This window comes from Mizuhopecten yessoensis, unplaced genomic scaffold, assembly GCF_002113885.1.
Source record: "Mizuhopecten yessoensis strain PY_sf001 unplaced genomic scaffold, ASM211388v2 scaffold1311, whole genome shotgun sequence".
Classification (NCBI taxonomy): domain Eukaryota; kingdom Metazoa; phylum Mollusca; class Bivalvia; order Pectinida; family Pectinidae; genus Mizuhopecten; species Mizuhopecten yessoensis.
In genome coordinates this window covers 84,007-196,732 of record NW_018403983.1, presented here as the reverse complement: position 1 = coordinate 196,732, position 112,726 = coordinate 84,007, and the positions used below count along the sequence as shown (strand labels likewise).

Sequence of the window (112,726 nt, the reverse complement as noted above, 5' to 3'; positions counted from 1 at the left end):
TCACCATCTATCAAAACGTAAAGAGAAGTGTCATCAGCAAAGAGTTTGACATGGGATTGGAGTTCATCTTCTAGGTCATTAATACATATTATAAATAAATAAGGCCCGAGAACCGAGCCTTGGGGTACTCCAGCTTTTAATGTTTGTAAATTTGACTTGTAGCCATCTACTAATACCCTTTGTTGTCTATCAGTAAGATAGCAATGAATCCAGTTCAAAATGTCGTCACAAATTCCATATTTCTTCAATTTGTAAATCAATCCACTGTGTCAAACCCTGTCAAAAGCTTTGCTGATGTCACAAAATACTATCCTTGCCTCTTTTCCTTGATCAAGTTGTTTTGAAGCTTCATCATATAAATGTATTAATTGGTTAACTGTGGAGTCATTGGGAAGGAAGCCAGACTGATTCTTTGATGTAACATTATTCTCAGATAGAAAATTAAAGAGATGTTTAAAAACTATTTTTTCAAGAAGTTTACTAAATAATGATGTGACAGAGATTGGTCTATAGTTACTGGGGTTACCTCTTCCTCCCTTGCCCTTATATATTGGGGTAATATTAGCACACTTCCAAATATTAGGTATGCAACCAGTGGATATGGATTTGTTAAAAATTTACAGTTAGGGCTTCACAAGAGAGTCAGCAATACCTTTAATAAAATAAGGGGGAAGTGCATCTGGATCAGCAGGTTTTTTTACATTAATAAGTTGGAGCTGATCATGAACATCCTGTTCAGTGATAATAATGGAAGATATCTTTTCTTGTGAGATAGGACAATTAGGAGGAATGTCAAGGTCAGTTTTGCCAGTAGTAGAGACAGAGTTGAAGTATGAGTTAAAAGATTCTGCTTTATCCACAGGATGTGATTTAAGTTCACCATTTATTACAAGAGGAGCATCATTGTTTGATTTATTGTTAATGTTCATAATAGACTTTGCAACCCGCCACCACTTACCTGGAGGAATAGATTTGTCAATAAGGGAATTTTGGAGTTTAAGTAGATATTTTTGCTTAGCTTCTCTTACAAGGTCAATAACTGTGTTTCGCATATCTCTAAATTTTTGCCAGGCTGCAGTAGTATTAGTATGTTTGGCCCTGGTATGTTGACGATTTCGTTTCCTAATGTGTAATCTAATATCATTGTTCATCCAGACTTTATCATTTGGACGAATAGTGACAACTTTATGTGGTACATATTTTTCAATACAATTATGAATTTCACTGGAAATAAAATTATTCATAGTCTCTATATCAACATTTTCATTCAAACATGCATCCCAATCAATATTAGATAAATAGATGTTAGCATTAACAAAGTCAGTATCACTAAAGTACATAATTGTCTTTTTATATGCAGATTTCTTATGAGTTTTGAAAGATATATTGCAACTAATTGGACTTTGGTCACTACAAATTGGAGTTTGGGCAGAGGGATTTTTTTTACTATATCAGTTTTGTTAGTCATAATAATATCGAGAGATGTAGAAGAGGTAGGAGTAGTTTTTGTAGGTTCGTGAATAATATTAGTAATGCCAAACTTAGTCATAATCCGAAAGATGTGAGAATTTGGTTGTACGTTTAGCATATCCTGATTGATGTCTCCAATAAGTATATAATCTTTGCCAAGTTCAGTGATATTGTCCAAGACATCATCAAGTTTACTCCAATAATCCACAACAGAGTTTGGGAGTCTATAGATGCAACCTAACAGTAATTTTTTATGACTAAGGGTAATTTCAATCCAAATGATTTTTAAATCTGCTTTCTCTAATTCTAGTCTCCTTTTATATATAATGTTGTCATTGGTATAAATAAGAACTCCTCCACCTCTTCTATCAGGTCTGTCTTTACGGAAAATATGAGGGTGATCAGATAAAGAAATAGCATCGTCAGGGATAGAGTCATTGAGATGAGTTTCCGTAAGGCAGATGATGTCATGATCAGCCAGTTCAGTCTCAAGGATATCAGTTTTATTTCTAAGTGAGCATATATTCAAATGTGCAATTGATATGTCATCAAGGAGTGAGTAATTTCCCATATTACCTGGAGGACCGGGATTGGTATGGATATCCATACACAGTAAAATAAGTTTAATTTTGATGATAAGCATAAATATTATATCAAAAATGTTCTCTCCATGTGAACTGTGTAGATATGAAAAAATCAATTTCATTTTGGTAAGTGATATACACAGATATATGAATTATATTCTGACAAATCAGCATTTTACAACACTTTAACAGTCAGCTCTAAAATAAAAATGAAATTTAAGAATTACAACGTTTACATTTCGATCTTATTTAAACCGTCCTTTTTCATTTTTTATTATTTTTTTCACTTTAACAGTTCATCTAATTAATGTTCAAATTATTTAACAGTGCTTGACTATACAACATAAAACAGAAGGTTGTCCCCTACATTAACAGACTTTTGTATTAACGAAGCTTTGTAACATTTGATTTTGAAAACGTTTTATCAATTGTAAAGCTGTGCCCACGTGTAGATGAACCTTCCCTGGTTTTAAAGATGTCGGATACTTCACAGTCGTATTTCCAGAACATTGTTTTGCGGACCTCTATCATGTCGCCTCCCGAGCTCCTTTATAATATTGTTGTTAGTTTTCGCTTTTGTTTTATATAACCGCTCCATAAAGGATGTCTTTTAGGCTAAACATTTGCTTTGTTTCTCAATGTTTCAATGTTTTTGTAGTAAACTGAAATAAGTTACAGTTCAGTTAGTACTACTCATTAGGTCAATAGTGTGTCCTACGTACGTAAACCTGTGCACCAGTGTATTACGTCACATCTTCATGTGTAGAAGAATAGTTTTGACTGTGACCTTTGAAGATCTACTGTTTGTCTGTGGGTTTTTTTCGAGATAACACACTAGACATGATTTGTGCGTTCAATATGTAGTCTAACTGAGGATGTGTACAGCAACCCTAAAACTCTCCTGGAGCATACAGTATACATAGTCAATCATGGTGGAATTCACTTTATTAACTTTACCGTAAAATGTTAGCCGCTTTTTGCCGACTCGGCAAGGGAGTATTTCTCTTTAGCTCATTCTGTATAGCGTAAGACTAGTAAAACAGAGGTCCGGGGTTAGACTCCCATCGGAAGCATTAGAAAATATTGGACTCCGTTACGTTGGCGCCCACGTAGGAACTCGGGTAATAATGACAAATATACTCAGGGATACTTTCACAAGAATCGCTTTAAATACTGAAAGATTCGGAAGGAGAGCATGTCACACTGGTAAAATTACTAGCTGCTTCCTACCGACTCGGCTTGTTAGAATTTCTCTTTCGAAATTTGGTAGAGCGTGGAGCATGATATTAGTATACCAGAGGTACCGGGTTCGACGCTCAGCGGAGACATTGCCTCTGTTACATACTAGTCATCGACTAAAATAAAATCTGCAGTCTATAGTGACACCAAAATCTCTTTCGACGTTCACAAATTATATTGCTTCTATATTTTCATTAAAGGTGAAGTTGATCAATAATGAAGTCTCGAACACGCATCGATTTGCATTTATCAGGGTATAAACACTAAATCTACAAATGTGTTAGGGAGAGCAAAGGATTTAGATACTTTCACTGGGAATCAAACCAGCGATCCAATACTTCCTACTCCGACGCTCTACCACTGAGCCTGTTGACGCTATGTACAATGTACATCCTGTGTACACATATAAGATCCAAAACAAAAATGTACCAGAAAATTGGGCCGGCTTCGAACACTGAACAGACGTACTAGAAAAAAATGAAACTAGGTTACCGAAACTGGTGATCATGTGTAGCTAAATTAATCTACGTACATTAATATCTTATATTTATTCATAAGTCATTACTTACGTTTTTGCTGTGACGGACGCAACTTTCTTTATATCTGGAATTAATATATTCTCCATACTTATCAATGATTCGCTGAGACCTTCGTAATAGATTGTCGAGCGTGAGTCGAAATTGCAGCTTTCTCTTTGCCGTAACTAAGAGGAAACAATTGGTGACGTCATAATAAACATTACGTCACAAACAGAATGATGCGATATATGGGCGCCATCTATGAGTAGCAGTGAATACTTTTCACTCAATTATCTCCCTTATTGTTCCATTGATATTTTTAATTGATTATATATTGCCCTAGTAACAATATCGATACGAAGACATGTCTAGATTTTCGGAGAGCTTTTTTTGACAGATTAAACTGAATCTTTGATTAAACATATCAATGATTAAAGCTACATTGATAACAAAAATGAAGACTTAGAAAAAGGAAAAAGGAGGCAGTAATGTAGCGGAATTGAACTGGGTCGATCGCCGGCGACCACCAGGTTAAATGTAATTCAACTACATGTAGTTAGAGCGACCGTCATAGGTCCCGAGTTCAAATGCCGATGATATGGTGGTGCTTGTTGATTGATTGATTTTACGTCCGCTTCACTACCGAATAGTTCGAGTATCCATCAGACGAAGATAATACGGGAAAATGAGTAGAATGGATAAAGTATGGAGTGAAGGAAAAGAAAAGGGAGACGGGGGAAAGAGGTGGTGCGTGTCTGCTTGTTCACGGACACGGTAACATGGCTGTTGCTCTACTATAGAGGAGGTGGTATCGGTCAGCATCCAAGTATCCAATGGTCAGGATTCTAACCAAACCAAGCAGAATCTTCAAAAGAAGGGTACAACACACGCGCACACAGAACCTGAGACAGGGCTTGGTCACAGATATATGACAAGATGAAGGAAATACAATGCGGCAAACCAGGATTCGAATCCGGAACCTCCAAACTCTAGCCATGAATTCTTATCCGGATGCAGAGATAGCCTGATTTTAACAGAACATCAATTGTTCAATGCCTGTTTACAAAAATAAAATCGATAGAACAATCTTTTCATCCAAAATATACGCTATATTTCAGGTGTCCTTTTATAGTTTAGTCTAAAATTTCGACTTCAATGTCAACATTTTAGTGGTCAGGAGCTAGAGGCCCGGACAGGGAAAGAACCATTATCAAAATTGTGTTCTTTTGTAATGTAAAAGGATGGAACTAGTGAAGAATACGTGTACGCCGGGGCTCGAACCTGCGATTCCAGACTTTCTAGTCGGACGTACTACCGCTGAGCTAAAGAGAAATTCCCTCTAACTGAGGCTAGTAATACTAGGATATTATTAATTCATGTCCTATCAAAAGCTATGGTCAGTTAAGGACATGTTTCAATGTGTTGAATGCATGCGTGCATGGGTACACGATGTATGCGTGCATGGGTACACGATGTATGCGTGCATGGGTACACGATGTATGCGTGCATGGGTACACGATGCATGCGTGCTGTAGGCGCTCTAATGCTGAGCTAAGATAAATTTTCTCTAGCCGACGCTAGTATGGCGACTATGTAAAAAGTATAAATACGCTTCTCACCAAGAACTGCTCATACATGTACAAGACAAGTACATTTACATGTATATTGATATAGAAATTAACATATTAATGTGCAGGAGTTAGAGACCCTGATAGGACAAGATACAAGAGTTTTTATTTAGAGTCGTATATGTTGAAATCGAAACATTAGCTCTGTAGCGCTATTATTACGACAAACAAAGGTATAAAAACAGGATATATAAGACAACATGCAGAATATGGAAAAGTTCCATTATAAAGACTGTGTTCTTTGTAATGTAAAAGGAAGAAATTGTGAACAATATACATTGTATATTTGCCGGGACTCGAACCCGTGGTCCCTGACTTTCTAGTCGGACACTCTACCGCTGAACTAAAGATAAAACCCTCTAACCGATGCTAGTGACCACTGAGCTAAAGATAAAACCCCTCTAACCGATGCTAGTGTTACCACTGAGCTAAAGATAAAACCCCTCTAACCGATGCTAGTGACCACTGAGCTAAAGATAAAACCTCACTAACCGATGCTAGTGACCACTGAGCTAAATATTAAACCCCTCTAACCGATGCTAGTGACCACTGAGCTAAAGATAAAACCCCTCTAACCGATGCTAGTGACCACTGAGCTAAAGATAAAACCCCTCTAACCGATGCTAGTGACCACTGAGCTAAAGATAAAACCCCTCTAACCGATGCTAGTGACCACTGAGCTAAAGATAAAACCCCTCTAACCGATGCTAGTGACCACTGAGCTAAAGATAAAACCCCACTAACCGATGCTAGTGACCACTGAGCTAAAGATAAAACCCCTCTAACCGATGCTAGTGACCACTGAGCTAAAGATAAAACCCCTCTAACCGATGCTAGTGACCACTGAGCTAAAGATAAAACCCCACTAACCGATGCTAGTGACCACTGAGCTAAAGATAAAACCCCTCTAACCGATGCTAGTGACCACTGAGCTAAAGATAAAACCCCTCTAACCGATGCTAGTGACCACTGAGCTAAAGATAAAACCCCTCTAACCGATGCTAGTGACCACTGAGCTAAAGATAAAACCCCACTAACCGATGCTAGTGACCACTGAGCTAAAGATAAAACCCCTCTAACCGATGCTAGTGACCACTGAGCTAAAGATAAAACCCCACTAACCGATGCTAGTGACCACTGAGCTAAAGATAAAACCCCTCTAACCGATGCTAGTGACCACTGAGCTAAAGATAAAACCCCTCTAACCGATGCTAGTGACCACTGAGCTAAAGATAAAACCCCTCTAACCGATGCTAGTGATGCGACATGAACACTATGTGCAACGTATATCCGTTATAGTAATATGTGTAATACAGTGTAGCGAGCACACCAGTGTGGTAAATATCCGTAAATGGCTTGTCACGGGAAATACATGGTCAATGATCGAACGCTGACCACCAAAAGCTACTTATAAAGACAGGTTGTACATGTATGTTTCGGTCAACGGCTGTTAAATCTGTCAAATAACATTATAGTAAACCTAGCTTAGTGTTTAAAACGTTACTTACGTTTTTGCAGTGACGCGCGCAATCTTCTCAATATCTGGGATTAATATATTCTCCATAGTTATCAAAATGTTATCAAATTTTGCTAGTAAATAATAAAAGTGTGTTAAGTTTCACGCTACGCTATTCCGTAACTAAGACGCAATAGCGAGTGACGTAATAAATAGCATGACGTCACAATACAATAAAATATTTGGGGCGCCCTCTGTAGACAGCATCCTTCATATACTAGTTGCCAGATTTTCTATGTATTGGATTAAAACACCACGGGACACAATTTGTATTGCAATGTAATAGAAAAATGATGCAATGCGTCACTCAATATACAAGATTTTTTTTATTTAACGTCGCATATTCAAAACAATACACATTAGCACTAATACTGTATAGTGCTATTCTTACGACACGATATTCGTCCATTTTGATTTTAAAATCTAGCAAGTTGCTATTTGACTTAACATACGTTTTATTCATCTTGACAAATATTCCTATTGTTTTGGAAGGAAATTATCATAATCGTAGAACCTGGTGCATAATACAGAATGGACGAAAATATTGACTTGTGCAAGTCTACCGATGACTCATGGCTCTATAAATCAATCGATTTAATTCGATATTATTTACATTTTATTACGTTTTATCATTTATTTTACATGTGTATATGACTAGAGGAGTTCTCTTACGTTACCAGAACGCAATCACGATTGAAATTCGAGCATTAAGGTCTTCCACCCTTTTGTAATACATGTACACATGTTTTTCTTGTCTTATTTTCGTGTCGTCATTTCCGTATTGCATTTCGGGCATTTCAATACCGTACTGTAAATTATAGTAACACCTGGTAAACAGTAGTACACGTGCGTGACCATGATATGTCAACACCCGATATCTAGACTTCACTGGGAAATGTGTAGTCACAAGTATATCGTAACACTGACTCGCAAAAAGACACCGACATTGGACCAGACAACTTAAAGAAGGTCATATATGAAGTGCATGGAATGCAAACTGATGCATTTTGTGTCCCGACCTCACCCGTGCATATAATGTGCTTACACCAGTTCACAAGCTCGAGGTCGCTACGATATTCTCGAGGTCGTTACGATATTCTCGAGGTCGTTACGGTATTCTCGAGGTCGTTAGGATATTCTCGAGGTCGTTACGGTATTCTCGAGGTCGTTACGATATTCGCTATCGAGCGTGTTACGTTCTATCGAGTAAATTGTTTTTATAAATGCAGAATACTGACGCTGTCAAAACTGTGTTTTGTTAAAATATTAAGATCCCTAAAAAATACAGGTTTGGGTGCACATGAGAAAGGCATACCATGTGATAACCTATGCATAGTTACATATCTACCTGAGATGTAAATATACCATGCGCTAGCGGGCTGACGAATGATGTCCAAAGTGTACATGATTGAGAGTAATTTGGTTCCATAATAGAACAATAAATTGACACTTTTGATATAATAATTTGTTCCATCATTTAAAAGAGATAACTGTCATTTTGTATTTTTTATCCCTCTGCAAAAAGTTCCGATTTTTTTCAAGGAAGACAACTCTCACCATGATCAAAGTGAGTGTAAAATGTAAAATAAATAGATAATAAAGCCATTGTGTATATCTTGTTCAATTTCCAATAGTTTTTTTGTAAACTGTGTGTCCTGTTTGCTTTTAGATAGTAGATAATCACTTTTATCCATATAATTTCAATAAAAACACTTTGTTTAACGTGTTTTATATATGTTGTTATAAAAAGAATATGTGTAGGGTTAATTAACAACGTCTCTTTTCATTTTTTATTGCTGTTAATGTTCCGAACAATGCCAAACATAACAAGAAAATGCAGCAAAGCTGCTGGACACCAAACCATTTTATGAAAATGACTTACTGACAGTCCACCAACCACGAGGGAACGGATCCTGAATACTTTAATCTATTTAATTATAATCATATAAATTGTAAATGGCATTAATTGTGTTGTTCAGAATATTCAGTTCACGCTCAATATCTAGTTGTAACCGCACGTTTTGGGCCAAATGTCAATGATTTGGTAATAATGTCATCTTCTAAGAGAGAGAGAGAGAAGCCGGGGACATAAGACGATTTACATAAACTATCATTTACACCTTTTGTCAAAATTGCAGCAATTTTTGCATATATAATTCTTTTGACAATGTCCCTATTTGACTATTTTGGATAAAATATCAACCATTTTCTAGGATAAAGGGTCAATCGTAGCCCCCCTCCCCCCGTCCCTTTAAATAATAGTTATTAATTCTCGAGACTGCAACGAAGACATATTTTGACAACGCTGGTTTTTTGGTTGTTACCTTTTCAGGCGCTAACTACTAGCCAAATGCCACCTGGCTAATATCTCCCCATGTGTGTATGACTGCGTGTGTGCTGGAAATGTATACGTAATGTGGTGTGTTTGTAGCGGGACCGTGCTTCATACGGTATCATTTATAGTGCCACCTCGCTTGAATGCTACAGCACAAATACCGCAACATTCTCCCCAGACCAATTTATACTCCACCTGGGTTGTTGGAGTTGTATAGGCAGGAGAAAAACACTTGCTCTGCATATCCATGCATACGACAACTTCTGGGATCGAACCCCGGCCGCATGGAAGGCCGTTGTGTTAACTTTGACCACTCGACCATATTAGCATATGACATATTGTTCAGAACGACTTTAACAAAAAGGGACCGAAGTTGCCCCTGTCCCAATATGGGGACATATATTTTGAAATAAAAGTCCTCAGCAGGCAGGGGTTTAGGGGGATAAGGTATCCTGGTTTAAGTTAAGTTATGTTAACCCCACCCCGTACGAAGAAAACATAATAGTACACCCATTGAATAATGACAGGACTGGATCTTCACTCTACTGACAAAATGTAACTGTTAAGTTATGTAGGAAACAGTAATTTCATGTGTATGTGTGCCAGCTGTTTGGGTCTCGCCTATTTCATATTACAAGTGAAATAAATATAGCGTATTGAACGGGAAAACCATGAAATTTTCTATTTCTTACATTTCTTTCACGTTTCGCTGCGCAAATATTGCTACATCAGAAAAGCGCGGGAATATATAACGTAGTTTTTGACGCCAAATTATAATGACGTCATGCTTGACAACAATACAAAGCGCCACTTTGAATGGGTTTTCACTGCAATTTTGCCGTTTGCTAGTATATCTGGTAAGGTTTTCCAGACAAAAATGATATTAATTGTGTACTTATGTAAAAACAACAATGTATGCTGCAAAGGTAAACAGCTCAACCCCTTATACTGCCGTCACTTCATCTAAACTTGAAACTGAAAATCTACGCAGAAATATAATGTACCGTTCAGATTGGACAATACTTACAGAGTGAAGTTTTTACTTGTGAAGATATAATGTTTCGTTTATCTTCACTGCATTAAATATATGTTTTTATTAAATAGAGAATTCATTATATTTTACAAGTAAACTGCAATCAATACCGATACGGTAGGGTTTACCAACATATTTTTGTAGACAGTATGCGGCCTTAATTTCCCAGAAGGCTTTCACGCATGGGGAAGCACCGGAAGTGGACAAAGTGTTTACAGATCAAACCCCGGCGGCGCTTTGCGCCGCTTGGGGGTTTGAAAAAAATGGCAAATATTAAAATTGACGAAAATCCTTGCTTTGATATTCATAACACCACCTCTGCATAGTTGCATAACTATTATGTGAAAGTTTCAACGAATTCTGCTGGTTAATTGGGAAAGGGTGGAGCCTTCTTAATACGTTCTGCTTAACAAGATTATTGAAATTATGGCTTTTTCATTGTTTTCTGTGTGGAAATAGAAGAAAAATCGGAACAAATGCACTTTTAATTGTATGAAAAATGATTTTTTGTAAAGGGCGCGTTCTATTCCGTTCGCAAGAAGACACATCATCTGAATCAATACGAACGCGCCTTCATGATATAAAATAATTATAGAAAAAAAAATCAAAAATTAAAAATCGTGTCAATTCACACATGTCCTCTCCGTTGATCAATAATAAAGAAACATCACCGCACAAACAAAAATAAAACATTCGTGACGGGGGGTGTTTATCATACAGAGTGTTAATTGTGTTTAAGATATTAGAAATGAAAGAGACATCTGACTGAGACACGAGCTGTCCATGTATTTATGATGGAATATCAGGGCAAACACCGTGGTATAATTATAGAACCAACTTTGTATTGGTAGGATATGAGTATTAGGTGGTAAAATCGTGGGTGAAATCACGTTGTTTAAAGATTCATACTGCGGTTTTTACAAAATCGTGTGTGAAATCACGTTGTTTAAAGATTCATACTGCGGTATTTACAATATCGTGTGAGAAATCTGGTTGTTTAAAGATTCATACTGCGTTATTTACAATATCGTGTGTGAAATCACGTTGTTTAAAGATTTATACTGCGGTATTTACAATATCGTGTGTGAAATCACGTTGTTTAAAGATTCATACTCCGGTATTTACAATATCGTGTGTGAAATCATGTTGTTTAAAGATTCATACTGCGGTATTTACAATATCGTGTGTGAAATCTCGTTGTTTAAAGATTCATAGTGCGGTATTTACAATATCGAGTGTGAAATCACGTTGTTTAAAGATTCATACTGCGGTATTTACAATATCGTGTGTGAAATCACGATGTTTAAAGATTCATACTGCGGTTTTTACAAAATCGTGTGTGAAATCACGTTGTTTAAAGCTTCATACTGCGGTATTTACAATATCGTGTGTGAAATCATGTTGTTTAAAGATTCATACTGCGATATTTACAATATCGTGTGTGAAATCACGTTGTTTAAAGATTCATAGTGCAGTATTTACAATATCGTGTGTGAAATCTCGTTGTTTAAAGATCCATACTGCGGTATTTACAATATCGTGTGTGAAATCATGTTGTTTAAAGCTTCATACTTCGGTATTTATAATATAGTATGTGAAATCACGTTGTTTAAAGATTCATACTGCGGTATTTACAATATCGTGCGTGAAATCACGTTGTTTAAAGATTCATAATGCGGTATTCACAATATCGTGTGTGAAATCACGTTGTTTAAAGATTTATACTGCGGTATTTACAATATCGCGTGTGAAATCACGTTGTTTAAAGATTTATACCGCGGTATTTACAATATCGAGTGTGAAATCACGTTGTTTAAAGATTCATAGTGCGATATTTACAATATCGTGTGTGAAATCACGTTGTTTAAAGATTTATACCGCGGGATTTACAATATCGAGTGTGAAATCACGTTGTTTACAGATTCATAGTGCGATATTTACAATATCGTGTGTGAAATCACGTAGTTTAAAGATTCATACTGCGGTATTTACAATATAGTGTGTGAAATCACGTTGTTTAAAGATTCAAACTGCGGTTTTTACAAAATCGTGTGTGCAATCACGTTGTTTAAAGCTTCATACTGCGGTATTCATAATATAGTATGTGAAATCACGTTGTTTAAAGATTCATAATGCAGTATTTACAATATCGTGTGTGAAATCACGTATGTTTTGACCCGTTGTTTAAAGATTCATACTGCGGGATTAAAATATCGTGTGTGAAATCACGTATGTTTTGACACGTTGTTTAAAGATTCATACTGCGGTATTTTCAATATCGTGTGAGCAATCTGGGTGTTTAAAGTTTCATACTGCGTTATTTACAATATCGTGTGTGAAATCACGTTGTTCAAAGATTCATACTGCGGTATTTACAATATCGAGTGTGAAATCACGTTGTTTAAATATTCATACTGCGGTATTTACAATATCGTGTGGGAAATCACGTTGTTTAAAGCTTCATACTGCGGTATCTACAATATCGTGTGTGAAATCACGTTGTTCAAAGATTCATAGTGCGGTATTTACAATATCGTGTGTGAAATTACGTTGTTTAAAGATTCATAGTGCGGTATTTACAATATCGTGTGTGAAATCACGCATGTTTTGACACGTTGTTTAAAGATTCATACCGCGGTATTTACAATATCGTGTGTGAAATCACGCATGTTTTGACACGTTGTTTAAAGATTCATACCGCGGTATTTACAATATCTAGTGTGAAATCACGTTGTTTAAAGATTCATAATGCGGTACTTACAATAGAGCGTGTGAAATCACGTTGTTTAAAGATTCATAGTCCGGTATTTACAATATCGTGTGTGAAATCATGTTGTTTAAAGATTCATAGTGCGGTATTTACAATATCGTGTGTGAAATCATGTTGTTTAAAGATTCATACTGCGGTATTTTCAATATCGTGTGAGCAATCTGGGTGTTTAAAGTTTCATACTGCGTTATTTACAATATCGTGTGTGAAATCACGTTGTTCAAAGATTCATACTGCGGTATTTACAATATCGTGCGTGAAATCACGTATGTTTTGACACGTTGTTTAAAGATTCTTACTGCGGTATTTACAATATCGTGTGTGAAATCACGCTGTTTAAAGATTCGTACCACGGTATTTCCAATATCGTGTGTGAAATCACGTTGTTTAAATATTCATACTGCGGTATTTACAATATCGTGCGTGAAATCACGTATGTTTTGACACGTTGTTTAAAGATTCTTACTGCGGTATTTACAATATCGTGTGTGAACTCACGTTGTTTAAAGATTCATACTGCGGTATTAAAATATCGTGTGTGAAATCACGTATGTTTTGACCCGTTGTTTAAAGATTCATACTGCGGGATTAAAATATCGTGTGTGAAATCACGTATGTTTTGACACGTTGTTTAAAGATTCTTACTGCGGTATTTACAATATCGTGTGTGAAATTACGTTGTTTAAAGATTCATAGTGCGGTATTTACAATATCGTGTGTGAAATCACGTTGTTCAAAGATTCATACTGCGGTATTTACAATATCGTGCGTGAAATCACGTATGTTTTGACACGTTGTTTAAAGATTCATACCGCGGTATTTACAATATCGAGTGTGAAATCACGTTGTTTAAAGATTCATAGTCCGGTATTTACAATATCGTGTGTGAAATCACGCATGTTTTGACACGTTGTTTAAAGATTCATACCGCGGTATTTACAATATCGAGTGTGAAATCACGTTGTTTACAGATTCATAGTGCGATATTTACAATATCGTGTGTGAAATCACGTAGTTTAAAGATTCATACTGCGGTATTTACAATATCGAGTGTGAAATCACGTTGTTTACAGATTCATAGTGCGATATTTACAATATCGTGTGTGAAATCACGTTGTTCAAAGATTCATAGTGCGGTATTTACAATATCGTGTGTGAAATTACGTTGTTTAAAGATTCATAGTGCGGTATTTACAATATCGTGTGTGAAATTACGTTGTTTAAAGATTCATAGTGCGGTATTTACAATATCGTGTGTGAAATTACGTTGTTTAAAGATTCATAGTGCGGTATTTACAATATCGTGTGTGAAATCACGTTGTTTAAAGATTCATACTGCGGTATTAAAATATCGTGTGTGAAATCACGTATGTTTTGACACGTTGTTTAAAGATTCATCCTGGGGTATTTACAATATATTTGCCGAGTTGACTAAATTTAAGATTTTATTGTAATGATAATAATGAAGAATAGATGGGCGGGCTTGACATAATTAAACAATCTTACTGTGTTATTTACAACATATGGACCGAGTTGTCCTAATCAAAGATTCCTTCTGTAGTATTTACAATGTATGAGCGATGCATGCTCTCTGTTTTTGCTGATCAGAAGGAGCCAGGCGTTCCAGTAAATTCAGAACGATACACATGTAGTCTTGATCATCACTATTTCTTTCCAACCTGTTGACATATCGATGTCTTTCAAAAATATCTTTTAACGAACAAAACAATCGCTTTACAGGAATTTTTCCATAAAACAACATTCCAGATTTTGCAAAGTAAGTTTTAAGGATGTTTTTTATTTTTCCTTTTAACAGGGATCCGGATTTTTATAAAAAAAAAAATCCTGTTTGAAATTTTGAGAACAATATAGAAAACCCTTTCTGGTATGAACTAAGAAACGGTCGGGCTCTGGTGGAACGCTCCGGTTATCCTTAATATTCCATTCCAACTGGCTCGTACCAGATTGTACTTAAGGATCGCTGTCCAACTGAAGGTACAACCAACCATAACAATACCAAGCCAATGGTACCGCTGGAGGTCACCTAATGTATAACTTATCGTCCCTTTGTGAAGCACTCTGTGTGTATATACTGAGGATGATCTCTCTGAGTCCTTGGACAAATCTATTTTGTTCAAATGTTTGATTATTAAAGAAATTATCTATTTCAATGTTATTCAATGTCATTAAGTTTAAGAAACATTATGCATTAAACACAGCAGATAAAGTTTAAACCTGATATAGAGTCTAGTTACATCTGCATAAACCTTTTATTGTAACAAGTTATTTTAACATCAAGCCTTATAATTTATCTCGTTAATTCGACTCCAAAACCAATTCTGTATGCAACTGAGCCTACACCAAACCGTATATATATATATTATATCCAGTTATGCAACTCATACCTTATTTAGTTTCTAGTAACGTTTACATCGAAATATGTTTTGTATCTTGTTTACCTAACATCGATGACTATATTGTATCCAGCTCATCTTACATCAAACACTATATTGTATCCAGCTTATCTTACATCAAACACTATATTGTATTCAGTTAAGCTTACATCAAACATTATATTGTATCCAGTTAAGCTTATATCAAACACTATATTGTATCCAGTTAAGCTTACATCAAACATTATATTGTATCCAGTTAAGCTTACATCAAACACTATATTGTAACCAGTTTAGCTAACATCAAACACTATATTGTATCCAGTTAAGCTAATATCAAACACTATATTGTATTCAGTTTACCTAACATCAAGGAATGTATTGTATCCAGTTTATCTAACATCAAACACTTCATTGTATCCAGCTAAGCTAACATCAAACACTATATTGTATCCAGTTTAGCTAACATCAAACACTATATTGTATCCAGTTTAGCTAACATCAAACACTATATTGTATCCAGTTTAGCTTACATTATTTACATCAAACACTATAGTGTATCCAGTTAAGCTAACATCAAACACTTTATTGTATCCAGTTCAGTTTACATCAAACACTTTATTGTATCCAGTTCAGTTTACATCAAACACTATATTGTATCCAGTTCAGTTTACATCAAACACTATATTGTATCCAGTTCAGTTAACATCAAACACTATATTGTATCCAGTTTAACCTGCCTTCTTATTTTACTGGTTATCATTAATTTACGCATGCGTATTAAGGCTTGTTATATGTTTGACGTTAAACCAATATGTAACAAATAGTTATTACTAATGACACAATTAGTATAAATAATTGTCCTTTCTTGTCTCAAGTTTTACCCGTGTTAGTGTGGAGCCTGCCTATTAGATTAAGACGACATCACCGTCGAGATGGATTACGGTTTATAATCAGGCTGTGACGTACATGAGAGCATTAACACTCCCGTCCGTTTATCGATGTTGCTGTAAAATGTATGAAAAATTCATCATTTATGTTTTAAATGGCTTTCAAAGTGATAATATTCCAGTTCATAAACCGTCGTTTTATGTTTCAGTTACCCAAGATGTATCATAAAGAAATACTAACCTGGATATTACCGGCGATGTTGTAACTTTGGTGGCTGACATAAACGTTCATGGCCGTGGATCATTCCTGAATTTATTTGAACAATGAAATATCAATTAACAACCATATACACTTACTGTCTAACACTACTTCGAGGCACGGTAGTCTAGTGGTAGGGCTCGTGACCGAAGGGTTGCGGGTTTAAGTCACGGCACGGCACTGTGTTGTATCTTTGAGCAAGATACTTCACTCCACTTGCTCCAGTCTACTAAGCTGTAAATGAGTACGTGGTTGGGCAGTGCTAGAATTGTAGAATGCTAGCTGGGAGCGCCGAAATGGCAGCTCCGGCTGTATGCTCCCCAGGGAGTAGAGAAAGATATTGGCTAGTTGCAAAGGCCCTATAACCACGGATAATAAGTTGTGAACCACTTTGAGACGACCTACGAACTAGGTTGTGATAAAGCGGTATGTGATAATCGCGAATTATTATTATTATAATATCACTTAATTATTAAAAAAGATCATGATGAACCTAATATTTTTCTCAATACCCAGGACTAGATACGAAATATTTTCTGTTAAAATATCCAACCCTTGCAACACACTAAGACATTGTTAAGTTGCTTCTATCTTCTTCTTTTATGAGCTTCTTAAGTTGCTGTGCAATAGTAATTATGAAAACAGTTATAACGATAGTGGACCACATTAAAAGAAGGTTATTAGGACGTTTAGTTATTGAAACTATTTAAACTTTGTACAAAATTTTGTAAAAACAAATATTTCTATTTTTTTATTTTTTTTATTTTCTGTTTGTGTTTTATTGTTGAAGATTTTGAATTCGGTTTTTATAAGGAGGTCAGATTGATATGAAGTTACTTCCCTTAGTTTTTCCTGATAATAGTGTACCTACTTTTGTGTTCTATAAACTTGAATGTAGTGGAACTGGACTGTATCGATCGTAGGGGACAAGGGCCCGTATTCATGAAACCGTTGTCATGCTCAAGCGTGGATTCTATGCTTAAACCAACTTTCTTGTCAGTTGCTTAAATCATGTAAAACGAATCAAAAAGTCAAATATAAAATGTTGATAACAATAGTCGGCTTGAAGTTTCTTCTAAATGTTTCCGAATCATTGATGAAATAAGACATTCTGCTACCACTGGCCCTCCACCACTGGGCCGCGGTGGCCAAGTGGTTAAGGCGTCTGACATTCTGCTTCCACCAGCCCTCCACCACTGGGCCGCGGTGGACAAGGGGTTAAGGCGTCTGACATTCTGCTACCACTTCCCCTCCACAACTGGGCCGCGGTGGCCAAGTGGTTAAGGCGGCTGACATTCTGCTACCACTAGCCCTCCACCGCTGGACCGCGGTGGCCAAGTGGTTAAGGCCTCTGGGATTCTGCTACCACTAGCCCTCCACCACTGTGCCTCGGTGACTTAAGGCGTCTGACATTCTGCTACCACCAGCCCTCCACCACTGGGCCGCGGTGGCCAAGTGTTTAAGGCGTCTGACGTTCCGTTACCACTAGCCCTCCACCACTGGGCCGCGCTAGCCAAGTGGTTAAGGCGTCTGACATTCTGCTAGTTAAGGCGTCTGACATTCTGCTACCACTTCCCCTCCACAACTGGGCCGCGGTGGCCAAGTGGTTAAGGCGTCTGACAATCTGCTACCACTAGCCCTCCACCACTGGACCGCGGTGGCCAAGTGGTTAAGGCGTCTGGCATTCTGCTACCACTAGCCCTCCACCACTGGACCGCGGTGGCTAAGTGGTTAAGGCGTCTGACATTCTGCTAGTTAAGGCGTCTGACATTCTGCTACCACTAGCCCTCCACCATTGGGCCGCGGTGGCCTAGTGGTTAAGGCGTCTGACGTTCCGTTACCACTAGCCCTCCAACTGTTGGCCGCGGTGGCTAAGTGGTAAAGGCGTGTGACATTCAGATACCACTAGCCCTCCACCACTGGGCCGCGGTAGCTAAGTGGTTAAGGCGTCTGACATTCCGTTACCACTAGCTCTCCACCACTGGACCGCGGAGGCTAAGTGGTTAAGGGGTCTGACATTCTGCTACCACTAGCCCTCCACCCATGGGTCAGGGTGGCCAAGTGCTTAAGGCGTCTGACATTCTGCTACCACTAGCCTTCCCCCCATTGGCCGCGGTGGCTAAGTGGTTAAGCCGTGTGACATTCAGATAGCACTAGCCCTCCGCCACTGGGCCGCGCTAGCCAAGTGGTTAAGGCGTCTGACATTCTGCTTCCACTAGCCCTCCACCCATGGGTCAGGGTGCCCAAGTGCTTAAGGCGTCTGACATTCTGCTTCCACTAGCCTTCCACCCATTGGCCGCGGTGGCTAAGTGGTTAAGCCGTGTGACATTCAGATAGCACTAGCCCTCCACCACTGGGCCGCGCTAGCCAAGTGGTTAAGGCGTCTGACATTCTGATTCCACCAGCCCTCCACCACTGGGCCGCGGGGGACAAGTGGTTAAGGCGTCTGACATTCTGATTCCACCAGCCCTCCACCACTGGGCCGCGGTGGACAAGTGGTTAAGGCGTCTGACATTCCGTTCCCACTAGCTCTCCACCACTGGACCGCGGAGGCTAAGTGGTTAAGGGGTCTGACATTCTGCTACCACTAGCCCTTCACCACTGGGCCGCGGTGGCCAAGTGGTTAAGGCGTCTGCCATTCTGCTACCACTAGCCCTCCACCAAGGCGTCTGACATTCTGCTACCACTAGCCCTCCACCACTGGGCAGCGGGGGCCAAGTGGTTAAGGCATCTGACGTTCCGTTACCACTAGCCCTCCACCACTGGGCTGCGGTGGCCAAGTGGTTAAGGCGCCTGACATTCTGCTTCCACCAGCCCTCCACCACTGGGCCGCGGTGGACAAGTGGTTAAGGCGTCTGCCATTCTGCTACCACTAGCCCTCCACCACTGGGCAGCGGGGGCCGAGTGGTTAAGGCATCTGACGTTCCGTTACCACTAGCCCTCCACCACTGGGCCGCGGTGGCCAAGTGGTTAAGGCGTATGACATTCTGCTACCACTAGCCCTTCACCACTGGACCGCGATGACCAAGTGGTTAAGGCATCTGACATTCCGTTACCACTAGCCCTCCACCACTGGGCCGCAGTGGCCAAGTGGTTAAGGCGTCTGACATTCTGCTACCACCAGCCCTCCACCACTGGGCCGCGGTGGACAAGTGGTTAAGGCGTCTGACATTCTGCTACCACTAGCCTTCCACCCATTGGCCGCGGTGGCTAAGTCCAATTGGCCACGGTGGCCAAGTGGTTAAGGCGTCTGACATTCTGCTACCACCAGCCCTCCACCACTGGGCCGCGGTGGACAAGTGGTTAAGGCGTCTGACATTCTGCTACCACTAGCCCTTCACCCATGGGTCAGTGGTTAAGGCGTGTGACATTCAGATACCACTAGCCCTCCACCACTGGGCCAAGGTAGCTAAGTGGTTAAGGCGTCTGACATTCCGTTACCACTAGCCCTCCACCACTGGACCGCGGTGGCTAAGTGGTTAAGGCGTCTGACATTCTGCTACCACTAGCCCTCCACCCATGGGTCAGGGTGGCCAAGTGGTTAAGGCGTCTGACATTCTGCTACCACTTACCCTCCACAACTGGGCCGCGGTGGCCAAGTGGTTAAGGCGTCTGACATTCTGCTACCACTAGCCCTCCACCACTGGGCAGCGGTTGCCAAGTGTTTAAGGCGTCTGACATTTTGCTACCACTAGCCCTCCACCACTGGGCCGCGGTGGCCAAGTGGTTAAGGCGTCTGAGATTCTGCTACCACTAGCCCTCCACCCATTGGCCGCGGGGGCCAAGTGATTAAGGCGTCTGACGTTCCGTTACCACTAGCCCTCCACCAATTGGCCACGGTGGCCAAGTGGTTAAGGCGTCTGACATTCTGCTACCACTAGCCTTCCACCCATTGGCCGCGGTGGCTAAGTGGTTAAGCCGTCTGACGTTCCGCTACCACTAGCCCTCCACCACTGGGCCGCGATGGCCAAGTGTTTAAGGCGTCTGACATTCTGCTACCACTAGCCCTTCACCCATGGGTCAGGGTGGCCAAGTGGTTAAGGCGTCTGACATTCTGCTTCCACCAGCCCTCCACCACTGGGCCGCGGTGGCCAAGTGGTTAAGGCGTCTGCCATTCTGCTACCACTAGCCCTTCATCACTGGGCCGTGGTGGCCAAGTGGTTAAGGCGTCTGCCATTCTGCTACCACTAGCCCTCCTCCACTGGGCCGCGGTGGCTAAGTGGTTAAGGCGTCTGACATTCTGCTACCACTAGCCTTCCACCCATTGGCCGCGGTGGCTAAGTGGTTAAGGCGTCTGACATTCTGCTACCACTAGCCTTCCACCCATTGGCCGCGGTGGCTAAGTGGTTAAGCCGTGTGACATTCAGATACCATCTGACGTTCCGTTACCACTAGCCCTCCACCACTGGGCCGCGATGGCCAAGTGTTTAAGGCGTCTGACATTCTGCTACCACTAGCCCTACACCACCGGACCGCGGTGGCCAAGTGGTTAAGTCGTCTGACATTCTGCTATGGCCAAGTGGTTAAGGCGTCTGCCATTCTGCTACCACTAGCCCTTCATCACTGGGCCGTGGTGGCCAAGTGGTTAAGGCGTCTGCCATTCTGCTACCACTAGCCCTCCTCCACTGGGCCGCGGTGGCTAAGTGGTTAAGGCGTCTGACATTCTGCTACCACTAGCCTTCCACCCATTGGCCGCGGTGGCTAAGTGGTTAAGGCGTCTGACATTCTGCTACCACTAGCCTTCCACCCATTGGCCGCGGTGGCTAAGTGGTTAAGGCGTCTGACATTCTGCTACCACTAGCCTTCCACCCATTGGCCGCGGTGGCTAAGTGGTTAAGGCGTCTGACATTCTGCTACCACTAGCCTTCCACCCATTGGCCGCGGTGGCTAAGTGGTTAAGCCGTCTGACGTTCCGTTACCACTAGCCCTCCACCACTGGGCCGCGATGGCCAAGTGTTTAAGGCGTCTGACATTCTGCTACCACCAGCCCTCCACCACTGGGCCGCGGGGGCCAAGTGGTTAAGGCGTCTGACGTTCCGTTACCATTAGCCCTTCACCACTGGGCCGCGGTGGCCAAGTGGTTAAGGCGTCTGACATTCTGCTACCACTAGCCCTCCACCACTTGGCAGCGGTTGCCAAGTGTTTAAGGCGTCTGACATTCTGCTACCATTAGCCCTTCACCACTGGGCCGCGGTGGCCAAGTGGTTAAGGCGTCTGACATTCTCCTACCACCAGCCCTCCACCACTGGGCCGCGGGGGCCAAGTGGTTAAGGCGTCTGACATTCTGCTTCCACCAGCCCTCCACCACTGGGCCGCGGTGGACAAGGGGTTAAGGCGTCTGACATTCTGCTACCACTAGACCTCCACCACTTGGCAGCGGTTGCCAAGTGTTTAAGGTGTTTGACATTTTGCTACCATTAGCCCTTCACCACTGGGCCGCGGGGGACAAGTGGTTAAGGCGTCTGACGTTCCGTTACCATTAGCCCTTCACCACTGGGCCGCGGTGGCCAAGTGGTTAAGGCGTCTGCCATTCTGCTACCACCAGCCCTCCACCACTGGGCCGCGGTGGACAAGTGGTTAAGGCGTCTGACATTCTGCTACCCCCAGCCCTCCCCCCCTGGGCCGCGGTGGACAAGTGGTTAAGGCGTCTGACATTCTGCTACCACTAGCCCTCCACCACTTGGCAGCGGTTGCCAAGTGTTTAAGGCGTTTGACATTTTGCTACCATTAGCCCTTCACCACTGGGCCGCGGGGGCCAAGTGGTTAAGGCGTCTGACATTCTGCTTCCACCAGCCCTCCACCACTGGGCCGCGGTGGACAAGTGGTTAAGGCGTCTGACATTCTGCTACCACTAGCCTTCCACCCATTGGCCGCGGTGGCTAAGTGGTTAAGTCGTGTGACATTCAGATACCACTAGCCCTCCACCACTGGGCCGCAGTGGCCAAGTGTTTAAGGCGTCTGATATTCTGCTACCACCAGCCCTTCACCACTGGGCCGCGGTGGACAAGTGGTTAAGGCGTCTGACATTCTGCTCCCACTAGCCCTCCACCACTGGGCCGCGGTAGCCAAGTGGTTAAGGCGTCTGACGGTCCGTTACCACTAGCCCTCCACCACTGGGCCGCGGTGGCTAAGTGGTTAAGGCGTCTGCCATTCTGCTACCACTAGCCCTCCACCACTGGGCCGCGGTGGCTAAGTGGTTAAGGCGTCTGACATTCTGCTACCACGAGCCTTCCACCCATTGGCCGCGGTGGCTAAGTGGTTAAGCCGAGTGACATTCAGATACCACTAGCCCTCCACCACTGGGCCGCAGTGGCCAAGGGTTTAAGGCGTCTGATATTCTGCTACCACCAGCCCTTCACCACTGGGCCGCGGGGGACAAGTGGTTAAGGCGTCTGACATTCTGCTCCCACTAGCCCTCCACCACTGGGCCGCGGTAGCCAAGTAGTTAAGGTGTCTGACATTCTGCTACCACTAGCCCTCCACCCCTGGGCAGCGGGGGCCAAGTGGTTAAGGCGTCTGACGTTCCGTTACCACTTGCCCTCCACCCATTGGCCGCGGTGGCCAAATGGTTAAGGCGTCTGACATTCTGCTACCACTAGCCCTCCACCATTGGGCGGCAGTGGGCAAGTGGTTAAGGCGTCTGACATTCTGCTACCACCAGCCCTCCACCACTGGGCCGCGATGGCCAAGTGGTTAAGGCGTCTGATATTCTGCTACCACCAGCCCTTCACCACTGGGCCGCGGGGGACAAGTGGTTAAGGCGTCTGACATTCTGCTACCACGAGCCTTCCACCCATTGGCCGCGGTGGCTAAGAGGTTAAGTCGTGTGACATTCAGATACCACTAGACCTCCACCACTGGGCCGCAGTGGCCAAGTGTTTAAGGCGTCTGACATTCTGCTACCACCAGCCCTTCACCACTGGGCCGCGGGGGACAAGTGGTTAAGGCGTCTGACATTCTGCTACCACGAGCCTTCCACCCATTGGCCGCGGTGGCTAAGTGGTTAAGTCGTCTGACATTCTGCTACCCCCAGCCCTCCACCACTGGTCCGCGGTGGACAAGTGTTTAAGGCGTCTGACATTCTGCTACCACCAGCCCTACACCACTGGGCCGCGGTGGCCACGTGGTTAAGGCGTCTGACATTCTGCTACCACCAGCCCTTCACCACTGGGCCGCGGTGGCCAAGTGGTTAAGGCGTATGACATTCTGCTACCACTAGCCCTTCACCACTGGGCCGCGGTGACCAAATGGTTAAGGCGTCTGACATTCTGCTACCACTAGCCCTACACCACTGGGCCGCGGTGACCAAATGGTTAAGGCGTCTGACATTCTGCTACCACTAGCCCTCCACCACTGGACCGCGATGACCAAGTGGTTTAGACGTCTGAGATTCTGCTACCACTAGCCCTCCACCACTGGGCCGCGGTAGCCAAGTGGTTAAGGCGTCTGACGTTCCGTTACCACTAGCCCTCCACCCATTGGCCGCGGTGGCCAAGTGGTTAAGGCGTGTGAGATTCTGCTACCACTAGCCCTCCACCACTGGGCCGCGGTAGCCAAGTGGTTAAGGCGTCTGACGTTCAGTTACCACTAGCCCTCCACCCATTGGCCGCGGTAGCCAAGTGGTTAAGGTGTCTGACATTCTGCTACCACTAGCCCTCCACAACTTGGGCGTGGCGGCTAAGTGGTTAAGGCGTCTGACATTCTGCTACCACTAGCCTTCCACCACTGGGCCGCGGTGGCCAAGTGGTTAAGGCGTGTGAGATTCTGCTACCCCTAGCCCTCCACCACTGGGCCGCGGTAGCCAAGCAGTTAAGGTGTCTGACATTCTGCTACCACTAGCCCTCCACCACTGGGCCGCGGTGGCCAAGTGGTTAAGGCGTGTGACATTCTGCTACCACTAGCCCTCCACAACTTGGCCGTGGCGGCTAAGTGGTTAAGGCGTCTGACATTCTGCAACCACTAGCCCTCCACCACTGAGCCGCGGTGGCTAAATGGTTAAGGCGTCTGCCATTCTGCTACCACTAGCCCTTCACCACTGGGCCGTGGTGGCCAAGTGGTTAAGGCGTCTGCCATTCTGCTACCACTAGCCCTTCACCACTGGGCCGTGGTGGCCAAGTGGTTAAGGCGTCTGCCATTCTGCTACCACTAGCCCTCCACCACTGGCCCGCGGTGGCTAAATGGTTAAGGCGTGTGACATTCTGCAACCACTAGCCCTCCACCACTGGGCCGCGGCGGCTAAATGGTTAAGGCGTGTGCCATTCTGCAACCACTAGCCCTCCCCCACTGGGCCGCGGCGGCTAAATGGTTAAGGCGTGTGCCATTCTGCAACCACTAGCCCTCCACCACTGGGCCGCGGGGGCTAAATGGTTAAGGCGTGTGACATTCTGCAACCACTAGCCCTCCACCACTGAGCCGCGGTGGCTAAATGGTTAAGGCGTCTGCCATTCTGCAACCACTAGCCCTCCACCACTGGCCCGCGGTGGCTAAATGGTTAAGGCGTGTGACATTCTGCAACCACTAGCCCTCCACCACTGAGCCGCGGTGGCTAAATGGTTAAGGCGTCTGCCATTCTGCTACCACTAGCCCTTCACCACTGGGCCGCGGTGGCCAAGTGGTTAAGGCGTGTGACATTCTGCTACCACTAGCCCTCCCATTGGGCCGCGGTGGCTAAGTGGTTAAGGCGTGTGACATTCTGCTCCCACTAGCCCTCCACAACTTGGCCGTGGCGGCTAAGTGGTTCAGGCGTCTGACATTCTGCAACCACTAGCCCTCTACCACTGGGCCGCGGTGGCTAAGTGGTTAAGGCGTCTGCCATTCTGCAATCACTAGCCCTCCACCACTGGGCCGCGGTGGCTAAATGGTTAAGGCGTCTGCCATTCTGCAACCACTAGCCCTCCACCACTGGGCCGCGGGGGCTAAATGGTTAAGGCGTGTGACATTCTGCAACCACTAGCCCTCCACCACTGGGCCGCGGGGGCTAAATGGTTAAGGCGTGTGACATTCTGCTACCACTAGCCCTCCCATTGGGCCGCGGTGGCTAAGTGGTTAAGGCGTGTGACATTCTGCAACCACTAGCCCTCCACCACTGAGCCGCGGTGGCTAAATGGTTAAGGCGTCTGCCATTCTGCTACCACTAGCCATCTACCACTAGCCCTCCACCACTGGGCCGCGGTGGCTAAGTGGTTAAGGCGTCTGCCATTCTGCTACCACTAGCCATCCTACCATGTCTGTGGTTTTCTCCGGCCACTCCAGCTTTTCTCCACCACCAAAACCCGGCACGTCCTTAAATGACTAAAGCTGTTATCAAATGATTGATGAGTCACACTTTGTACAATAATAAAACAAATGTCAATAAACCAAAAGATTCATGTATGCAAAAAATAACAGACGTTATGTAATTTTGTAATTTTTTCCGAAATAATGTGATTATATATTCACCTAGGGAAATCAGCCAAGCGTCACAATACATACACAAGTCAATAAACTGGTCACGTGACCTACCGAATTCATAACATATGGTTTTGTGAATTGACGGATCATCCTATTCCGGAGAGTCTAAGGACTACTAAAACGTCTAGCTTCTGTCTAGTGTCACGTGGTTATATTCCCCAAATGAGTGTTAATGCATTGGTCCTGGACAGGTAATAAAATAACAGAGGTAACGTACAGGGTCTAACTCAATGTCAACTGGACGGTATTACCACACAGAGACAAAATATACCACAGTGTCAACACACAGGGACAAAATATACCACAGTGTCAAAACACAGGGACGAAATATACCACAGTGTCAACACACAAGGACAAAATATACCACAGTGTCAACACACAGGGACAAAACATACCAGTGTCAAAACACAGGGACGAAATATACCACAGTGTCAACACACAGGGATATAATATACCACAGTGTTAATACACAGTGACAAAATATAGCACAGTGTCAACACACAGGGACAAAATATACCACAGTGTCATCACACAGGGACAAAATATACCAGTGTCAAAATACAGGGACGAAATATACCACAGTGTCAACACACAGGGATAGAATATACCACAGTGTTAACACACAGTGACAAAATATAGCACAGTGTCAACACACAGGGACAAAATATACCACAGTGTCAACATACAGGGACAAAATATACCACAGTGTCAACACACAGGGACAAAATATACCACAGTGTCAACACACAGGGACAAAATATACCACAGTGTCAACACACAGGGACAAAATATACCACAGTGTCAACACACAGGGACAAAATATACCACAGTGTCAACACACAGGGACAAAATATACCACAGTGTCAACACACAGGGACAAAATATACCACAGTGTCAACACACAGGGACAAAATATACCACAGTGTCAACACACAGGGACAAAATATACCACAGTGTCAACACACAGGGACAAAATATACCACAGTGTCAACACACAGGGACAAAATATACCACAGTGTCAACACACAGGGACAAAATATACCACAGTGTCAACACACAGGGACAAAATATACCACAGTGTCAACACACAGGGACAAAATATACCACAGTGTCAACACACAGGGACAAAATATACCACAGTGTCAACACACAGGGACAAAATATACCACAGTGTCAACACACAGGGACAAAATATACCACAGTGTCAACACACAGGGACAAAATATACCACAGTGTCAACACACAGGGACAAAATATACCACAGTGTCAACACACAGGGACAAAATATACCACAGTGTCAACACACAGGGACAAAATATACCACAGTGTCAACACACAGGGACAAAATATACCACAGTGTCAACACACAGGGACAAAATATACCACAGTGTCAACACACAGGGACAAAATATACCACAGTGTCAACAAACAGGGAGAAAAAATACCACAGTGTCAACAAACAGGGACAAAAAATACCACAGTGTCCACACTCAGGGGCAAAATATACCACAAAACATATAGCACAGTGTCAACACACAGGGACAAAATTTACTACAGTGTCAACACAGGGGGATAAAATATACCACAGCGTCAACACACTGAGAAAAAATAAACCACAGTGTCAACACACAGGGGCAAAATATACCACAGTGTCAACACACAGGGATAGAATATACCACAGTGTTAACACACAGTGACAAAATATAGCACAGTGTCAACACACAGGGACAAAATATACCACAGTGTCAACACACAGGGACAAAATTTACCACAGTGTCATCATATCGAGACGAACAATACCACAGTGTTATCCCACCGAGACAAAAAAGTACCACAGTATCATCATACCGAGAAAAAACAATACCAAAGTATCATCACAACGAGACAAAATATACCACAGTGTCATCACAACGAGACAAAATATACCACAGTGTAATCACACCGAGAAAAATACACCACAGTGTCATCACACCGAGACAAAATATACCACATCGTCATCACAACGAGACAAAATATACCACAGTGTCAACACACAGGGACAAAATATACCGCAGTGTCAACACACAGGGACAAAATATACCACCGTGTCAACATACAGTGAAAAAAAATATACCACCGTGTCAACACACAGGGACAAAATATACCACAGTGTCAACACACAGGGACAAAATATACCACAGTGTCAACAAACAGGGAGAAAAAATACCACAGTGTCAACAAACAGGGACAAAAAATACCACAGTGTCCACACTCAGGGGCAAAATATACCACAAAACATATAGCACAGTGTCAACACACAGGGACAAAATTTACTACAGTGTCAACACAGGGGGATAAAATATACCACAGCGTCAACACACAGAGAAAAAATAAACCACAGTGTCAACACACAGGGGCAAAATATACCACAGTGTCAACACACAGGGGCAAAATATACCACAGTGTCAACACACAGGGACAAAATATACCACAGTGTGAACAAAAAGAGACAAAATATACCACAAAACATATCCCACAGTGTCAAAACACAGGGACAAAATATACAACAAAATATACCACAGTGTAAACAAACTGGGGCAAAATAAACCAGTTTGTTCATAACGAGACAAAAAATAAAACAAAATATACCACAGTGTCAACACATACGAATAAAATATACCACAGTGTCATCATATCGAGACGAACAATACCACAGTGTTATCCCACCGAGACAAAAAAGTACCACAGTATCATCATACCGAGAAAAAACAATACCAAAGTATCATCACAACGAGACAAAATATACCACAGTGTCATCACAACGAGACAAAATATACCACAGTGTAATCACACCGAGAAAAATACACCACAGTGTCATCACAACGAGACAAAATATACCACAGTGTCATCACACCGAGACAAAATATACCACAGTGTCATCACACTAAGACAAAATATACCACAGTGTCATCACAACGAGACAAAATACACCACACTGTCATCACAACGAGACAAAAAATACCACAGTGTCATCACAACGAGACGAAATATACCACAGTGTCATCACACCGAGACAAAATACACCACAGTGTCATCACAACGAGACAAGATACACCACAGTGTAATCACACAGAGACAAAATACACCACAACGTCATCACAACGAGATAAAATACACCACAGTGTCATCACACCGAGACAAAATACACCACAGTGTAATCACACAGGGACAAAATATGCCACAACGTCATCACAACGAGACAAAATATCCCACAACGTCATCACAACGAGACAAAATGTCAACACACAGGGACAAAATATACCACAGTGTCATTACAACGAGACAAAATATACCACAGTGTCATCACAACGAGACAAAATACACCACAGTGTAATCACACAGGGACAAAATATACCACAACGTCATCACAACGAGACAAAATATACCACAACGTCATCACAACGAGACAAAATACACCACAGTGTCATCACACCGAGACAAAATATACCACAGTGTCATTACAACGAGACAAAATATACCACAACGTCATCACAACGAGACAAAATACACCACAACGTGATCACAACGAGACAAAATACACCACAGTGTCATCACACCGAGACAAAATATACCACAGTGTCATTACAACGAGACAAAATATCCCACAACGTCATCACAACGAGACAAAATATCCCACAACGTCATCACAACGAGACAAAATACACCACAGTGTCATCACAACGAGACAAAATATACCACAGTGTAATCACAACGAGACAAAATACACCACAGTGTAATCACACAGGGACAAAATATACCACAACGTCATCACACCGAGACAAAATACACCACAGTGTAATCACACCGAGACAAAATATACCACAACGTCATCACAACGAGACAAAATATACCACAGTGTCAACACACAGGGACAAAATATACCACAGCATAAAAAGTAGTAACTCCGCGTGCATTTGCCGTTTGTCTAATGTCTGCTATTGACATACAGTCAAAGACATCAAATGCGATCTGTACTGATCTAAATGTCGAGAGAAAAGGTCTTGGAAAATAACATCCGTTGTCACACGATCTCAGAGAACCCAGACAAAAATCGTTCTTATTAATACTAGATGCAAAACGGCATTTTAATGGTCAATCGAAATAAACAATTAACGACCATGTAACCAAGATATATTTTCCACAATTACATGAATGCAGTAGGTTTAGCACCGAAAACTAAAACGCACCCGAATTTTCCCCAGACAAACATACCACAAAAACGAGTGTGGCCTTTGAGACTGGGTTCTTGGTAAGTGGGATTTATTGTATCCTAACATTGTACTTGTGTTGCAAAAATGCGACTACATATTTCTTTTCAGCGGCTAAATGATTCATCCACCCATCCGTCCGTTTGTCACTTCGTTCATTCATTCATTCATTTGTCCATTCATTCATTCAATCACACAATCATCCATCCTTTTCCATTCATTTTTATTCATACAATCATTCATTCAATCAATTCGTCCATCCATCCTTCCATCCATCCATCCATCCATCCATTCATGCATTCATTCAGTCAGTCATTCATTTATTCATTCATTCAGTCATTGATTCATTCATTCATTCATTCGTTCCTTCATTCACTCATTCATGCAATCATTCAATCATTCAATCTTTCTGAAATTCATTCATCCACCATTTACTCATTCATTCGTTCTTTTATCCATTCATTCATTTGTTCCTCTTTCCATCCATCAATCCATTCATTTATCTGTCCATTCATTCATTCATTCATTTATTCATTCATTCATTCATTCATTTTTTCATTCGTCTATTGATTTAAGTAGCTACGGTAATGCCAGGCCAGGATTGTTTGGTATAAAGATTACAACAAGTTCAGTCATAGCACGCTAACCGGTCTTGATGTGGTGTTTAACCCTGTTTTTACTCAATGCCGTGACCTTGGTATTTTACTTTATTCCCATGCTTAATTACCGGATCAATACAAGCCAATTGTTCTAAGACCCAAATATACTGAAATGTCAAATCCGACCGGAAGGAGATTACCATCGGTAATTTGTCCCTACATTGGAGATACGTTTACTTTGTTGTCCAGTATAATAAATTGTCATCTTGAAGAAATAGAAATAAATGACAGAAAAGGTTTCAACAAAAGACACGACTGTGATTTGTGGGTGGTCAGTAACGGGTAGTGTGTATGTTTCATTGTAGAGATCTTTTTATAAGTTATTTGTACAGAACTAAAAGTTTCTCGTCTGAGGTAAACAAGCGTATCGTCAGATCTGAAATACACAGCTCGTATTTATATCATCATGGCATTGTAGTCGGGAGAAGGAAAATAAAAATGGTAAATGTCAGAGTAACAATTCACGTTAACGTTACGAAATGTATAGAAACGATTCCCGTATAAAAACAAAAAACCCTTTTCAGCGGGGAAAATATCATTTACGAATTATAGAAACTAGGTTAACGTATGTGAATGATACAGACAGCAATTAGTACGCAAGCTGCATTAAGGAGCTGTCCCGCTGCAGACAAATAGCTAGAAAATCCACTATATTTTTCATACAGTTCTCTCCCCTTGATTTCGTTTTAAATGTAACTGTAGCTCGACAGTCGATGATCTTTTATTTCCTCATCATTATTTCTTTATGATAGTTCAGCAAGGTGTGATGTTATTTATTGTAATAACTTATCAAAGTTACAGTCATATCGGGGGAAACGAGGATTGGCAGTGTAACGAGGATCTGCTACATGTACGCCACGATTTCTCACCCCGACACAATTTCTCAACAGGGCACGGATCGTGTAGGAGTGAGAATTCGTGTTGCGAACTCAGCATATTAAGGACGGTTTCTCGCGCGGGTCACCCGGGTGAAAAACCATGGCGTAACGGGGTCCTTTATATAGCCTTATTTTGCTAAAACTCTTGTTTATTATTATCGGTAATGTTGCACTAATTGAAACATAAAAAGCGCTATGGCTGGGTTTTTTTCTACAAGAAAAGAAGTTCTGATTTTCCCATGAATACCACGAGAGACAAAATGTCTAATGATAAATGTAAGATAAAATTGGTACTATGGTACGTATTAGAGTGCACAGGGACATGCTAATTTGTTACACCTATATTTGGACCTAAACTAAGGTGTTCAGAGTAATTTTACTTGTTGATGATCATTGGGATGTCATTTTTACCGAAAGTCGATCTAAACCCCTTCAACATGTAAAAATACTCTGAACAACTTAGTTTAGGTCCAACTATAGCTTTAACAAATGCTCAGGTCCCTGTATGAGAGTGTACAGTCTATTCGGTAAAACGATGTATTACATGTAACGATATTTTTAACAGGTGTTGAATCCAAACTCTTTATCAATGGCAAAAAGAACGAAAATAAACAGGAAAATGTTTCCTCTTTTTCACTACGTCAATTCATACATCGACAGGAGCCAGTTACGCTTAATGTGTGAAGATTATCAATCTATAGACTTTAGTCACAGTTTCAATCAGATATATCGTTTATCAACTGGCTATTAAGTGTTACCAACATAGCGGTAGGATCGTGGTCTTATGAAGGTTTGTTTAATATGAGGAACGGAGCTCTCGTCACGGCGTGTCGGAGACAATAAGGCACACAACTCCCAGTAAATAAACTACAGCCAGCAATAGAAATAGTCAGAAACGTTTTATGAAAGACAATATAACATAATTGATAGTTTAAATTGATTTATTTTAAAGCGTTACTTTAAATTGCAATATACACTCCTTCTAATGAATTTCAATAGTGATAACTTCAATCGTATGGATTGTGTTTAGCTGAAAATGTCAGGTACAATAGATTGTTTCTGTCTGTGATTCTACAAAGGGCCGTGTGATATTTACAACAGAGCTGCCATCACGGTCATTACCGAGCTTTTCCATCGCAATAGTCTTTTCGTAATTGATTTCAATAATTGTTTAATTGACCAAAGAGGAATGTATCATTGATGTTCTATAATAGAGCGATATTACAGGCTACAATGTTGTTTCGACCGTGTAACGAGTAAGACTACCGCCTACAAGGTCAAAGTACGCCCGAGTCTCATACCTAGAGATACGAGGTATACGAGTAACGGGTCGATAAAACCGCGGTAAGTGACATCAAACCCATCACCCAATAGGACATCAAATTATTAGTAAATTAATCTAGAAGTCGAATATGTTCCCGGGGGATAGGAATGACTGTTTAATGGAGATTTCTAAAAGCCTGACTGTTTTCCTTGGTGTCACGTTTGTGAAGCAGAATACGCGTATCCTTCTGGTCTATCATCATTGGATTGTCTGATAGTTTGTTTGGGGTTTAACGTCCTCGCAACAGCCAGGGCCATATGTGGACGGGTGTCTAGGGAGACACCGCCTGAAACAGAATGTAGATAGAAACAAAAAATGGTCAGGAAAGACAGGAAACGATAACATATTCTTCTTTGAATCGAAGAGAATTTTTCCTTTGTTCCTTTTCTGCATAGTTTTGTTGATTTTGACTTCAAATTACGGTTTTGTTAACACTCAAGTTTTATTATGCTCTTTTTTTCCCCGAGAGTTCTGAGTCCTGATACAAAAAAAACCCCATTGTGTTAGTGTTCGCAGGATAGAGATCTGCTGAACAGTGCCTTACATTGAAGTCCTTATAGTCAGGATAGAGATCTGCTGCACAGTGCCTTACATTGAAGTCCTTATAGTCAGGATAGAGATCTGCTGAACAGTGCCTTACATTGAAGTCCTTATAGTCAGGATAGAGATCTGCTGAACAGTGCCTTACATTGAAGTCCTTATAGTCAGGATAGAGATCTGCTGAACAGTGCCTTACATTGAAGTCCTTATAGTCAGGATAGAGATCTGCTGAACAGTGCCTTACATTGAAGTCCTTATAGTCAGGATAGAGATCTGCTGAACAGTGCCTTACATTGAAGTCCTTATAGTCAGGATAGAGATCTGCTGAACAGTGCCTTACATTGAAGTCCTTATAGTCAGGATAGAGATCTGCTGAACAGTGCCTTACATTGAAGTCCTTATAGTCAGGATAGAGATCTGCTGAACAGTGCCTTACATTGAAGTCCTTATAGTCAGGATAGAGATCTGCTGAACAGTGCCTTACATTGAAGTCCTTATAGTCAGGATAGAGATCTGCTGAACAGTGCCTTACATTGAAGTCCTTATAGTCAGGATAGAGATCTGCTGAACAGTGCCTTACATTGAAGTCCTTATAGTCAGGATAGAGATCTGCTGAACAGTGCCTTACATTGAAGTCCTTATAGTCAGGATAGAGATCTGCTGAACAGTGCCTTACATTGAAGTCCTTATAGTCAGGATAGAGATCTGCTGAACAGTGCCTTACATTGAAGTCCTTATAGTCAGGATAGAGATCTGCTGAACAGTGCCTTACATTGAAGTCCTTATAGTCAGGATAGAGATCTGCTGAACAGTGCCTTACATTGAAGTCCTTATAGTCAGGATAGAGATCTGCTGAACAGTGCCTTACATTGAAGTCCTTATAGTCAGGATAGAGATCTGCTGAACAGTGCCTTACATTGAAGTCCTTATAGTCAGGATAGAGATCTGCTGAACAGTGCCTTACATTGAAGTCCTTATAGTCAGGATAGAGATCTGCTGAACAGTGCCTTACATTGAAGTCCTTATAGTCAGGATAGAGATCTGCTGAACAGTGCCTTACATTGAAGTCCTTATAGTCAGGATAGAGATCTGCTGAACAGTGCCTTACATTGAAGTCCTTATAGTCAGGATAGAGATCTGCTGAACAGTGCCTTACATTGAAGTCCTTATAGTCAGGATAGAGATCTGCTGAACAGTGCCTTACATTGAAGTCCTTATAGTCAGGATAGAGATCTGCTGAACAGTGCCTTACATTGAAGTCCTTATAGTCAGGATAGAGATCTGCTGAACAGTGCCTTACATTGAAGTCCTTATAGTCAGGATAGAGATCTGCTGAACAGTGCCTTACATTGAAGTCCTTATAGTCAGGATAGAGATCTGCTGAACAGTGCCTTACATTGAAGTCCTTATAGTCAGGATAGAGATCTGCTGAACAGTGCCTTACATTGAAGTCCTTATAGTCAGGATAGAGATCTGCTGAACAGTGCCTTACATTGAAGTCCTTATAGTCAGGATAGAGATCTGCTGAACAGTGCCTTACATTGAAGTCCTTATAGTCAGGATAGAGATCTGCTGAACAGTGCCTTACATTGAAGTCCTTATAGTCAGGATAGAGATCTGCTGAACAGTGCCTTACATTGAAGTCCTTATAGTCAGGATAGAGATCTGCTGAACAGTGCCTTACATTGAAGTCCTTATAGTCAGGATAGAGATCTGCTGAACAGTGCCTTACATTGAAGTCCTTATAGTCAGGATAGAGATCTGCTGAACAGTGCCTTACATTGAAGTCCTTATAGTCAGGATAGAGATCTGCTGAACAGTGCCTTACATTGAAGTCCTTATAGTCAGGATAGAGATCTGCTGAACAGTGCCTTACATTGAAGTCCTTATAGTCAGGATAGAGATCTGCTGAACAGTGCCTTACATTGAAGTCCTTATAGTCAGGATAGAGATCTGCTGAACAGTGCCTTACATTGAAGTCCTTATAGTCAGGATAGAGATCTGCTGAACAGTGCCTTACATTGAAGTCCTTATAGTCAGGATAGAGATCTGCTGAACAGTGCCTTACATTGAAGTCCTTATAGTCAGGATAGAGATCTGCTGAACAGTGCCTTACATTGAAGTCCTTATAGTCAGGATAGAGATCTGCTGAACAGTGCCTTACATTGAAGTCCTTATAGTCAGGATAGAGATCTGCTGAACAGTGCCTTACATTGAAGTCCTTATAGTCAGGATAGAGATCTGCTGAACAGTGCCTTACATTGAAGTCCTTATAGTCAGGATAGAGATCTGCTGAACAGTGCCTTACATTGAAGTCCTTATAGTCAGGATAGAGATCTGCTGAACAGTGCCTTACATTGAAGTCCTTATAGTCAGGATAGAGATCTGCTGAACAGTGCCTTACATTGAAGTCCTTATAGTCAGGATAGAGATCTGCTGAACAGTGCCTTACATTGAAGTCCTTATAGTCAGGATAGAGATCTGCTGAACAGTGCCTTACATTGAAGTCCTTATAGTCAGGATAGAGATCTGCTGAACAGTGCCTTACATTGAAGTCCTTATAGTCAGGATAGAGATCTGCTGAACAGTGCCTTACATTGAAGTCCTTATAGTCAGGATAGAGATCTGCTGAACAGTGCCTTACATTGAAGTCCTTATAGTCAGGATAGAGATCTGCTGAACAGTGCCTTACATTGAAGTCCTTATAGTCAGGATAGAGATCTGCTGAACAGTGCCTTACATTGAAGTCCTTATAGTCAGGATAGAGATCTGCTGAACAGTGCCTTACATTGAAGTCCTTATAGTCAGGATAGAGATCTGCTGAACAGTGCCTTACATTGAAGTCCTTATAGTCAGGATAGAGATCTGCTGAACAGTGCCTTACATTGAAGTCCTTATAGTCAGGATAGAGATCTGCTGAACAGTGCCTTACATTGAAGTCCTTATAGTCAGGATAGAGATCTGCTGAACAGTGCCTTACATTGAAGTCCTTATAGTCAGGATAGAGATCTGCTGAACAGTGCCTTACATTGAAGTCCTTATAGTCAGGATAGAGATCTGCTGAACAGTGCCTTACATTGAAGTCCTTATAGTCAGGATAGAGATCTGCTGAACAGTGCCTTACATTGAAGTCCTTATAGTCAGGATAGAGATCTGCTGAACAGTGCCTTACATTGAAGTCCTTATAGTCAGGATAGAGATCTGCTGAACAGTGCCTTACATTGAAGTCCTTATAGTCAGGATAGAGATCTGCTGAACAGTGCCTTACATTGAAGTCCTTATAGTCAGGATAGAGATCTGCTGAACAGTGCCTTACATTGAAGTCCTTATAGTCAGGATAGAGATCTGCTGAACAGTGCCTTACATTGAAGTCCTTATAGTCAGGATAGAGATCTGCTGAACAGTGCCTTACATTGAAGTCCTTATAGTCAGGATAGAGATCTGCTGAACAGTGCCTTACATTGAAGTCCTTATAGTCAGGATAGAGATCTGCTGAACAGTGCCTTACATTGAAGTCCTTATAGTCAGGATAGAGATCTGCTGAACAGTGCCTTACATTGAAGTCCTTATAGTCAGGATAGAGATCTGCTGAACAGTGCCTTACATTGAAGTCCTTATAGTCAGGATAGAGATCTGCTGAACAGTGCCTTACATTGAAGTCCTTATAGTCAGGATAGAGATCTGCTGAACAGTGCCTTACATTGAAGTCCTTATAGTCAGGATAGAGATCTGCTGAACAGTGCCTTACATTGAAGTCCTTATAGTCAGGATAGAGATCTGCTGAACAGTGCCTTACATTGAAGTCCTTATAGTCAGGATAGAGATCTGCTGAACAGTGCCTTACATTGAAGTCCTTATAGTCAGGATAGAGATCTGCTGAACAGTGCCTTACATTGAAGTCCTTATAGTCAGGATAGAGATCTGCTGAACAGTGCCTTACATTGAAGTCCTTATAGTCAGGATAGAGATCTGCTGAACAGTGCCTTACATTGAAGTCCTTATAGTCAGGATAGAGATCTGCTGAACAGTGCCTTACATTGAAGTCCTTATAGTCAGGATAGAGATCTGCTGAACAGTGCCTTACATTGAAGTCCTTATAGTCAGGATAGAGATCTGCTGAACAGTGCCTTACATTGAAGTCCTTATAGTCAGGATAGAGATCTGCTGAACAGTGCCTTACATTGAAGTCCTTATAGTCAGGATAGAGATCTGCTGAACAGTGCCTTACATTGAAGTCCTTATAGTCAGGATAGAGATCTGCTGAACAGTGCCTTACATTGAAGTCCTTATAGTCAGGATAGAGATCTGCTGAACAGTGCCTTACATTGAAGTCCTTATAGTCAGGATAGAGATCTGCTGAACAGTGCCTTACATTGAAGTCCTTATAGTCAGGATAGAGATCTGCTGAACAGTGCCTTACATTGAAGTCCTTATAGTCAGGATAGAGATCTGCTGAACAGTGCCTTACATTGAAGTCCTTATAGTCAGGATAGAGATCTGCTGAACAGTGCCTTACATTGAAGTCCTTATAGTCAGGATAGAGATCTGCTGAACAGTGCCTTACATTGAAGTTCTTATAGTCAGGATAGAGATCTGCTGAACAGTGCCTTCCATTGAAGTTCTTATAGTCAGGATAGAGATCTGTTGAACAGTGCCTTACATTAAAATCCTTATAGTCAGGATAGAGATCTGTTGAACAGTGCCTTACATTAAAATCCTTATAGTCAGGATAGAGATATGCTGACCAGTGCCTTACATTGAAATCCGTATAGTCAGGATTGAGATCTGCTGACCAGTGCCTTACACTGAAATCCTTATAGTCAGGATAGAGATATGCTGACCAGTGCCTTACATTGAAGTCCTTATAGTCAGGATAGAGATATGCTGACCAGTGCCTTACATTGAAATCCTTATAGTCAGGATTGAGATCTGCTGAACAGTGCCTTACATTGAAGTCCTTATAGTTAGGATAGAGATCTGCTGAACAGTGCCTTACGTTCAAGTCCTTATAGTCAGGATAGAGATCTGCAGAACAGTGCCTTACATTCAAGTCCTTATAGTCAGGATTGAGATCTGCTGAACAGTGCCTTACATTGAAGTTCTTATAGTCAGGATAGAGATCTGTTGAACAGTGCCTTACATTGAAGTCCTTATAGTCAGGACAGAGATCTGCTGAACAGTGCCTTACATTGCAGTCCTTATAGTCAGGATAGAGATGTGCTGAACAGTGACTTACATTGAAGTCCTTATAGTCAGGATAGAGAGCTGCTGAACAATGCCTTACATTGAAGTCCTTATAGCCAGGATAGAGATCTGCTGAACAGTGCCTTACAATGAAGTCCTTATAGTCAGGATAGAGATCTGCTGAAAAGTGCCATACATTGAAGTCCTTATAGTCAGGATAGAGATCTGCTGGACAGTGCCTTACATTCAAGTCCTTATAGTCAGGGTAGAGATCTGCTGAACAGTGCCTTACATTAAAATCCTTATAGTCAGGATAGAGATCTGCTGACCAGTGCCTTACATTGAAGTCCTTATAGTCAGGGTAGAGATCTGCTGAACAGTGCCTTACATTCAAGTCCTTATAGACAGGATAGAGATCTGCTGAACAGTGCCTTACACTCAAGTCCTTATAGTCAGGATAGAGATCTGCAGAACAGTGCCTTACATTCAAGTCCTTATAGACAGGATAGAGATCTGCTGAACAGTGCCTTCCATTCAAGTCCTTATAGTCAGGATAGAGATCTGCAGAACAGTGCCTTACATTCAAGTCCTTATAGTCAGGGTAGAGATCTGCTGAACAGTGACTTACATTGAAGTCTTTATAGCCAGGATAGAGATCTGCTGAGCAGTGTCTTACATAGAAGTCCTTATAGTCAGGATACAGATCTGCTGAACAGTGCCTTACATTGAAATCCTTATAGTCAGGATTTAGATCTGCTGAACAGTGCCTTACATTGAAGTTCTTATAGTCAGGATAGAGATCTGTTGAACAGTGCCTTACATTGAAGTCCTTATAGCCAGGATAGAGATCTGCTGAACAGTGCCTTCCATTCAAGTCCTTATAGTCAGGATAGAGATCTGCAGAACAGTGCCTTACATTCAAGTCCTTATAGACAGGATAGAGATCTGCTGAACAGTGCCTTACATTAAAATCCTTATAGTCAGGATAGAGATCTGCTGAAAAGTGCCATACATTGAAGTCCTTATAGTCAGGATAGAGAGCTGCTGAACAATGCCTTACATTGAAGTCCTTATAGTCAGAATAGAGATCTGCTGAACAATGCCTTACATAGAAGTCCTTATAGTCAGGATAGAGATCTGCGGAACAGTGACTTACATAGAAGGCCTTATAGTCAGGATAGAGATCTGCTGAATAGTGACTTACATTGAAGTCCTTATAGTCAGGATAGATATCTGCTGACCAGTGCCTTACATTGAAGTCCTTATAGTCAGGGTAGAGATCTGCTGAACAGTGCCTTACATTCAAGTCCTTATAGTCAGGGTAGAGATCTGCTGAACAGTGCCTTACATTCAAGTCCTTATAGTCAGGATAGAGATCTGCGGAACAGTGACTTACATAGAAGGCCTTATAGTCAGGATAGAGATCTGCTGAAGAGTGACTTACATTGAAGTCCTTATAGTCAGGATAGAGAGCTGCTGAACAATGCCTTACATTGAAGTCCTTATAGTCAGGGTAGAGATCTGCTGAACAGTGCCTTACATTGAAATCCTTATAGTCAGGATTTAGATCTGCTGAACAGTGCCTTACATTGAAGTCCGTATAGTCAGGATAGAGATCTGCTGAACAATGCCTTACAGTGAAGTCCTTATAGTCAGGATAGAGAGCTGCTGAACAATGCCTTACATTGAAGTCCTTATAGCCAGGATAGAGATCTGCTGAACAGTGCCTTCCATTCAAGTCCTTATAGTCAGGATAGAGATCTGCGGAACAGTGACTTACATAGAAGGCCTTATAGTCAGGATAGAGATCTGCTGAAAAGTGCCATACATTGAAGTCCTTATAGTCAGGATAGAGAGCTGCTGAACAATGCCTTACATTGAAGTCCTTATAGCCAGGATAGAGATCTGCTGAACAGTGCCTTACGTTCAAGTCCTTATAGTCAGGATAGAGATCTGCTGAACAGTGACTTACATTGAAGTCCTTATAGTCAGAGTGAATGACAATTATAGTGTTTTTTTAACTTTTTACATTGAAAATATACTGTTATGTAGGATTTGTACGAACTGTATTTTTAACGACTGTCAGGTGCGACTTTCTCAACGTTACTGAAAGTGATAACAAAATGAGGGTTTCACACAGAGTATGAAAGGTAATTCTGAAAAAAAGAATTATCTTATTATGATTAGTTAGATATTTAATCAACATTGTTACATTGCGTCATTATATAGCAATAGTGATTCATTCATTCATTCGATTATTTATTCACTCTTTCATTTATTCATTCATTCATTCGATTATTCATTCACTCTTTCATTTATTCATTCATTCATTCGATTGTTTATTCACTCTTCCATTTATTTATTCAATCTTTCGTTTGTGCATTCGCATGTGAAATATTCATGACTTAAATTTTATTTAAACTAAATCTTCCACTTTTGTGTCAAGTTATTGATAGAAATGTGATTAACAGTTCGTTTAGTTTCAGTGAGCTGTACGACCAATCCGCCTGCCCCTTATATAATAGTGTTATCGTCACATATGACAGTTACAGACACGCTCTACTCTAGTTCCAATAATGAGGTCGGCTGTCATTTCCGTTCAGACAACAGTTGTCACTGACCCTGTCGTTATATCTGTTAATATGAAAGTTCCGTTGACGAAGATGATTATATACATGTACGCTACAGCTGTATTTTGAAATGGCACCCCGTTGCTTTATTTCAGCAAGAGAAAAGCGAGTCAATACAACCACAATTCGAACCCAAAAGCGACATAATCCAGGGCAACATATGCACACATGAAACATTAATACGAAGACCATTTAATAAATAAAAGGAGAATGAAAACGGACTTCACCGTTAGCATTTTCTGCTTTATAAAACACACCAACATGTAAATCCTGCTTTATTCCAAGTAAAATTACATACTCATAGCGAGAACTGGAGTTTGATTTAATTTTGTTTAAAGTCGTATTAATAGCTAATGTCATAAAGGGACGTACCTCAATGTGTGTAGTGTATACGTGCTTGCGTGTTTGTATGCAGGAAGCATGGTATGTTGGTGTACTTGCCTCATTGTGATAGCGCGGATCTGACAACAAATGCCGACTAAGTGGCAACGAACTAATTAAGTACATTAATGAGTAAAATCGAGGACATCGACCTTGACATCACACAGGCTTTATCATCTTGTGTGTTGAATTAGCGCTCTATTTCAATATACATGTACAAAAACTACATGTAATTAACTGTTACATTGCGCTCGGGTAGGGAAACGTGATCTTTTGTTTCCAACAGATTAGAAACAAACATATTTCCCTCGACAAATTTATAATGAAATGGGGGATTATAACGTTTTTAAAAAAGAAACTTCGTCGTATGGACTCAAAATAGTTCGACTATTTGTTCTTTTGTTCTTAACCAAATAATTATTTCAATGATGTTATTTGCTGCCTAATGTATTAGATACGAGTAAGTGTACGTGCTTAATGCCGATGTCTGTGACATCTAATATCAGGAGTCAATACCATCTTGTATTACTATATAGAACGTGTCAGCAGCAGACATCCCCGATCTCAACCTGATCGGTTTACGACACTGCGTACGACAAGCGTCACATGGCACGGACAGGTCGTAAGAGTTATAACTACATAAAAGGACTAAACAACGTCAAGTGACATCACAAAGGAAAAGTCAGCAGTCTTAATAGTCTAAATTGAATGTTTATTAGGTTCTTTTCCTTTTTTTTTTTTTTACTACCAATGGTAGAACAGAAATGCCATTTGATAAAAAAAACTTACATTTTGACTGCACTGAAGGTATATGTCATATTATTTCTTCACGTGAAATGATACGATACTAGCATTTAACATTACTCTAATCAGAACGGTATTTTCTATTTAATGAATATACGGCTCATTTTTCTCTGTTCCAGCCACAGAGAGAGCGACGATGGAATACGAGGTTGTTTTGTACATCTTTGGACTGTATATTCAGTTATTAACATATTTAACTATTGTTTTGTATATCTTTGGACTGTATATTCAGTTATTAACATATTTAGCTATTGTTTTGTATATCTTTGGACTGTATATTCAGTTATTAACCTATTTAGCCATTGGGTAACAGAGCAGAACATGGTTACACTTGTACTGCGTTGAGAAGTTTATTAAAAAAGGCGTGCAGTGTTGTTGTCATGTGTGACGTCATAGGAATAAGGCGGAATGTAGAAGCATCTTTTTAACAAATCATGATGGTATGCAATACGATTTCGTTCACACAAGTTTGTCGATATGTGGTAGAGTTATATAATATGACATTCACCTATCATACTAATATTTAAAGAAAACATTATATACAATTGCCTTTTAACTTTTTGGGGGTTTTTTTCGCATCTTGATAAATTTCGTTTAAGTAAAAAAAAATATGCGATTTTTCATTTTTATTTAAACTCGGAAGTAGTGGACCATTGATTGTTATATTAACAGATATAAATGAAATATTTACCAAAGCTTTATCCGAATCAGGTGGTAAAATTTAATCATTATATGTTGAATATTGAGATGTACATTATATAGACTGCAATGAAAAAGTAATAATCTCTCTCTCTCTCTCTCTCTCTCTCTCTCTCTCTCTCTCTCTCTCTCTCTCTCTCTCTGTCTCTCTCTCTCTGTCTCTCTCTCTCAATAATAGATAAATGTAGTGATTTAAACTATGAAAGCCATCTTATGATGTGTATATACAATTATTTATCTTATAAGGAAATGGCGTTAATAATGTTCATGTAACTTGTACCCAATCCTTTTGCATTTTTTGGCAATAAAATATGTTTAAACTAAAACTAAAAACAAAAAAATCATACCACCGATATCATTTGGTTTGTTAATAGAATAAAGTACATGTTGGCACGGAGTCAATAATCTAGAAGATATTTCAGTTTCGAAATCATTGATTTACTCGATACTAGAGGTACTGGTAAAAAAGTAAGGTTTGTATTACGTTATACGTTCAAATCTCTGTAAAGGCGTGACCGGTTTAAGACCATGGTTTTCTGTGACGTATATTGCTGCGTCACCAGTACAGACAATTTGTGTGGCGTGAAATAATTTTAAGTGGTTGGGAGTAGCACAAATATGCCTATTGTTTAATACTTTTCAGATCATCTGTTGTGTAAAAAGGGTGAAAAAGTCGATATTATCATGTAAATTGTTTGTTCTCGAGGTGTCTATACAGAGTGACAGAGATTATAGCGTTAGGGTGCGACACACATCTGTCTATTGTTTAATTCCTATCAGCTTATGTGTAAATAGGCCTAAGTAGTCGATAATAACATGTTAATCGTTTTTACTCAAATTCCGCTTCGCGGCGGTGTGTTTAATTCCATATAGTCCAAATATCGTGATTTGTTTACATAAGCGGTGTTGTTTGCGATTACAAAGCGATCTGCAAGTGGTATGTACGACTGTTACATGGTCATTATGGTGTTCGAACCTTGGTATCTGTTTCTAGTAAACAATCTACTCACGTTCTATGTATGACGTCAGTGGTACATTGTTCTAAGGGATTAGTGCAAGGCACTTGTACTCACTGTAATGTTAAACGTTCAATACTCTTCAGTGTGGATTTCTAGTCACGTGATCATTATCTAATGTTCCGGACACTCCCAGTACGTCAGACGATCTGTTTGTTTGGGGTTTTACGTCCTGGTAACAGCAAAGGCAATACGAGGACGTGTGTCCTTGGAGACAACGACGAAAGGAACATGTAGAAAACAGCAAAAAAAACATATCTCCCAAATGTTAGCAATTGGGGTAGGTTGACTTTGGATTAACTCAATGTAGAAAACTGAGGATAGAAAAAAACATAGATCCCAGAAGTTTGCAATGGGGGTAGGTTAGGCTTTGTTTTTTTCGTAAGTAGAAAACACAGGCGAAACCCCGCCTATGGATGAGTTCCCACATTATCTACCTTTTATATGGTGGCTTCTATGTGATATTTCGTCTTTTCGCTTCCTCGCCCACGAAAAGACTCCAAGCAAAAAAATAAAAAATAACGAAAAGAAGAAAACACACCAAAGCGATATAATGAAGAAACAACGCTTAAGTAATAAAAGCTAAACTGCAAAAAGACGGCGGCTTTTCGCGGGCGACAAAACGAAAAGACGAAATGTCATTTATAAGCCACCATACTTTTATGATCCACATGCATTGGTTTATACATGAAGCAGGTCTGTTCTTTCCCCAAACCTGCACAGGGGTACTGTAGTGATAGACTTATAGGCCTATGATTGCTATAGTCAGTACCAACTATTCGCTCTATTACTGTGGGGTGTTTTAGGTGAAACTATGGTTATATAAAACACTAACTACTCTCAGTACTACACTTTATATTGGGACATTCGTATTGTCTGTAATATAAAGTACCAAATTGTTCTCTGCTTGTTATACCTTTAATTCCAACTACTCCTAGCACTACCGCGGAGTGATTCTCAGTCATGTGGTATTTTAGACAAACAATCAAATATCCAGAAGTACCAAATTACCCTTTATTACAAAGAACGTTTTTTTCAATTTGATCTCATTACGGCATTGCCTTTAATTCTTGATATTGACAAATATATGAATGATAATTTGCCAACTTATTACTTTATAAAGATAAGACACTTAAGTATCTTGCTTTACTTTTTGTTAGAATCATCAAATGCATATAAAAAAATATTCACACGCAGACCATAACATATTCTTTCAATAAACTTCCATAAAATTATTTGAACGTAAGTGTGGTGTATCCCGTCATACACATTTCCGACAATCTTCCAAAGTACAAGGATAACACTCAACTATGCTCCCTGCACCACTGGAATAAGTCATAACAAAATCGGAGGCTCAGTATGCGTTTCCAAGTAGACTGGTCTGATCCTTTGATGAACATTAAGGTATCGCGCGGTAGCGCAACGGTGAAATTGACCATCTTTTAAGTTGATTGTCTTTTCTCTGTAATCGTCAAAGGAGAGGTATCAGCCTAGCGAACGGTTAGTGTTTTAATGAAATATCTCAGCGCGCCTTCAATCTCGCCATGGGTGCAGAGAACATAAGTAATTGGTACATTGTAATCATGGAAGTTCGAGAATGACTTCTGCCGTCAGGCAAAATGGCAGTGCACCCTAGGAAAACTAATCGATTCCAAAGGTAATTATTGCATGAAAGTAGGGCGCCTTTATATGTGGTTTAACGTAATATTTTATTACTCAACCGTTCTTCAACTTCAAAGTTGTTACAAAACATATACTCCAGACTATTAGCACTGACACGCATACAGTTATTTTATCGGTATTTAATGTTCACCTTCGAGCGACCTTGGTAAAAATGCTTGCTCTCTCACATATTCTTTAAATGAATTGTATATGGAATTAAAAAGCTGTTGGATAGATACTATAACAGCTGTAATAAATACTTCTTGTCTTCGAACAGTTAAAAATCGATTGCTAACCGCATACGTGCAGAATATCATAGTAAAACAATATATAATTTGTATACAGTTGATTTTGTATTAATCGTGAAGTTGAGGAGGAGGAGGAGGAATAATGAAATAATGGAATAACCTCTTAAATCGCATTAGAGTGATCCTACATGGTTCAGCGCTGACCTTGGAAATTCGTAATTGCTAAATAATTAACGGGGGCCGCGTTGGCCAAGTGGTTAAGGCGTCTGACATTCTGCTACCACTAGCCCTCCACCACTGGGTCGCGGGTTTGAGACCTACGTGGGGCAGTCGCTAGGTACTGGCCGTAGGTCGGGGTTTTTTTCTCCGGGAACTCTGGCTTTCCTCCACCACCAAAACCTTGCACGTCCCTAAATCTTTCTAACGAAATTATCTAACTAATGAGCACTGCTGTTAATTGGACGTAAAACACAAACAAAACAAATATAAGTATTAAGATTTTCGTACAATAGAATAAGACATTTAGCATTAGAAATAAAATGTGTTTGGCTCAGAAGCAACACCTAATGCCATATAAAGAAAAGGAAAAGTAGATAGAAAAGGGAGGAATATAGTGATCCCAATTTAGGGGAATCTGTCACGTTTGTTTGACTATACTTTTTGACTTATAAAGGAAGCATCATATAAACAGTAAATTCAATATCTTCAATCTTTATATACTAGATCATTCTGGACAACCTTTGTAGGTTTCGTATTATCCATAGCTGTCAGCATTTCGTATGATAAAAGGCGGTATATATTGGTCATCTTCGTTAATGGTATTATTTATAAAAAAAAAAACACAAAAAAACAACATCCTACATATCCTTTTCCAAGTGACATTTATCGTAAGAATATTTCCTTTTCATGTTTAATGTAATTCATATGATGAACAAATAGTGCGTCGGTTGATGAGTGGAGAAGATGGGTGTGGTATTTGTTATTAAACTTTGTATATCCTAGGGCTCCGCATACAACCCAGGCCTTCCTTCGTTACATGTGCTGAGGGAATCAAATTATGAAAGAGAAAAATAATCCGACATCTTTAGAACTATCTACCAAGGAGTTCTTTGATTTAGTATATTGAATTAAAAGTAGTGTAGCGAGTAACATATTCCAAGACCATCATTGCTCTGTCAGCTGGCTGTTACATGATACCGCTCACACATCCTTTAGTTGGCGGACTTGTGACGTGACTTTCCTAAAGCTTAATAACGCTTCGATTTGCAGGAGAGAATCATAGATTATACTATTCGGAAGACTATCAATGACATTATAGTATAAGAAGCAATAACAGGTGGAGGGTGTAGTTTGCTTTCTGTGTCTTTGAATATCCCATCAGATCCGCGCTATCGCAAGGAGGGAGGTACTCCAACATACCTTGTATCCAGCACACATACATACAGGATCGCATACACAACACACATGGAAGCACGTCCTTAAATATCTAAGCTTTTAATAAAATGTTAAAAAAATGAAACCAAAACCAAATCCAACAGGGACATATACAATAAATTATAGACTTTCGAATGCATTCACGCACATGCAGTAAGATTAAATAAAAGGTTTCATGTATAATCAGAAACAAATTTAAGTCCTTCCTGATCAAATTGTTGAACATAGGAAACGTTATGTAAAGTATATATTACATTGATCCATCACTGTGTTGGACCTGGGTGGGGCAGCGCCGGATCCAGAAAAAAAATTCATGGTTGTTCCGAACTAAAAAAAGAAGAAGATATTTTGCTTTTTAAGAAAGCTTCCAGGCAAGGGAAGCTACGAAAACCCCTCTGAATCTGGTATTTTGGAGAACATTTATAGAACGCCACTACATATACTTATCAAAAAATAGTTATTGAATACAGTTGAGTTGTTGTAAAGCGTACGATCTCGTCAAGTGGACATTCAATGACGTTCGGAGTCGGTCAGGCGCCATGTCGAATTTGTTTCTTGTCTGTAAATAATGACAGTCCGTTACTGGTAGGATATTGACGGCGCGTCACGTTTCCTTGATTTCCAGTGATACATTACTATCAAATCAATCGCGTCTTTACCTTGGATCGTCCTGTCAAACGGTCACTTTTGGGTCCGCGCAGACACAGTTTACTTATTTGTATGTTACAAACGTGACCTCTGTGAACCCACGTGCGACGTGATAATAACATCTAGTACTCGGTACCTACAGTGTATGTAACTACTACAAATTGCTTTGTCTGGACTTAAATGTATGACATTTGTCATAGTTTACGTGATATTATCTAAAATTGTCCAAATCAATTTTTTTCTCTAGATACAGACTTTAACACTTTAGATATGAATGGTTTTTTTCAATTTGTCAACCCTAAGTACTGCTAATGAGTCCTAAATAGACAGAATGGCACCATGCAGTCGAAATGTACATCTTGGCTCTCTGTATCGGCTAGACAATTGTTTAAACATGTGCCCCATTACTTCGTAGTTTTAGAAAACTTTACAGATGGATTCTATTATTACCCCATTTTCCTGAAGTTGGAAAGATGCATAAAATAACCCAAAAACGGCGTATTTATCTATACGTCATTGTGTTTTGTCGCTCAGAATTTGACCTCAATCTGTACAAGGGTTTATGATCTGTTATCTTTATTTTCATGTAAAAACGACTTTGTCATATTCATTAAACATTCATATTTTTATATTATTTTTATTTATTTTTGTTATTACTGTGTTTCTCTTTCAATACAGAACCTGGGACATACATGTACACAGGTAATTTCATATCTATAAATTGCGAAGAAGATCGATTATAGTCTAGTTCAACTAGACTCTTGAATTACAAGTGAGCAAGCGTCTTATTGAACGAGACTAGATCGATTATAGCAAAAATGATTTTTTACTAAGAAATGCATCAAAGTTTGTTTATTTAGGAAATGTGCAAAACATGGTATACTACTATTCTGGTACACATTTATAGAGCGCAGATAATTGCTTGTGATCGCGGAGTAAAACCAGGGGGTTCGTCTTCACTAATACATGTATGATTCTAATATTGGAATATTGCAGAATATTAGCACGGAAAGAGAGCTTTATACTTTTTTTCTGTTCGTCATTTCAAAGTTCTTTAATGTAGTATTGATCTCTTTCTTGGCATTGAATTAATTGCCTAATTTACCAATAATCTAATACACTACATAGACTAGGATTATATACACTATAGTATATAAATAAGCTTACCTGATTCTTGTATCACGGAACACAAGCAAGGAGTAATTAAGATCATGTTGTGAAAAATTAGAATAATTTTCACCGGTGAACAGGTATTTAGCATACATTGTTACTTATTTAGATCGATAGTGATAATGGTTTTCTAATTGTAGAATATGTAAAATTCATTGTAGATATTTTTATTGATTAATTGACACAATCACACATCGCATTGTGTCTTGGGTTTAACATCATTATTCTACAGACTATTAGTAGTGTTTATTTTTAGCTGATTTTCTTTACAAAAAGCTTTTCGTCAAGATTCAAAACTGCTGTCTTAGAAGACATTTACTTTGTTAAACACGCGCAAGTGTAACATACGTCATACGTCTTTGTTTGACGTCATAATGGGAATTGTTTCCGAGACAGAACAGATAAAGTTACACGTTATGTTAACGTGGATACTTTTTCCTGCATTTGGAGATTTTTATAATTACATAAACGCGTTTGTTAAATTTCTCCAGTGTGTATTTAACCATTAAATCCATTTCATTCCATCTAGCTGAAATCAATTTTTAAACTTTTACACTGTAAATATCCTTATTGTATATAAAATAGTCATCGCATCCCACTTGAGGTCACGTCAAGGTCAATCAACATCCCCCAAGACGATATCGCTAATTATAAAGGGACAAGACTGCACGCCTAGCACATTTTAGTATCCATTACAAGACCGGAAATGGAACAGAAGAGCTCCACTTCACAAGTTGTCCCAACGGCGTAGTTTAGAAACCGCAGACCGAAACAAAATGGCGCCTGTGGGATTCTGAGCCGTCTGGGCCTAATCGCGTTACGAGCCTCGCGATGGACATGACGTCATGTATCTGCTTTTAAAAACAGAGTGGACGTACCATCATCATTGGAATGACAGCATGACATGATGATCTTGCAGATGTAGATATAACCGGTCAAAGCCGGGAGGAGATTAACAAGTCAAGTTGACGAAACCGGGGACAATCCTTAATTTGCTGGTATTGTACCTTGTAGTTACTGAAAGCTACTGTCCTTACCTCTATTTCAGATATTATAATAAATAATAAATAAATAACATACAGCATTTATAAAGCGCCCTATATAATTTGTAAAATTACTCTAAGGCGCTTTACAACATATGGATAATAGTAATGGTTATAATTGTGAAAACAAACAACAAAGACTTGCAATCACTTTCATACATTTAACAAGCAATGTGCACATAATTACACAAATAAAAGGGTGGTATTTACATGACGTCTTTGCAAAGATTCTAAAATGCAGACGTGAAGAGGTGAGTTTTTATGTTCCTCTTGAACTTGGCCAGGGTATTCGACTTCCTAATAGCAGATGGTAAGCTATTCCACAACTTAGCTGAAACCCTCCCAAAGCGTCTGTTTCCGTAGGTCACAGTACAAGATTTTGGGACACACAACAAAGATTCTGACTCCGACCGCAGTGATCTAATACGATAAACCATGTTTACCCTTGTTGTTTCTCCAGTGTCTCTTTCTTTTTTACTTTCATTTGTTGTACCATTATTGCTTTACCTACATTTCTATCTTATGCTTTCTGCTTTTTCAGTGCAACATTTAAGTTTCTCTCCGGGAACAATTAGGTTGAGTTTAGTCCTTTGATTGGACGACACAGTTGCATGTCATCTCTCCTATCTACTGCACCAATTACTGCATTGCATCAATTACTACATCTGCATCAATTACTGCATCAATTACAAACATATATATAGGTACGACAACACGTGTATCGTCCGTTCATCCTTCAGGTTGTGATATAAAGTACAAATATTCGTGCCAATATTAGTACATGTATCTCCACTAGAGTGATGGCATTACTTTAATCATATTGATAAGTCCTACATCTACGATTGAATGTAAGTAAAGACTGTTTCAACACAACGCGACCAGCATTGCCTGGTTGTCTTAGTTAAATCGATTAGTTTAATCAGTAAAAAGCGAAAAGTTCCTTTCCTTGTATTTTAAAAATACGACCATTACTTTGATCCTAAATGAATTGTTCAACCATGTGTATATATCACAAAAATATTTTTCGACGAGAAATATATATGTTATTAACTTTTTAAACTATGTATTAAATGTAAGACTGCATTATGATCACAGGGCCATCTGTGGCAGATCCACAGGCGTGTCCAGGAATTCTAAGAGCGCATGTAACGGATACCGAGAAGCTATTTCCGACCGTGTGATATCGAAGATGGCCTAAACCCGTTGTCCAAGGATCAAGGCGACTAAATTGACCATTGTTCGTTCCCATACTAAGCGTTGGTATCGCTACGACCATAACTAAGGTATCTATTATACAGAAATGAATATTAACAGTGAACTCTAAATAGTATGTGATGTTACAGTGTATTACACGCTACCCAATAACCGACTGGAAATAACAAACAACTCCTACTTCCCAGCTACTATAAGACTCTGGAACCGTTTAGATACTAACATTAGACAGTTAGGAACTTTTAGCACGTTTAGAGATACTCTTCGTAAAAAACACGTTTCAAATTTTTTGCATCTCTTTCTCTTTGGTGACAGGAAAAATAACATCTTACACTGTAGATTAAGAAACAAATCAAGTTATCTTAAACAAGATTTATTCAGAGTGAACATTATTAATGAACAACGTTGTGAATGCGGTTTTTACTGTGAAGATGCAAACCATTATTTTTTTAACTGTAATCTCTATGCCCGACAACGCGTTGAACTTTTCAGGAATTTGAATGCATACATTCCACTCAGCCTACAAACCTTGATGTTTGGTGATTCAAACTTATCTAATAATGATAATGAACAAATTTTTAATTATACTCAGAAATACATTGACAATACGAAAAGATTCTAACCCCCCCTCCCCCCCCCCCCCCTGTGTCTCCCTCTCTTCTCTCTCTCTCCCTCTCTCTCTCTGTCTCTCTCTGTTTCTCTCTATCCCCTTTCATGTTCTCACTCTAGTTGAATATGATAGAAACAACATGCCTGTACAATAATATTTTGTTTTTAATATACTTGTTATCACGATGTTGAAAGTCTGCCATCTTCGAATTGTTAATATAAATGTTTGTAACATGTGTTGGAGAGGGCTTCATATAAGTTTAATAACTTGTGCCCAATCCTTTTGTATCAATAAAATATGTTTAAACTACAGTGTATGTAGCGTTCCAATACGTGGAAGTGACATACGATGATGTGGTAAGTGGATTGATTGCGTTAATTACTGCAGTGAATTAAAGAAATTAAATGATTTAGTACACATGTCATGTTTCTAGATATTATTTTGTTTGAATGTATCGATGGAGTGAACTACGCGCCAAAAGTGAAGATAATGGGGAAAATAAAACTGACACGGAGGACGAAAATGAAAAAACAAACGAAAAATGGACAATACGTGAATCGCTGAGAATAAACAATGTAAATAAAAACAAAAAGGAAGAATGAAAGATTTCCAAGAGAGAAGCAAAAGACGCATACAAAAAAACACAAACAAGACTAGATATTTTTTATCGATATCGATATGGATGAACTATGAAAGTGAAGATATAGGAAAGAATGAAAGTTTACAGGGAAACAAAAACACAAACACAAAACGAGACAAAGAATAAGACGAAATCGTATAATTAAGGAGACGGAAAAGATAGGAGTCATAGAAAGTTTACAAAACGTGAGGCACTGCAATCTTACATTATACAGGGCAGTAAACATGTATATAATACAGTTAGTATATGTACCTCAGTATGTTATGTACATACCTCAGTATATTATGTACATACCTCAGTATGTTATGTACATACCTCAGTATATTATGTACATACCTCAGTATATTATGTACATACCTCATTATCTTATGTACATACCTCATTATGTTATGAACAACCTCAGTATATTATGCACATACCTCAGTATGTTAGGTACATACCACAGTATATTATGTACATACCTCAGTATGTTATGTACATACCTCATTATGTTATGTACATACCTCAGTATGTTAGGTACATACCACAGTATATTATGTACATACCTCAGTATGTTATGTACATACCTCAGTATATTATGTACATACCTCATTATGTTATGAACATACCTCAGTATATTATGTACATACCTCAGTATATAATGTACATACCTCAGTATGTTATGTACATACCTCAGTATGTTATGTACATACCTCAGTATATTATGTACATACCTCAGTATATTACCGCAGTATATTATGTACATACCTCAATATATTACCTCAGTATATTATGTAAATACCTCAGTATATTACCTCAGTATATTATGTACATACCTCAGTATATTACCTTAGTATATTATGTACATACCTCAGTATATTACCTCAGTATATTATGTACATACCTCAGTATATTATGTACATACCTCAGTATATTATGTACATACCTCAGTATATTACCTCAGTATATTATGTACATACCTCAGTATATTACCTCAGTATATTATGTACACACCTCAGTATGTTATGTATATACCTCAGTATATTATGTACATACCTCAGTATATTATGTACATACCTCAGTATATTATGTACATACCTCAGTATATTATGTACATACCTCAGTATATTATGTACATACCTCAGTATATTATGTACATACCTCAGTATATTATGTACATACCTCAGTATATTATGTACATACCTCAGTATATTATGTACATACCTCAGTATATTATGTACATACCTCAGTATATTACCTCAGTATATTATGTACATACCTCAGTATATTACCTCAGTATGTTATGTACATACCTCAGTATATTATGTACATACCTCAGTATATTATGTACATACCTCAGTATATTACCTCAGTATATTATGTACATACCTCAGTATATTACCTCAGTATATTATGTACATACCTCAGTATATTATGTACATACCTCAGTATATTATGTACATACCTCAGTATATTATGTACATACCACAGTATATTACCTCAGTATATTATGTACATACCTCAGTATATTACCTCAGTATACTATGTACATACCTCAGTATGTTAAGGATTATCTGTCGTAGACAAACATTTTATATTTTACTTTCGTTCTTTCGCTGTACTATATTTCTAAATATGTTTTGGAACGTTAACACATGAACGCTCATTCATTTGACTTAAAGTACCACTAATGAAGACCAAAAAGGTGCGACGGTAAATTGGTTAGATTAGGATTCCGGTATAGACAGACAAAGTTCCTTTAAATTGGTGATTTCTGACTTCTGTTTCTGGTGTTTCATTTACCAATACTTCGATAGTGCTAGTTGATAATTATTCTCAAGACAAAACGAATGCCACATGCGGACGCGGCAATCATGACAATAAGGTAATGAACGACGAAGTCTTCAATTCACTAAATGGCTCGACAAAACCAGTTTGTAGGGAGCTTCCAAATCCCTGATGATATCCGAGTTCCATAGAACGATGAAGGTTAGACACACTTATGTGATTCCACCTTTAACCACTGATACTAGATAGACAGTATAAAAAAGGAATTACACCGCACCAAACAGCTGTGTCAGCCTAGGGCTCAATCGTTGTTGTTGCCAGGGGATAAAAAGGGGAAGAAACATAAGGGGGGAAATTAAACAAATTTCATTTATTGAGAGCGATATATGTGGGAATTTAATGTGAAAGTCGTAAACAAATGATGTTTCCTCAAAAAAAAACAGAACAGTTTGTTTCAATAGATAGAACAGCGACTTTCGAGAAGGGGGTAGGTGATCTCATCAAATGGGCAACCTTATAACTCAAATAGGTTATACAGTCGAGTTGCGCTATGGTGTGTTATCACCTTTTCATGGGTTGCAATTGTTAGTCCTTTTCCTCCGTGATTGTTGAAGAAGCTCGAAAATGTATAACACCTAAGCAACACGTGATTTCCAGTAGTGCATTTCCCTGTTCTTAGGTTGTAAATAACTAATTACAAAGAACTTGTAACGTATTTATTTTCCTGAAGTTTTTTGTGTATCTATCATTTAAAGAATTACGAACAGTCCGTTTTCATAAAGAGAGCCACAGGAAGTGAAAATTAGACTACAGTCCTCACTTGTTATCTTTTCAAACTCATTTACCCCTGAAATTTCACAATGAACTATCCCAACCTATGCATTGGAAGAGTTCAGATGGTTCCTCAGGGATGCTATACTCTTCGTAAAATAATCAAACAATAATGATTTCGTCTACACCATCTACACCTCAGCAATCACTACTAGCTGGCGAGTCGAGTGTGTATGTGTGTGTGTGTGACCCTGTGCCATACTTAATTGTTATTAACTTTTCCAAGTTGTTTTCGATTGATTTTGGGTTCGAACTGTGGTTTTGCTCAGACTTTGGTATTATCTTGTTGTTTGTTGCCGTGTTGATAAATTCACTCTTCTCACATGAATTATTAACAACGGTATAAAAGCCCATCAATATCTCGGCAACACTTACTTTACGCGATGTCAATTCCTTAGGTTCTAAATCCTCAGAAATGTTACCCATGAACAAGTTCCAGTTCAAATAATGTCTATATACACAAGTCCGTTACAAACGATACGGATGTCCTACTAAACGTAAGTTGCCAAACTGTGGTTTTGACGAAGTCGTTAAGGGATCAAGGTTGACAAACCATACCCGGTCCTCTTCTAAGGGATAATGCTTATTTATACCGGTGACGGTCTATTTATTGGCAGTTTGCGGTATATATTTTATAAATAAATCCATTACTAAGGTCATTGCTTTTAGTCGGCTTTGGTCACTAATGTGTTGTCATCGTAAATAAAGCGACATTTCTTATGTTTAAATGTACAAATATAACGATATTTTATCTTCACGTATCAAAAATATAAAATCAGAAACATTTAAGTAAGGAGACATCTGCAAACTACCTGCAGTAATGACGACTTAAGGAACAAGATAATACCGAAGTGTGAAAAGAAACTGTTGACATAGAGATACCATTGAAAAAGTATAAAGGAAAATGAGACCAGGTGTTCCGGAAGTGAAAGCGTCGTCTGCTTCATTGACGACACCCACCATGTCGCTCAAAGTCACGTCATCCTAGCCAGAACTCAGATAGTGTCCACAAAATCACCAACTACATATATTAACATAATCAAAATCATCGACTTTCGTATCACAAATAGAAATATCATGTTTAAACAATTTCAAACTAAGAAAAAAACGTTCACATAAACAACAGTGTACATACTTTGTGCTTATTCAGGGTAGATATGTGTATAAACTCACACAGGGTAGATATGTGTATAAACTCACACAGGGTATGTATAAAGTCACACAGGGTAGATATGTGTATAAACTCACACAGGGTAGATATGTGTAGAAACTTACACAGGGTAGATGTGTGTATAAACTCACACAGGGTAGATATGTGTATAAACTCACACAGGTTAGATATGTATATAAACTCACACAGGGTAGATGTGTGTATAAACTCACACAGGGTAGATATGTGTATAAACTCATACAATCCGCTGTAGAAAGTAATTGATCGCACAATCATTCATGAAAGCCTACGGGTACATCAATAAATAATAAAAGCGCTTTTGGATTTTCTTTTTTTCTTCTTTCTTCGTTGTTTGTTGTAAGATAATCTAAACGTCACGTCACGTTCACATACAATGTAATACAATGCAGCTATGCTCTAATTTAAGACGGTAACTAAGGAGACGGTTACCTAGGAGACGGTTACCCAGGAGACGGTTACCTAGGAGACTTAATCAGGGGGAAAATGAATAGATCCCATGTTACTGAAGTGGAGTGGTTGTGGGGTGGAGTTGATCGTTTTTTTCAGTTTTTGTTTTCAATGTCCCTTGTAAGCAGAAGTCAGGAAGCCTTTGATTTTGCAGGGTCGCTACATTAGCCTCTTCTTAAGATAATTAATCAGGATACGTGAGGGTTATACTATAATATTGACATTTGCATCGTCACTATATAGCCCCTTTGAAAGCTGTGTCGTTGATGGGACTTTAATTACCATGCAGCACGAGACACAATTCTTAGCGTACATGTATTGATACAACACTGACCTGAACTACAATATCCAATGTACATTATAAATAAACATGACGGCTGTTGAAATATCGCTGGGCATTGTGAGACTTGAAAATGTAATTGTAAATTCACGATCAAAAGAAAAAAGAAAATATACAAAAAATACGTTTATTACAACAAAAACAAGACCAAGGTCTGCAATATCGTACAAAATGCACATCGGTTGAAATCACCAATGCCGGCAATGGAAACAATTTTTAACACTCATGCAATTTATCAGAAATATCGTCTGTTACACTCCACTGATCAACAGTGGTTCGTTACAAATGTCTGAAATACACATATTCTATAGGCCTACCGATATGAGTCACAGCACACATAACTGAACATTTCAGACATTTGTAACGAAGCCATGTGCTCAGTCGCAAGATCACTCACTTCAAACGCTATCAGTATCACGCGTCTCGCAGCCACGGTTTCCTTTGTTTCTGACTTCATGTCAAATAACGAGGCGGTTGTAGAAACTACCGACTGTAGTCAGATTCCCATACAATCAACAAATATATTCACACCTGGATTCTTCACAAATTTGAACTTTTCTCTCTGCTAGTACAACTTCCAAAAATAAATCCCTCGTGGAGGTCAAGGTCGAATTCACGGTGTTCACTGTATATATCCATGCGCGAAATTTGTTCCGGGGAAAATTCGGGATAATTTAAAAGCTAACGTTCAGCTCAGATTTTTATTTATAAACTTAAATCTGTATTGATACTGAATTGTGGATAAAATTGAAGTGCTTGTTAAAATTTCAAAGTACTTTTGTGGACTGTCGATAAGCCGGGCCTTTTCAATTTTAAATATAAATTATAAGTTAAAAAAAGAACATAAGAGGCAGAGAAAACGTAAATATAAGTATTGAACTGTTATTGTATGGTATTAATGATCTATTTGAAAGACACAGCTTTGCAAGCAAACAAAATCATAATGCGCTAGCGCGCATTATGTTGTTTGCTTGCAAAGCTGTGTCATTCAAATAGATCATAAATACCATACAAAAACAGGTCGGCACTCCACTGTAAAATACGGCGTGATAATAACACTTCATCTAGCGGCCATTGGCATTTGTGATCCGATTGGTCATTTATTGAAGGTCAGCGCGGAACATCACGTACATGATCTGGATACTGGTCAGCCATCATGATTGTTAGCTGACCTGTGTAATCCCTTTCGGAACTGATCTTATCCTCGTAACTACACCACTGTAGGTCTAGGGATCTGAAAACTAATTGGCGCCTTCCTCACACTGCATAGCGACTGATGTGAAGCGACCCCCCCCCCCCCCCCCCCCCCCCGCAAAATAATGTAGGAGGTGTCTCTATGTTGTTTGCTGCCACAAATGTGAACACTCTTTTTTTTTTTTATCTTATCCTTGCTTTAATCAGTTTCTAGCGCATTATGTTGTTTGCTTGCAAAGCTGTGTCATTCAAATAGATCATAAATACCATACAAAAACAGTTCAATACTTATATTTACGTTTTCTCTGCCTCTTATGTTCTTTTTTAACTTATAATTTATATTTAAAATTGAAAATACCGGCCTTATCGACAGTCCACACAATTTAGTTCAATAGTTTGAACAGCGTATTGTCGCGTGCTGATTGGCAAACAAAGTAGTACTTTGAAATTTTAACAAACACTTCAATTTTATTCCACGATTCAGTATCAAAAGTGTTTTTTATCATTTTTTATTTTGCACATAAATTTACAATGGCATTGTCAAATCTCACAATGCCCAGCGATATTTCAGCAGCCGTCATGTTTATTTATATTGGATATTGTAGTTCCAGTCAGTGTTGTATTAATACGCTAAGAATTATGTCTCGTGCTCCATGGTAATTAAAGTCCCATCAACGACACAGCTTCCAAAGAGGCTATATGGTGACAATGCCATGCAAATGTAAATATATATATTTAATCTCTAAAATGATATATGATGTATTTTGACATCTTTTCCACATTTTAACCTGTTTGTTTCTGGTTTTTATGTATTCATTTTTTGTGGATGTCTATTTTTACATCATTGTTTAGCCCTAAATGACTCGAATTATCGACGGGCCGCAAGGAAATAAAAAAACAAAAAAAAACAAAAAAAAACGCTGTTTCATTATGAGCAATGTTGATTTAAGATCCAGTAATGAAGTACAATTTCGTAAAAAAAGAAAGTTCATCGCTTGTTTGAGAAGGCGAAAACTTATTTCCATGTTTTCTGACTCACGATATGTGATTCCAAGAATGCCATGCAAAAAGCCTTTCATTTCATAACGGATTTGTACCGTAGGTCGGAAGATTCAAAGCGCGTATGTCAAGATAATTAAAATCAAACCTTTCTATGACGTCGATTGAACTTGCTTTTCTGCAACGTAATATGTAACTTCACCCAAAGAATAATAAAAAGACTAAAAGCCAACAGGAAAAGTCAAACAACTAACGACTATTCTGTCTGAGTCTTGTATTGCTATTGTGCCTGATAACTCGTGCCTGTGTATTGTAACGACGTGAGATATGGATACGAGATCCATTGTTCATTATTTTGTTAATTGTAAACATCGTATGCTACGTGCTACATGTGATTCAGCAGTTCCCTTCTATTTCATAAACACAACAACTAATGTTATCACACAAACGAAGAAAGTTGCAAGACATTATGAATCGATCCTAAACCTATGTATTGCTCAGGCAAAATGTAAACAAAGAGGGTATAATAGAACTTGAATCAAAAACCTTAAAACGCCAATCTTAAACCTTAATGTTTAGAAGTTGTTAGTCAAATCCAAAATATGACCATAGTCAGCCAAACGAATATCAAACTAGAACCCGGAATGTCCAACTAAATCAGAAGCTTGTGAACTGCGACCTTCTTGCGAAAACGTTGATTTCGTTCTTCATACAAAAATACACAGAAAAATAATACACATCCCTTCCATCAACTTTCAGTGCGATCCCCCTAATCGAGACAGAGTATTGGCCGGATATGTTTGAGCCAATCAACGGCAACGGCGATCATGTTTGATTTCTGATAAAAAAAAAAATAATAATTCAAAAGTAAGTTCTACCCAATCAACTCTTATTGATTTTTAATGCTTTTAAAGATGTGATTTCTGAGCCAATTAAAAACCACATTAAGTCGGCTATTCGGCGAAAACGTCAATTTTGTTTGTCTCACCTAGACAATGTATGTAAATTTCCTGCCTCGTATAGGGGATATCGAGTGTAGCTCTGTTTTGGTAAGTACTTGAAGAACGGGCTAAAATGTCGGCATCATAATAAATGTGTTTAACAAATCAATGAAGTATATTTACTTGCACCGGCTTTAATATTTCTTTGTTATTCGACACTATAGCAATCCCTTGTTTGAATTTACAAAATAAATCATGTCGTCACATAATTGTATTTTTCTCTCTTTAGTGCGATACGTTCAGAAGCTCTCTGACAATCCCGGGTTTATACTTTCCGGAGACGTCAAATAGTACATTCGGGACGATAAAACATGGGATAGCTTTTGTTTTTAAGTGTAAGATAAAAAACTAGAAATAGAACTCTCAATCCTGTGAGTATATTTTATATACAACTCCTGTTAGTAAATAATATTTGAGGATAAACACAGATTATTTATTGTATATTATGACTTAACATCACGTGTAGGATGATTCATGTCAGTTCATTATCAATGTTCAATGTACAAAGAACTCATCGGTTATATCTAATAAGTTCATTCTTAAAAAACGAAATATAAAAAGGACTATATTCCGCGCAAGGATAATGTGTAGATACTCAAATTAGGTATTGCAAATCGTTTATAAAAAACTTACAACGTTTATTTCAGCTTGTTTTCCGTTCCACGGATATTCAATGAATTAACCTTCCCACGAGGTTTCCGAAATTTGCGTTTGTTGTTCCGAAATTTCGGTAAAATATGCTATAACAAGTCCCCTATGTCTGACGCCCACCCGTATACTGGTCTATATATTGATCCGATTTGTATTCATTACAAACGTTTACATGACGAAGAATAATTGTCATCGTGTAGGAGCTTGATAATTAAAAGCTACCGACGAGAGGGGGTTGGATACAGTTGTTAACAGTTGCGCTTTGATTATAATGAACGTCACTAAGAGTAGACGAGTAAGTAGGACGAAGGTTCCACTTAAAACTAATCAATGATGCATGCCCATTGCAGGTAATATCAAATTACCAAAGATACCAATTAATTATATGGCAATGACGATGTACAGAAACGATACCAAAATGAAATAAAGATATATGCTTGATTTCTTGTTGCTATTTGTTCCAAGAAACCAAATCTCACCATATATATTAGACATTAGCTTCCATGAACCGACAACCAATCTCTTTCCAAACATTTCTGTAACACGGAATGCTGCAATAATGAAACATCACAGAGTCAGTGACGTCACAATTGATATTGCCGGTTTGGCAAGAAAATAAAAAAAGATTCATTTGTCCCGGTTAAAAATTAATTTGTTAAATTGTATCATTCTGTGCTTATTTTACCGGTAAATGTAATACACAACAATAATATGGGAATAAAATACAAATCTATATGCATATACCACAGCGCCAAAACACAAGGAAAAATAAACCGTTAACAAAAAGGGAAAATAAATACGACATAATTAACGCAAAGTAAAGAGCCGAGAATAACACGCGGGGTTCAGGGAGTTATATATTGATACGATGGTATTTTAGAAATAGCAGAACAATATTCCATTATGACGTCACCTAAACTGAAACGTTACAATGTTCTCTACTAGAAATCTAGTATTTTTTCTCTTGACAAACTTTAGGGGGGTCCATTTAATGTTAAAAATGTTATTTCATATATATTTTTACAATAAAAGATATTTATTTTGGAGAATATGTCCTTTGTTATAAGGATTCGGATCTTAGAAAGCACCTCACATACGCAACTCCACAAAGGCCCATACCTGATGCATTGTAAATATACCACCATGCCACAGTTTGGTTTTAGCATTTTATTGCGTTTTACGTATTTCACTGAAATAATTCCACCGAGACAGCGGCTACACCAGTACTTTCCAAGTTTGAACAAACTGAACGTCAAACAGAGAGAGCAGCAAGTACAGTAAGTATAGGACCCGCTTTGTCTAGGTCAGGCCACAGACGTCACAGCCTTCCCGCCGTGGCTCTAAACCAATGCCAAGGGAGACTCTAGGAAAATATCTGTGTGTTTGTTTGGCGTTTACCGTCCTCGCAATAACCAGGGCCATGTGAGGACGGGTACCTAGGGAGACACAGCCTGAAACAGAAAGGAGAAAGACATGGAACGAAAAAGGTGTGACAATGGGGGCAGCAGATCAATTTTGTTCTTTTCCATGTCCCCTTCATAGAAACCGTGGACGAAAAAATCCCCGGGGGGCACATAAGTCGCCTCTTCCGATACACATGCATTGGGATACAGCAGGACAAATATGATTTCTTCAATGTTCCCTTAATAGAAGACACCACCCCGATTTTGCAGGGAGGTCCCATATTGGTCGCCTCTTATGATTATGCAGTGGGATAAATCAGGCATATTCTTTCCCCGAACCTGTTTAGGAAATAAGAAAGTGGTTAGAAAGGAGAGAAGGTATTAGTATCCCATATGATACAAAGGACGCAGCAGATTTATTTGGTCGCTTTTTTGTGTCCCATATTATGGGCGGATTGGCCGAGTGGTTAGCACTCCGGTCTTCCAAGCAGGCGGTCGGGGTCCTATCCCCGAAGTCGTCGTACGCATGGAATATTCAGAGAAAATGGTTTTCTCCTGCCCACACAACTCCAACAACCCAGGTGGAGTATAAAATGGTCTGGGTGGATGTTGCGGTATCTGTGCTGTTGCATTCAAGTGAGGTGGCACTATAAATGATACCGTTGGAAGCACGGTCCCACTACAAACAGATCACAATACATCTCCAGCACACACGCAGGCATTTACACATAGGGAGATATTAGCGAGTTGGTATAGGACTAGTAGTTAGCGCCTAATAAGGCAGCTCCTGCGAATTCCTCAAAATTGTATTGATTAATGTATATGCTAATTGTATTCATTATATTAGATTGTATATGTTAGCTAGATAGGGCGCTATATCAAATGTTATATATATATATATATATTTTTTAATATATTTTTTTATGTTTAGAACACCCAACAACAAATCCCCCATTCTGCAGTGGTCACCACTTTAGCCGCCTCTTACAAATCAACAGGTATATGCGTAAGATATAAAAGATTGAAAACACTAACAAAAATAACTATTTAAAACTAAGTGATAACGGATGGTAGGGGCTTCCTATCTAGATCCAGTAAGTATGATATTCCGAAAAACTCAGTGATAACGGATGGTAGATCCAGTAAGTATGATGTTCCGAACAACTCAGCAATTTAGGGTTATGAGTTTTCCATTTCCTTCACAGATCCGACTTTTTTCTCTCGCCGAAAGCGAGTTTCAAACACTACAATAGACGTCATTCGTGATATTTACTGTTATATCCGTGAAAGGCAACCAATGGTCTCAGGCGCATATGTTAATTTGTTTCGTCCTCTTAACAGCTATGGTCATTTAAAGGCGTATCCGGTATTGGTGGTGTGGGGAACACCGGAGTACCAGAAGAAAAAGCATCGACCCGCAGCCATCACCTGGCGACTAGCCCGTGTAGGCCCCTAGCCCGTGACTCCGTGGTGGAGGGTTAGTGATCGTAGACAGCGAGACGCGTACGCCTTAACCATTCAGCCACCGCGTTTCTGATAGAAAATAAAAGTCCATATTCATGGTAAATTGTGTGCATCGTGTATGTGTTTTTATAAGCGACAAACATTTTAAATGCTGGTTTTCTATGTCTGATTTATCGATGACAACTGTTGTATGACATTGTTATATAACTAGACAAAGATTTATACGTGGGTTGAAGATGATGAGCACGTGTTTTCTTAGCCACGTGTCAAAGTGACTTCGTCCATGGACCACACACTTCGCCCTCTCGTGCTTTCATTGTTGCCGTACCACGCTCCTCTGTATGGCACTCTGGTTAGCATAATCAATTATCATAAACAGGTCATTGAAGCTGCGACGTCACAGACCCGCGAGAAGAGTATTTAAAAAGATCACAGCTTGCTATTTGGTCTTTTAATAATAGGAAATCCCTGGACTACCGTTGTCACCAGCACAGGGCGAGTTCCAACTGCCAATAACAGAGACTCGGCGAATCAGCTTCCATTGGTGATGTCAGGCAGACGCAGCACCACAGCCTAGTATTCACTGTCCCCGCGTACTGACGCTAGTTTGGTTTAGTCTCTTCATAGACACAGTACTGATTATAATTTTAATTATTTTTTTATAAAGCATAAATACCGCACGCAACGTATAAGTTTTCCTACGAATCTTTAACGGAGAGAACTTTATTTCAGTAAAGCTGATACTTTTATTGTGGTATTCTTAAGACGACAGTGTAGAAACTATCTCACTTATATCTTGTTTTAAAGTTCTAGAAATATATTATAAAAGTATTTTCAAACCGCCAACATGAAAACCTCGTTGATGTTCACATGGATTCTTAACTTGGCTGTCGTGCTCGCCCTCCCGATGCAGGTAAGAGTAATTCTTCTCCTAGATTAATCTAAACAGCTACTGGAATTGTATTATCATTAACTTTAAAGAGAAATTTCAATGTAGCAACGCTAGGCTGTGTTTTGCAGTGGGTCGATCACACAGCTTACGGTAATGCTATTATTGAGCTGAGTATTGAACTCACAAAGGCAACCTCGTGGTATTTGCGTTACTTGTAACTTTCATGTACTCGGGGTACAAGGATATAACCGGCAGTGGTCACCCCAGTTACTGTATGCCGGAAAATTGTCGATGCAGTTTAATTTTCGCCATTTCGCCCTCCGTTGTGCAGGCGAATGTAACATTTCAGCGAGTATACGTGAATAGAATCATATACATAGCATTACAAAGTGACGGGCGAAATTAACAGTCGGCGAAATTAAACAGCATAATACATAATATTAATATAATGTGACGAGCGAATTTAACAGTGTGCGAAATTTAACAGCATAATATATAATAGTAAATAACTGTGAAAAACAGTTTTTCGTTTTACAGCGATAAAAATGATAAATACTATGTCGATAAGTCATCATTTTCACAAGGAGCGCGTATTACTTGATTTCTGCCCGTGGCTCTTTGATATTTTATACACAATATCATCAGCTTTAACGTTCATCAAATCCATTGATTGTAGGTTAAAACATTTCCGATTCGCTACACGTTCAATTTTTTTTCAAATAATCAAATGTTGATCGTTTCGACAGAAAAAATCATCATGTTATCAGAAAATGTACAGCCGTTTATTTTATTTTTGCATAGTTCATTATAATCATATAATCTATTAATGAAGAACTTACATCCACACAGTCACGAACTAAAGTTTAATTTTTGAGGTTACGTGTCCATACAGCAATACGAGCCTAACTACAACGTTCACGTGTCAATGCAGTTAACACGTAATAGTGAAGTATATTGACTATACACTCGCGGTTTTCGCATGTCAAACAGTCATGAACTCTATTTGTCCGGTTCCGATGCCTTTAAGTTATGAAGCATGAGGTAACTGTTGTAAAAAGAATTACAAAAAAAGAATATTGTATAAAACTATGCTAAGAGAGCACAATATTATTTGGGTGGGAGATAATGTGAATTTGTATTCCATGAACAATTTCATCGTATCGGTCAATGTTATCGCGTCAAGTCAAATAATGTACTCTAAATTCTATAGAAAAGCATACAAAATCGCCTGACCCTACTTTTACCCGGCTCTGGCCAGGTGACCGGTCAAATAACGTTATAACTATTGTATTCCAAAATAGGTCTAATAATTCATGTAAAGTAAGTTAATTGCATTTGTGCGCCAAATATGGTTATAGTACTATAATTGTAACAATATCATCATTTCGCTTACATCGTGGATTGAGGAAACCTACACAAGCCTCCCACTTGACATCAAATTATCACGTTTGTCATTCAGACTTATGAATTGAATCTAATTACAGCTCCAATGGGTCTATTGAGACTGGTTATAGTAGCTTGTGACAGTAGTAGCATTGCACATCTTCCTCATCAAATTAGCCAGTGTGCTTCAAACTGAATCAACCAATAAGGGAATGTCATTCGTACTAAATACACCAATCAGCGAGCTTGTTTTGTATTATATAATAGTCTCGACCCAAAGTTTGTGATAGTCTCTACCCAAAGTATGTAATAGTCTCGACCCAAAGTATGTGATAGTCTCTACCCAAAGTATGTAATAGTATCTACCTAAAGTATGTAATAGTCTCTATCCAAAGTATGTAATAGTCTCTACTCAAAGTATGTAATAGTCTCTACCCAAAGTATATAATAGTGTGGCAGGGTTAAATTGTACATAGGATTAAGGTCGCCTTCTAGCTTCGAGCTAAGGGGAATTTCCCTTTAGCTCAGTGGTAGAGCGTCCGACTAGGAACCTGGAGATCGAGGGTTCGATCCCCGGTGGAAGCACACTATTCTCTTTCCTGTTACAATAGTATCCTCACAAAATATGTAATAGTCTTTACCAAAAGTATGTAATAGTCTTTACCCAAAGTATGTAATAGTCTCTACCCAAAGTATAGAATAGTCTCGCCCAAAAGTATTTAATAGTCTCTACCCAAAGTATGTAATAGCCTAGACTCAAAATATGTAATAGCCTGGACCCAAAGTATATAATAGTATCTTCCCAAAATATGTAATAGTCTTTACCAAAAGTATGTAATAGTCTTTACCCAAAGTATGTAATAGTCTCTACCCAAAGTATGTAATAGTCTCTACCCAAAGTATAGAATAGTCTCTACCCGAAGTATGTAATAGTCTCTTCTCGAAGTATGTAATAGTCTCTACCCAAAGTATGTAATAGTCTCTACCCAAAGTATGTAATAGTATCTACCCAAAGTATGTAATAGTATCTACCCAAAATATGTAATAGTATCTTACCGAAGTATGTAATAGTCTTTACCAAAAGTATGTAATAGTCTTTACCCAAAGTATGTAATAGTCTTTACCCAAAGTATGTAATAGTCTCTACCCAAAGTATATAATAGTCTCGCCCAAAAGTATATAATAGTCTCTACCTGACGTATGTAATAGCCTCGACCCAAAGTATGTAATAGCCTGGACCCAAAGTATGTAATAGTCTCTACCCAAAGTATAGAAAAGTCTCTACCCGAAGTATGTAATAGTCTCTTCTCGAAGTATGTAATAGTCTCTACCCAAACTATGTAATAGTCTCTACCCAAAGTATGTAATAGTATCTACCCAAAATATGTAATAGTATCTTACCGAAGTATGTAATAGTCTTTACCCAAAGTATGTAATAGTCTCTACCCAAAGTATGTAATAGTATCTTACCGAAGTATGTAATAGTCTCTACCCGAAGTATGTAATAGTCTCTACCCAAAGTATATAATAGCCTCGACCCAAAGAATGTAATAGTCTCTACCCAAAGTATATAATAGCCTCGACCCAAAGTATGTAATAGTCTCTACCCAAAGTATGTAATAGTCTCTACTCGAAGTATGTAATAGTCTCTACTTAAAGTATGTAATAGTCTCTACCCAAAGTATGTAATAGTCTCTACCCAAAGTATGTAATATTCTCTACTCGAAGTATGTAATAGTCTCTACCCAAAGTATGTAATAGTCTCTATCCAAAGTATGTAATAGTCTCTACCCAAAGTTGATAATAGGTTTTACCCAAAATTTGTAATAGTTTCTGCATACAATGTATTTCCTTGAACGATGCTTTTTACCTTGATTTTTCCAGTCGACCAAGCTAAGCAAATGGGTATTAGCATACTAAGTATAAAATAATCTTGGTCAATGTTTTCTCAGAGAATCTTGATAAGAATCAGGCACTATAGATAAACATAATATCTAGTTACGTATTGCACCACTTCGTAATTTTTCTATCAAAATCGGCCCTTTCTTTCTTTTGCCGCATATGAAGAAAAGCTCATTTACGTTTGAAAACCATTAAATAGGGTAGAAACTGGCTTATTTATTCATGATTCAAGTGGATGAGGTGCGTCCAAAATTGTGACGTCACAATCGCAGTTAACGTCCAATTGTATAGGAGTATTTTGCGTAAATGAATGGTATATACTTATGAGAGGAACAAATTATTCATTCCCACCATGTGGATTTTTTTAAGAATCTGACCCTTTGATTTAAAATGTTTCTGCCTTATCCTCAAATAGGAAACAAGTATACTAGTAACAAGCTCTTAAATCTTATCTACCTCAACAATTTCCAGTTTATGTAATTCGCAAACTTATCGTGAAACTGTCACTAAGGCCAGATGGAGACGCGTACTTTTGTATTTTTGGCTAAAATTTGACAGAAAAATGTGTAGGGAACTTATTTTTTAATTCCATTATTAGCACTTTCCAAGCGCTCAATTCCTGTAAGATGATGGACCCGTACAAACTATCTATTCAATAGTACCCGTTATACCGATAAGGGACTCATAACAAAATCCAATTTAACCTATGCGGGTTATTTTTCTAAGGCTGTAGAGATATTTTATCAATGCTGCTTTTACAATAACACTTATAATGTCGCTTCCCTTCTTACAATGACAACTATGTCACTACAACTGTAACCATGACAACGATGTTACTACACCAGTTACAATGACAACTATATCACTACACCTGTAACCATGACAACGATGCAACTACACCTGTAACAATGACAACGATTATGTCACTACACCTGTAACCATGACAACGATGTAACTACACCTGTAACAATGACAACGATGTAACTACACCTGTAACCATGACAGCGATGTAACTACACCTGTAACAATGACAACGATTATGTCACTAAACCTGTTACCATGGCAATGACTATGTCCCTACGTCTTTAGCTATGGTGTTTGTTATGTCAGTAAGCTTGTAATCACGATATTGTTTGTCACTATGCCTGTAACCATGTCAGCGATTATATCATTACGCATGTAACCATGACAACGTTTATGTCACTACGCCTGTTACTATACCAAATTTGTATGTTTCTACGCCTGTTACTATACCAATTTTGTATTTCACTACGGCTGTTACTATACCAAATTTGTATGTCACTACGCCTGTTACTATACCAAATGTGTATGTCACTACGGCTGTTAACGTACCAATTGCTATGCGACGACGCCTGGTACCATGCAAAGTATTGTGTGACTACATCTGTTGTCATGACCTTGATCACGTCACTACGCCTGTTATCTATGTATTGGTAATGTTAATACTCCCACGACGGTAACTATTTTGTTTACATATTCTATGAAAATGATTTTGTTACTAGTTTTGTTACCATAACAATGGTTTTGTTAATTTATTTATTATACCGATACTGTTATGGTACTTCTCTTCCTCCCGTGACCATGATGTCGATACTACTAGTCTTACCTTGAGTACGGTTGTGCTACTATTGCTAACGAGGACATGGTTTTGTTACTACTTTTGCTACCATGACAACGGTTATGTTGTACCTTTTGTTACAATGACAAAGACAGTGTTACTTCTCGTCCTACTATGATAATAGATATGTGACAACCGTCCTTGTGTTGTTCGCTACCTTGCCAAGATTCGACTTCAAATTCGAAAAAAATCTGCTTAAGACAATCCTCTTTACATTTGAAGAAAAAAACTAATTAAATATTTATACATCATATTTCCAAATAGATTTAAGTTGTGGGCTCAAAATTTAAATTGGAAGGTAGGGAAATGAATTGACGATAATATATCTTACAAACGTAATAACATCTTTTCATAAAGAACATTACGTGTAGTTTAAATGAAACAATCCTTTTGAAATGAACAAAAGGATTAAAAATGCAAACATGCCATGTTAAAACTGATTTATACAAAAACTGTAATTATTTATGGTAACATTTCAATCAGCAAAGAGATTTTGTCTGTATAGCGACCGTCCTGGGCCTCACTGTGGTAAAAATGCTCCGTCTTGGACAGTATGGAAACGTCGGTGCAGAAAGTCCCTAATTAAAATTACACTGTCGCTTATTAGCTCTTACGTAATTAGCTAGTTAGACTATAATTACCCTCCCTGCACATAATGTTTTGTAAAGCAGTCTTGCTTTAATAACTAATGACAGCAACAAATCCTGCGGGCTGTGTTTTGATTGTCATAAATGTTCTTCGGGTTAACGAAAGCACTATCAGTCACAATAGAATGACATAATCTACTAGGATCAAATGTTGGTTTGGTGTTATAGGGATTAGCGTCCTATTAACAGCCGAACCCTTTAATGCATCCACGTGTGTATGTATGATTCGGCGTGATGTGTTGGTATATTTGCCTCCTTGCGAAAGCGCAGATCTGATGCCCACTTTATAATGCTATTTCACAGACGTACAATGCCGAAGACACCCAGCGCAGCATTCCGCCCAGTCACATTATACTGACAACGGGTGAACCAGTTGTTGCCTTTACCCTAAATACTGAACTATAAGCAGGGAATAACAACTACTATTTGTAAGGACTGTGGTATGTTCCGACCTGGGAACAGAACCCATGGTCTTACTCACGTGGGCAAACGTTCAACACTAAAACCAAAAATGTTGGTATTGCCAAAGAAGTGTTGATAGTTTTATTGGTACATATTGTAAGTTGGTGGGTTTGTGGGTTTGCAGGTTGCTTGGTTGTTAGTTTTGTAGTAGGTCGGTAGGTTGGTAGGTTTGCAGGTTGGTTGGTATCTTCGTTAGTAAGTCGGTGAGCTGGTTGGTAGTTTTGGTGGTAGGTCGGGGGTTGGTGGGTTTGCAGGTTGGGTGGTAGTTTTGGTGGTAAGTCGGTGGGCTGATTCGTGGTTTGGTGGTAGATCGATCGGTTGTTTGGTAATTACATGTTGGGCTAGTTAGTTTAGGTTTTAAGTCTTTGACACGTGACCTGAACAATCTACAGCGCCACCTATCTGAAGTAATATCACTTGAACAGAGAAACATGACATACCACCGGTTACATTAATGTGTTGACTTACCAGAGCAGCGAGACACTTAACGCTCCATATTCTCAAACGCATGTCAGACACCTTGTTGCAACGACCATCTGTAATATTGAACATGGTGAGATCAAGCTATTCTTATCACTCGGAAGTATAATTCCCTTTGGTATTACTTGTAACTGTATTCTCAGTTTATTTGTGTGCCTTGTCCGATAAAAACCTATTGACTCCAGGATAACGATGTTTTTTTTTACTTAATATATGACATAGGATCAATATAACAACCCCTTTTCCGCAAAAGAAACACAACAAAAACGGCAAAGCTAGAGCGCCATAAAAGATAATTTTATTTTTTTATCATTCGTAACGCAGAAGAGGATATTTCTAATCTTTGTTTAACTTCATCTTTAAACCGTCGCGGTCTACCGTCCAGTGTCAGCACAAAGTCTTAGCATCGAGTCCACAATCTGTGTTACTGTTGAAATTATCGTAAAAGAAAACAATAATTTCCTATGTAAACGTTACTGCCGCTTGGGTCACTCAGATTCGTTGATTTAAGGATTGTCGTCAGATGATTGGCAGAACACGCGTGTCAACCTATCAACCTATGCAAACATTTACCAATCACAATTATCTAACACTACTACAATATTACACGATCGTAAAGGATCTATAGTAATTGTTACGAACGGTGACTGGGAAAGGCGATTGTGATTTTTAAGGACGTGCCAGATTTTGGTGGTGGAGGAAAGATTGAGTACTCGGAGAAAAACCACAGACCTACGGCCAGTACCTGATACATATCAAGGGAAACCGCTACGATAGCGTGGGAACAAAATTAAAAAAAACTTACAAAGAAATTCACACATAAGGGACTGACGGGCAGGCCATTATTTGTTAATCCTCTGAACACAGATTGACACAATATAGAACCGTGTCATCTTTAGAGTATTCGGGTTTGAAAGGATACCGAAGACACATGTTCGGCAATTGGCGACTTGAAGACTTGACAAGTATGACTATTTCAGATATTTGCAGCAACCAGTTTCAACCATAGTCAAACACTAGCATATAAATCAAAACAATTGAGTAAGATAAAATATCTATTTGATATTTACCAAGTATGATATATGATTTTATGACGATATGTTACATATTGAAATTACGTTTTAAATACATATCAATTTACTTCATTTCACAACAAGGTTTACTTTATAATTTGATAAAAGTCTGTATCTGTATCTTCCAAATAAGAATTAAGACTGAAGCACTCTGCTCCATGAATTTTTATGTAGCGTCATTAAGGACAAATGTGCAATTTTCACCACTGCGTTTTTGATTGGTCGAGTCAGTGTTATAATATTAAATGTAATATATTGTATACAGCTACACGTAACACACACATAAGTGATTGTACTGTCACAATTTTTCAATAGAAACAGTAAGCCAAACATGAATTTCACAGCATCAGACGTCTTTTCGCCATTGTAGGACACATCGGTGATGCTAGAGGACAAATCGTTTAAAATCGCAATCGTCTAAACTACTGTTTAAACAGGATGGGCAGCTGCGTGAATTCCCCTAATTATGATTCACAAACTTTGTTTGGCTCTTTCCCAGGAAGCCACGTGCCAAATATTAAGATTCTATACCTTTCAGTTCTTCAGAAGAAGTCGTTTGAAGTGTCTGACACATTTGACCCTGTGACCTTGAAAGAAGGTCAATGTCATTTTCATCCTAAAACTTTGTCGGGCTCTTTAATTACAAATTCAAAACCTGTAACGTGTGTATATTATGATTCATGCAACTAACCAAAGGAGATAGTATAAGGTAGACTGTATTTAATAAACTCTCTCAAACATTGTCAACAGAGGCACGGTAGTCTAGTGGTAGTACGCCGGGCTCTTGACCGAAGGGTTGCGGGTTCGAGTTACGGCAGGGCACAGTGTTGTATCTTTGAGCAAGACCGCTTGCTCCAGTCTACTCAGCTGTAAATGAGTACGTGGTTGGGCAGTGCTAGTATTGTTGAATTCTACCTGTGAGCACCGAAATGACATCACTGACTGTATGCTCCCCAGTGAGTTGAGAAAGATATTTTGCAAAGCGGGTTGCAAAGGCCCTATATCACGGATAATAATTTGTGAACTGCTTTGAGACGACCTACCAACTAGGTTGTGATAAAGCGGTATATAAGAACCTCAAACTATTATTATTATTATAAAATAAGTATTGTTAATGTTGTTTATATTGAGGATACGGCACAGATAACTATGTCATATCGTTCTGTCAGACGGTCCATATAACTATTGAGTACAAGAAATAATACAACCGGGAAACGTTTTCGGTACAATGTCCGTTCTTTATGTTTCCGGTCCATTTGTCGTCCGAACGGGTCCAAGAATCACCGAGTAGATTATTGAAATAAAAATTGATTCATTACTTGTACGATGATAGATGACCATACTTGACCAATAGTCTGATTATAACGAAGCTAAAATATGCTCGACCGCGTTTTTACGATACTTGCTTGCTTTGCTCACCACTGCTGCTACTGCTGCTGTTTGGGTCAATTGGTATCAACCCATTTACTGTGGCAAATTTGTCTTTGTAACTAGGTAACGAAGACAATTAACCAGCAGGTACTTGTTCCTCGGATCATGACTGATGCTGTTTAATTTTTTGAAACATTGAAAACAAAACACTAACATTAAAACTATACTCCACACGGTTTTACAAACATTGGATATGAAATAATTCGAAACAACATTCGGCGATAAGAAAAAAAAAGTTAAATACAATGATCAAGACCGAACAATGCCTTCAAAAAAGAGCAAGTTAAGCGTATTTCTATAGTTCAGTTTCTATGGACTAATGCTTGCTTTAATTCAAAGATCTTTGATAATAATAACACAGTATACAGCATTAGATAGCGCGCTATATGATTTGTAAAATTACTCAAAGGCGTAGTCTGCTGGATAACCGAACTACTCGGTAGTGAAGCGGACGTAAAACCAATCAATCAATCGATCAAAGGCGCTTAACAACACATTATTAACGGTATTTCGACAGTTTTCAACAGTAATTGCTCGGTTTCCTTTCGGGTTTTTGAGTTTCTTTCCCGACGTAATTGGAATAAATTTTGATGAAGTTTGATCTTACGATGATCATTCATATTTAAGTTATATTTACAGGCTGTATTACACAGACGACCAATAATTGTCTAACGCCGTCAAAGTTAGCTTCAAAGTATTGGTAACCGAAGTAAGGGTCGTCGGGTGGCGTAGTGAATAGCACTTACAAAATATAAACTTGCTGCACAGTTTCTTTTTAATTGATTTCCTCACGTATCAAATAGAAAATAACAAAAACACGACTTTCTGTCGATAACTGAAAACATATTTCTAAAGGGCAATGCAGTCCTTCCATTATCATACCCAAGGGCCATATTGTAACTCTTCGTGAACGAAAACGCCTAGTAAATATCTTTACGTGCTCAAGTACATCTAAAGATCTTATGGACGGATTCATTTAACAAATCGTTATATTGAAGTGATGCAATTTCAAGTCAATATGTCGGCATGAAACAGTTTATATAGTCTACGTATCTGTAAAGAGTCTCCTGTAGAACTTTATCATTTATTTTACTTGAGATTGTATTGGCGTTTCATCGACACCTGCGGAATTCGCCCGAAAAAACGCTTGTATTTTATGCCTAATTAGTCTGTACTTTTGAGAAAGGCGGTGTGATTAAGTATGGACATATTGGTTACTTTGCCTGCAGGCTTATGTATATATATATCTATACAGATCTTTTTCAATTAAGGTATTAACAATATATTACCACTTTACCGTGATGCTGCTTGCTTTGACAATTTGAGATGGAAAATAAAAATTAAATTATCCAGATCAAATTCCTACTTTTTACTTACTGTAAATTGTCATAGCACTGTCGATTAATGAAAATACTTAAAATAGTCAAACATTGAATTACTCAAAAGCACATTAAAGTAACAAAAGACCTTGTTAATTACAGAAATGTATTGCTTACAAGTTAGTGATATCCACAGGATAGGATACACACATAGGTTCATTGAGTTGGACAAAAATGGAAACATATCGTGGAAAAACAGATTCTTCTCTTACTAGTCCCTTCCACAATGATCGGGTGTCAACTCATCAATGTCGTTTATCGCCTGTCCGTGCCTCGGCTAACAGGATATGTATGTGAAATAGAAACATTTACGGCGGTAGAGTAGGACAGTATACATGCGGGCAGTACTCACTGGTCGTACAAAGCATACAGAGAGTGACATTACATAGGGTTAGATCGTACGTAACTGCTACTGTAGGAACATGACATTTCAATTGATGTCGCGGAACGTATTGTTTTTAGGTTCCCCTATATTTCCCGACAGAGACACATATTTAACCGATATTTATGATCTTTGTACTTGCTCATCTCGGAACCTGATGACATCAAAGTCATCAAACAAATTCTGTACATTTCATTTTAAAGTGGGTTTTTTTCTACGCGTGGACATATTTCTACATTCGCTGAAATTTACAAAAGAACTTTACCGAGAAAAACAAACGTCATCGTTGGTTTTTTTTCAGAATTTACGTAATATACTAAAAAACAAATACTCAATTATGCAAACTGCAGCACTGCTAATTGAGAATTTAAAAAGGATTTTACCTGCTGATACATTTGTACCTACGTCTAATTCATAACAGGTGTCGAATGTATGAACCCCCTACAGAATCAGGGAATTTTAACCAAAATGAAATCTATCGAACCCTTGCATCATTTTCTGGACTGTTTCATTTTTTCTTCTCTAAACAATTCCCCCCTGAATCCTACTTATTTACTTCGCTATACCTTAATTCGGCCTTGGTGCAAAGAGTTCTCCAAAGCGATGAATGTAATGGGGTATGCTCCATGACGAACACAAACCAAAGTCGATTAGTAGATGTTTCTCACCGCATCACTTAAAGCTTTGATTGGAAGGGATTTAAGACTGGTTAACCTAATGTCAGTATAATGTGAACGGGTGGAATTCTGTGTTGGGTGTCTTTGCCATGACATTTCACTGAAATGGCATCATCAGATCCATACTATCACAAGAAAGCAAACGATCAACATACCGCCCGAACACTGTATATTACACATATAGATGCACACCTTTTATGGCCATAGCTGTTAATAGGACGCTCAACCAAACGAGATCGTAAATCAAGAAAGTCAAATTGTCCTTATTTTTCTGATGTAGTACTCGAGTACACAAATAGATAGATACTGAAGGGCTGTGATCGATGCTCTCGCTTTTCAAACTAGCATTTTTAACAACTAATTAACCAAACGTGATCTCAGAAGATTTAATTGAAATAAGATGCAATCGGTGCTATTTTAGTGATTAGACGAGGTAACTTACTTCCGCCAAATAATTTAATCTCCCGAAGCAAAGCATTCTGTAGATGAGCCGATCCCCAGTCTCTCATTAATTCAGAACTGAGTTCCTCACGTTTGGTAAGCCGAATATTGCATAATCTATGTAACTACCATTAGTTTACCGTCAACATTTACAGTAAAATTGTATACAAGTAGAAGATATGTTTTTAAAATGTTCCTGCATCATTCTGTTAAGATAAAAGCACTTCGTGTCGTTAACTAGATACGACACTGGCTTCACAAAAAAAAAATCTTGAGCCATGAAAACACGATCAGAATGGCAATAACACTAAGTCTTTCGCATCGCATTATGGGCGAGGATTATGGTAATATCCTATGCATGTAGCCGCGTAAATAACAAAATGCCATAAATAACTCTTAGATTCCTTCATTTGTATGCATCGTATTTATATACAAATTATAAAGCCTATTTATACCAATACACCATCCAGTGTATCCGAGTTTATGTAGACGTCTCAACGTCAAGCTGTTCTTAAGAGGTCTCGTATTGTATAGTCTTATTTATCTCGCCGGAATGGCTGATTGGTTAGTCTGACAGTTTTATTTACATACATAAGTTGGGAGGGATAAGAAAAGATCCCATCCAGCCATTTAGAAAATCAAGATATAATATTTTGAATAATCCAATCATTGTTTAATTAATGGAAATTTACAAGACAAGTTAAAGCACAGTAATACGACATCCAATTAATGTCAGTTTTCAGTCGCTGAACAGTTAATCAAAGAAATCCACTCAAGTCAGACAAATATTTTGATGAAGCAGATTGTTTCGTTTTATTATGGTCCGATTAACAGCTAAGGACATTTAAGGACGTGCCTCCATGTGTGTAATGTCTGTGTGTCTGTGTATTTGAGTGTCTGTGCGCTGGCGGTGGTATGTTGGCGTTAGTGTGGAAGTAATACAATGATAACACTATAATAATTGTACAACCTACAGAGAAGAGATTGGCCATCTCACTAGCTTGTATGTTAGTTTCAACGAAACCGAAACGAGGTCTTCCAGAAGTCATATAACTAACACCCGTAACCTGATTTTCCGGATCCGACTCACACAGGAAGGTATTTGCATCCTTGCTATATTGGGTAACAACGCGTACGCGTATGCTATTTTTCCTAATCCATAACCTGATGTGGTAAAAGTTAAGCAGAGCGGTATCAAGGAGACAACTCTAGTTTAATACTTGTAACCTGTTTCAATATTTAGTTACATTTTAACCATTACCAATATCAAGTTAATACCGTCGTCTATGATTTATGCTGTAGTTAGTTCAACAGATTCACCCTATTCAGCCTAAATCATTTTTTATTTTTTACATTGTGCCGATACTGAATATTATGTCAATCAAAATATTGCTTTACCGAGATAGCATTCAACATCAGTCTAATATGCAGCATTTCCAAACATTACTTTTAGAGAAAAACAAGGGACCGGTGTTTTTGGGGAGTGATTTGTCAGAATTGTAAACAGAAAGATTTTAAGTGTTCATACAGAAGCCGTTACTGGTTTCAACTTCCTTAATTACACATGCTTACCTTGTGTCTTATCGACGATGGGTAAACGATTTGAGTTAATCTTACGCACACTTACCAATGTTGGCATACAGTATTCAAATTCAAATTGAAGAGAGAAAAAAACGTCAGATTCTGCGGCTTCTCCCGATTGGCAAGTCTTATATATTTAACTTTGGTGCATTATCTCTCCCAACTTTAAAATTAAAAAAGATATATCCTTGGTCATATAATGCATTGAAGTTTCAGAGTTAGATTAAGGGCTTTTGAAATTCATTTACTGTCAAAATTCACTGGCTGAAACACCTAATCAGATAAATCCACTGCCAGACAAATGTTTTGATTACTCGAGGCGGTATTATAGAGAAAGGTTACGATAGATCGTCACAACATGCCCCCATGTTAGATAATACTTTGACTTGAACCGATCTTTCGGAAAGACTGTCTTCAATGAATTGGTTCTGTAGTAGGTGTGTCAGGAGACTTAACTTTTGTGATGTTGTTGTTTAAAGTTGAGCCACGTGCCGATATGGTTTGGTTTGGTTTAGTTTTGTTAAACAACCTATAAACAGCTAAAGTGATTTAAGGACGTGACTCCATGTGTGTTGTGTAAGCGTGCTTGATTGTATGTGTGGTGGAGACAGGGTATGTTGGTGTCCATACGGCATTTCTGACCTGTCCAAATAACGCTAGAACCTTTGAACGTCATATTAACAGGTAAGGTCATTTGATGACAAATATAAGGGAACGATCATGCAAACAAACGGGGTTCTTTATTCAGGATAATATCATTACATATCCCTTGCGTATTATGTAAAAGGATGGTCCTGCTGTGCCCTACATATGTTATCGTAAGAGGTGACTTATATAGTGCCGCTGAATAAACAAACAGATAGTTAGGACCAGAATTGACACTAATGTAAATGCAGCAGATGTTTTGTTCCGCGATATCAAAAGATTTGGCGTTTCTGGCTCATAACCAACCTTTAGTGGCAATGTAACGTTCATCAGATGAAGTATGCTGTAAGCCTATGAGACATACAGGTGATTACGTGATCAAAGTTAAGTATTATATTTGAGGACATTTCTCAGCCTGTCTCTGACTGCTTTAACGTGTGTAATTAAAAAACAAACATCGGCTATTGTTCTCCCTTTGAGATTCTACAACAATACCTTAGGGGAAACTACCAAACAATAGTGCTACATATATTGGTGCAGAACGCTAGAGGAATGGGGGAAAAAATGTTCACGAGCTTCCATTCGATCATGCTTTCAATTTCATTTCCAACAGCATGGAGTTGTGTAATGAGCTTGATATTTATAAGTTTACATGATGACCGGAGGAGATCTGTAAATATAAATATATATCGGCTGCATGATGAGTATTCAAAACAAAACAATATACATCAAATAAATTGAATAGGATCTAGCCTTAGGAGTGACAATCAATTAAAATAGGTTTCCATAGAAACAACAACAGTACACATTAATCGCCTTATTGCATGTACAGCGACTGTTAATAACATTCATACTGTGGTTCAATATTTTTACGATTATTTTTTATTATTTTGAGTGAATTTTATTTTCGAAGGATGCGTGTATTTTTAATTACTGATTACTTGATTCCTTATCTTTGGAAATATTATTCGCGAAAGATTAAAATTTGCGGAAAACTGTTCTCGAGAATAAATGAGTGGCTAACCAATACATGTTATATGCTTCTTTTGTTATTGGCGCGGGTGATATTGAGAAAGGAATTTCATTTTTGATGGGGATGTATGTATATTCGTGATATGCATCAACGTTTAACGCGCAATTCACTCATTTTTGAAAATGGGAAAAAAGACCCCTTCTACAACCTGAGGAGTCGTCTATGTTTACAGAATGCAATTCCCTATTACTACAGGAGTACCAGACAAATATAGAATACAAGTACATGAATGCATATTATCTAAGAAGAGTGTGTGGGTTTGAAGATTTCCCGTTGTCAGACACATTTTCAGATCCTTTTTGCTGTTTAATTGGTGGACGAACAGAGCACCTCTAGCCTGAAACTTGCAAAAGATTGAACAGAAATATTAGCGGAAAAAAGGAAGCTGGTGCCTAACAATAGAAGTTAAATACCTTCAACTTTCACATTATACTTTACTATGTTGAAAATGACGTATTTTGAGCACATTTTTCACTTTTTTTTAACAATGGCTTTGTCGGAGTGATGGGCCGATCGTTTACAGACATCCTTAAACCAACAGCCTTTGCTTGCGAGATGTTGACAAAAGAAGAACCACAGCAAAGTCGGTGATATGATCCTGTGCGCTCTTTCGTGAAACGCAAGAGAGAAAAAAAACTCCATATTCTAGCTCGTTATTGGTATAATATGACCATGAGTAATGTCTGTCTACAGTGTGAATGCAATGACTGCTCACACATAAGGTACCTTAAAATGACTTATTATTAACGCCGTTACCTGAGGACTTCGTCGTCACATGGCCTTAGCTGTTATAAGCATATGTAACAAACATTGATAAACAACAATGACGTAGTGTCAACACAGCCATAACTCGAACTAAAAATAGCAAAATATAAACAAAGTAAATATTTTTATGGAGACCCTTGTAAAAGTGTAAGTATAATACGACCAGGTGTTCAGAAAGGGTAGGCGTCGCTTGCTTCATCGGCGACAAAGGCTATGTACATCCAGACCAGCTCAATATGATGAAACGTCTTCAAAGCGAGAACTTGGTAAGTGACATCAAAAATAAGGCACATATATGAGCCTGGTCAAAAACAGTGACCTGTATTTGTTATAAATAATAGCATGTTTCTAAATGTAACCATGACAGCCATCATAAAGCTTGTCAGTAATTAAATCGACCTGCATCTTTCGAAACGATCTGTTATAATGTTGTTTGTCGGTTGTCTACATCTTCACTACGGAAATCATGATAATGGGGCACATTCTTGAATACCCAATAAACTACGGTATTAAATAGTGGGTAAGGGAAGCATGGATGTTATAATCAATAAATGGAATGTTCAAGATCTGAGTGCAGCATTCCGTCAAGCTTCATAATTCCAAACATGATTCCATGCATGTTGTTTGCAAATGTATCGGTCTAAAGAAGATTTTTTATATATTTCACAATTAATGTGAAGAAAAAAAAGAAAAAAAAAGAAAGAAAATAAACTCACCAATGTACAGTTTATTCTTATAAAGACTTTGTGTATCGTTTAAATATGTAGACACAAATAAAAACAAACTATACTTTCTGTCAAAATAGATTGCATTATTACACAAGCTTTCCGATGTAATATACAAAGTTATATAAACAGATGGCGTGTAATACCATACAACACTCGAATACTATCATAGAGTTTTAGACACCAAACAGAGGGGTTTCTTTGATCTATATGTCGTCTTTCAACAGTGAATAACAGAACGAAATTAGGAAAAGATAAATCAGAATTCATTGTCGATATGAATAAACAGTGGCAAAACCAAACAAAAATACTCTCTAGTTTGAATGTTACATTCTATTTTAACGTATCAACGAGGTACGACGAAAGTTTATTATCAACGGGTTTGGCATGGAACAATTTTATGGGATTAGCAGAAGTCTTGTATCTAATTTAACGCATTTAGAATGAATTGCTCTATCGTAAAACATTACAAACTAACGTGTCTTTGGAAGTTCTTGCGACTATGCATTTTCCTCTCTCTACGTCAGAAATGGACACCCTTTGTCTCTATCGCAATAGGGTTTAGAACAACTACCACAAAGCTGTTGAGACTGGCCCTTCTCTTTCCTTCAATAAGATTTGAACGTATTTAGTCTCGAGTGATCATGTCATTAATACAACTGCATGCGTAATACCTGATAATGGATTTTATAAGACCTTCATCCCAAGTTAAATGGCCAGGCCCATTTACTGAGGACAACTGTTTGTATAGCGTCATAATGACACTTCAGCTCTTAGCCACACCAACCAGACAGTTCTGCTTCTGTCAAGAAGCTGTCGGCTGCTTCAGGTAGCATATAATCTTTAGACTTGTTTCAACACGTCATTCAAATCGAAGTTATTCGAGTGTTTGTCACTCACATACTTATTGTCGCGACGGTAAAACGTCCTTCTACTGAGAACCAAGACGCATTGGTGTGATATTGTGGATGATCTGTTCATCTCAAATCAAGCGATTTCTAAACTTATGCTATAACAACTAGCATTGCTGAGGTTATCCGGCATCAGTTTGACGATAAACACCCTTGACCTGTTAAAGTTATTTCTGTCTTAAATCAATCCTCGTACAAAGCAATCACATGCGTTTGGAGCTTAAATCAATTTAATGAGTAATTGATCAAATATCAAAAGCAGAATGAGTGGGTCGTATTTGTTCTGTAACGGAGGGACGCCAACAGTGTAAGACTTACCCAAATTCTACAAATGACATTTAAGAAATGTTTTGTATTTCCTCTGTTATATGAGTACTTCCTACAACGTTATCCGTTGGTGTCTCCAGATGCTGTCTATTGTAGATTAAAGCGATATGTTTGTTATCGATAGACCCTGTCTTTTAAACGTTTTAATTTTGAGGGAAGAGTAGTCCTACATTTTCGTGCACCCTAAACCCTAAGTTGTCAGAGCTTACGTCACATCCGTAATATTTATATCAAATTATATTTTAAAAAACCTGTTGGCGATTGTGATGTTCTTTTTTTTTTAAATCAACAAACGATCTGCTGTAATTTAAAAATATCTTAAGCCATTATGTTTTATCTAGACTTTTTTTTGTTTTTGTTTTAAGGGATTTAATATCGTTAACCAGTTCATTTGGTCATTTAAGGGTCTCCCTCCTCCTCTTGTGTAATGTATTTGTGTATGAGTGCTGTAGGCGGGGTATGTTGGGTGTTATTGCCTTCTTGCGATAGCCCGGATCTGATACAGATTTTAGATAACTACCTCCCTGAAACCTCCCAGCACCAAGCACATCATTCCACCCGCTCACCTTATACAGACATAGAGCCAATAGACTTCCTCACATGAGCAAACGTTCAACACTAATCTGGAACAAATTTTCCATGTAAAGAAGGTAAGGTATTACGCTACACACATCGTCTGTACTCCGACATCACCATGGAAACGACGCGTAGACGAATTCGATGCATGTTACAGAGTGACAAACTAGAAAATTTAGTTACAAATATATACGTATATGGAGGATGCGACACCATGTGTTGTCAACTTTATATCGACATTCTTTTTAATAAACTTCATTTCACATAGTATTGATACAAAATGTCAAAGCACAATGGCACAATGACGATATTAGGTTTTTCCGTATTTGTACAGCAGCGCCCTCTTTAGGTAATTTGTGGTTAATATTGCATTACGGTGTAATCAGTTGAGAATCTGTGACAACCTGTGGTTGTAGAAAGCATTTGAAATGATGGACTCGTATGACAATCTGTGGTCGAGCAAACCATAATGAAAGTATGCAATGATGAATGTTCTTCAGAAACAGATATACACCATTCTCTAATTAATGTATAAATAGATATACACCATTCTCTAATTCATGTATAAATAGATATACACCATTCTCTAATTAGTGTATTAATAGATATACACCATTCTCTAATTAGTGTACTAATAGATATACACCATTCTCTAATTCATGTATAAATAGATATACACCATTCTCTAACTCATGTATAAATAGATATACACCATTCTCTAATTCATGTATAAATAGATATACACCATTCTCTAATTAATATATAAACATAAATACACCATTCGCTAATTAATGTATAAACAGATATACACCATTCTCTAATTAATGTATAAATAGATAAACAGATATACACCTTTATCTAATTAATGTATAAACAGATATACACCATTGTCTAATTAATGTATAAACAGATATACACCATTCTCTAACTCAGGTATAAATAGATATACACCATTCTCTAATTAATGTATAAACAGATATACACATTTCTCTAATTAATGTATAAATAGATATACACCATTCTCTAATTAATGAATAAACATATATACACCATTCTCTAATTAATGTATAAATAGATATACACCATTCTCTAATTAATGTATAAACAGATATACACCTTTCTCTAATTAATGTATAAACAGATATACACCATTGTCTAATTAATGTATAAACAGATATACACCATTCTCTAATTAATGTATAAACAGATAAACACCATTCTCTAATTAATTTTGTCGACTTTGAAATGATGTTGATGTATGACGGTACACCTCTTGGTCTAGATATATATACATGACATGTGATAGCCAAAAATAACGTCATTGGTTTGGGAATCGAGCTGATGATTACGTCAAACCTGAAATGAGTTTTGTGGTAGAAATCCTTCTCCGGAAACATAAATCCTATTGTAGGTTGATGTATGATTTAACGTTAGCGGGTTCTTGACCTACTCCGTTCGTCATCTTTGAAATCCAACCACGTGACAAATGTGTAACGGTTTTGATTTTCAGATGACGTACAATACGCATACGTGATACCACAAAATTATTTTAAGGTAATTATGATAAATATAAAAAGACTATCTGAAATGTATTATGTCATTCCCAGTGATAAATCAAACATAATGTGTTTAATGCATGTGTGTCACTTCATCTGTTTCAGTAAAAACAGCAAGCACATTTGTGAAGTGAAATATCATTTTATATAATTAGCGTCTCATCACGCGAATCACAAATCATTTATACCTTCTGATTAATATGTAAGTGTCGGTTTGGATGGTATTTTCTCATTTCTCATACGTTGCATCACTTGCTATGTTACTATTAGTGTCATCTTACTTAAATGCTATAATGCTCTCGTACGGAATGGATAGGCATTAACGTCATTCTGGTAAGATTTAATACCTTACCACTGATGTGTCCATAATGGACGAGATGGCCATACGGGAAATGGACGAGATGGTCATACGGGTATTGGACGAGATGGCCATACAAAAAATGGACGAGATGGCCATACGGGAAAAGGACGAGATGGCCATACGGGAAATGGACAAGTTGGCCATACGAAAAATGAACAAGTTGGCTTGTCTCCTTCAACCAGACTCTTGTCGTCTGCGCAAGCTACGCCGAACAATTAATTACAGTGATCAAGCGTCTGGTTGAACGCGACTGCGAGTTGGCCAGACGGGAAATAGATGACATAACCATACGGAAACTGGACGATCTGACCGTACTGAGAAGTAAAATTATTTAGTTTTCTAGTAACAGAGGCCATTGCGACGTGATAGCTAAACACTTGATGTGGTGACACAAGTGATACACCCACACAGTGAGCAATACAGTTTTAATCTACCGGCGTTCTGGTGACAAAAAAATGAAATAACAGCTTCTGTTTGTCGGTGATGCATGGCAGGGTGCTGGCCTTAGGCAAAACAAACATTTTGTGTGTTTCAGCAAAACGTGCCAAAACAAAATAATAGGGTAGGTCGGTAGGCAAATGATTTTATTTCAATTTCAAATTCGTATTTTCATGTATCAATAGGATACATTATTTCAAATTTTGCATTGCTCTTCCACACTTTATACTAGCTAGTTAGCTGTCAATAATAATTATGTTATGCATTATTGTTTTTAAATGTACTGAGCTGACATCAGAGGATTCTCCAATCATGTAGTCAGAAGCAAACCCTTGTATATGTGTATTTGTGAATAGGGTCAGGCTCCCGGAGTAGGAAGGAAGTACATTTTAAAGTAACTACTAGCTTTGGCTGGCTAACTAATTAATTGTGGATGCTTTTAAGTGATAAATGTTCAAGGGTCGGCAGGAATATCCAGGGTGAAACACACATTTGTTTTGCCTTCAAGTCTAATTGAAACATCATTTTGAAGTAAAAGACAGTAAGATGCTAGTCTGGAAAATCTAAATATAACGAGTAGTTTCTGAATAGTAAGAATACTATTTAACGTGAAATGTGCGTAGAAATTTAAGGATTTTTTATTATAAAAAGGACATGACACTAAACAGACAGCGGACATTTCCGCACAACAAAACTAGATTCATCTCTCCTGTAATAATATCCCGATAAGTGTTTCTTTCCAGAAACGATTTGTTCAGGTATTAGGGATATGTTAACATTACATGGGTCTTAAATCAATCGATATGCGTACCTTTGTGTAAAATGTTATCAATTTATGCGTACCTGTGTTTAATATGTAATCGATTTATGCGTACCTATGTTTAATATGTAATCGACTTATAATAATAATATACAACATTAAATTACTCTAAGGTGCTTTACAACATTTGGATGATAGTAATGGTTATAATTGTGAAAACAAACAACAAAGGCTCGCAATCACTTTCATACATTTAACAAGCAATGTGAACATAATTAAACAAATAAAAGGTTGGTATTTACATGACGTCTTTGCAAAGATTCTAAAATGCAGACGTGAAGAGGCGAGTTTTTATGTCCCTCTTGAACTTGGCCAGGGCATTTGACTTCCTAATAGCAGATGGTAAGCTATTCCACAACGTAGCCGAAACCCTCCCAAAGCATCTGTTTCCGTAGATCACAATACGAGATTATGGGACACAACAAAGATTCTGACTACGACCGCAGTGATCTTGACGGCTGATACAGTGTAACAAGCATATGTAGGTACGGAGGAGCTGTTCCATTCAGTGCCTTGTATGTGTATACCAGCATTTTGTACTGCGATCTGTATCGTACAGGTAACCAGTGCAACGAATAAAGCGCAGGTGTGATGCGCTCTCTCTTTCTAGTACGAGTAACTAGCCGTGCTGCAGTTTTCTGGACCATCTGCAGACGACTAGTTAGTTTGTCAGATATACCACAGAGCAAGGCGTCAACATAATTCAACCGAGAGGTAACAAGTGAATGCACCAAAATCTTGCATGCATTTGCAGTTAGAAACTGCCGAATACAGCCGATGTTCCTGATCCTGACACACTGTCGTCGTTCACTCAGGTATGACTGTATCCAGCATAGTGCGGGATCAGGCACTCCATAAGAGTATTCCAGACGTTTATAAAGTATGCCATGGTCGATGACGTCAAATGCAGCTGACAAGTCCAGCACGACAAGCACCGCTCTGCACTTGTTATCCAATGCAGAAGCTATACCACTATGTACACGTAGGATGGCCGTCTCAGTAGAGTGTCCCATGCGGTAGGCCGATTGCATGTTGTCATGGAGACTGTTTGCATGGAGATGAACCTCTAAACGCCGGGACACAACCTTCTCCAAGATCTTAGACAGAAAAGGCAGATATGAAACTAGGCGGTAGTTTTTCAACTCCTCCTTGTCCATTCCAGGCATTTTTAACAATGGTCTGACATGTGCCTTCTTGAAACATAATGGAACCTTTGACTCAACCAATGATTTGTTCATGATTGCGGTAATCAAAGGGAGCAGTGCTTCAAGACATTGCTTTAATAAATCTGTAGGCAGTGGATCAAGCTCACAGGACTTCGATTGCGAGGTCATGATAATGTTGCGCAACTCGTCCTGGGTTGTTGGTGAGAGCTTTGTCAATGGTTTCCCATCAAATGCAATGTCAGCAGTCATGACAGAGATGTCAATGTCAGCAGAGGTGTTCACTTCGGTAATATTTTTCCTGATTGAGCTGATTCTTTTTCAGAATTACAGCTTGGTAGGATAATTTCACCTTTCTGTCCCATTAGGTTTTTGGTGAGTCGAAAAAGTTGGCTTTTAATTTGGTCCGTCGCCACTGTCTCTCTGCTTGTCTACGTTTCTGTTTTTCCACGCGGAGATTTTCATTATACCACGGGGCATTTGGTCTCACAGTTATCACCTTAGTTTGCAGAGGTGCGTGTTTCTCTATAAGGGTTTCTATACCAAATGTGTATGCTTCAATAAGATCATCAACCTCACCTTCAGTAGATTGAAGGGCGGAACAAGACTGAATGTCATTGTTGAAATCTGGTATTGAAATTTTACGGAATTTCCGGAAGCTCACTTCTTTCCTTGCACGAGCTGGCTTACTACAATTCAGTGTTTGTGTGGACAACAAGATGATCACCAGATTGGTTCCTCTTTACACCACTTAGTCATGGATCAATCACTGAAATAGCTCCATGAATGACTGAGTTATCTTTCCTCGTTATGACCACATCCAGTGTGTGGCCATGTGCGTACCTGTGCTTAATATGTAATCGATTTATGCGTACCTTTGTTTAATATGTAATCGATTTATGCGTACTGAATGAGGAACGGAAATGCTACCGTATACCAAGTGTAACAAATGACGGCTACATTATAACATATGATGACAGGGCACAGTTAGGGGCCGAAACAATTCGATGTACTAGAACAATTTTCTCCTAACTATCGAATCAATATTTATGTTTCCTTTGTTATAGGAATTTCGGAACCCCTTTTCTAAACACATGTCACAATCTGGTGTTGACAGTATGAAATATGTGTCTGAATATGTTTCACCAGTCTGATTGAGGACGCTATATTAGTTATATAAATATGAATATTTTATCTTCAGATTGAACACTCAATCCTCACTGCATACACCTACAAGCTGTTATGGTTGCCCCCCACCCCCACCCCCAACTCCTCGTTCTGGCAGTCTATTAAACATGGTTGACAAAGATGGGCATCCGCGTTGTTACTCGAACACACCATCAGTCACCATGAAGAACCCCTCAATATTTATAACTTTGACTTCCCACAGACTTTACTACCAGTTATTGACAGTTAAGAATCAAGTATCCCTCAGTACCCTTTTATTGTATTGTGACTCATTTCTGCATTGGGAAGCATGTTACCATGAACATGAACCACGTTATTTTGCAAAGTGTTTTATGATCTTTGTGGATAACGGGATTTTGTTGCTTTTCTTTGTTAGATCTTTGTTATTTTTTTATCTATGATGTGTTATATTTTATTCGTCTGGTATTTTTGTTTGTTCATCAAGTTTCGAGCTCATTTTGAAGTCTGCAGTTTACTATATTTTTTGTAAGTTATTTATTTTTTCTTTCTGCATCATATACATGATACACACTGCCTTAATTATGTGCATACATTGTATTACAATATAGAATTTCATTTGTTTGTTTGTTAAATCTTGATAAAAAATTTTATTATGTCTGTCGTATGCTTCTATGTTAACTCTATTTGTTTACATCTTTGTTATGTATTTATCCTTCCGCAACATCTGTTCTTTTTCCCATTGTACTGGTAAAGGGCCTATATGTCTTTGCTTTCTTTTTATGCTGACCTAGATTTGTCGAGTTTGAGTTCAAATTACGATTTGTTTTATTAAATTGTAGGGATACCAGGAAGAAGTAATCGATGAACAAAATTTTATACCACTGTCTCTTTATCATCAACGATTCCCTCCAAAATCAGTTCTCATCGTCTTTATTCAAAGTCGTTTCTACGATAGCCAAAACATCTCTTATATAATACTTCCATATACCTTAGTTATTCTGGGAACGTTAGATCCCAAAACAAACCAACAAACAACATCCGATCAGTTCAATGTCGCGGAAGTAATTTTTCCACCCCAGCGGAAGTCAAATTACCACCTTATCGCCTGTTTTATATTATAGCGCATTGATTGATGATGATAGAGTATGGCCTTGTAAACCACTCTATAAGTACGTACGTGTGTTTGTTTTATGATACGTTCTGGATAAATGAGCAAGCTAATGAAAAGGACTGAATGGGCAGATTGGCCAATGATGTGATCAATGGGCAACACGACCATAGGAAAACCACTGATGCTGAAACATGTACCACTTCGTCTTCTGTCATTCTTCAACAATCGCCGGAATATTTGACAAAACAAATCTTTCAAGAATAGTCCCAAACAATATGTCTACCACGCTTTCATGGTTTTTTTCCATCATATCGAAAGAACAACGTTGCTGTCATCCACTTTCCTCGTGCTTATTCGATGGCCATTAATTAGACATCCACAACGCCAAGTGAACGAGGGAGCAAGGAACGTAGCGTGGTGCTTTGGAAGTTTCCAATAAAAAAATGCAAATTAAATAAGAGTGTTAAGCTATATAAAAAGATTCACATTGAAAAATTAAATGTGGTATTGCTAAAAACGCAAGTCGGGGAGCGAATTGGCATCAAAAGCAAAATGAATAATTTTAATTAAGGGTATCACTTATTTAAAGTAATTTTCAATTTAAGTGAGGAAAGAAAAAAATGACAAATGCAAACGTTTGAGATACATTTTAATCTTTTATTTTCATCTGTTAAGATCCTTCGTTATAGAAATATGCAATGTCATCATTTCCTCGTTTGTCTTTTGACAACGACATATGGATTGAACTGCGTTTTGGTAATTTTCATGCCGGTATAAACGCAAACTGGTTACATCCGTATTGCTTGAAGCCCGCTATGGTGTTATGTATGTTTATTATATTCTTAATAGTAAATACGAATTTTTGTATATACGATACGGCTCAATTGCTCTAACCCATACCAGCCCTCGCCGTATCACACCCCAAATTCCGTATCAGCCCTCTCCGTATCAGCCCGGAAAACCCCTATCACACCCCTTTGGGAAATTTTTCATTTTTCAATATTGCAAACGAAAAAAAGATCATAAAATAATAGATCTATCCTTATTTTATTAGTAAGTATGTAATAAACAGAATAAAACATGCCTTTTTCCATATCACACTCAGTATCAACCCTCGACCAATATCAGCACTCAGGCCTTCGGCCCTCGGGCTGATATTGGAGTCTCGGTTTGATACTGGGTGAGATATGGAAAAGGCATGTGCTAATCTCTATGTACATGTCTGCTGTGTGCCGGAGACAGTGTATGTTGGTGTTCTTGCCTTCTTGTGATAGCCCGGATATGATGCCGACTTTATAGTGCTATCTCACTGAAATACCATGCCGAAAGCACCAAGCACACCATTCCACCCAGTCACATTATACTGGCAACTGGTGATCCTTGTTGGAATAAGGATATGGTTTATTATGGGGTTTGCTGCAGTTAGGTCCAAAACAAACGGTGACATGTTTACTAGCTAACCTAATCCCGGATACATCATTTTAAATGATTGTAATAAACTAAGACGACGCCATGGTGTTCTAGACAGGAGGTCGTTTAATATTTTAACCTCAAACATTAGATAGTTCAACATAAGGTCTCACACTAGTATATTAGCTATAGTAACCAGTATCCCGTCGGTTACTGTTTTATTTTTCCTGCCGTCGTTCAGTAGCAGTTTTACCGCTGTCTTATTTGATATATTATGTCTGTCACACATTTTTTTTATTAAACTCTATGGACCTATACTATAATGGCTCTGTTATGAAATAAGTGTCGTTAATGCGGTATTCATTTCCTGGATGATGTCTGATTTGTCTGTCGCTTAGCCTCAGCCTCTCAAGAGGGAAAATGTTTCACATCTAGACAGTTTATTGTATAGTAAAGACGGACCAATATGGAAACCAAACGCGAAAGCGAAAGGTCAATTGAGATTGCAAGTCAAACACCTGAAACGTGTTAAGGATATCTACATTTCTCTGACGGATGTTCTACTCAGCAGGTATCTAACGGAGAATGTTTAAGGGGGGTTAGCTAGCTATTGATTGCAAATAAAATATCTCCTAATTTAATCAAATTGCACGATGACGTTGTGCGATGCTCTTTGTCCTAAATCGATCTGTTCAAGTTCCAGTGCGAACAACAGCATTTTTTCTGGTGATTTAACAATGAAATAGTTTCAAAAAAAATATATGAGTAATTCCTTTTTTTTATAAAACTACACTAAATGTCGTAGAATATAAACTTTACGAATGCAAAACAAGTGGATATCAGATTAAATTTCTGATTAAAGACAACAGCTACTCGAAACGAAGTAACGAAGCGCCGATTTAAAAATTCAGTTTGATGATGCAGAAATATATTGCTCCGTATTGCCATTTTGTCAATATTGAAATCATCACTGATACTTAGTCAAAAGAATGAAAATCCACGCAACAAGTGTTTTGAAACATATGAAGAACGAGCCAAAGTAAAAAGTCTCTATAAACATTTTATTATGTAACACGGTTTAAGCTTCTGCTGCCCTGGAACCGCGACAGCCTGTAAGGATGCATCACGAGCGTTTACGCAGGATTCTTTAGATAAAAAGGTCAGAAACATAAGTCATGCTAAGCCATATCGTAACAATCTAATTTCGTTAATGACGCCAACATTAGGACGTAAACGAGAGCAATGTTTCACAGAGGAACACTTAACGCGATTGGAAGCGTCCCACCGCCGGCACCATTAATTTGCTACCGTTCTTTTTATTGTATGACTTTCCACTTCCTGTTATATATCGTCTGGTATTACCTCGTAAATCGTACAGATATAACATTTATATACTAAATGTGTTAACTGACAACTTGACATTTTATAGAACAGAGACAAAAACAATTATAATTAATCAACTGATTCACTGGTTTACAAATAATCGAAAACGCCATTCTTACATCGAACCATCATCGTAACTTTCGGTGGCGTGCATGTATTTACTGTGTTTTGACATTGTAATTTTGTATTTCGAGATCAGATCAGCTGGCAGGTTTTTTTTCTAAAAAGAAACAAAAATGCAGACAATTCTCACTGAATCATTTTTGGTCGCGAAAATCGTTATTCCTTTAATGAACAAATACTGACTGTGTTTTTGCATTTCAGTTTTATATTTCTAGATCAAGATTATTCTGACTTTTTATCTAAAACAGGAATCACGAATGACCGTAAATCGCCATTAATACATCAAACCTTCGTCATGAACTTTCGGTTTCAATATGCAGGCTTCTATTTGCTTATTTTTTTTATTTCGGGAACAAATCACTCTTCATAAAACGAGGCACTTAGCATGATAAGCTTATGAATTGTAACTTACATTTTTTCCATACTTCTTACTGAAACAGCATGTGTAATAAATATCTGTCATGTTTTGTCATTCAATACAATAAATGTGCCATATGACAGTAGATGTTTACGAATATCTGATTATATCTATATTCGTAAGTTGATGAAATCGCAAAAAAAACTTCTCATCATATACCGCAAATATTTGTGACTCACTTACTAATGACTTCAGCCTATAATACAAAACCGTGAACATTTTAAACACGTAATTTTGGATTTGAATACAATTCTAGTCACCGCTAGCAGTCACCCAAAATAGCAGTCATCCCAGATAGTAGTCACCCCAGATAGCGGTCACCCCATATAGTAATCACCCCATATAGCAATCGCATCAGATAACAGTAATCCCAGATAACATACCAGTCGCCCCAGAAAGCAGTTAGCCCAGATAGCTGGCAGTTAGCTCAGATAGAAGTCATCCCATATAGTAGCAACCCCCCCNGTCACCCCATATAGCAGTTAGCCCAGATGACAGTCCCCCAAGATAGTAGTCGTCCCCGATATCACAGCAGATAGAAGTCGCGTATTTGTCAGAGTGCTGTGTCCAGGATTACGCTGTGTCAAGGATGAGTGGCCAATTTTACTACCAGTCTGGGCAAATGGTGGAAATTGATTGGCACAAATGATCTTAATTACCGCAGGGATCTTAGTAATATGCTGTAATGGCGCCCTGATTGGAAACACGATATTTCGAATTAGGAACCAATGTAAAATCGTTATTATTGTTTACTCACGAAGACATTTATGAACGAAAGGCACTGTCCCCTTCTAAAGGTTGTAATTTTGAACTCCTTCAGCTTTACTATAAATAGATACATCAAAAAATCAATTGTAGAAGACGGGAAGATAATAAACCACTTTATCGTACTACTTGTAGACACCAGGACAAAATATCTGACCAGTCGCGGTCAGCTTTGAGACCGTTTGATAGTGTTTTAATTCCTCTGTGCTGTAGGGGTGGGCTCGACCCTTTACGTTAGGGGCGATTTATGTTAGGCTTTTTAACCAGTTATTTCAATACGTGTAATTGTATATGTACGTTGCTTACTTCGGGAATCCCTTGCATCAAGTATCTGCGTGTTGACTATTGCATTGGTTTAGGGCCGCGGTGGTCAAGTGGTTAAGGCGTCTGCCATTCGGCGACCATTATCCCTCCACCACTGGATCTCAGGTTCGAGACCTACGTGGGGCAGTCGCCAGGTCACTTCTGAAGGTCAGAGTTTTTTCACCGGGAACTCCGGCTGTCCTCCAAAAACCTGGCACGTCCTTAAATAACCATAGCCGTTAATAGGACGTTAAACACAAGCAAACCAAAGCATTGGTTTCTATGCGATACATTACAGAGCAGGTGAATAGGTATTTCTCCATGAAGTTACAATATTTATGTGAAAAAGGAAATCTGTTAAAGTAAGAAGGTAGCTAAAAACTATGTGAGATATATGGACAGTTAGAAATTATATACAGATAGTTGTTACAGGCATGTGGTTGTTATAGACAGGTGATAGTTATAGACAGGTGGTTGTTATAGACAAGCGGTCGTTATATACGCTTGCTGACTATATATTGATGGTAGGTATAGACATATCTAATATCATATAATAGATATACAAACTGGCCAGTATAACATATGTATCGTCAATCATTTGTGTAAGATTTACTTCGTTATACATTTCACGATATCCTCGAAACTTGTTAAAGCATTTCAATGTTTTTTATGGTGCAAACTCACAGGTAAATGTATTCGTAAAGGTAATTATCGCACCTCGTGATTTAAATGATTGTACATGTAACATATTGCAAAAAAAAACACAAAAACAATTGTAACAAACCTCCGCCACTAACGTCTAGAAACAAAAAATCATGACACTTGAAGGATAGCCTGTCAAATAACCGATTTTAAACTGATACATTGATGGGTAAATAGGATTTGCAGAACGACAATTTTGATTTGTAGAAATTTGGGACATATAAAAAAAAACTGAACATATGCCATAAACCCATGGTGACTGTAAACACTCTATATTATTCATTATATAATAGGTTTAGATTAGTATCATATGTATAAAATATGTGCACAAACACCACATTTGCGCTTTTCTGGGTAATGACTGAAAAATAAAAACATTTAAATGAGCTCTTCTACTTTTTTCCTGACCTAAGCTTTGCATATGTTGCTTATCTTTGCTAAGTTTGTTTCTGCATTGTCAACATATTTCTAGTAATTATTTTTCCGTGTATTTTATTTATAACTCGGTAAATACTCACTATCATACTTTGGTTTATTTATATTTTATTTAACGTCTCTGACAGGCAAATACTGTATACCAGAAGGCACAGTAGTGTAGTGGTAGGACGCCGGGCTCGTGACCGAAGGGTTGCGTGTTCGAGTCACAGCACGGCACTGTGTTGTATCTTTGAGTATTATACTTTACTTGTTCCAGTCTACTAAGCTGTAAATGAGTACGTGGTTGGGCAGCGCTAGAATTGTAGAATGCTAGCTGTGAGTACAGAAATGGCAGCTCCGGCTGTTTGCTCCCCAGGGAGTTGAGAAAGATAGTGGCTGGTTGCAAAGGCTCTATAACCACGGATAATAACTTGTGAAACGCTTTGAGACGAACTACGAACTAGGTTGTGATAAAGTGGTATATAAGAACCTCGAATTATTATTATTATACCGGGGAATTTTGCTGCAGATTAACATACGCGTTTTCGCCCTCAGTAATGGGGGCGAATTCATAAATACAGCAAACGTTTGTTAACAACATCATATACATAGTAATTAAATGTGAATGGCGGATTTAACATTGGGCGAACACGGAATTAACTGTCGAAGTTCAAACATTTGACAGGGCGAAAATTCCCCGGTATACATTATATAACGTAACTATTCAAAAAAAGTGAGGAAGAATACCATAGAAAATTGCTGGGTTTTTTAATGCCATCCAACTCACGTTTGCAGACCAATCATCATCGACCTTCATACGGCAGATCCGTCTACCGTCCCCCCGGACCCAATAGTGTAAGCATTGTTAACGTCACAACTACGTAATGTTAAACAATTATTGATATTAAAATGGTGAACAAAATACGTAGCATGATACTGCGACAAACAAAACGTAAATACTAATGTAAAAACAATAATGCAACACAAATATCGCCAAACATTTAACCTAAAATAGCTTATTTCAGGATGACAACATCTGTGTAACCGCTTGGACCGTCCTGTTGTACTGGCCATTTTTATGGTCATTGTCTGTGACACTCGGCCTTGACAGGTTCTTTACGTCTGGCTCGGAGCAATTAGTCTAGGGCTTTGTTATACTGCTCCGTAATAATCACAAATAAGAGCTACAGAAGCTACTTGGTACATCAGTTAAACATTAAATTCAAATTTTTCCGGATTTTCATATGACAATCCGACATTAAGTTACACAATTAACGTCAGAGATGTGGTTATTAATGAATACATAAATACGGAAATGATTATATAAATCTAATTTACGACCCGGTACATGTAATTAACGGACGCGGATGTCAGAAGCGGAAGGAACCGCGGGTGTTTAGGTGTAACGACACCTCTAATTAGCTTATTACTCATTGTGTATTCACACATTCATTTATGACGCAAAAAAGACGTCTGGTTTAGAGTTAGTATCTCAATTTAACAAGACATTCTTTCGGATAATGATAATCATTAAACTATTTCTGTATCGTTCACTTCGAGCTTTCCGGAGAAGGTTTCTTATAATGCCAGGTGCCTTGACACAGAAACCTAGAAGTAGGTGAACTTTGTTTCTGACGATAAATGTCATACAGGTGATTACCACAAAATCAATCCCTGTCACGTTACTACATTCATATTACGTGTGAATATAATTATATTTATATTACCGATTTGACGTCATCAAGGTTTTCATGTTTTCGATCTTCAAATGATAAAATCCAAATACATATTTTAAATACGTTTTTTATCCTTATAACACTCTAATATCTAAAGTGTACAATATAGTTTAAAGAAACGGAATTAAAACTCAAAATCAATAAATATTTGACAAAATGTGATTAAAGGAAGGACTAACACGAATGATAAAATTAGGAGAATGTACCCATGTGCTCGGGAAGGATAAGCGTCTTTTCATGTCACGCTGTTTATGCATTAATTTTAAATCCGAGTCACATCAAATGTCAGCCGGTGTGGTGACAGCGAAAAGCACAAGCATACTAATGAACGTAATAAAAGAAAAACGCACATGGGAATATATATATTATTTTCCAAATAGTTTATGATGGTGACCAAAGAACTTCCATATATTTACATTTGCCCCCGCGCCGTCCCATTACAACAGTCTTAGAGGGCAAGTGTAATTATATAGGCTATAATCACAACTGCTCGACTATAATTACAACAGCCTGTTTCAGGTGTAGGAATATGTAAACAAACAAAATGGCCGCCTGAAATGTATTTTGAGGCAGGGCAAATTGTATGTCACTGAACCATTCAACATCGTAAAACACACAACAATTAGCAAAACGGCACTGTAAATAATGTATGCTGAAATATGCGCTTGGTAACTCTCTGAGAAAACTTAAGTCCGACATTAAAGATTATTGAGAAATAGCAGTTGCCACTCACGACCATTGAATGCCATACTGATGCTGCATTAGTTGCTTCTCAATTAAGCTACAACACCTTTTTTTCTCATCCAGAACGATGCTTTATCAGCCTCCAGTCATTGTTAAATGTTAAATGAAATTGACAAACATCCATCACGATTATACATTATGGAAATGTTATGAAAACTATTGAAACTTGTTTTTGATTACCTATGACATCTGAACCCTATTCATTCGTATCCTTAAACTCAGACTCTGTTTGTTCTCAAGCCCTGTTTCTTGTTCCGGTAATATGAATAGAAATATTAAAATTTGTCAATGACTTGAAGGGATTTCAGACTTCAAGCCAAATGCTTACACTGTTTACAATTGAAGTTTTGATTGAGCGAGTCAGAGGAAAGCTGTTATAAGCTCAAAATCCATTGTTGAGCATGCGAACGGTTTCATGGATACTGGCCATGGTCAAGTTATAGTAAATATTAAGGCCAGTCATTTTTGGTTCGTAACACACTTCAGGGGGGGGGGGGGGGGGGGGGGGGGGGGAAGAGCGGTAGAGAGAAAATAGCTTGCAGATCAACATCTAAATGACCTACCTGTATTTGATATTCTCATATTATCTGATGTGGTTTTTTTCCTTTTCTTTGCAGAAACGTTCTTCTTTAAAGCGCAATTTACGGAATACCCCCACACTTGTTCGTAAGTCACAGTTTAACTACGTTTTTAGTCAGTTAAAATATGAATAAGAAGATAAGAAGGATGCATGAAAAACTGTTTCTGAAGCGTAAATGCCCCCCCCCCCCCCCCCCTCATTTTTTTTTATTCAAACCATATTATGATAGGCCTCTTCATGACAAAGAATGTATTCTATACTTAGTTATTAAACTTACATTAACTTGTATTGAAAAGTACATTTTTCTATTACTATATAAAAGCCATAAACCTTGCCAATAAACAGGGACACTTTCGGATACATTAACCTTGATCAAATATCATTTCCTCTACAACATATTAAGAGAAATACTATGACCTATGCTTAACTTGGCCTTTATTACAGAATGTATGGACATGCAAAGTTTCGCTGGCGAATACAAATTTGTGGCAGATGGAAGCGGAAGTGTATGTGGACTTTATTTAATTTCACTTCCGGAGAAGTTAATAGAGCTTGAGTTCCTGGACTTTAACGTGGATTGTGAGGCGGGCGGTCTTGCTGCGGTATGTATCAACTGGTAAAACCCGGCCCTTTGTGTGTCTGATGAAGACTCTCACTATAGAAATGTAACCTTTTACGAAGACGCTTTTTTCATATTTTTACTTCCGGTAGCTTTTCCCATTAAGGAATTGCCGCTGTTTATAATTGAAAGGTTTGCGGCCGGTAACACGGTCAAGTATGTTGGACATTTTATGAGGCGGGATGCGTCCTCGTAGGCGAATAAAAGACTCTCGTCAGATTTAACGACTGCCAATTGTTTCCTAAGAGTTTATAAAGAAATTGAAGCTAAAACATGTATCTGGAAGGCGATATTCAACGAAGTGTCCTTATTCGTAATGTGCAAACCCACATTGAGGGTATTAAACATATTTTCTATATAATATTGAATCTCATACATCTTGCAAAAGGTTTCCAAACGTGACTGGTAAAGTACCACGAAGTTTCGATTAAATCCGGCATTAGCCCAATTCAGATTGTACCGGAAACACTCTCTGTCCATTTTACGACATCCGTAAAACGTGTAAACAGTGTTTTATAATGGACATGATGTTTCAATGACGCGTTGCATACTTGAAGGGGGAAAACAATATGAATAAACAATATGCTATGGCATTCTGTGAAAGGGCTGAAGACTGCGTTATTTGTTGTAAATTGTTAAAAACATAAACATATATATTGCCAAATTTCATCGAGATGTCATTGTTCAAATATGGCTGCTTCGAATATACTTGAAAAGTGAGTAATCCCGTTCTTGAGTTCCAATATATAAGTTTAAGAAAAGATCAACGGTAATTATAATATAGGATGAAACTGTATGCTAGTTCGATTTTAATTTTAATTTGTGACTCGTTTTGAGATCTGAATATATCTTATTGTTTTGACGCTGTGATTTATCAAAATAGAAAGAGGCACGACAACGCCTGAGACGATTGTCCTCTACTGAAACGGATGTATGGAAGAAAACTAGCATTTCCTGAAAGTGATTGTTTATTTCACATAATTGCATACACGCTTTTTTAATCTTTATTTTATATCTAGAAATGGCTGTGGTGTGTATTTTTTTATTATGAATATTTTATTTTCCTTCGCTCCTAGCCTTTGGCGGAATTAGTTTTAAGCGCATACATTTTTCCAATTGTAGCTAGTAGATGGATGGGAGATGAATGGCCAGTTTTTTCCACCTCCTGCTGACCATCACCTCACCCTTAACCAAAGGTACATGACATTTTGTGGCCAATCAAAACCCCGGAGAGTTTTGGTATCGTCACAGAACGTCCTTCTCATACAGAACAGAATACCAGTCCAAGGTCAAGGTTTCACCGTCAAGGTCAAGTTCATCGACAATCCACAACGTAAGTGGCTATAAGTGTTGTTATATTTAATATTATCTTGTTATTTCAGCACTGATAGACACGTGACGTGTACAAGTCAGCATTGTTATAGACACGTGACGTGTACAAGTCAGCATTGTGATAGACACGTGACGTGTACAAGTCAGCATTTTGCAGGACATCGATGTTTCTTTTTTAGTGTATCGTTCCTATAGGAAAGTGCATTACGTCGTTTGTACGTTTTTTGTCAGTAGTAATATAGTGGACGGTCTCGATTTACTTGTTTGCTGTTAACTAAAGCAACAGCCAAGGTTATATAAGGACGATACATGAGGATAACACCATCGAAAAGAGAGAGCAGAGAAGAACGAAAATAAAATATATTACTTTCATATATTCCAATTAAGCAGGGGAGGTCACATTAGTCGCCTCCCATGCTAATAATAATAGTATAAAGAGACACGTTCTTCCCCCCTAACCTGCAATGTTGATCGCTCTCGAATTTCCCGTCATTCCATTGCTGGGCGAGTAAAACCGCCGTCATACCTGCCAAACTTCCCCATGGGATGTTTAATCGGAAATGACATAATTTGACATTTTTATAAAACATACGTTGCAATTTATACTCAGTCAACAGCTCCATAAGCAGCATGACTAATAAACATGATTATACATATTTGTACTGTCCCAGGTTATGATATTTACGGGAAATCATATTTCAAGCACTCCGTAAGTGAGATATTTATCCCCCTTAGCACTTCTTCATGACGTGAAAACCATTCACAAGATATAAACAAACGATTTCTTTTGGCTTTTTCTTTCGGCTTTTCATACATAACTAACGATATAGATCATAAAGCGGAGCTAGGTCCTGGTCGTTGGGTGAAATACTAAAGGGTTGCACATTAGACGTATAACTACACAATAAAATACTTTCAAACTCCACAGCAAAAATGACAGCGGAAAATTGTAATGCTTACTAAATACCTCCGCAGAGCTTATGACAAAAGAACGTACTCATTGGTTTTGTGATGAAGCTTTTGAATTAAATTAATATCGTCGGTTCAAAATCAATTGGAACTACAACGACAACAATGACTGCTTTAAGAAAAATTGGACACATTCTTATATAACAGTGTCATTGAAGATAAAACAAGAATTTGTTTATTTTCCCCAGCATGCAATGCGGTATCAATGTTCACCCAAGGCGTGCATACAATCAAGAACTACGGACAACGTCGGAACTGTTCCGTCTCGATTATCTACCCTGAAATGGTACACCTGGTGTCTGTCGATGTGGGCGTGACCGCTAAGATGAACGAAGTTGATAGTGACCTCGGACTTTCAGATCAGGTACGATAACACTAGAGGCAGACCTTTTGGCGACTGTCGTGTGAAACATGAAATTCAAACGTCTGAACGCAAGGTGTAAGTAAAACCATTGGAATATACCAAAATTAACAGGTATATATTGTAAAAGCGCAATCGAGAAGCTAAGTCATATTTGAAATGTCGACTAAGCTTAGACAAATTCAATCAAGATATAAAAAGTCCTCTACTGTCATTCCAGGAGGTTGCTTGCTGGTTTGTTACCCCGATATCGATTTAATTTTGTCCCAAGTTAATAGCGCGATGGAGTAAGATATCGTGAAGTGGCTTGGGTATAAAAGAGATGATTTGAGACCGACTTTGATGCGTTCGTATAGTGTCGAGGTCGTCTTTGCCTGTCTCCCAATCGGTCAGTCATACATTACCCATTCCTATTCATTGAAAGACTTAATGCATAGCATGTCACTAACTACTTACAGTAAAACAATTGTTATAGATTGAATTGACAATCAGCCAACACGATTTTTTTTTATTTTAAAATAATATAACAAATCTTATATTTTACAATTCTAAAAACTTGAAAATTCTTTTTAAAATGATATAACTAAGCATAACAATTTTTACTTTTCAGGTTGTTCTATTAACCCTTTCGTTTGATTGATGTAATTTCCTTTAACGTGTTTTATCTACCTTTTATTGGCCCTAATGCCCTTCTCTGTGTTGATGGCGCGTTATGACTGTAGCTACTAACTAACTGGTCGATAGTGAACTGTGTATAGCATTAACTGAAATATCCGTTATATTGGCGTTTACACGTACAATTTAATTACCGAGGGTAACTTATGAGGGATTGAATTGGGTTTTGTACAAACCCATTTTTATGAGAAGTATATAGCTTTATAAAGGTTATATCAAATTATTGATATCAATTTTAAGAAAAAAGCATGTAGTTACTTTTTTCTGGATGTATAAAAGACTGATTAGAAGAAAGCAATTACAACGAATAAAGGAAAACAAGTTTGAAATTAACTAAATCGAAATTTTTAGCATTGAATACTTTCTTTGCTTTACCGTATACGTCACCCACAAACCGGAAGTTTAATACGTATTCCCATGTTTCGTATCGTTGTTGATTGATTGCAGAACAATCTCGTTATGTCACCACTGCCGCTACTAATGATATACTTTGAGAGAAAAAGAACTTGCTTGATTATACTCACTATCAGTACGATGTGTAAGACGGCACAGCAATTCAAACAAAGAGAGTGGAAATGGTCAGAAAAAACCCTTTTTCATGTGCACTCTACCGGGACTTATAGTCTGCATAGTGTGACGTTAAATATTCACTAGAAATATGAAGTAAGAGGTTTTTTCTAAACATTTTCTGTATGTTGGTAGGAATGGATTGGTAAAATATTCATGTAACACAAAAATAAGTGTTTCTATGTGACGTTTCGATGACTAGTATGGTATGTACTCTGTCACCTTCAGCAGACAAATGACAACCGAGCTAGTCATTGAAACGTCACATATAAACACTTACTGGTTGTGTTACATGAATCTTTTCATAATGAAATTAGAGGCATCTGTTAGAAACACACTAGAGAAAGAGCATAGGACAGTCAATCAAGATTGTTTAACGCTCTCAGTGAATATGTGACAATTGCGTAGGCAATAATACTATTTCAAAATCGAAACGCTTTTTTATTCATAAGTAAATTCAATGCCATGGTGTATACCGTGTCTCGTATGTGAAGTGTTATTCGCGTTAAGTGCAGTATGTTATCGTATTGCAAATTGTATGCCCTTGAAGCCGTTATCAATCTGTCCTTGCATGTACTGTTCACTACTGAAACATCCAAACTAGTCTACAATACACTTACGTTAAATGTAATGGCAGTCAGTCACAAGCATATTTCATTTTTTTCGTTTGTTTTACAATCCTTTCCAACCGCCATATATATCTTATCCCGTGAAATAAACAGCATTAGGACTGATGAACGTGATATGTTTACTCTACAAATGGCGAAAAAGTCTGAAGCATTTTAAAGGACCGTACAGATCGTGGCGATTTCTTCCCGATCGGAAAGTGGAAGCATGCGTAAAACGTTGCTTTCAGATATAATAACCATTATCGATGAAAGAGATTCTTCACACGTGATGGTGGGTGGTCATGTTTATCTAATCTCTTTAAGAGAAATTAAGAATGTAAAAAAATATCAAGCCAAATTTGTACTTTTATAAAATTTGAAAATGAAATTCAGAAAAAAAGCTTGAAAAAAATACCACTCCTCGAATATTTCTATGTTTAGGATTAGTTGTTCCTCGGGCTGGCAAGGATTGCAATGTGCTCTGTATTCGTTGTGATATCTCGTTTGCTAAAATCTGCATAAATGTAGCACAGCTACGTTGTGTTCAGATGCCGTGATAATACCAATAAAGCATGTTATTGAAAACGCTGTATTAGAAACCGTAGTGATCAGGATTAATCCAGAAGCCATCATGTCCGATGATGAATTTGAAATTGTGTGAACAATGTAGCCATTGCATGCCTAACCAGTATTTAATACCATTTATTGTTTACCGGTTTGAGTTCGTCAAACAATGCGATCAATTTATTCTCATCTAAAGGAAACGTTGAACCTTGTTTGGTTTCAATTTCTTATACAAAGAATGATTTTGTATTTGTCAGTATAACCTTAGAAATCCTTCACCATGCAAAATAGATATCATTCCATGGAAGCACATCAAAGGTTTTCTTCTGAAATCCGATTGATTGTTGTCCGTTGATGCACTCTGTAGTTTGCAATAATATAATAATAATATACAATATTTGATATAGCGCCCTATCTAGCTAACCTTAGCCACTCTAAAGCGCTTTACTGTACATAGATATACAATTTATACAATCAATACATTTAGCATATACATTAATCAATACAATTTTGAGGAATTTGCAGGAGCTGCCTTATTAGGCGCTAACTACTAGTCCTATGCCACCTGGCTAATATCTCCCTATGTGTGCATGCCTGTGTGTGCGCTGGAGATGTATTGTGTATTGCAATAAACACTCAGACGATCAACATGAGAGCTACTGACCGTTACAGTGACTTTGGTGTACAGATGATACAGTAATGATTCTTTTATCGCTAGTGATCTTCACCATCGCCTAGATTTCAACCGTTAGACAACCTTTTCGCTGTTACTGTGTCATTCCAAAATATCTGTCTACATAACGACAATTGTGTTGGTTTCCCTCCTGCAGCTCTTTACCAAAACGAGGATGTCCCCCAGGGGACATTATGGTGAACGAATACATTTTGTCAACCTCATTTACCATCAAATAACTGTCCGTAGTTCTTTGCTGATCGTGAGACATTCTGCTATCTATTTGTTGAATTCAAGCCACCATCCTCAATATTCCAAAGACACTTTGCTTTCAATTTGTCAAATTCAAGCCACCATCCTCAATATTCCAAAGACACTTTGCTTTCAATTTGTCAAATTCAAGCCACCATCCTCAATATTCCAAAGACACTTTGCTTTCAATTTGTTAAATTCAAGCCACCATACTCAATATTTGCAAGACACTTTGCTTTCAATTTGTCAAATTAAAGCCATCATTCTCAATATTCGCAAGACACTTTACTTTCAATTTGTCAAATTTAAGCCAACATCCTCAATAATTTCAAAGCTGTTTCTATTTAATGTTACCTTTACTATTTATGGTATGGTTGCGTTTTAAATATTGCTAATTGGTAATAGATTTTCACAAGTGATTTTTTTTAACACTTAAAAGAACGTGTTAAGTGACGATCATTGTTGATCCGACAGGATGACATGTTTCGTATAACAGTTAGTATCTTCTTCAAATCAGATTATCCTCCAGGGCTATCTACCATATCACCATTGTACACACATATATATTCAATATCACATCAAATAAACCTTTCTTCCGTACATATTAAACTAAACTAGTCAATTTAACCATGAGTCGAAATTAAACAAAAATATATATTTACTGAATAGGAAGTATTACTGCGTATGCTGCCTCTATTAGCTATAGCTCTGGCGTTCTATCATTCCCAGTGTCGGGACAGTAGAGGGAATACTGACTACGTGGAGGTGATCGGTGGAAATGGGTTCGAAACTGACTCTAGCAACAGAAGGGAACTGGCCTGCGGACTCACCACTGGCGCTGGTAGGCTTACACTTTATAAACACATATGACTAATCCAGAAGAAAGTGTCTTCGTAAATTAACGCATTTATATTGATCACCCATTATATAACTGATATATCATACAGTATTTTTATATTTAGATAGAAGTTAAACACAGTATGTCTTCTAACTAGATATATAGTAAGCTAAAGAACTTGCTCTCTCTAGACATAACTGGTTTACTGTATATATACTCACCAGATATAATATTCTGTGTGCACTTACTGAAGGTACTCATTAGTTAAAGGTGATATGTACATAATATAATAGGTCATTAGGTCAAGTGTACATCATGAATATGTAATTCGAAACTAACCAGTTGCATTGTTTAACTTTAAATTCATGAACTTAAGGGGTTAAGCACCTTTTTTAATAACTACTAAGTATTGACATTGTAAAGATAAGGATTGAGCGGCATTTTTCAATATTCATGTTGACGTGAACGCAACTCGGTCACATATACATTTACCATGAATCCCTAGCGGCTTACGTACATGTATTTATGTAACCGATTTGCATTCATAACATCGTGAAATTATTACACATACTGTTCAATCCTTTTATAACGAGAAGTCTATGTACTCTTTTGAGTTAAGTGATGAACTGAATATATATAATCATTCAAGAGAAAACAAATAATTTCTAATGCAACAAGAATATGTTTACCATAAAGCCTTACTGTTGGTATTATATATCACACGTACTTAATGTTCTTCGTTGTCAGAGAGACGTGGAACCCCCGTCGCCTGTACCAATACTGTGATACGAATGGTGTCCAGTGGGGAATACTTCAACACTGTCACGTTTGTGTACACCCAGCCCACAGAGGAAGACCTCATGCGGGATAACGGCACGTGTTGAGGAAAGGTAAATAGGTCAAACGGTTTTATTAAATTTGAAAAGAGGCATCGTGAACAGAGAAATTAACACAACGACAAACAAGCTGATTTCATGTGAAAGTCGTCATTTTTCAATGAGTTAATTAGTTATTTTAGATAATGCTAGTTTAGTCTTCGCTTTACGTTTTTATGTACATCCATCTCCCCCTTTAACAGAGAAAAATATAAATGGATCCATACTTGTTTTTGAAACTTTTTCTTTTGTTATTTGTTGATAAAGTGCAAAATTTCTCAAGAAACATGGATGCCTCTCTCAAACGTACTGGGTTCAAATAAGCACATCCTCGAAATTCCAGGGGTTACGCTCATTAACTTTCCCTTCTCCCATGGCGAAATCGAGGGCACTTGGTTATACATAGGCCTTGCAGAAAACCGACTTTAAAGCCAACTAAGTTTACCGTTACGGTGCCGCGCGATTATATTGATGTACATCAAATTATCAAACAAATCTATGTGTTCATCCCAAAGGTGGTGCGTTGAGAGCCTTTGATTTCGTCATTATTCATTACAGGGTTGCAGAGAACGTTACCCTTGGAGAATCGCCTTTGTAACGCGTACTGATCCCATATTCATCGATAAATTACTTTGTTTTTGTTAAATATTCTATTTCCACACAACAGAATTGATGCATTTTACATGTTTATACATGAAGGCCATGGAACGCCCACTTAATCTAACACACGTAGATCATGAATAGCTCACCCTTCTATGTCATTTAGTTTGATCGGATTTTACAATAATTTGTTTTTGTTTTGTTATCTCCTCGGCTTACGCTTTAATTGTGACTTTTTATAGTAAATTGTTTTTCTCTTTTCTAATTCGCCGATATGTAAGAGACCTGCATTGTTAAACCATTAAAAAATCCATTCTGTCGATATCGCTGGATTTACAGACACGTACTCTATCATCAATACCATGTTTTGATTTATATCTATATGACACCTGTTTCGGCGGGAACGTCGCCTGAAAGAAAATCTATGTAGGAGAAAAAAGAATACACCGAGGTCAGGAATGTTTCAATGGGGACAGCAGGTTAAATCCGAGTTCTCCAGTGTCTGCTGCTGCTGATAAACCAACACTCTGCAGGTGGCATTTCCCGCTGGACAATTATCTTGCAGTTGTATATAATATGTCTCTTAATTTGCCGTAGCTGTAGGGGATGAGTTTCATATGAGAACCCCTCAGTCAATGCTAACTTCTCTATCTTCTATTTGCGATGAACAAATTATCAGTTATGAATATTTTGATTAAGTTGTTAAGTTAATTTGGAAACGCATGTGCCACCTAAATGATATCATTGTATGAAATCGTGACATTTTGCAAGTTATTGTACTACATATTTATTCTTGCTTTCTCCCGATGTCTTTGGGGTTAATCAAACAATGACAAGCACAGTAAGCCACAAAAAATCACGTTTTCAACAGACTTTCTAAATTGCAATTGAAAAAAATCGATCCATGATGATTAACCAAAAAATCTAGATAATAAGCGACTTATTTTCATTTTAGTTATTTCACATGCATATCTTCGAAGTCATGTAGATGGGAAGCCTCAATATTTTCCAATCCTATTTTCGATTGGAAAAAAGAATTATTGTTATTCAGGTTTTTTAATGACATTTATCGTTTTCTCCTTTTTTATCATATTGTTGCTATTATTCATCATGTAGTGTGATAGTAACCTTAATTCAAATAAAATGTATAAATATAAAATATGAACATAGAACACAAAAACATTATTCCAAAACTGATTCCAAACTTTTTTCATCATTTTTAAGTCGAACACAAGATCATTGATGGTAGATGTTATGATGCGTGTAACTAGATGCGCGGGGTACTTTTACGCTTATTAACCTTCAGGGAGTTTATGGGGGTTTATACTTTTATCTCTTGATTTGTTGTTTACTTTGTTATCTTTTTTTGTATCAATATGAGTTTGGATTCGACCGGGTGTATTGGCACAGATATTTTAACTGAAATAGGTTCAATAGTAAAAGATTCAGACATGATCCTTTATCAAACATTGTACAGAGGCTGGATTTAATCTGTGTTTATATGGTCTAGCATGTCTAAGGGGAAGATAGCATGACGGGGGCAATGATCGGGGTGTTTATAAAACGGATGTAGAAATTATCTGGTCATTATCCGTCGGGCCAAACAATACTAATCACCGTTTACCACGGCATTGCAGACAGTTATACAATAGAACAAAGACAAACACATTGTCAAGCGTGTATAAGACCAGTACGCAGATGGTATACGTGTATGAAGAACAAAGAACTTAATACTTCTTGTTTATTGAAACTGGGGTCGTTAATCGGTCTACAAGACATTGCATGCTTGACAATATGTCATGAAACATGAAATATTCTTTGATCTGTTGTGCTATCCTAGATAACGCCAACATTTCGTTGACACAACATGCCTGCAACACGCAAACAAATATACATATGTATAATTCGGTACAATGCACACGGTATATTACAAATGATATCAATGAACTAGACATTGGATAAATTGCCTTGATAACTACACCAAACTGTCACGTGGAATAAAGGCCACGTTAGCACGCAATATGACCACGCCTTGAACCAAAGCGTCACAAACATCAGACATTATCAACAATACACCAATAAATGTATAGATATATCCTTGAGATTACAGAGCCAGAGCAAAGTGAAACCTATTAATACGTGATAAATATTATATCAATGCACCGTCTTAAAGCAGTTGCTATATCGAATCAATTTTTTCCCCATGTGTTTGGCCCGCGATGGCTAGTTGGTTAAGGCATCTGATTGTCTATGCTCACTAGCCCTCCATTACTTGGTCACGTGTTAGAGGCCTACACGTTGCAGTTGCCTGGTACAGGCCGCAGCTCTGTGGATTTCCTCCGGGTACTACGGTTTTCTTCAATCACCAAAACCTGGCACGTCCTTAAATGAGCATAGCTGTTAATAGAACGTAAACGCAAGCAAACAAAACCAAATCTACGTGTGTAGTAAAACTCATATACAAGCATTAGCAGTTGCGTTAAATATGAACTGGTGCTGGGAGATGCTCATACGTGGGTAAGGATGGGTAAATTAAAAGAAAATTAAAGATATACGGTGGTAGACTGTGCTGATGGATTCCATAGTCCCAGACGTTTGTCGTTGCCGTGATAGCCACATCAATATCATTTGAGTAGTGCCAGAGTTCATAATACACTCAAATACACCATTTAATCATTACTAATTTGAAATTGACCGGTCATAAGTCATATAATTATTGGGTGTTATGCACCTCCCTTTCTGTTTGAAAAGTAGTTTAGACCGAGTTGTATTTCCACCTTGATGGCCCGTACCATCACCGATGAGTCCTAGAAGGACGAAGCAGCTGTACGATGATACCTAGAAGGACGAAGCAGCTGTATGATGCAGTGTGAATAACTTTTGGCTTACTGTATCTATAACCAAATCTTACAGGTCCAATCATGTGTGGGTGTTACTTTCATCCTTTAAGGTAGTCCTTTGTAACCATAACATAGTGGACCTTCGCTTATCGAAGGACTTAAAACCATAATAGAGAAAACCTTGTGAATAATACTGATGTTTACACGTTTCTATTCCTTGTTACTATATGTGTCTTGTTACTACATGTGTCTTGTTATTACATGTGTCTTGTTACTACATGTGTCTTGTTACTACATGTGTCTATGCTACATGTGTCTTGTTACTACATGTGTCTTGTTACATGTGTCTTGTTACTACATGTGTCTTGTTACTACATGTGTCTTGTTTCTCCTCTATTTCAGAGCCACAAGCATGGGACACGTTTGTTTCCACAGATGCTTACTCCTCGCCAGCTTTGTTGACAGATTCATGGAGCCGTTCGGGACGTGAACTATGAACTCTAAATCCGATTGACTGTTGAAGAATGGCATGTTGTACGCCCACGGAAGCCCTCATTGACATGCATCGTTGTATTTTTGTGTAACAAAGACTCATTTGTCAAAAGCAGATTAAAGAAATATTTTTAAAGTTGTCTTACTCGCTCTGTAAAAAATCTTCATTTACTGGTATCAAGCTAAAAGTTTGGAACTGCGATACCAGAATTAAAATTTCACGGAGAGCTGAAGCGTTTGGTTCGTTAGTAACCAGATACAGTGATGTAAACTTCGAAAAATCCAGTTTTTGTTGGACCACACTCTCCTATAGAATACCAGTACTGTATATCTTAAGTTCCGGTCAAACTAGGTTTCTACTACGCATAAAAAGACATAACGAAATCAAACTGCTTTAGTTAAGTGTTGCAAAAGTAAACGAATATAGCTTTGTCAAATCAATAATTAATCTTTATTTTGGTAAAAAAGTTGTTTTACGCATGCAAACCTCAAAATACCATTTGAAATATATCACAAACATCTTAACCAACGTAAAAAGCCACTATCAGTATTGCTTACTTCACCGTCCATTAGGAAAAGTATTGATCTCGTTATTCCGTAAAATAGTATAACTTGACAGGAATATGGAACTAGTGGCATGGGTCATATATGGTAAGAAAATAATTCAATCCACTAGTTTACACCTAAATCGTGTCAAATGTCACGCTTTTTAATCAGCATTTGCCAATGTTAATATTGCACACACACACATGTGTTTATGGGTTAGATGTTCGTATTTACTTGTAATACGTGAAAGTGACACCGGCTATTCCCGTGAGTAATTATGTTGCCAAGCATGATTAAAGAAACTGATATCACTATGTCGTCTTTCAAAGAAAAGCACATCATTCATAGTATGTTATCAAAAGCTGTAATGAAAGTGTCAGTATGAATGGTATCAAGGTCCTATATATTTAGACCCACTACCTACATTGATGATATTGATAACAGCAAAATACGGTACAGAAAAGGAAATAAATCAGAACATGTGAGCCATAAAAATAGCTGCAAAATCGGCAACCAGCACTGCGGAAACACAGCAATCCGAACCTAGCAGGAGTCATGAAAATAGCAGGAAAGACAAAATAACAAAACCGCAAAAAATAGATAATAAACACCAAACGACCGACAGCACGACTTGTTACAACGGATCATAATCTCAACCAAAAAAAAATGTATCACTTTTATTCAAAACAAACGTTTCAAATATACTGCAAACATGGAAACGGTGTGAAAATGTGGGCAAAAACATCTTTCAGCGAATATGTATCGTTATATTATATAATTATATCATAAAATATAAATAAATAATAATATTAAACAGGATACATGTATATACACCTAAGAACTTTCGCCAACGCTAACATTTTCCTATCGCGATCTGGGCCCAGTTGTTCAAAAGGTGGTTAGCTTAATCACAGTTTAACGACATTTGTCAACCTTTAATTATTCCGTCAATATACAAGGTAAAATCTCACAATTTTGCATG

The 112,726-nt window shown here is 38.3% G+C and overlaps 2 protein-coding genes across 3 annotated transcripts in view; one reads left to right on the top strand and one right to left on the bottom strand.

Moving 5' to 3' along the window:
- LOC110458934 overlaps positions 1-7,054 on the bottom strand; it is a 27,610-nt gene extending 20,556 nt beyond the window's left edge. The window contains exon 1 of one of the 2 annotated variants that reach the window (XM_021510922.1): positions 6,948-7,054. In XM_021510922.1, the coding sequence (XP_021366597.1) occupies positions 6,948-7,003 (56 nt within the window). In that variant the 5' untranslated portion in view covers positions 7,004-7,054. Of the gene's footprint in view, positions 1-3,862; positions 3,979-6,947 lie in introns of those variants that run through there. The other variant, XM_021510930.1, reaches the window with a different exon arrangement.
- A 57,815-nt stretch (positions 7,055-64,869) lies between these two features.
- On the top strand, positions 64,870-111,414 carry LOC110458889 (corticotropin-releasing factor-binding protein-like). Its single transcript, XM_021510856.1, has 8 exons — positions 64,870-65,316; positions 98,971-99,019; positions 99,378-99,535; positions 100,675-100,885; positions 102,042-102,217; positions 106,283-106,394; positions 107,139-107,281; positions 111,109-111,414. The coding sequence occupies exons 1-7, from the start codon at positions 65,251-65,253 to the stop codon at positions 107,273-107,275; spliced, it is 909 nt and encodes a 302-aa protein (XP_021366531.1). The 5' UTR covers positions 64,870-65,250; the 3' UTR covers positions 107,276-107,281; positions 111,109-111,414.
- Positions 111,415-112,726: the final 1,312 nt, after the last annotated feature.

What these genes read in the sequence shown, in the direction of transcription:
- LOC110458889 (XM_021510856.1), top strand. Translation starts at nt 65,251, where the DNA reads ATGAAAACCTCGTTGATGTTCACATGGATTCTTAACTTGGCTGTCGTG. An exon ending in AGGCGGGCGGTCTTGCTGCG is followed by an intron (nt 99,536 to 100,674) that starts GTATGTATCAAC and finishes TTCCAATTGTAG; the next exon opens with CTAGTAGATGGATGGGAGAT. An exon ending in ACCTCGGACTTTCAGATCAG is followed by an intron (nt 102,218 to 106,282) that starts GTACGATAACAC and finishes TATCATTCCCAG; the next exon opens with TGTCGGGACAGTAGAGGGAA.